The 104735-nt window shown below is 46.3% G+C and overlaps 5 protein-coding genes, 2 non-coding genes and 1 pseudogene across 20 annotated transcripts; 1 reads left to right on the top strand and 7 right to left on the bottom strand.

Moving 5' to 3' along the window:
* Window positions 1–10209: 10209 nt before the first annotated feature.
* On the bottom strand, window positions 10210–23779 carry RPSA (ribosomal protein SA). Of its 4 annotated transcripts, none has more exons than XM_055557359.1 (8): window positions 23730–23762; window positions 23173–23261; window positions 22114–22279; window positions 20939–21078; window positions 11653–11898; window positions 10772–10900; window positions 10490–10655; window positions 10210–10381 (listed from the first exon to the last, which is right to left on the bottom strand). In XM_055557359.1, the coding sequence occupies exons 3-8, from the start codon at window positions 22244–22246 to the stop codon at window positions 10287–10289; spliced, it is 909 nt and encodes a 302-aa protein (XP_055413334.1). In that variant the 5' UTR covers window positions 22247–22279; window positions 23173–23261; window positions 23730–23762; the 3' UTR covers window positions 10210–10286. The 4 variants fall into 4 exon arrangements, with proteins under 4 accessions (XP_055413334.1, XP_055413337.1, XP_055413335.1 ...); XM_055557362.1 differs by having other exon boundaries at window positions 20939–21057; window positions 23730–23760; XM_055557360.1 differs by lacking the exon at window positions 23173–23261 and having other exon boundaries at window positions 23730–23779.
* On the bottom strand, window positions 11448–11596 carry LOC129635673 (small nucleolar RNA SNORA62/SNORA6 family). Its single transcript, XR_008706426.1, has one exon. It is a non-coding gene; the product is annotated as a small nucleolar RNA SNORA62/SNORA6 family (small nucleolar RNA).
* Window positions 21130–21280, bottom strand: LOC129635672 (small nucleolar RNA SNORA62/SNORA6 family). The gene has a single exon (XR_008706425.1). It is a non-coding gene; the product is annotated as a small nucleolar RNA SNORA62/SNORA6 family (small nucleolar RNA).
* A 2117-nt stretch (window positions 23780–25896) lies between the features above and the next one.
* Window positions 25897–45474, bottom strand: LOC129634728 (caspase-14-like). 3 transcript variants are annotated; one of them, XM_055556931.1, is made up of 8 exons: window positions 44957–45474; window positions 43453–43505; window positions 42053–42202; window positions 33804–34029; window positions 32983–33099; window positions 30936–31045; window positions 27856–27918; window positions 25897–26567 (listed from the first exon to the last, which is right to left on the bottom strand). In XM_055556931.1, exons 1-8 carry the CDS (start codon window positions 45303–45305, stop codon window positions 26538–26540), a joined length of 1098 nt encoding a protein of 365 aa, XP_055412906.1. In that variant the 5' UTR covers window positions 45306–45474; the 3' UTR covers window positions 25897–26537. The 3 variants fall into 3 exon arrangements, with proteins under 3 accessions (XP_055412906.1, XP_055412907.1, XP_055412905.1); XM_055556932.1 differs by lacking the exon at window positions 27856–27918 and having other exon boundaries at window positions 44957–45473; XM_055556930.1 differs by having other exon boundaries at window positions 25897–27918; window positions 44957–45472.
* A 2708-nt stretch (window positions 45475–48182) lies between these two features.
* On the bottom strand, window positions 48183–62669 carry SLC25A38 (solute carrier family 25 member 38). 5 transcript variants are annotated; one of them, XM_055556935.1, is made up of 7 exons: window positions 61617–62664; window positions 54930–55051; window positions 54248–54332; window positions 53372–53551; window positions 52940–53114; window positions 51088–51161; window positions 48183–49008 (listed from the first exon to the last, which is right to left on the bottom strand). In XM_055556935.1, exons 1-7 carry the CDS (start codon window positions 61683–61685, stop codon window positions 48886–48888), a joined length of 828 nt encoding a protein of 275 aa, XP_055412910.1. In that variant the 5' UTR covers window positions 61686–62664; the 3' UTR covers window positions 48183–48885. The 5 variants fall into 5 exon arrangements, with proteins under 5 accessions (XP_055412910.1, XP_055412912.1, XP_055412908.1 ...); XM_055556937.1 differs by having other exon boundaries at window positions 52946–53114; window positions 61617–62247; XM_055556933.1 differs by having other exon boundaries at window positions 50995–51161; window positions 61617–62225.
* Window positions 62670–64012: 1343 nt separating this feature from the next.
* On the bottom strand, window positions 64013–70343 carry LOC129635202 (acyl-coenzyme A thioesterase THEM4-like). Of its 2 annotated transcripts, XM_055557939.1 has the most exons (6): window positions 69683–70332; window positions 68540–68738; window positions 66559–66703; window positions 65439–65549; window positions 64698–64822; window positions 64013–64230 (listed from the first exon to the last, which is right to left on the bottom strand). In XM_055557939.1, exons 1-6 carry the CDS (start codon window positions 69950–69952, stop codon window positions 64208–64210), a joined length of 873 nt encoding a protein of 290 aa, XP_055413914.1. In that variant the 5' UTR covers window positions 69953–70332; the 3' UTR covers window positions 64013–64207. The 2 variants fall into 2 exon arrangements, with proteins under 2 accessions (XP_055413914.1, XP_055413913.1); XM_055557938.1 differs by lacking the exon at window positions 64698–64822 and having other exon boundaries at window positions 69683–70343.
* A 919-nt stretch (window positions 70344–71262) lies between these two features.
* CCR8 (C-C motif chemokine receptor 8) lies at window positions 71263–91377 on the bottom strand. Of its 4 annotated transcripts, none has more exons than XM_055557943.1 (3): window positions 91029–91339; window positions 75277–75389; window positions 71263–73166 (listed from the first exon to the last, which is right to left on the bottom strand). In XM_055557943.1, exon 3 carries the CDS (start codon window positions 73133–73135, stop codon window positions 72077–72079), a length of 1059 nt encoding a protein of 352 aa, XP_055413918.1. In that variant the 5' UTR covers window positions 73136–73166; window positions 75277–75389; window positions 91029–91339; the 3' UTR covers window positions 71263–72076. The 4 variants fall into 4 exon arrangements, 3 of the variants coding, with proteins under 3 accessions (XP_055413918.1, XP_055413917.1, XP_055413919.1); XM_055557942.1 differs by lacking the exon at window positions 91029–91339 and adding an exon at window positions 76117–76179; XM_055557944.1 differs by lacking the exons at window positions 75277–75389; window positions 91029–91339 and adding an exon at window positions 73319–73344.
* Window positions 91378–103333: 11956 nt separating this feature from the next.
* LOC129635284 (alpha-N-acetylgalactosaminide alpha-2,6-sialyltransferase 6-like) lies at window positions 103334–104287 on the top strand (annotated as a pseudogene).
* The last annotated feature ends 448 nt before the right edge of the window (window positions 104288–104735 follow it).

The raw sequence follows: 104735 nt of genomic DNA, 5'->3' as shown, positions 1-104735 counted from the left end.
TACCCAGCACCAGCTCGAGCTAGAGGGCTGTATAGCAGCAGTCAGGAATAGTGGGAAGAAATAGTTTATCAAGGACTTTCAGAATTTCTTTCTCATGGTGCTAATTAGCAGGTTTTAAGTGAGATGACTTTAAAGTCTGCACCACGCACTCCTATCCTGCAGGAATAGACTGCTGCCCACCTCTCCACCTCTGCTGTCACGTGCCTCCTATTTCCTGGTAGGTACCAGAAAAACATAATCACATTTAATTTTCATGAATGTTGCCAAATGTTCGTTCCAAACTTGAATTTTTTTTTCATCAGCCTTTAAGACAACTGTACCTTGGATTTTCTTCATTTTCCCTCCGCTGACCTTCTGAGACTCCTGCGGAGATTCTCCCCCTCTACCTGGCCCTGGGAGCTCACTCCTCTCAGATCTCATCCAGTTTCCTGGCTCCATATTCATGTCAATGAACCCAGCCCCTCTCTGATGCCCTGTCCACACAGCGCACCTCTCCCTGTGAATCTTGGCTGGGCCCAGGTTATCTGTTCACAAACGATTGATCTCTCCAGTTGGCCTGGGCACACCCCTTCTCCCCCGCACACCCTGACTTCCTTCACCCCTGCCTCTCCATCTCAGTTAACAGCCAAGTACTAGAAGGTCTTTCCAGTCCCTCCCGCATTACAATGACTGCTGCTGCTGCTGCTAAGTCGCTTCAGTCGTGTCCGACTCTGTGCGACCCCATAGACGGCAGCCCACCAGGCTCCCCCGTCCCTGGGATTCTCCAGGCAAGAACACTGGAGTGGGTTGCCATTTCCTTCTCCAATGCATGAAAGTGAAAAGTGAAAGTGAAGTCGCTCAGTCGTGCCTTACTCTTAACATGACTAGTCTGTCACATATATTCATACTTGTTAATAGGTTTAAAAAAAAGTCAGCCATTCTCCACCCTAAGAACCACCCCTAGCCCAGGTCGTGTTCCCCAGGCCCCCACCTAGGTCACCCACACAATCTCTGGCCAGCTTCCAGTCCCTGACTTGCCTGGGAATTTTGTCTTTGCCCCCAGTGTCCCCAGAACGTCCTTCCACACCACACGTCTGATGGCACCCCTCGGCTCTCTTCTTCCGGCCATGCAGGCCTCACGATGTTGCCTCTATACTTTTCGATCCAGGGGTGTCTCTCTCCGCCCGCTCCTCTCCTTCTAAGGTCCAGCAGCACACTAGGCAACCAGAAAGGCTTTCCAAGTCAGGACCTTCTCCAGGCAGCTCTCCGGGACATCATGCCGTCCTTATCCTCAGCGTAGGACACCTTGAAGACCATCTTCCTTTGTCAGTTTCCAGCCCTCTTAAACACTGCCTCCTCTAGGCAGCCCACCCAATATCAGCACCCACCCCACCACGGGGAGAAGATTAAAGCTCGAATCCAGAGTCACTGGGGGCCTCCGGGGGCTGGATGTAGGCCTTGGGGTTTGGCTGGAGCCTATGGAGACTGGCTGGGGCCCTTGTTGATTGGCTGGGGATATTGTTGACTTGCTGGGGCCATTGGGGATTGGCTAAGGTCGTTGGGGGTTGGCCGGAGCCGTTGGGGATTGGCTGGAGCCATGGGAGGGGGGGGGTGTTGGCTGGGGCCCTTGGGGATTGGCTGGGGCCGTTGGGCGTTGGCCGGGGCCGTTGGGGATTGGCTGGAGGTGTTAGGGGTTGGCTGGGGCCCTTGGTGATTGGCTGGGGCCATTTTTTTACTTGCTGGGGCCATTGGGGGTTGGTTGGGGCCGTTGGGCATTGGCTGGGGCCGTTGGAGTTTCAGACAGTTACCAGAGAGGTTCTGCCTAAGTCCAGGGTAGGGAGCTGAGGCCAATGGAACCAGGAGTTGGGGCCCAAGGCCAAGGAGCCTGGCAACACACTCCCACCAGTGCCAGGACCTGAAGTCGGGGAATCCAACCAAGTCTGCCAGCCTGCCAGCCACAGAGGGGCCAAGGCCAGGCAATAAGCAATAGCCAGGGCGCCCCTGAGCATCCACCCTGCCATCTGCAAGCAGCGGGACAAGGGCATCCCCCATCCCCTCTCCTCCAGCGAAGAGCAGGACTAATGTGTGCAGGAGACCGAGGCCCCTGCACCGTCCCTGGGAGAGTTGGGCCCGCAGTGGGCTCAGCTGGCCCCCAAGTCTGGGGCCGCGCCTGCTGAGAGCCGGGAGACCCCTGCCAGCTCAGCCCTTTGCCCGCAGAAGCCACGAGGGATCCTGGACTGAACCTAGTGCCCCGTCTTAACGTGGCTCTTCCCAGATCTTTTTGAGCATAGGCTCCAGTTTTAGAGGAGGAGTGGGGCAGGGGGCTTCCAGCCTAAAGGCTCCCATAGCTCTTTCTCCACTCACTCCAGAGGAGCTGTCCAGGTGCCTTGGCCCCACTCTTTGCTCCTGAAGGCAGGGCCGAGATCCCCTGCCTCGCCCGGTCTTGGGAACCTCATATTTATTTTTACTTTATATGAGTTGCCTTTTGTTTCTTCTCATTTCTCCATGAGGTAGACTTCAGGGCCTGTGTTCACGCATGCCTTCCTGTATCCACACTCTTGGGGAACTCTCTCACCTCCTGAGGCTAGGCTTGGACAGGTGATTTATTTTGGCCAATAAGATACCAAAAGTGTTGCAAGAGGAAACTTGAGAATCATTTGTTACTCCCGGAACCTGCCTGGGTGTGCACAAACCCTGACTGTTCTGACAGATGACTGTGGCCCAGAAGCCTCAAAGTGCGGCTGAGCGGCCACCTTGAATCATCCGGCCCACGGGCCCCGACCCCAGACGCGTGAGTAAATTCATCCCAGGTCGGCTGAGCCTATGAAAAGAACCACCCAACACTAAATGTGTTGTTGATTTGAGATAGGTTGTTACAGAGCAACAGATGACTTACATGCTATACTCAAATCCCTTTCTTCTCTCCAGTTCCCACCCCCCCCACCCCCATTTCTTTTCCTGACCTTGTCACTCTAGACAGCAAGCCTGGAGGAACCTCATTAGGGTTTCTAAAGAAGTGTTTCCCAAAAACTTTTACAGAGATCCCTTGCCTCAGACTCACTTGGAGAATCTCTTGGAAATAGTCCTGGTAATCTTTGAGAGTGCAGGGTGGGAATCTCCAACTTGGCAAGTCCCTCTGTCCTGAGGAGAAAATGGCAAGGCACTCCAGTGTTCTTGCCTGGAAAATCCCATGGACAGAGGAGCCTGGCGGGCTAAGTCCACGGGTTCACAGTCGGACGTGACTGAGCGCACTGGCCCACTCAACACATTTCAGCAGTTCTATTCTCACATCCATGGTTGCAGCGTCCTTTCTTCCCCAGTCCCTATGTAACAGGGAGAAACCTTTGTATTCTGTACAAGTTAATTGGGAAACAGATGTTGCCTATAAGCTTGGGCATTCTGGCCCTTCTCTGGGAACCCTGCCTCCCAGATAACAAGCATTAAGCGAAAATTCCTTTCTTTAGCACACAGGAACCGTCTTGACCAGATCCACCTATGAATGACTGCAGGTGGGAAGAAAGTAACACACCCTCTGTGAAGGCTGACAGGAATCAAGAAACGTTTGATTCGTTCCCTGTCAGTTAAAGGAAGCCTGAGTTCTAACTCAGGACACAAGTCCACCATCTTCGTGGGGTGCTGGCTTTCCTACTGAAGTCGCCATTCCTTGCCCTGACAGCCTCTCAACTTATGGCCTGTCCTGCGGAGAGCAGTACAAGCTTGTACTTGGAACCAGCTGGTGACTAGCTGGCCCTGGTTGGGGATTTTCAGGTAAGGCCCTAGCAGCTGCAGGAACCACTTGTCCTGAGGATCTTCCCTTCAAAATTCCCGAAAGCAGCACCAGCTACCCAGCACTTGGCAACTGGAGCAAGGAATTGACATCCGGGAGCCAACGGGCTCGATTCAGTAGGGTAAGTGGCTCCAGTACTTCTAGCTGGGAACTTTATTTACTCTCTGTTTCAGGCATTTTTTCTGCAATAGTCAAGTTGGGGGCCCTGTTGGAGACAGGGAAGGGCTGTTGGAATTTACCTAATCTGTGAGCCAGCTCTTTCGTTTGTTTGGATGCTAGCATTTGTGTTTTGTCTGTCTCGAATTTCTGACTTTAAATATGGTGAGTGCTTCAGCTATTCCTAAACTGCGAGAGGAAGATGATATTTTATTGTACCCATGAGTGGCCAGAGTGTCCGTTAGGATCTCCACGAGGGGTTTAGGCAGGATTACCTTGGGGCCCTGTGCGCCGTGTTTGTCATTGGGATATGCAAAACCCCGAGGCCAAACTTGAGGGTTTCTTTAGGATTCCGTCTGTCCTTTGGATTTTTCGTTTCATTTTGTTCGGTACTGATTCTCCATTTACCTCCAAATTAAGTTTTATCCTGGTAAATTATATCATTTCTTTTGATAATCTCGAATTGTATGTCACAATAGTAATCAAGTTTCTTTTCAATTGCATTGGCCCCTGGCTGGTTGACACCAAGGCAAAAAGGCATCCTTTTAATGGTTAGAGGTGACCTCTGTGCAAGCGCCTGAGCTGTGACATCAGGGAAAATACGGACGGGAAGGAGAGTGAGGATACGTTGCTCCAAACTTTCACTCCTCCAGCTGAGCCTGCGGTCTGAGCTGCTCTGGCCGCTGTGCCAGTATAACCACCACTTCTGTTCCCATCCAGCCCCGGTTCCCAACACTGGGACTCGGGAGTGCCTCTCTGTACAGGCGTCATTTAGAAACCCCGTGTCATCTGCTGGAGTCCTGGGACTCGGTCTGGCCTCACCGTCTTAAGATCTGGAAGGGCCCTCAACTCAGTCCAGGAGCCGCTCCCAGGACAAGCGGTTTCCTTTGCTGCCGCCTCACATGGGGGTTATGCACATGACCAGTCAGCTGGCTTTCTCAGACTGACTCCTGTAATTAGAGAGACCGCACCCCTTCGTACAGGGAAGATTTCTGTACCTGAAGCCCACTTGACAGTACCCAAAGCTGAACCGAATCGTGACCCCAGTGAGAGAGGAATGCCCTTATTAGATGACCGCGTGTTAGCGCATCTTGGCAGAATTTCAGTTCCCTGACCAGGGATGTGACCCTGGGTGCTTGGAGGGACAGCAGAGTCCTAACCACTGGACCGCCAGGGAATCCCACCTGTAGGTGTTATCTTACTCACATAGTTCATTCAGATTACTGAAGGGGAGGCTGGCAAAGAAATCTGGTTACTTATTCTTGATTTCTTAGGCCAGGTGTAGTGAGATTAAGATTTGAAAGGTGTGCTTGGGCTGGAGATGAGTAGAGCATGGGGATTCCCGACTTAAAAGCTCCAGTAGAGCTTTGCTAAAGGGATAGGAAAGGGGACTGTATGTTGAGGGTGGTTTCCTGTAAACAGCTGCTTACAAGCCTACTGCTCACTGCTTTCACCCAACATAAGCTCTCAGCACCACTGGCTAAGAGTGAGTGCTCAAAAGGCCTTGCCTACTGCTCAGCCAGTCCTTGCCCACAGGCTGTGTGCTTATGGCCAGAACACCGTGTGACCTCAATGACTTGGAATGAAGGGATGACATGAGCCTCTGAGGGCCCTGAGATGTCCTAAGCCCCCAAACCCAACTCCTAGGCAAGGTTTCTCAAGGTCAGTCTGATACTAGCTAGACATGTCCACTTTTACCAAAAGCTTTTCCAACAAAGACCTGGACAGACAAGGGCTGTGCCTTCTACTACTAAGAATTGGTCACCATGGAGGTACAACGCAGTTTCTCAAACCCACACTGTTAAAATAGACAAATGCATAAAAATAAGCAAGGAAGATAAAATCATGAAGGCCTGGTTGTGATGGCCACTTGAAACCCCCCATATATGGCCCCAAACCAACTGCCTTAATCCTACCAGTCCCAGGCCTGTTTCCGGATGACAGAAGAATTTGCTACCTGATTCCTTCGTTACAAGTTATTTTTTCCTTTGAATATTAAGTATCCCACAAGCGACTTGGTCTTGCAATGTCTTTTTTCTAACAATGACTTGGACTTGAGATTTCTTTGGTGTTTGAAGGTATTTGGTAGTATTTAAGGGACAGTTATCCAGAAAGATGCCCTTCTTCTTCAGTTTTATTGGACTCTCTGAGCTCACAAAAGGGACCAAAAGAGGAATTTGGGGGTGTGAAATGTGAACTCTAACCGCATTGTTCCTGTTCCTTGAGAAGGAAGAGGACAAAAGGAGTCATTGTACGCCCACCATAAGCTGTCCACTGTGGTCGGTCCTTTGTCTTTGAACAATCTCAAGTCCTTACACCAATTAACTGGAATAACTAGCTGGACAGTCCTTACACCTTTGAGGACAAGCACAGGAAATGCTTCTCTTTCTCTGAGACGACTGCCAATGTGTACTAGCGGGGTTACAAGTGATTTTAGTTAAACTGCTTCAGACTAGTTCTTGATCTTCAACTTGGAACAGCCCCTGGATTCTACCCAGATTTTAGCTGTCCTGCTAGGGAGGGGCAGAGGTTGACCAAAAGGAAAAAGCTTAAAAAAAAAGAAAAAAAGGGAAACTTACTAGTGACTTTTTTCCTGTAGGGGGTCTACTCCCCTCAAGAACCTTTGCTTTAGCTTTCTCTTCAGTACCCTGAATATATACAGCTTTTTTTTCTTTTCATTGAAATAGTTTCCTTTCAATATCAATTTAGATTCAGGTGTATAGCACAATCAGTTATACATAAATTTGTTCCTTTACTGATTTTTTTCCTTTATAGTAGTTCCCTATGCTATACAGGAGGTCCTTTTTATCAATTTTATATGTATTTGTGTATCTGTTACACCCAGACTCCTGATTTATCCTTTCCCCTAAGATAACCAGAAGTTTGTGCTTTAATTCTGCAAGTGAGTTTCTCCTTGGTAAACTAGTTCATTGCTACCAATGATCAGATCTCACTTACAAATGGTATCCTATGACACTGGTCCTCCTGACTCAGTTCACTTACTGTGATCCTCTAGATCCACCCAGGGCATTATTTCACTCTCCTTTCTGCCTGAGCAATATTCCATCGTGTCTAGGTCCCATTCTTCTGTTCGTGGACACAGTGGTTGCTTCCCTCTTTTGGCTTGTGTAAATTAGTGCTGCGCTGAGTGGCGAGTTGCGTGTGTCTTTTTGAATCCTGGTTTTCTTCCTGTAGACACCCAGGAGTGGAATGGGTAGATCACAGGGTAGCTCTATTTGTAGAGCTCTCGTGTTCTCCGTGGACTGTCAACAGTTTATATTCCCAGAACAGCGGAGACTTCCTTTCCCCACATCCGCTCTAGCATTCATTGCTTGTAGGCTTCTTTTGGCTGTGCTGGGTCTTCATTGCGGAGCACGGGCTTTGCTCTAGGTGCAGGGGGGAGCTGCCCTCTAGCTGTGGCCCACGGCTTCTCACTGCTGTGACTTCTCTTGTGAAGCACAGGCCCTCGGGCACGTGGGCCTCAGCAGGTGTGGCTCGAAAGCTCTAGAGCACAGGCTCAGCCGTGGTGTATAGGCTTAGTTGGCTCTGTAGTGTATAGTCTTCATGGACCAGGAATCGAACCCGTGTCCCCCCATACTGGCAGGTGGATTCTTATCCACTGCACCACCAGGGGAAGTCCTGTTTGTAGAGTTTGATGATGGCCCTTCTGACTGGCAAGAGGCGATTCCTGATTGCAGTTTTGATGTGCACGTCCCTGATATTAGTAATTACTGATGTGGAGCCCCTTTTCATGCTTCTTCTAAAAGCAGGGATAGAAAATGAACTTATGGTTGTGAGGGGGAAGAAGGGGGGTAAGGGATAGTTACAGTTTGGAATGGCCATGTATTACTGCTGTATTTGAAATGGATAACCAACAAGGAGGTACTGTATAGCACAGGGGACTCTGTTCAGTGCTATGTTGCAGCCTGAATGGGAGTTTGTGGGAGACTGGATACATGTATATGTATGGCTGAGTCCCTTCACCTGAAACTGTAACATTGTTAATCAGCTATATCCCAATACAAAATAAAGTTAAATAAAAAATAAAAAGTGAGAGGGAAACTTCCTTGTTGAAACTGGCTTCCTGACACTGTGCCCCATTTTATTTTTTCCACTTTTCTGATCAAAAGGGCAGGTGTCATTTACAGCCCTGGAGGCCCTGTGAATATCAAGTGTCCAAGGTACTGGTTTTAAAAGTCGCTGCTACCCAAAACAGCAGATTTCTCCCTAGCCTCAGCTGGTTCCTCTCGAGACCAGTAAGTCATGTTCCTAGGCAGAAAGGAAATACCCCAAACCTCGTCTCATTACTACTAGTCCCTTATTTTAAATGGAGTCGTCATTTGACGGTGTTGGTTGTGTATGTACACCATCTTGTCCGTTTACACGTTATCACTTCCTCTTCAGGTTCCCTCCCCACGTTGAGTGTTGAGTCAAGCTTCCTGTGGTACACAGGTTCTTATTCTCAACTTCATATGTATTCAGTGTTTTTGTTCCGTTGCTAAATTATGTTCAACTCTTTGCAGCCCATGGACTGTAGCATGCCAGGCTTGTGTATGTTAATCCTAAACTCCTGATTTACCCTATGGTAACCAAGTTTGTGTTTCTCTAAGTTTCTCCTTGAACTAGTCCGTTACTACCACTGTTCAGATCCTACTTAGGATACCTTTTGATACTCATGTCTCAGCTCATTTACTGTGATCCTCTCTAGGTCCACCCCAGGTGCTGCCAATGGCATTATCTCATTCTGAGTAATATCCCACTGTATCTGGGCACCATCTCTTACCATTCTTCTGTCCATGGACATTGTGGCTGCTCCCCCCTTTGGCTTACAGAAACACAGTGTTGCACTGAATGGCGGGACCGCCATTCAGTCTTCTCTGTAGACACCCAGGATTGGGATGAACTGAAACCTCTGCAGTGTTATATACAGATGTTATCAGTTTACATTTCCAGCAGTAGCACAGCAGCATTCTGTCCACATCCTAATGCATGTGTGCGTGGGTCTTTTGATATACCCCTAAGAGGGTATCGGGCTTCCCTTGTGGCTCAGCTGGTAAAGAATCTCCCTGCAATGCAGAAGCCCTGGGTTGGGAAGATCCCCTGGAGAAGGGAACAGCTACCCACTCCAGTATTCTGGCCTGGAGAATTCCATGGACTCTATAGTCCATGGGGTTGTAAAGAGTTAGACATGACTGACTTGCACTCTTCACTTTAAGAGGGTGTTAGGGATGGTTACTAAATAATGCCATGATGTACCAATTTAGCTTCCCAGGTGGCGCTAGTGCTAAAGAATCCACCTGCCAATACAGGAAATACCAGGGACAGGTTCAATTTGTGTCAGGAAGATCCCCTGGAGGAAGGCATGGCAACCCACCAGTACTCTTGCCTGCGAAATCCCACAGCCAGAGCCTGGAGGGCTACTGTCCATAGGGTTACAGAGTTGGACACAACTGAGCACGCACGGTCTGCTGACCAGCCAGCGGACAGTTCTTGATACAAAGTATGGTTACCAAAATCTTTATGGTATTTCTTCTTTATGGTATGTTTGTAAAACACCTTTAATCCTACCCAACCCTTTTCTGTTAGCTTCTCAAGGATAAAGTGTTTTCTCTTTCTGTCTGCCTCTTCAGATGCACAGGCATAGCTGCGGGCCTTGGTCACACGCAGCGTCGGGCTGAGTGCACCGCAGCTCAGAACGTCCTACTGTGACAGCTGAACTGTTCTTCCACTCCCGCTACAGGCTGCCTAGATCTACCTCAAGTTGCTTCTTCTCACAGGACTTTGCTGAGAAACTGATGCCTCAGACATTAATTACATCTAACAGTTTCTCAGCTTACACCCAGCTCACACTCCAGGCACCTGTTAGTATGGAAGAAGGGAGAATGGACGCTGGTGACCACAGCTTCCTTCTGGCCTGACACTTCTATTTACCTTGGTTTTTTAAAGAAAGCTAGTGTCCTAATTCTTGGGTAACAGAGCTGTATTGACCAATTCTGTGTATTGTATTCTCCAAGAATACACAGGTATGTCTATCAGATCAACTACATGCATGACATATTTTACTATTTTAAACTATTTTAAAATTACACACTAAGGAACGACAAAGTGATAGAGTATGCACTGGCCACATGCCCAGACTCAGGACCAGCTGCTCTGAATCACAGCCCCATGAATATTATCCTCTGCTGAGGACACCTGGGCCCAGAGCCACACACTAGGCTGAGCAAGGCTTTCACACCAGGTGTGTCTGTCCCATAGACTGAAATGAACGAACAAAATTTTTAGAAACAGTTTATTTTCCATCAACCAAATTTCCATTTTGGTGGAAGTTTGTGGAAGTTCTACAAGTGTCTGGAAGAAGAGCTTACGACCACTCGGTGGTGGTTCCTACCCATTCCGTGGCCTGGGCGGTGGGGGCTGCAGACCAGTCTTCAGTGGAAGGCTGAGCACTCCAGTCTTCTGTTGAGAAAATACAAGGAGGTCATCAGCCACATCCCCAGATTACTTTTGTAACCCCACCCCACCAATCTGCTTGTATTCCTACAGATACTGGACCCTGATACGTACCAGTGGGGAACTGCTGAATGGGCACGGAAGGCACCTGCACGCCTTCAGACCAGTCTGCCACCTCAGGCTGAGCAGCCGTGAACTCTGGAGCTGGAGCGGTCCATTCACCCTGAAACTCCTCCTTGGTCACAGCCTTCTCAGCTGCTGCCTGCTCTTCCTTTTCAATCTAGTTTAGGAAAATATTTTTTGGTTTATATGCAATGGCGGATTAGTTTCTGTTGGCAGTAAAAAGTATCCATGTACTTATGTGAGTGACAACAAGCCCCTGTGGACGAAGCTCACCTCCTCAGGATCTCTGTAGAAGTAGAGGTCCGGCATGACCTCCCACGGGTGCTCTCGGGAGATGGTGCCACGCATGCGCAGGACTTCCCGGGCGAGCATCCACCACATCAGACCCACCGAGTGTGCTCCCTGCAAGAGCGCCAGGTTAAAGCGACACTTGGCAAACCGCGAACAATAAGCACCCCCCACTCCACCTAACCTGTCCCCTCATCATCTAGGTCCCTTGGTACCACGTGAGCAGACATGTCTGTTAGTCTGAAAGTGTTTATAGCACAGCAGAAACTAACACAACACTTAAAACTGTACTCCAATTAAAAATCAAAGTTTATACCAAGATTGTTCTCTATCTCTGGTTCTTAATCTTGTCTGCCACTGGAATTTAATTAACTAACTGGGTTTAATTAAGACTCCACTCAACAAAATGGGGCCAGTGCCTGAATATTGGTAGAAATAAAAGAAAACCTCAGCCCCATTCTTATGTGTAGCCAGGTTTGAGATCAGTGACAAACGACCAATTTGAAACATAGGTAACCCACCTTTTCAGGATCTCAGAGCAGGATACATGAACTGAGAAAACAGAAAAGTCAAGTACTGCCTGAAGAGTTAGGAATATTGAAGAAGAGAAAAAAAAAAAAGGCTATCTTTAAAATGTTTTCACCTCTCCTTAAAATCATACTTTTGTAGCAAGTATTACTATCCAACTCCACTCATTGGGCCAGAGACCCTTGTGGTGTTAGCGAAAACTTGCCCCTCGTGTAGCACACTACCTACACTTGAGAGTTCACTGGCCAGTGGCCTCAACTCCAAGCTCTAACAATGTGCAGAGGAGAGCCCGGGGCGGAGCACTTAGCGGCTGCGCCAGCTCAGTCACAGACTGTTACCTTGTTGTTGCACGGGATGGCAATGTCCACGTAGCGCAGAGGAGAGTCCGTGTTGCACAGAGCAATGGTTGGCAGGTTCACGTAAGAGGCTTCCGTGAGGGGCTGGTGGTCAGCCCTGGGATCGGTGACCACCAGAAGCCTTGGCTCCCTGAACGCGGCCTGGATCTGGTTAGTGAAGGTTCCCGGAGTGAAGCGGCCTGCGATAGGAGTGGCTCCGGTGGCAGCAGCAAACTTCAGCACAGCTCGCTGGAAGAAGCAACAGAAAGAGGTAACAAGCGTCCCAGAGACGGTGCCACAGGAGCCCTGCGATGATAAACGGACCACCACCACCTTCTGTAATGTCACCAAGCAAGCTACCTAGCAGGAAACTCCCCCAAAGCCTTGCTCAAAACATCTAGTAGTTAATCGTTCTATGAAAACTCAAAGTGTTAGTCACACAGTTGCGCCTGACTCTTTACCACCCTATGGCCTACAGCCTGCTATGCTGCTCTGTCTGTGCTCCTCTTGTCTGTCTCCAGGCAAGAATACTGAGTGAGTTGCCATCCCCTTCTCCCGGGGATCTTCCTGACCCAGGGATTGACCCCGGGTCTCCTGCATTGTAGGCAGATTGTTCTCCATCTTCCACTTATTGCCTGGAAACATAGAATCAGGACAAAAAGAAAAACGCAAAGCATGGCCCCACACCCAGGCCCTCTGCTAGGGACGCTCTTCCCTCGGGTTAGCTGATGCTCACTACACCCTCACTTCTGCTGGTTCCACAGCAAACCAGCCTGGTTCAAGTACCACTTACGAGTAACAGGCTAGTGACTCCTGTACGTCCAAATTCCTCATAAGACTAAAAAATGACACAAAATGCAAACACACCACGTGGAATCTGACCACCAGAGCACTTCTGTATTCTAGGTAGTAAATTTTCCCTGATGGAAGCACAGACTGGTCACTGAGCTCACTCTACAGCAGTAATTAAAACCATCAACCATGTGTCTCACCAAAGAATTCCAGTGATTAAGCCAGCCACAAGGGGAATAAAGCCCAGTTAAAACACCTCTTGCAAGGAGGCCTAATCAGGACAATTGAGTAAAATGAGAATTGAGAAGAATTCACCCCCTTCCACCAACACTGTTATATATTTGTATATATGTATAAATGTACACTTGTACGTATAACAGGACACCTAGGAACAACTCAAAGGGCAAGAAAGAGCTCCACAGAACAGGGCTGAAGGAGACAAAAAAGAGGAAGTGGGGCGGACTCCCAGTCCTCTTGGGAGGTAGCTGAAAAAGAGGAAATGTCACCCGCTACCCTGAACATTCCCTCACTGGCAGGGATATTCACTGGAACAAAAACGGAGGTTCCGAAGCTCAGCACAAAGATGACTGGTTTGTGCCGGGCAGGACAGAGACCCGCGCAGACGGTCTGTGCCACCGCCCTGCTCACTGCAGCCTGAGGCGTGTGTCCGCGAGGCCAGGTGACGGCTGAGTGCTGCCTTAGAGGACACCAGGCAAGAAGCCTGGTGGGGGGAGGGAAACACACTCAAGGGGACGCAGAGCAGTCCTGCTGCAGATATGAGTGCTGTTGTGCAGCGGCACGAGAAGAGGCGAGGTCGCCAGGGCGGCCTCTGCCTTTACTCACCAGCTCCAGTTGCAACCCTGGCCTCCCTGAACCCAGAGGCAGACACCACCAGGTTGCCACGAAACAGAGGGGACTGAAACTACAGCTGAGGCCTAGGACCAAAGAAACAGAGGGGACTGAAACTACAGCTGAGGCCTAGGACCAAAGCCACTGTTTGGGATTAACATACACACTAGTATATGTAAAACTGACAAGCAACGAGACCTACCATACAGCACAGGGAGAGCTCCCCATGCTGTACAGGAGGTCTCGTTGCCTACCAGTTTTATATCTATTAGTATGTATGTTAATCCCATGGAAACAGGTCTGAGGACGGTGACACACGTAACTGGACACGACCTTGCACACCTACAACAAGCACAGCGTTGGAAATCAACCTTACTCCAATAAAAATAAAACTCAGAAACTTCCCTGGTCAAGGGACTGGATCCCACATGCTACATCTAAGATACCCCATGGTGCAACAAGGGTCAAAGACCCTGGGGATTTCAAGTGAGAACCAGGGCGATGCAACCAAACAAATGAACACATAAGCATTAAAAACAAACAAACAAAAAAAACCCAAAACTTAGAAAATAAAAAGCTGTAATGTGAAAGGACATTTGGAGCGTTTCTTCTGGCACTTCCACAAAATCCTGCCACCATGTGGCCATTTCAGGCCAACAGCGACCTTGAAACCAGGCCCTGCAGGGCTGTAAATGACAGCTGCCTCAGAAAGTGTCTGGGGTGAGTAACTGGGGAAAAAAGCAGCAGAGTCTCAGGAGGCCAGTTTCAACAGTTTAATCTCCCTCACACCATGTTTAAAAGAAACACACGAAAAGAGGCTCAATATTGCTACTTTGTAGAGACATGCAAATCAAAGCTACACTGAGAAATCGTTAGCACCAGTCAGAATGGCCACCACCCACATCTACAGACAATAAATGCTGGACAGGGTGTGGATTCAAGTTTGTGGTTGTAAACCGAGGGTTCCTTAGTAAAGCAGAAACAGCTGCCCTAAGACCCTGCCACCCGACTCCTGGGTGTCTTACCAGGAAGAAACCAGAATTCAAAGACACACGCACGCCTGAGTTCACTGCAACGCTATTTACACAAGCCGAAAGAGAGAAGCAGCCAAAACGCCACCCACAGCAGAAAGGTAAAGGAGAAACAAATGGTAGCCAGGGACAATGGAGTCTTTATTACTCAGCCAGAAATGAGAATTTAATAAATGCCACTGGCAGGAAGCCTGGATGAACCTAGTGAGGATCATACTAAATGAACGAGTCAGACACAAAAGGCCAACGTCATCTTGTTACTGGATCACAAGCCTGTTTGCCCGACGCCAAGTGAGACCAATCATACCATTTAGTTGGAACAGAGAAAGGCTTATTACAGGTTCATACAAGGAGATGGACGGCGCATGCCCCAAGAGTACCTAAAGTTACTGAAAGCTTTCAGCGAAAGCAAAAGGTGAGGGAGGGGCGTGGTTAGTTGCTGCAAACTTCTTGATGTCAGATCCTTTGTTTTTGCGGTCTGGCCATGGTCAGGTAACTATGTTCCTGTGAATCTCCACCAAATGAATGTTATTCTTTGTCTTGACAAGAAAGGGCAAGGTCCCATCCTGGCTAAGAGGTGGCACAGCTCAGCTGGCAGCTCCTTCAGGGCCAGGTCTCCACATCCTGCCCAGCTGTCACCCCGAGGGAGCCAGGCACCCAATCCAACTGGCCCTCAGTCTCCTCAGGCCACACCAAAGCCGAGGGGGGTCTAGGTCTCACAGACGGCAACCCAGGCAGGTGGCCGCCGCCATCAGGTCACAGAAACGGGGATGAGGGAGAGGCCGCCGCTGCCTCAAGGCCAGGCCCAAAGCTGGCGGAGGGCCTTAGTGAAGGCTCTGGGGCCCTGCAGGGCGCAGTCCCCAGTCTGTCCCGGGCCTCCCGCTCACGCGCCGGCCCAAGGCTCATCAGAAGGCCTCAATCTGCCTCATGGTCCACACGCTACTGACCCTTGGCTGAATTGCTTCCTTAATGGTCCCCCAATGACAGGTGCTTGTAGGCAGGGCCCACTGAGGTACCCACCAAAGGCTGAGTAAGACCCGTCGCTTAGTAACCAGGATGTGGGCTAACGAGGCACAGCAATGGCTGCCTGCTAAGGGCTGTGCTCATCCTGCTGTTACAATGACTTATAGGTGGAACCTCAAAGTTGGTAGCACAAGTTTACCAGGGACAAACTCCCTCGCAGAATTAAAAGCCAAACTTATGCTTACCATCGGGGAAAGGATAAATTAGGAGTTTGGGATTAACAGATTCACACTAATACAACACCTACAGCAAACACTGCATTGCAAATCAACTTGACTTCATGGTTCAAGACGGCGGAATAGAAGGACATGCGCTCATCTCCTCCTGCAAGAGCACCAAAATCACAACTAGCTGTTGCAGAACCAGCAACAGGAAGATGCTGGAACCTACCAAAAAGATACCCCACATTCAAAGACGAAGCCGCAGAGAGATGGTAGATGGTAGGAGGGGCACAATCATGATAAAACCAAATCCCACACCAGCTGGGTGGGTGACTCAGACTAGAGAACAATTAATACTAAAGAAGTTCTCCCACTGTTGTAAAGGTTCTGAACCTCAGATCAGGCTTCCCAGCCTGGGTATCCAACAAAGGGACTGGCAATCCCCAGGGAATCTGACCTTGCAGACCAGTGGGATTTGATTATAGGACTTCCACAGGATTGGGGAAACAGAGACTCCAGTCTTGGAGGGCAGAAACCAAACCTTGCGTGCACAAAGACTCAGGGGAAAGGTGCAGCGACGCCACAGGAGACGGAACCAGAACTGCCTGCTCACGTTGGAGGGCCTCCTGTGGAGGTGTGGGCCCACAGAGGCTCGCAGGGATGGGGGCACCAGTCTGGGAAGGTCCTTCCTTGACGTAAAGCCTCTCGGAGGTCACCACTAACCTGACCACTGAGCCTGCAACCCAAGGCTGGGTGTTCTCAGGCCAAACAACTACCAGGGAGGGAGCACAATCCCTGGGAGCACCCATCAGCAGATAACTGGATTAAAACTTTACTGACCAAGGCCCTGCCACCAGAACAAGACCTAGTCTTTCCCACCACCAGTCCCTTCCATCAGGAAGTCGACAGAAGTCACAGCCTCCTCCATTAGAGGGCAGACAGAGAAGCAAGCACAGGCCCATAGCGAGTGAAACAAAACCACATTACAGAAAGTTAGTCAGCATGAAAAAGCAGGTGGTTATGTCCCAGATGAACAGATAACATAAAACCCCAGAAAAACAAGTAAAGTGGAGACAGGCAACTTTCCAGAAAAAGAATTCAAAATGATACTGAAGATGATGATACAGGATCTTGGAAAAAGAATGGAAGCAAAGATTGAAAAGATGCAAGAACTGTTTACCAAAGACCTAAAACAGACAGATAAATAATACACTGGAAGGAATCAACAGCAGAAGAGGCAAAAGAACGGGTAAATGACCTGGAGGACAGAACGGTGGAAATCACTGCCACAGAACAGAATGCAGGGGGAAAAAAGACTGAAAAGAAAGGAAGACAGTCCGAGTGCCCCATGGGCCAACATTAAACACATCAACATTCCCGTTACAGGGGTCCCAGAAGGAGAGAGAAAGAAAGGACCTGAGGAAGTATCTGAAGAGGTAATAGCTGAAAACTCCCCTAAAATGGAGAAGGAAATAGTCAATCAAGTTCAGGAAGTAGAGAGTCCCAGGCAGGATAAACCCAAGGAGGAACACACAAAGACACATAGTAATCCAACTGGCAAACCTTAAACACAGAGAAGATATTAAAATCAACAAGGGAAAACAACAAATAACGTGGCAAGGGAACTCCCATCAGACTACCACCTGATTTCTCAATGGAAATGACAAGCCAGCAGGGAATGGCATGATAGAGAAATCAAAAGCTTTCCAGACAAGCAAAAAGTTAGAGAGAATTCAGCACCACCAAACCAGCTTTACAACAGATGCTAAAGGAACTTCTCCAGACAGGAAACACAAGAGAAGGAAAGACCTACAGAAAATAAACCTGAAACAATTAAAATGGTAATAGGATCATACATTACCTGAAATGTAAATGGATTAAATGCACCAAAAGATATAGACCAGCTGGGTGGATGAAAACACCTGCATGAATGCACTTCCCCTTACCCCATCACTCTGCTTGACCCCCCCACCAAACTGTCTGTCATTATTTTATATTAAGTTAATCATATTCCCATTATGGCTTATAATTATAATTATCTTTTATTTTTTGATTGTGAAAACTGATAAACATCTTTCACTACTGCCATTATGTAGCTATTACTCACTTAATACCACTGTATCATGACTGGCCAACAGAAAAGTAACAGAAAATTCTGTACCACCAAAACTACCATTCAATAGAAAAACCTGTAATCACTTAAAATCCAGATGCAAATCAGAATTATTGTGAGTACAAATGCCCAGGTATTGCTTTTTGTTTGCCAGTGCTCCAGATGTGTGTCTAATGTTTAGAAACAACTGGACTGTATGTTAAGATCTCTTACTATTATCTAGTTTGTTTCAGTTTCTATTTCATATTCAGTGCTCCCATTTCATTTAGTTTATGGTTTCCAATTTTTCCATCTATTTTTAGCTTAATGTTCTTTCTCAAGCATTTATGAAGCGTAGTAGTAAAGCTTTTATATATATAAATAATATGCATAATATATATATTTTAGAAGACATGAATTTCTGCCTAACTAAACAACAACGTATGACATTTTGATTCCACTTGACTTAGAAAATAGATACACAAGCAACAACAAAGGCTTACTGTATAGCACAGGGAACTAAAGTCAGTATCTTGAAATAACCTATTATGGAAGACAACTTGAAAAATAATGTGTATATGAATAACTCTAACACAAAGAATTCTACTTTTTGAAACTTAGTAATGTTTATCTTTTAGCCAGTTTTTCCAAATGTTCTGTGGACATCTAATAGCAACATGTAAAACACAAAATTTTAAATAAATTTTAGGATATAAAATTACTGTAACTTAATATAAATCTATTCTAATTAAATTATTAATGACATCACTCAAGATGCTCCAATTTTTGTTTTTCTCTGCACTTGATAAAATATTCTCAGAGAAATATTAATGTCTCACTATATGATTATTCCCCCCCTTGTTTTTTTTTTTTTTACAGTTTTGGTTTCTTTGTTGTTAGGCGTCTAATGGTTTCTGATGTCTATCTTCTTTGTGAATAGCACCTCTTATCACTGATCACTTTTCATTTTAAAAATAAGGTAAAAAAATTTTAAGTTATTAAGAAAAACTTTATCCAATAAAAAATAAAAATTACATTAGAAAAAAATAAAGCATAAGGCTTTGGGTGCTCATTCCATCAACTACCACTTTCATTTTCAACCCAGGAACAGGAGATGAAATCCTGTCACCTTGGGCAGCAGCAACCCACACAGGGCCTCAGGCACTACCAGTCCCAGTGCCCGCAGGGCTGTAAATAAATGACAGGGACTGCCCCAGGGAATGCCTGGGGGGATTATTAGGCAGGAGGTGGAATCGTCAAGCCTCAGTCTCCCTCAGAATGCCAATTTTGATGGGTCAATCTCCCTCACACTGTATTTAGAAGCAGCACACGGCAAGAGGCTCAATACGCTCATTTCTAGAGACATGCAAATTAAAACTACACTGAGGCATCAGTCCAAAAAACCTTTTAGTCACTCAGTTGTGTCTGATTCTTTGGGACCCCATGGACTGTAGCCCACCAGGTTCCACTGTCCATAGAATTCTCCAGGCAAGAATACTGGAGTGGAGAGTCATACCCTTCTTCAGGAGATCTTCCCAACCCAGGGATTTAACCTGAGTCTCCTACACTGCAGGCAGATTCTTTACCATCTGAGCCACCACAGAAGCCCAAGGAATCAAGATAGCACCAGTCAGAACAGCCATCACCAAAACATCTACAAACAATGCTGGACAGGGTGTGGAGAAAATACATACTCATTCCTATTCTATTAGTGGGAATGTAAATTGGAAACAGCCACAATGGGGGTTCTTTAATAATGTAAAAACAGAGCTCCCCACTCTTGGGTGTCTACCAGGAAGAAACCAGAATTCACAAAGACACATGGAGCCCAAAGCTCACAGCAGCTCTGCTATTTATACAAGCCCAAAGAGGCAAGAAGCCAATATGCCCATCCACACGGAACTGGTGAAGAAAAAATGGTAGCTAGGGACAATGGAATATTACACAGCCAGAAAAGGAGAATTTAATAAATGCCATTGGCAGCAAGCAGGGATCAAACTAGGGAGGATCATACTAAAAGTTAAACTGAGTCAGAGACTCAAAAGGCCATTATATGACTTACAGGTGGAATCACATACTAAATTCATCAACAACCTCCTCAATAGCACAGGAGCTCTACTCAACGCTTACCCCTATATGGGAAGAGAACTGCAGAGGCAAGCATACACGGTAACTGGACAAGATGCTGTACACCTACACCCAACACCCAAGTGTAAATCCACCCAACTCCAATAAAAATAAAAGTAACAACAGACACGCTTTTGAGCGTTTCTTCTGGCATCTTTCACTTTTAACTTTCAACCCAGGAACAGGACTTACATACAGTAAGGCGCTGGTTGCCTGAGTAAACCAACTTGAGCAGAGAAATCCTGCCACCTTGTGGCTGTTTCCCGCAATAGCAACTTTCAAACCACGGCCGTCGGCACTAAGCTTTCAAGAGCCTGCAGGGCTGTAAATAGACACCTGCCATCAGCAAATGTCTTGAGGTGGGTAACAGAAAATAAACTCATTTAAGGCAGAAATTTCAGCTTGCCAATACCAACTGGTAAATTTCTCTCATACTGAGGAACTGGTTCTCACTATTCAAAACGGCCATCATCAAAATGTGTACAAACAACGCTGGACGGGGTGTGGAGAAAAGATGGCAGCTATCAGTAGGAATGGACTGGTGTCCTAGAGCAAGTTTCAAAAAATGAAGGGGAAAAAAGACAATGTTTATTAAGCTGTTTTTATTCACTTAATCTGGCAAATATTCTTACTGTTGCTGATGTGACAGTGTGTGGTGATATCCTATCGACAGAAGCCCTTCCTTAAAAACTGGCATTTAATTCTAACTTTTCAACTCAATATTCCAGTTTTTTTTAAAGAAATGAAACCTGAATGTAATTAAATTTTGGGTGCAGTGTCTTCCTTGGTGCGCGTGGGGGCTTCAGTACTTCGTGCTGAGTGGGCTTACTGCCCTGGGGCACGTGGAATCTTCCAGGACCAAGGACTGAAGCCATGTCCCCTGCATTACCAGGCAGATTCTTACCACTGGACCACCTGGAAGTCCAATATTTCACTGAAAACCTTCAAAGCTCACCGCTGAAAATGGCAGTGAGCCACTTTTTCACTTCTTGAAATTCAGCGGCTCAGGAAAATACACAATGACACAACACGAATTTTCAGAGTCAGATGTGAAGTGATGAATACGGTGACAATCTTTAATTTTGGGAATTCCTCTAACTCAGCCCAGTTTCAAATGTTTTTTGAATAAACTCTGGGGTCTGTTTCTGCTTTTCTATACATCCCCAAACATCTGTAAGCTTTGTAGCAAAAACCAAGCATACTGTCCCACAAACCTGGCCAGTATTCCTGGAGGATATGACACTGACATCAGCCGGATTTTCAATGGCGACGATGGCCCGAGCGGCCAACAGAAGCTTCTCCCAGGTCCTCTTCAGATTTATGATGTAGATGCCTAGGCAGGGACACAGGTTTTCTTAAGAGCAAACCAAGTTTTGTAAGGTAATATTCTTCTAAAAACATGAAGTCATGTGGCAGCGAGTACTATCAAACTCCAGTCATAGAGGCAAGCTCTACTGGTGTTAGCGAAAATCCTGCCATTAATATAGCACACTTCCGACACTCAGTAGTTCATTGGCCAAGACTGGCCTCCACTCTGAGCTTTAATAATGTGCAAAATGCATTTTTTCATTTCTTATCCTCCTGTGTTAACCCACTCTCAAGCCTTCCATGCAGAACCCAAGAAGCTCTTACTTATTTGTGGCCTACCATTATTTTCCTCTTGTCATCTACCATGTCAAACTTATCACGCGCTCCGTTAATCCTTGCCACTCACAGGTGTAAATCCTTCAGTGCTTCTATCTCAGCTGAACAACTTAATGCATTTGTCTCATCAAAAGCTACTTTTCCTGATACATAAATGAAAACCAAAATGCTTGTTCCCAATTCAGAAATCAGCTTTACAAACCCATATTGGTAGCTACAAAGGCACTCTGGGAAATAATTATTAGGAACTAAGCTATCGTAAAGCGTCCACCTACAATGCGGGAGACCAGGGTTCGATTCCTGGATTGGGAAGATCTTCTGGAGAAGAAAATGGCACCCCACTCCAGTACTCTTGCCTGGAAAATCCCATGGACGGAGAAGCACGGTAGGCTACAGTCCATGGGGTCGCAAAGAGTCAGACACGACTGAGCGACTTCACTTCACGCTATTAAATGTTCTCCTTATCTTCACATTGTGCTTATTCAAGGCCCAACCCACGACACACAACCTACCAGTTTCCACTCTTCCACTGGAGTTCAGAATTTTTCCTTTAAAAACAACCAGATCACTTAATACTTTTAAAGCTTCTTACCAATCTAAATATCTATTTTCATCAGTTACTTAGTGAGAGCCCTCTAAGGCTCAAATTTCACAAAGCACTTCAACTCAGTACCAGAACAGTAGTGTCAAAACTTGTTCTTATAGCTGGAACGACCAAGCAAAGAGCACTAAAGCAATGACTGACCATCACTTTTCCTTTTGTAGATGTACTGTTCCATTTGGAAGTCAAGGTTGGTGCCACCTAAGTGGGTTCCTGCTGCAAGGAATTTGAGGACATCCTCCTCCTTCATTTGCAGGACATCAAGGGCTCCGGACATTGTGAAAGCTTCCCTTTAAGTTACGATGGGAATCTGAAAAACAATAGTTATCCAAAGTCCTTTAAACTCCAGGGACTCAAGCGGGATGGTACATTCTACTCTTGGGAGTCAGGTGACTTAATGTTTAAATCTTAACCATAGACCACACCTCCTACAGTGTCAGGCAGTGGGGTCAGTCTAGTGGATAGGACAGAACATTAACAGATCTATGTACCACCTTGGAAAATCAAATCCTGCTAAAAGAGTGGTGTGGAGACAGACAAAACACCCAGGTAACTAAATGGAAACAGTGAATTGAGACTTTTTAACACTCAAGGTACAGAGGAGTTAGATGTGAAAGAGCAGCCATGTCTGAGAATATTCAGAAGGTGAGCAACGGTGATGTAAATAGGCGTTATTTTCAAGCAGATTGAAGGTGGTACCTTCAGCGGTACTTCTGAGATTATTAGTTTTCCTTGAAAGGAGAAAAACAAGGCCAGATCAAGGACAATCTCCTCAAACGCAGATAATCAGAACTCCAACCCCTTTTTTCTGCACTTAATGTGACCATAAAGCGTCAAATATGGCGTTTACAACACGAACATAAATTAGATTTTGATTAAAGCTCGTCACACCTGAATAGGAAACCCTGCCCACAAATCCACAGGGCCTGGACGAGCATACTAGCTGCAGGTGACCGCTCTTGAACCTCTCGGGAAGGGCGCTCATAGAGGAAAACGGCTCTTAAAGAGCATGTGGGTGCCTTCCAGAACCAGGTGCAATCAAGATCCCATCCAATTTGATCCCATCCAATTTCAACAAACTGTACTTCGCCCCTAATCAAGAAACCTCCCATAGAAACCACCCATTAGAGAAATCAAAGTGAAATGGGGTGTGTGTGTGTGTGTGTGTGTGTGTGTCTGAAAAGCTCTCGGTGCGCTCCTCACCTGCTTTCTTCCCCGAGTGCACTTTCGCGTCTGTTCGTCACTAAATCTCTTTCTCTCTACACCTCTCTGTTAGGACTTTTTTTGCATTCCTTGTCCAAGTTATTTTGAACCGAGAGAACAGAAACGTGACGTTTGAGCTTTCCAGTAACAAAAACCTCAAGAACCTTAACTCCTTAACACCATGAACAAGGAAGAGACCAACTCAAGTTGATGGAGAAAACTGGAGCATAAACCTCGGGATTTACAACCGAGCATCGGGATTTGAGTCTAAACTAGCGCGCAGCGTAAGGTGGTCTCTCTGCACCCTCGGCCACCCGCACGGCGGCCCGGGGCCTCCGCGGCGGGAGCGCAACCTCTGCCCGCTCCCGAGGCCTAGTGGGAACGTCCCGGCCCGGGCCCGGCCACGTGTGGGTCGCCAGTTTGAGCGATAGAGCGCCTAGTCAGAGACTAACGCACTCCGTCTGCGGGCTCTCACCCCAGGTCCTCCCCACACCTCGTTTGGACAGGAAGCTTGTCCTTTTACCCTGGGAGCCACCGGCACCCCAAAAGCAACTCACTCAGGACAACGCCGTATGGACCCCTCTCTGGGTAGCGCCGAAAGGACGGGCGGGCGGAAATGACGTCCTTATATAGTCCGCATCCAGCCAATAACAACGAAATCTCAACGGAAGCGCAATGAAGCCTTGCATCTTGGGGGCGGGCCTTCCTCCGGAAGACGGGCTACGGCGCTAGCGCGGACGCCAGCGAATGGCGGAAGTTGGAGGGTTGATTGCTGCACTCGGATTTCGAAGAGGGTTGCAGTCCGGAAAGGCCAGCAAGGGATTGGCGCTCTGCCCGTTGGGATTGGCGCTCTGCCCGTTGGGATTGGCGCTCTCATCCAGCATTTTGTACTTACGCGCTTGAGTGGGTTCCTTATTTAAACTGCATTTTTCCTTCGTGGGAAAGCACTGAACAAACCTCTGTTGGATGAACAAAAACTGGAGAAGCTACTTTGCGGTTTTTGGAGGACAAGTTAGCGGTGTCTAATTCAGATTTTTAAAGAGTTCTGTTAATGGGAAGTTTCCCGTTTAAAAAAAAAAAAAGACTACACGGATGGAACGCATGAGAATTTTTTTCGTAGAAAAATTGCGATAGCCATTATTAGTTAATATACATTCCGCCCAATACCATGCAGCCATTAAAAAGAATTAAAATACATTCTATGGTTCTAAAAGTAGTTATAGGATGAGGGCGATCATTTTGAAAATTTGAAGCCCTAGGTATTAAACGACTGTAAAGAAATAACCAGTAGCCAGATTGTTAATTATACAGTAGGTTTGAAGTCTGGTTGCACTTAGAATCGCTTGGAGAGGTTTTAAACATATGCCCAAAGCTAAACCGAAAGAATTTAGATAATTTTAACGTGCACCCAGGGTGGGAACTACGGATATACAAGTAGAGAAGTGGATAGGTTCTTGGCCTCTTGAGTATTTTTTTGAGTTCTTCTTTGAGGAACGCAGGTTTTTAAATTGAAATAAAACAAACTACGCATTTAAATGAAGAGCTGACATACAAGCAAAGGAATAAACTTAATTGTGGCTTTAAGCATCCTTAGAAACTGGTGCAAGTATCCGTTAGATAAAAAGGGGGAAAACTTAGGCTGGCTTTTAGGGACAGTTTTCAGTCACTGCAGGACTTTCCTGGAGGGTGTTCTAGGACACTCCCAGACTATCTCAGCTCCCTCCCCAGTGCACCATAGAATCTTCCATTCTAACAACTGGGAAATTGTGCTGTAATTATGTTTAGGTTTTGTTTCTCCACAAAATACTTTTTTCCCCACAAAACAACTCTGTCCTTGAGAAGTGCTAAGCATGATGAAAATCTTCGGCAAGGAAGTGAGTTATCTTCAAAGGTGAAGATGTACTATAGTGATAGTAAGCCAGAGTGAGGAGCCCTCAGCCTAGGGGGCACTTGTCGAAGTGCGGTAGCTCCCCAGCCAAGTGTCCTCCTTCCCACCTCAGCCTCCTGGTCCTCTGCACAAGTTTCTCCACTATTTTTTATTCGTACACATTTAAAATAAAAATCTCAGCCTTTCTTTTGCAAACTTTGGTTCCTTGGGTCTGTATTTAAAAAATAATAATGGGCTTCAATTTTTTTTTTTCTTCAAATATGAAATTGTGCCAGGGACTATTTGGTGGCGGGGGGTGAGGGGGGGGATGGTTATATTTCACATGGCATTGGATGGCTAGGAGATTCTGTACTGATTTGAAGCTGAGAGAATTATGGGGTAGTTAGCTGGCCCCAGGCATCAAGTTCATCTTGGGCCACCCACCTTTGTAACCAGAATGCCTCCTTTCTCTTTATCTGTCTGCCACCTAGTTGTCCTACAGTTCTCTCCATGACCCGAACTTGCCCGTAGTGATCTGAGCAGGGTTCCAAAATAACTTTTCCCTCTGTTGTCCCAAAGCCCTCATTCCATCAGTTTAGTGGTAATGGAATGGTCCCTTCCATCCATCAAAAGCGTTCTGTCTTAAAACGTTTCTCTGTCATTTGGCATTTCATCTCTTATATTATTCATGCATTGAAATCCCAGCTTCACTACATGCTGTGATTCCGAACAACCTAACCTCTCCCAGGAAATAACAGTTGTTGATATTTCAGCTGATGCTGCCTCCCTGAAACAAGCCTCTGTGCCTAGAGGTCCTGCAAAACCCAAGTGAATAGAGAAGGCTCACCGGATGGTCATGTTTTATGAACCGGAGACATTTTAATGCTCTATACAAAACCAAAGCTACATATCAAATATCAGAACACAAATGCTTAAAAATTAAATCACATATATTTATACTTTAGAAATCACATTACCTAAAATGGACACAATGATCTCTGAAAAGGAGATAGGCCTGGAGATTCCAGACTGCTTCAGTTCATTTGGCTCTCAATCTTCAGAGCATTCTCACTATCCACCTGCATCCTCACATAGGCCCAACAGTCTTATGCAACTGCCAGCTTGAACCCTTAGGTTCAGCAACAGTCCCACCTGCAGGGTGTTCAGAAGCAAGTTCACGAAGCAGTCCAAGTTCACTGAAGTCCAGGGTGGTGAGTTCTCAGGGTCTGCTGAGCCAAACCTCCTTTCATACAGATGAGGAAACCGAGGTCCAGAAGCAGTCCAGAGTTAGAACAAAAGTTCGAATACAAAAATTCATGCTCAGTCCACAGCTTGTTACTCTAAAATCATTAGTCTGCATACAGTTTTCTTTATTGTGGGATGGGACCCAAGTTGCTCTCTGAAGAATACACAGTAGAAGGGAAGCACACAGAACGGAAGGGCATTGCAGACCGAAAGGGGAGACTGAACTCCGATACGATGACACATCCAGGAGAGTTCATCCATCCACTAAGCCACAAGCCCGGTTCTGTGAGACAGGATTATTAAGAGAGGGCGAATTACCAGGACAAACAGGCAGGACATGAGTAGTGTAGATTGAGCCTGATGGAGAAAGACTTGCAATATTCTCCTAGGGAACTTGGGGGGTATATCCTGCAGGCAGTGGGGAGTCAAAGGATTATGAACAATGGGATGGCTTTTATGAGAGGATTTCGGGGAAACTCAGGTTAACTCCCAACTTGTTGAGTAAAAGCAGCCATGAGACATGCATGTATGTGGGGATGAATGGCAGCTGGCTAGATATGCAAGAGGCCAGGTCTGTGGAATGGGTAAAATAATTAAAACACAGGGATCAGTCACTCACTAAAACCTTCACTGCATGGCCTCTCTGTGTCCTAAGGCGCGGACGGAAGCTAGGATATAGCCATGAGTGAGACACACAGCCTCTGCCTCTTGGAGCTCATGACTAAACTGGAGAGGGAGAGAAAACAGGCACTAGAGAGTCATTTCAATGCTACAGAAGAGGAGCAGAGAGTCTCTGAGCACTTAGAAGAGGCTGACCTAGCAGGGGAGCTATGGAAAGCCTCCTTATGTAAGTGATGCTTGAACCAAATTCTAAAGGATGGCAAGGACTGACCTGTGTGGGGTGGAATAGAGGGTTCCAAGTGGAGAAGACAGCAGCTCAGAGGTGAAAGGAGCAAGGAGGAAGGTGGGAAGCAGGTGCAAAGCAAACACACAAAGGCATCAAGGCCCAGAGTGATCCAGGTTAAGACCCGAGAATGGCTTACGGATTCCGAGAGATCAGACTGGCTACAGACAAGTCTGGGGAGATAAGGCACAACAGAGGACGAGACCACACCCAGCAATCCTCGCCTAAACCAAGAAAATAAGCCTTAACACCAGCACCAAACGGGGGGTGCAGAGGGCAGGGTAATCAGCAAGAGAAACGCGGGATAAAACCAGTACACAAACGGAGCTGGACGGTCGTGTTTTGGTTAACAGTTCAGGAAAGTGTTTTTTCAGAAAACAGTGATCGTAAAAAAAAGAAAAAAAGAAAAAAAAAAAAAAAAGACTTACAAGTATCAGGTAGGCAGACTTAAATCTTAGAAAAATTATATATATATATATATATACACACACACACACAAAACAAACTGAAGAAACATCAGTGACAAGAATAATGCAAAATGGTAACCATTAGTGCAATGCTACAAATGCTCATAGCTCTTCACAAACTGTGTTGCAAAGCAGTCCTTGTTTTTTGAATCATCCTTGTGTCAAAAGTATACAAATTTTGTTAAAGTTGACTCCGTTACCAGCGATACTTTTACTGGTTGGTTACACAGATTAAAGTTGCGGTGCACCACTCTGTTATTCACCTGTAAGATAAAAGAACAAACTGTCCAGATGAACTGTAAAGCCCTCAAAAGCCTCTTAGTAAAGCCCACAGAAGGTGAAGGCAGAATTCTGACCGCATCAGGAAAAGCAAAGGTCACCCACATCCCAGCGAAGGCAGCGCTGTGGCTGGAAAGAGCACTGAAGTGTGCACAGCGTGCTCAGTCGCTTCAGTCGTGTCCCACACTTTGCAGCTCCATGGGCTGTAGCCCGCCAGGCTCCTCTGTCCATGGGATTCTCCAGGCAAGAATACCGGAATGGGTGGCCAGGCCCTTCTCCAGGGGATCTTCCTGACCCAAGGTTCGAACACTTGCCTCACGTCCTCTGCATTGGCAGGTGGGTTCTTTATCACTAGTGCCACCCAGGAAGCCCAAGTGTGCACAGACCTGGGTTCAAGTCTCAGCCTGCCCCTGGTAACATCAGGCAACCTTCTCTGAGCCTTGGTAACTTATGGTACACCGAAAGGATTGGGTTATGTGATGTCCAAAGCATTCAATAGCTCTATGAATTCCAGGGCTGGTTGTAGGCTCACCTACATCTGCTGCCTCATGCAGCTGTAAGGGCCTTTCACGCAAAGGTCACATCACATTCGTTTTTGGACTTTCTTGCCAGTGTCTACTCAGCAAGGACTTTAAAAATGAAAAGTGTTCATACCATATGACCCAGCAATTCCACTTCTGGGTATATATTGGATAAAAGCAAAAACACTAATTTGAAAAGATATATGCACCCCAATATTCATATAACATTATTTACAATTGCCAAGGTATGGAAGCAACCTAAATGTCTATCATCAGATGAATGGATAAAGAAGATGAGGTATGTACACACACACGCACGTGCAAACACACACACACACACACACACAGAAATACTACTCAGCCATAAAAAAGTGAAACTTTGCCTTTTGCAGCAACATGAATAAACTTGGAGGGTATTATGCTAAGTGAAATAAATCAGAGAAAGATAAATACTGTATATCACCACTTTTAAGTGAAATCTAAAAAATACAACAAACTGGTGAATTAAAAAAAAAAAAAAAGAGGGAATTCTCTGGCAGTCCCTTGGGTAAGACTCTGTGCTTCCACTACAGAGGACATGGGTTCAGTCCCTAGAATGGGAACTAAGAGCCTGCATGCCGAGTGGCCAGAAGCAGACTCACAGCTGTAGAGAATAAACTAGAGGTTACCAGTGGGGACAGGAAAAGTGGGGAGGGGCAAAATAGGGCTAGGGGTCAAAAAGAGTTCTGGAACTGAAGACGTGTGTGAAATGAAGAGTTATGGAAATGAAGATGTGTGTGAAACATGTGAAAATTGTAAAGCACTATGGCACCCACTCCAGTACTCTTGCCTGGAAAATCCCATGGATGGGGGAGCCTGGAAGACTGCAGTCCATGGGGTCGCTGAGGGTCGAACATGACTGAGCGACTTCATTTTCACTTTTCACTTTCATGCATTGGAGAAGGAAATGGCAACCCAATCCAGTGTTCTTGCCTGGAGAATCCCAGGGATGGGGAAGCCTGGTGGGCTGCCGTCTATGGGGTCACATAGAGTCGGACACGACTGAAGTGACTTAGCAATGGCAAAAGAATTTAAAGACTCTTTCATTAAATTAAAAAAATAAGCTTTCAATTAAAAAATGAATGATGTTCAAAAAAGACTTAATGAACACCATTTGGCAAAACAATTTTTCAGTTAGCCTAACTAAAATGGATTTCTACTTAGGTTAAATCTGTCTTTATTATTATATTCTTGAAACGCTGACAAGAAACTATTTTATTAAAGAGAGAAATTGAATAATACAAGAGATTTGGGAATATGGTTGGAATGACTGTCAAAATCGTATTTCTTCCCTTTAACATTCCCCCCTCGCCAAAAGCTTACCTCAAAATGAGGTGAAAAAGAATTTTGAAAGCTCTTAAGCATCATATGTAAAGCATTAACATTATATTTTTTTAAAGAAATAAAAATTGTTACCGTACCTTGGGAGGTAAGAAGTAAGTTTGTTTAGTAACTAAGTTGTGTCTGACTCTTTGTGACCCTGCGGACTATACCCCTCCAGGCTTCTCTGTCCCTGGAATTTCCCAGACAAGAATACTGGAGTGGGTTGCCATTTCCTTCTCCAGGGGATCTTCCTGACCCAGGGATCGAACCTTCTTCTCCTGCATCTCCTGCATTGGCAGGTGGATTCTTTACCACTGAGCCACCTGGGACGCTCCTAAGGAGTAATACTGCGTGATTGTGATTAAGGCATGAACTCTAAAAGCACTTTGTCTGGACTAGAAAGCCCAGGCTGCCACTTTCCTAGCTCTGCATTTGTAACAGGGGATGGGAATCAAAGCACCTGCCAGAGGGCTGTTGAAAAACTTAATGTATTAATATCTGTCAGTTGCAAGGAACAGTAACTGGCACAGAGTGAGCTGTTCAGAAGGTGCGAGTACTGCTATTACTGTGCTCATTTACAAGCTTTTCTAGTTAGCTCTCTTCAGAGATAAAACGCCCAGATTAAGAAGAAAATAACTCTTTAATCCTGATATGGTAAACCACTATCATCAGGCCCTCCTCCAAACTACAGTGTGTATATAAATCTGCTATAATTCCTGACCCCTCATTCATTCACTGAACGTTCAGTACTGGCTACAAGCTGGGTAGACAAATGTAAGATAGTGTTGGTCCTCAAAGAAGCCCTCTGGTTCTCCCCTCTTCCTGGGGGAGATAAATCAGGCTGGCAGGACCATAGTGTAGGCAGAACTTACAAGCTTGCTAATAGCCAACTCACTCGTGTTCCACTGAATGAAGGGTCACCGTCCGTTCTCCATTGGCGCCTGGCTCAGCCATGACTTCTGCCACAGCCCTCTAAACTCACCAGCCCACTGGTTACAGGCCACTCCTGAACCCCCTCATGCTTTCACGGCTGAAGGCAATCTTCTCATGAAGATGTTTTCATCAAGCGCATTAGCTTTAGACTGGATGGAACGCGTGTTCACTTGGGATCTACTCACTATGGTGAAGAAGTCAGCGAGGTGCCACTTATTCCCATACTGCTTAAAGACTTCAGTCATCTCCTTGATCATCACAGAGCCAGTGCGGGGATCCCGTAAAGCGACATGATCTATCAAGGGAAAAAAAAAAACCACTTCATCCATTTTCCCCCTCTACTTGTAGCAAACTTGCTCTTTGCTCCATAGTTAAAACCTAGAAAATGGCTTTCAACTGATAATACAGAAACACCGGCATTATGGAAAAGAATCTAAAAAAGAATATATGGGTATGCTTAGTCGCTCAGTTGTGTCCGATTCTTTGTGACCCCATGGACTGTAGATTGCCAGGCTCTTCTGTCCATGGGGATTTTCCAGGCAAGAATACTGGAGTGGGTTGCCATGCCCTCCTCCAGGGGTTCTTCCCAACCCAGGGATCAAACCCAGGTCTCCCTCATTGCAGGTGGATTCTTCCCCATATGAGCCACCAAGGAAGCATTAAGATGGGGAATCCCCAAGGACAGAGGAGTCTGATGGGCTAAAGTCTATGGGGTCGCAAAGAGTTGGACACAACTGACTGACTAAGCAGAGACAGAAGACTTGTGTGACCAATTGCACACAACCTCTCAAGAGGAAACTTTTAAATATGCATTTTTTATCTAGCTTCAAAGTTTTCAAATATACACAAAAGTGGGAAGCAAAGTTGAATGACCACCCCCAAATAATCATCCCTCAGATCAGAGTTATCAGTTTTTGTCATATTTGCTTTATTTATCCCCTTTCTGGGCTTCCTAGGTGGCGCTGGTGGTAAAGAATGCCTGCCAATGCAAGAGACATAAGAGATGCAGGTTCAGTCCCTGGGTCAGGAAGATCCCCTGGAGGAGGGCGTGGCAACCCACTCCAGTGTTCTTGCCTGGAGAATCCCATGGACAGAGGAACCTGGCGGGCTACAGTCCTTGGGTCGAAAAGAGCTGGACACACTGAGTGACTTAGCACGCATGTGCACATCCCCTTTCTACTTTTTTATTGCTGACTTTTGCTCTAGCATTTTAAGCTAACCCTAAATATATCCATATGGAATTTATTTGGGGGTATTCAAGGGTTTGACTAATGAAATTATGCTTATTATTCGATTGAAAAACACAAAATATGTCTGTATAGTGTGGAAGGAATGTGAAAATGGCACCCTCTCATAGTAAACCTGGGTTGGAACACAATAAAACACAGGACATGTTTGCAACATCAGGGTATGCAAAGGTTTCTTACAAAAGGCATAAGCCATGAAAGAAAAAAGTCAATAAACTGGAGTAAAAACATAAAATGCTTGCTTTGCAGCAGGCAAGAATTCTACTACTGAACCACCACTGAATGCTTATAAAACTTTTGCTTTTTGAAAGACATCTTTAAGAAAAGGAAAAGCCAGTCACAAAGTGGGAGAGAATATTTGTAACTTGTACCAGAGAAAGGACTAGTATTCAGAATATATGTAACTTAAGAAAGCAACCCAGTGCAATACCAGGCAACAGGAGATGCGTGAATGGCCAACAGGCACGTGAACAGATGGTCCAAAAAAGGCCATACAAATAGAAAAATATTCTTATTTATTTTTTTTATTTTTGATCATGCCACTGGGCTTGTGGGATCTTAGTCCCCAAACCAGGGATTGAACCTGTGCCCTCAGCAGTGAGAGCAGAGTCCTAACCACTGCACCACCAGGGAGGTTCCTCATTCTGAAATAACCAGTTACTACCAGGCTGTGTGTCCTTGTTGGGCACTGCATGACTTCTCAACTTAGGCCACCACAATGGTGCTTGCTCTTTCTCCCATGCATATCAATCTATAAAGCACAGATAATTTTTTTAAGAAAGATTTCTGGGAAGGCACTGGTGATCCTGTGGTTAAGACTCTGCACTTCCATTGCCAAGGGCCCAGGTTCAATCCAGGGTCAAGGAACTAAGATCCCACAAGCCTCACAGAGAGGCAAAAAAAAAAAAAAAAAAAAAATCAAAAATCAGTAGGAATAACCTAAACCCTCTGGATGAATGTGTGTCTTCAAGCCTCACTATCCTACCTGCTTGGGTAGGATATACAATGAAATAATCACTGAATGTAGGCAGCCTCTTCTTCTCTGATCCATCATCCAAGTCCATGGGTTCATCATCTGTTTCAACACCACTGTCTCTTCTCTCTGTTTTTTGAGAAATGAAAATACAAACTACAATAATATACCATTGACATGAATAACCTTTAATAAAAGTCACAAGAAGCTTGTATCTCCACAAGAGAAATAATTAAAACCAAAGTTACATAAATCAGAAATTAGTCCCACAAGCCAACTAGAATCACATGAATATGGGACATCCCCCAGAAAATTGTCCACCTCTCCCCTAGAATTTGAGACTCTCAGATACACCTAATGATTTTAATGGCTTAGACCTTCCTCAAATCCCATGGATGGAGGAGCCTGGTAGGCTGCACTCCATGGTGTCGCTAAGAGTCGGGCACGACTGAGTGACTTCACTTTCACTTTTCACTTTCATGCATTGGAGAAGGAAATGGCAACCCACTCCAGTGTTCTTGCCTGGAGAATCCCAGGGAGAGAGGAGCCTGGTGGGCTGCCGTCTATGGGGTCTATGCAGCAGCAGCAGACCTTCCTCAGACTAAATTAACCATCCTAACCAGGTAGGCTGTCACTCCATCCCTTTCTCCCAGCTCAAAGTCCCTAGTATGCTATATAACGTAAGATACATCAGCTAAGGGTCTGATGTATCTTCAGTTATATTATTTAATATAATTATTAAAAAATAATTTTTTAAAACTCACTTTTCTTTCCTCAATCATCAACATGAGAATTTCCTGGAAAGAGAATGATACAAAGACATCTCCACTTACCTCCTCTGCAGGCCTGGATTATAAAGATTTTTGGTTTCTCTTGAAGTGCTGGACAATTTTTATTGTTAAACATTTCAAAAATGTCTTCCAGGCTGACTTTTTCACCATCTTTCATTTTGATAAAACCTTCTTCTCCATGGGACATAAGAGTAACAAGGCAACAGCCAATGTCATCTTTAATTTCATTTAGTTCATCACGAAATGATGTTATTTTTCCAAGTAAGTCCTGTAAAATAGGATAACATATTAAAAAAGAACTGGAAGTAGAAAAAAACAGAAATCCCAGAGATGGCTTCTTCACAAGGTGAATCAATGAGATGACAAATATGAAAATACCTACATCTCTTGTAATGTCAGTATGACTTATCACTTCCCTTTTGGTTTCTTTCAGACTTCGTATGATTTATTCTTTTATCAATGGTGGTTCTTGTTTGACAAAATTATGGTGCTTCTGATTCTCTACCACAAAACATAAGAAAACTACAGTTCCCCAAAGAATTAATGTATTTAAATGCTACATTATTAACTTATTTTATTGATTTATTTTTAATTAATTAATTTATTTTAATTGGAGGCTAATCACTTTACAATATTGTAGTGGTTTCTGTCATACATTGACATGAACCAGCCATGGGTGTACATGTGTTTAACTTATTTTAATATAAAAATTATTTTATAAAATTAATACCCTCAGTAAGCTAGAAATGGCAAGGAATGGAGGAGTCTACCCAATCATATCCACTTGCCAGAATCTATCAAGAGGCATCAGCAGAATCAATGCCCCTATAAAGACAAGCAAGAGAGGAATGGCTGCTCTCACCATGTTGTAACAAAGATCCTGGCCATTTCAACACAGTACAGCAAAAGTTAAATGAAGTATAAATACTGGAAACAAAGACTCACTGCTGCTAAGTCACTTCAGTCGTGTCCGACCCTGTGCGACCCCATAGACGGCAGCCCACCAGGCTCCCCCATCCCTGGGATTCTCCAGGCAAGAACACTGGAGTGGGTTGCCATTTCCTTCTCCAATGCATGAAAGTGAAAAGTGAAAGTGAAGTCGCTCAGCCATGTCGGACCCTCAGCGACCCCATGACTGCAGCCTTCCAGGCTCCTCCATCCATGGGATTTTCCAGGCAAGAGTACTGGAGTGGGGTGCCAAAGACTCATTACCTACAGATAATATGACTTTCTAGAAATATATTCAATTAAAACCTACTAAAAGTAGAGATCTGCAAGTTGACCAGATACAAACTTAATTTACAAAGATCTCAGTTCAGTTCAGTTGCTCAGTCGTGTCCGACTCTTTGTGACCCCATGAATCGCAGCACGCCAGGCCTCCCTGTCCATCACCAACTCCCGGAGTTCACTCAGACTCACGTCCATCGAGTCAGTGATGCCATCCAGCCATCTCATCCTCTGTCGTCCCCTTCTCCTCCTGCCCCCAATCCCTCCCAGCATCAGAGTCTTTTCCAATGAGTCAACTCTTTGCATGAGGTGGCCAAAGTACTGGAGTTTCAGCTTCAGCATCATTCCTTCCAAAGAACACCCAAGGCTGATCTCCCTCAGAATGGACTGGTTGGATCTCCCTGCAGTCCAAGGGACTCTCAAGAGTCTTCTCCAACACCACAGTTCAAAAGCATCAATTCTTCGGTGCTCAGCCTTCTTCACAGTCCAACTCTCACATCCATACATGACCACAGGAAAAACCATAGCCTTGACTAGACGAACCTTTGTTGGCAAAGTAATGTCTCTGCTTTTGAATATGCTATCGAGGTTGGACATAACTTTCCTTCCAAGGAGTAAGCGTCTTTTAATTGCACGGCTGCAGTCACCATGTGCAGTGATCTTGGAGCCCAGAAAAATAAAGTCTGACACTGTTTCCACTGTTTCCCCATCTATTTCCCATGAAGTGATGGGACCGGATGCCATGATCTTCGTTTTCTGAATGTTAAGCTTTAAGCCAAATTTTTCACTCTCCACTTTCACTTTCATCAAGAGGCTTTTGAGTTCCTCTTCACTTTCTGCCATAAGGGTGGTGTCATCTGCATATCTGAGGTGATTGATATTTCTCCCGGCAATCTTGATTCCAGCTTGTGTTTCTTCCAGTCCAGCATTTCTCATGATGTACTCTGCATATAAGTTAAATAAGCAGGGTGACAATATACAGCCTTGACATACTCCTTTTCCTATTTGGAATCAGTCTGTTGTTCCATGTCCAGTTCTAACTGTTGCTTCCTGACCTGCATACAGATTTCTCAAGAGGCAGGTCAGGTGGTCTGGTATTCCCATCTCTTTCAGAATTTTCCACAGTTTATTGTGATCCATGCAGTCAAAGGCTTTGGCATAGTCAATAAAGCAGAAATAGATGTTTTTCTGGAACTCTCTTGCTTTTTCCATGATCCAGCGGATGTTGGCAATTTGATCTCTGGTTCCTCTGCCTTTTCTAAAACCAGCTTGAACATCAGGAAGTTCACAGTTCACATATTACTAAAGCCTGGCTTGGAGAATTTTGAGCATTACTTTACTAGCATGTGAGATGAGTGCAATTGTGCGGTAGTTTGAGCATTCTTTGGCATTGCCTTTCTTTGGGATTGGAATGAAAACTGACCTTTTCCAGTCCTGTGGCCACTGCTGAGTTTTCCAAATTTGCTGGCATATTGAGTGCAGCACTTTCACAGCATCATCTTTCAGGATTTGGAATAGCTCAACTGGAATTCCATCACCTCCACTAGCTTTGTTTGTAGTGATGCTTTCTAAGGCCCACTTGACTTCACATTCCAGGATGTCTGGCTCTAGGTCAGTGATCACACCATCGTGATTATCTGGGTCATGAAGATCTTTTTTGTACAGTTCTTCTGTGTATTCTTGCCACCTCTTCTTGATATCTTCTGCTTCTGTTAGGTCCATACCATTTCTGTCCTTTATCGAGCCCATCTTTGCATGAAATGTTCCCTTGGTATCTCTAATTTTCTTGAAGAGATCTCTAGTCTTTCCCATTCTGTTGTTTTCCTCTATTTCTTTGCATTGATCGCTGAAGAAGGCTTTATCTCTTCTTGCTATTCTTTGGAACTCTGCATTCAGATGCTTATATTTTTCCTTTTCTCCTTTGCTTTTCGTTTCTCTTCTTTTCACCGCTATTTGTAAGGCCTCCCCAGACAGCCATTTTGCTTTTTTGCATTTCTTTTCCATGGGGATGGTCTTGATCCCGGTCTCCTGTACAATGTCACGAACCTCAGTCCATAGTTCATCAGGCACTCTATCTATCAGATCTAGGCCCTTAAATCTATTTTTCACTTCCATTGTATAATCATAAGGGATTTGATTTAGGTCATACCTGAATGGTCTAGTGGTTTTCCCTACTTTCTTCAATTTAAGTCTGGATTTGGTAATAAGGAGTTCATGATCTGAGCCACAGTCAGCTCCTGGTCTTGTTACAAAGATCTAGAGTTCCCTAATTACCCAGGAATAAAACATTTAAACTGGATAAAGGAAAAGGGATCCTTTGAAGGTCATAACAAAAGTAAAACATTACCTAGGAATAAACCTAACAAGAAATGAACATTATCTAAGTGAAGAAAATTATTTAAAAAATCTTCAGTGAAGAGGCAACATAAAATATGACAGCCTGAAGTTTCTGATCGAGATGACTCAATACTATTAATTTGTCAATTAACTCCAAATTAATCTCTAGTCAATGTCATATGAGTTAAAACCTCAAGGGATTTCTGTGAAACTGGATGGTTCTCAAGGTCACAGAAAACAGATGCTCAGGAATAGCAAGGTACTCAAGAATAGCAAAGAACATTCAGAAGTAAAAAACAAAGGCAAACAAATAAAAACAAAAAAAACAATGAATGGGAGATCGATCATCTCAGCTGTCCAAAAGCACTATAAAATCAGGGTGAACAAAACACGGATATAGCAGCATGCTGCTGCTGCTGCTAAGTCGCTTGTCTTGTCCAACTCTGTGCGACCCCATAGACGGCAGCCCACCAGGCTCCGCCATCCCTGGGATTCTCCAGGCAAGAATACTGGAGTGGGCTGCCATTTCCTTTTTCAGTGCATGAAAGTGAAAAGTGAAAGTGAAGTCGCTCAGTCGTGTCCGACTCTTTGCAACTCCATGGACTGCAGCCTACCAGGCTCCTCCGTCACCAGCATAAGTATAAACAAATATATGAATAGATATTTTAGAATCCAGAAATCAATCCAAATACACATACAGGGATTTAATATATGACAAGAATGGAATTTCACATATGTGGGGAAAGGATGTACCACCAACAAATGAGAACTGGCTTGGAAATAAAGTTAGACCTGCCACCTCACTGTTTCAGTGAGCAGAAGGCTAACCTTAACTATAACGATATTATAGAAAAATAATTTAAAAATTTTTTAACTGGGGGGCTTCCCTCTTGGCTCAGTGGTAAAGAATACGCCTGCCAATGCAAGAGATCAGGGTCTGACACCTGATCTGGGAACTCCCATGCCAAGGAGCAACTACACCCATCTGCCACAACTACTGAGCCTATGCTCCAGAGCCCGGGAACCCCAGCACTGAAACCCGCAAGCCCTAGAGCCTGAGCTCTGCAACAAGAGAAGTCACAGCAGTGAGAAGTCCAAGCCCTGTAACCAAAAGTAGCCCCGCTCACTGCAACTAGAGAAAGCCCGCACAGCAACGAAGACCCAGGGCAGCCAAAAATAAATAAGAAATTTTAAGCTGGGAAATCATGGAGTTTAATCAAGACAGAAAAACCAAGAAGCTGACAAAAAGAAAGACTGACGAGTTTACAGCAAAAACTTCCATATGACTTGAGACAACAAAAAGTCAAAAGGCAAGTAACAAGGCAGGAGAAAAATATCTGCAGTCTATTTTGTCTAAAATTCGGGAAAAAGAACTACAGAATAAGAAAAGAAAATCCAGTAAGAAAAAAGGGCAAAGGATATAAACAGGTAACTCACAGAAGGGAAAATAACGACCAAAAGATGTTCAACCATGCTACTACAGTCAAGAAAATGAAAGTGAAATAATTTTACCAGTAAGATTGCTAATTATTTACAAATAAATGTTGACAGGATGTAGAGAAAGAAGTTACTTCTGGACCTTTGGGAGAATAAACCAGAAAAACATTGGCAATTATCTGTCACCTGAATGGAAAAGATGGATTTAAAAAAAAAAAAATCACATAACACAGAAGAAATTCTGGTACAATCCATGGAAAACATGAAGGAGCCTGCTTTTAACTTTGAAACAAAATCTAAATTTATCGAGTACTTTCTATCGGCCAGCTATTATCCTGAGAACTTTAACATAAAGCAGTTCATTTCATCCTCACCCCAGCCCTACATAATAAATTAGAGAGAAGAAAGCCGTCCATTAATTTCAGGCAGAATTTCTAGACAATTACCCTGCTATGGACATTTTGTGTCAGGAGGCTGTCCTGTGCATCCTCATATGTTCAGCCACACCCTTGGTTCTACCTTGGCATCTACACTAATGCCAACAGTACCCTCCAATGATGAAAAACAAAAACGTCTCTGTGCACTGGCATGAGTGCACGCTGAGTCATGTCCGACTCTGTGATCCCATGGACTGTGGTCCGCCAGGCTCCTCTGTCAGTGGGACTCTCCAGCCGAGAATACTGGAGTGGGTTGCCATTTCCTTTTCCTGGGGATCTTTCCAACCCAGGGATCGAACCCGTGTCTCTTGTGTCTCCTGCATTGGCAGGTGGGTTCTTTACTGCTGTGCTACCTGGGAAGCCCAAAAATGTCTCCAGACAGTGTCAGAAGTAGCCCCCAGGGGGCACAAAGTCACCCCCAGTGGAGGATTAGACTAACAACTGGTAAGAGATAGGACTCCACCTCTGTTGGCCTGTGCTGTTTTCCTGGTCCTCCAGCTATGCTGTTCCTTCATATTCACTAGCAATGACTCCTGGGGTCTATGAAGGACTCTCCTCTGTTATTAATCCAAAACATGGGCAGGGCTAGACCTGGACTCAGCTGCAGTCAGAGAGGTCACAATGAAGCTCCCACCCATCCACCACCGCTCTTCCCCTTCATCTTCTTCTCTGTCATCTAGTTAAATCACAATGCAGTTTTGCCCAGGGCTCTCAGTAATCCCTCTCCATACCTGCTCAATGCAGACTTCCAAAGAAAAAGCAAGGAGAGATAAGAAAGCCTTCCTCAGTGATCAATACAACGAAACAGGAAAACAACAGAATGGGAAAGACTAGAGAGCTCTTCAAGAAAATTAGAGACACTAAGGGAATATTTCATGCAAAGATGGGCACAATAAAGGACAGAAACGGTATGGACCTAACAGAAGCAGAAGATATTAAGAAGAGGTGGCAAGAATACACAGAAGAACTGTACAAAAAAGATCTTCATGACCCAGATAATCACGATGCTGTGATCACTCAACTAGAGCCAGACCTCCTGGAATGTGAAGTCAAGTGGGCCTTAAGAAGCATCACTACAACACAGCTAGTAGAGGTGATGGAATTCCAGTTGAGTGATTCCAAATCCTAAAAGATGATGCTGTGAAAGTGCTGCACTCAACATGTGAGCAAATTTCGAAAATTCAGCAGTGGCCACAACTGGAAAAGGTCAGTTTTCATTCTAATCCCAAAGAAAGGCAATGCCAAAAAATGTTCAAAATACTGCACAATTGCACTCATCTCACAGGATAGCAAAGTAATGCTCAAAATTCTCCAAGCCAGGCTTCAACAGTATGTGACTGAAAACTTCCAGATGTTCAAGCTGGATTTAGAAAAGGCAGAGGAACCAGAAATCAAATTGCCAACATCTGTTGGATCATCAAAAAAGCAACAGAGTTCCAGAAAAACATCTGCTTTATTGACTATGCCAAAGCCTTTGACTGTGCGGATCACAACAAACTGTGGAAAAATTCTTAAAGAGATGGGACTACCAGACCACCTTACATGCCTCCTGAAAAATCTGTATGCATGTCAAGAAGCAACAGTTTGAACCACACATGGAACAGCAGACTGGTTCCAAATTGGGAAAGGAGTACATCAAGGCTGTATATTGTCATCCTGCTTATTTAACTTATATGCAGAGTACATCATGTGAAATGCCAGGCTAGATGAAGCACAAGCTGTAATCAAGATTGCCAGGAGAAATATCAATAACCTCAGATATGCACATGACACCACCCTGATGGCAGAAAGTGAAGAAAAACTAAAGAGCCTCTCAATGAAAGTGAAAAAGAAGAATGAAAAAGCTGGCTTAAAACTCAACATTCAAAAAATGGAGATCATGGCATCCGGTTCCATCACTTCATGGCAAATAGATGGGGAAACAGTGGAAACAGTGACAGACTTATTTTCTTGGATTCCAAAATCACTGTGGATGGTGACTACAGCCATGAAATTAAAAGACACTAGATCCTTGGAAGGAAAGTTATGACCAACCACAGCATATTAAAAAGTAGAGACATTTACTTTGCCAACAAAAGTCCATCTAGTCAAAGCTATGTTTTTTCCAGTTGCCATGTATGGATGTGAGAGTTGGACTATAAAGAAAGCTGAGCGGGGAAGAATTGATGCTTTTGAACTGTGGTATTGGAGAAGACTCTTGTAAGTCCCTTGGACGGCAAGGAGATCAAACCAGTCAATCCTAAAGGAAATCAATCTTGAATATTCATTGGAAGGACTGATGCTGAAGCTGAAACTCCAATACTTTGGCCACCTGATGCAAAGAGCCAACTCATTGGAAAAGACCCTGATGCTGGGAAAGATTGAACGCAAGAGGAGAAGAGGATGACAGAGGATGAGATGGTTGGATGGCATCACCAACTCAATGGACATGAGTTTGAGCAAGCTCCAGGAGTTGGTGATGGACAAGGAAGTCTGGCATGCAGCAGTCCATGGGGTCGCAAAGAGTCGGACATGACTGAGCAACTGAACTGAACGGAACATGACAAAAGCTCCTATATCCATAAGGGAAGCTCGGTTAGATTTCATCAGGACATTCAGGTCCATCGCTCAGCAGGCCCTGGTTCTAACCAGGTAATAAAACTCATTTTTTTTTAAAGAAGAAAAGAAGATTATAATATCCAAGCTACAAATTTTCCTTTTCTTTTTTTGCCATGTCATAGGGCATGTGGGATCTTAGTTACCTGACCAGGGATCGAACCCGAGCTCCCTGCAGTGGAAGCACAGAGTCTTAACCAATGGACCACCAGGAAAGTCCCAAGCTACAAATTTTCACTTCTGTTTTTAACTTGGTACCATTTTGTCAGGATCGATGCACAACGTCAGTTCGAACTTGCACTCCTTAAGCCAATCCTTCATCAGTAGGACATCCTGGTGAGCTCCTGGCCTGTTCTTCTTCACACACATGAGGAAGGCCTTCCGCCTGCCACTTAGGTCATAACGGTACTGTTTGCAAGGAAAGCCAAGAAACAATGTTAAAACCAAACTGAATCCAAATGTGCCTTATATGTGAAACGAGTTTAACACTGACTTCCTCTCTCGTCATGACTTCCTTTATAATTCTTTCAAATACCTTTGTCAAACTTGGACCAACAGGCCAATCTCATCTCTAAATTCCTATACATAGACATAACTACGTTTAAGGAAAGTGGCAAATGGTAAGTGACATAACTACACGGTGTAAGGAAAACACAGTTATGGAAATCCAGAAGGTGGGGTATTCTACAGGACAAATAACCTGGCTTCGTCAACAAACAAGAGAAGAGGTTAAAGGAAAGGTATCGTAAATAAAGAGTGTTAAAAGACAGACCTTCAAATGTATTTGTTTGAATCAGAGCCTAACTCAAGCAATCCAACTGTACAAGGCACTGGAAGCAGCCAAGGACATCTGTAGGCTAACTGCATCTCTACCTAGACGAGGGAATTTGTTTCTAGGCTTGCTAAATACATACTCAAGCATTGTATGTATGAAAGTGATAAGATATCCCAGTGTGGGAGAGGGTTGCTTTAAAATAACAGGGTCGAGGGAGCAGATGAAACAAGATTGGCTACATTGCTAATTGTTGAAGTAGGGCTCTAGGAAGGCGGGGCTGGAGTTTGGGGATTCATTTTTCTCTTCTACTTTAGCTTATGTTTTAAATGTTCATAATAAAACAAACAGAAAAGAGTCAGAAGCCAGCAATTTATGTAGTTGCGCCAGGCCATACAACCCACGGTGCCCTGATGTGTAAAATGGAGATACTAACCATACTTACCTAATTTGGTTCATGCATGCAAAGTGGTTTTAACTGGCGAATATTTCGCTTTTTCTATTTATAACAGAAAGCAGAAAGATGTGACCACTTGAGACAACCACACAGATGTTCATTTTCAGCCCAACAGAAGCAGCACAAAAACCATTCAAATGGTGTCTAAATACTATCTGAACTGATTGTGTGCGTGCACTAAGTTGCTCAGTCGTGTCCAACTCTTTGCAACCCCATGAACAGTAGCCTGTCAGACTCCGCTGTCCATGAGGATTCTTCAGGCAAGAATACTGGAGTGGGTTGCCATTTCGTACTCCTGGGGATCTTCCCCACTCGAGGATCTAACCCACGTCTCTTGCATCTTCTGCATTGCAGACGGATTCTTTACCACTTGAGCCGGCAGGGAAGCCAGCTAACGTGCAGCATTAGAATAAAAGTCCAGATACTTACCAATTCACCGTCCACACAGTCATAGCTTCTCTTTAGAATCTTTCGTGGAATCACTGAATGAATTTTCGTGAAAAGACAAAACAGAAAAGAGCATTTTTTTTTTCACTTTTCTCTTTTTAATTATGATCTGTAGTGGTTCCTGTTAACAGAAAGCAACTCCCAAGAAAACCAGTTGCCTCTTTCGTTTTGGGGCCCAGCAGGCTTCAATCTCGTTTCAGAACAGGTTTCCAGGATCGTGAAAACCCTCTCCCCAACTCATGAGAATGGAAACTTAACAGAACTCCTTTAGTCCTCAGTCAGGTTCAGAGGCAGGGAGAGGCAGGCCAGAGATGAAAAGGATAAGGACCAATGAGCACTACTGAACATGAACCTCCAGAAAAGGAGACCAAGGCTCTGATAAAGAGACAAATGAAGTTAAAGACCCCATTTGATGTTTTAATTAAACAAACTTAGCATTCAAGTATTCTGGAGGCATCTACAGTGTGTAGTCATGATACTGTGTAGTTTGGTTGGTTCTGAAAAACCAAAAAAAAAAAAAAAACCACCCACTTTACCAAGTGCAAGAGATTCACAGTCTAAAGCATGATAACTGAGCATGGAGAGACAGTATAAGAGCTGTGCAGATGCAGTCAAGGGAGAATCAAAGGCTTCCTGGGGCCAGTATGCTACCCACAGGCCATGTTTTGTGGTGGTTTACGGTGGTCACCCATTACAAATTCAAATGTCAGCAAAGCAACATACTTGGAAACTCAATCAGATCATAAGCACAGGAGAACAGACCCCAGCCATAGTATATTTTGGTGTGTACCTCAACACGCCCAATCTAAGTGCTGCTTTCTCTTTCTCCTTCTCTTTCTCACTCTCTCTTTCATCTCTCTACATAAGTATACACAAACTGCCTCATATTATACACACATACAGTTATTAAATTTACCAGGGGAAACCCTAACCTCCCCCAGCCTGTTACCTTTCTTACTCCTAAACCACATTTTTCCAGATTTATGGCAAATGTTCTTCTAACGGTGTAATCCAACACTGAGTTTCTCACTGCATCATCTAAAAACCTTCTCCATCATAACCACCCGGAGGTAACTGTTCAAAATGCACCTCAGTCTTGCTGAGTCAATCTGGATTTCTCAGCCCGTCCCAGAATGGTAAACCCTGATGGCTGCTTTGGACTGGTCACTTGGATTCCGTGCCTAGGAACGATCTCTCTTCTTCCCGCTGAATCCCGGGCTTCCACCCTCCGCCGCGGGTTCTCTCCGTCCCTCGAGGCCCTCGTCCTTCTTGCTCCGCCTCACTGATACTCGGTCCCCCGCCGCTCACCTGGGCTCCGGGGCCAAACCCGGCCCTCACCTAGGGCCCTCCCCTCGCCAGTCTCCCCCTCCCTAGGTCAGTACCCACCCTACCCCCGCCCCTGCCCCAATCCGGGAATCCCCGGGCGGCAGGGGCCAAACCCCGCGGTCCCGAGCACCCCCTCCTCCGGGAATCCCCGCGCACTCACCAGGGCAGTCGGTGGGGGCGCTCTGCCAGCGCGGCAGCAGGTCTGCGCGGGGTAGCAGCTCCAGCACCTGGACAAGGACGCGCTTGGCGACGGCCGCCGGGTAGTAGTGCTTGGCAAGAAGCTTGGCCAGCCCCGACGGGGTGTGGCCCTCCAGCTCCAGCTTCACCTGGCTCACGGGCGGCTCCACTTTCTTAAGGTGGTCGCGAAAGCTGCGCAGCTCCTGCGAGGAAAGCAAGTCCAGGGTCTCCTGCAAGCGGCTCTGCAGCTCCTCTGTGGCCGGCGAGATCTTCGGAGGCGCCGGCTGACCGTCTGACCCCGAGCGCCGGCCGCTTCCCAGGCTCCCCTCCATTGTCCCCCAGCGATGCTGAAGCTCCCGGGCAGAAGAGACCTATCTAAACCCTGCGCGCCACACACGCCTCCCGCTTCTCCTCTTTGTTTTGAAAACTGGAGGCGTTTCCGCTCGCCCAGCGAGCCTGACCAGGGCGGCCTGGAAGCTCCCGCCTTCCCCGCTTCGGCCCAGGCCCCGCCCCCGACCCGGAGCCACGCCCCGCCCCGCCCACAAGAGCTCGTCCACGGTTTAACCCTTGGAGCCTGGGATGGGAAAGCTGAGTGGTTCCCACCCTGCAAGGCTCCTACATGGTTCTCTGCCTTGGCAGCACGTTAGAATCGCTAGGGGGACTTTTGACATTACTCACGCCCAGGCCACAACCTAACCTGATTACACTAGACCCTCTGGGTGGCCGACCCAGGTACTAGTGGTTTTTAAAGCTTCCCAGGTGATTCCAACCTGCAGCCAAGTTTGAGAACCACCGATCTTAGAGCGTCTATCAGCTACCTAAGCCAGTCCCCAAAGAGCAGGGGGAAAACTTGGAAACTGAAAAAACACCTACAGATTATAGAATCGGGCCAGCTTTTTTAGGGGACTTGGTGACAAAACTAGTTTTTTTAGAGGACCTGGTGACAAAAAAACTAGTAATTTGAAGGCAGTAAGATGTCGGAAATGCACTGTTCAGCCTGAGGGATGTGAAAGGAGCATTGCCTTGGGGAGCACTTCGCAGCTTTGCAACCACCCTCTTCCTCCTAATCCTCGGTTCCCTGACTTGATAGGGCTCTCAGGCAACGATGACTCATTTAAACCATGGTCTGCCTCAAAATTACTTACCCTTTCAAACAGTTGGTGAAAGAATCTCAGGACTTATGTGAATCGTGACTCAATTAAACCAACTGTAAACAATCATTTTGGAGACCATCAGAGAAACTGTGAATATGGGCTGGGTACCGAACGATAAGCAAAAAAACTGTTAACTGTTTTTCTGGTGGGGTAATAACATGGTATTTACTGAAGAAAAATGTCCTTGAATTTTAGAGATGCATATTGAAATGTGGAAGGGTGAAATGGTATGATGCCTGGGATCTGCTTTTAAAAGCTTCATTGCAGAATAAAGGAAGTAGTGGGGAGAGGGGAGAGACAAGCAGCAGTGAGTAAACTCTGATGATTGTTCCATTTGAATGATGTTGAGTGAGGGGCAGTGTACTATTTACTTTTTTGATTGATTGAGCTGTTTCATAATATACTCTTGGAAACAGTATAATGCAGCTTGAAAGCTTGGCTTCAGTCCTTTTTGCCTCCTGCCTTACTAGGCCTTATCTCTAGCTGCCAGATGACTGTTTACTCCCACAAAGCCCCGCCCCAAAATAATTTGCTTTAACTCTGGGGCAGTTAAGAACGAATCAATTTTTTTTAATTAAAAAAAAAAAAAAGGAGGTGGGGTGGGCACTGGGCAGTGTTTGCAAAGTCAGCTGAAGCTCACTACCCACTTCCTGCCTGAACCTCAATACTTGTGGGAGACAGTGGGAGCGGAAAAAAATTCTTGGAGCCTGGGATATGCAGACACCAGGGGCCTTCACTCTTAAGAGTCAGATTTCGTAAAGGCGAATCTCAGTTTTACCCCACTTTTAGAGAAAATGAGATGATTTCGCCAAAGTTTAAGATGATATGCCCCCAAAAGAAAAAATGAGGAGCGGGGAAGGGGACTCTGGTAGCTGAAATTCATCAGTGTGTATAAGATGAGCAAATTTGTACCGGATGAAGCCTGCACCTCTGGGCCTCATCTCTGCTCCTCCCCTCCCAAGTCCCTGGCAGGGCCCTCACTGGCTCTAGGCTCCCAGAGCCCAAGATGAGGGCTGGTCAAGGGAGACTGAAGAGACCAAGAAACCTGAACATCCTGCCTCAGAGGCTAAGTAAGTCCTTAGGCAGCAGACGCCCCATCCATCATCTGGGTTAAGCTGCCTGCCCTGCATTCCTGCCCCAAGTCCACCACTGCCACCTCTTAAGTACTTCCCGCTTGCCCCAGCACACAGCCTCACACACACAGCGCGCCAAGCACTGGTGGCTTAGGTACCACTAGACTAGGATCCCACTTCCCTCTTCTGTACTCCTCCACATAGTATAACTGTGCATAGGGCATCCTAACCTTAAAATATAAACTTAAACTCGGAAATCCAGACAGAGAGAAACATGCAGGAGAAAGCATTGTGAAGACAGAGACTGGTGTGATGAAAGCCAAGAATTGCCAGCAACCACCAGAAACCATAAGAGTAATACCACCAGTAACACCACTCCGAGGCATGTACACGAGGGAAATGAAAATATATATCCACACAAATGATCCGTACAGGAATGTTCATAGTAGCGTTATTCCTAAGTGCCAAAACGTGTTCACAATTCACATATTCATCAACTGATGAATGGATAAATAAAATAGGCACACAATAGATTATTTGGCCATAAAAAAGAATAAAGTATTGAAGATGCCACATCATAGATGAACTTCCAAAATGTTATGCTAAGAAGCCAGACACAAGAGACCACGTAAGAAAGACTACATGAGACTATGTTGTATTAGTCCCCTTATAGGAGGTGCACAGAAGAGGCAGATTTATGGACAGAAAGCAGATCCGTGGCCGCTGGGCTTGGAATGAGGGTTCACTGTAAGTAAGAGCTCTTCCTGGAGGTGTGAATGTGTTCTAAAACTGACTTGTGCTGATGGCTGCAGCAGACAGTCAAGTTACTTTAAAAAATCAGAGAATTGTGTATTTGGAACGGGCAGATCATATAACATATAAAATAAAGCTATTTTAAACAATTTTAAGCTTCAGGACCTATACAGATCAAGTGTTAGCCACCTTATTCTGTTACTGTAGGATGGACTCATGGCACTTGAGGTTTTCCAATGATAAAGTGCTTCACTTTATTTATCCCAACTTTAGCTGCAGAAAAATGCCAGATCAACTTGGGAGTTGAAACCGTGCAGCGGCCGAGACCAAAAGATATTACTTGGACACTTAGAGGCTAGGAAGCTACTTCCCTTCCCTGCTTCCCTGGAGCCTCTTAGAAATTAACAAGGAATCAGTTAAGTCATGACATCTTTTCTTCTTCATCCTAACATCACCTCAGAGGGAGACTTCAGCCTGTTGCGTGTGACTCCTCGCTCGGCAGATCCAGTCTCGCTGCTGGAACTCCTCAGACACGAGGGACAGCTCACAGCATCTCTAGCGTTGCGACTTCTTGCCCAAGAGCGGATCCAAGGAGGCGGCATGGTGTGGTGGATGGCTGAGCGGGACCACCGACAGCACTCTCTCTGGAAATGCCCTTTCACATGGCCTTGTAGGGTATGCAGACCCTTTTCCTGACTCCCCACCGTGCTCTATCAGGGACTCCTCTTCTGGGAGGTTCAGAAGGCTTAAGTCGGGCCCACCTATTTGAGTTGGGCCCACCTATTCTCTTCTTGAACTGAGTAACTGAAGGCGATGTGTCTGCCAGGCTCTCCTGCTAGGACTTCATCCGACTCCAGCATGGTGAGATGAAGCGGCCCTTGGCAGAAACCAAGCCGGACAACAGGTCCCGTCTTTGGCCGGTCCCCGCTGGGTCAGGACTTCAGGCCCATCTTGGACATCATCTCTTCGTAGACTGTCCACGCCATGGCTGCCATCAGAGTTCTGCGGAGGGCCCGGGGGACACTGCCTTGGAAGAAGCCACGCAGCCCATAGTCCTAGGAGGGAAAATGGAAGCCCAAACGCTGGAATTAAAGCAGCAATACAGTTACACACCTGCCATGAGAGAGAGGATGTCCCTCAGCGTTACTCCCTTTTTAAGCCTTACTTTATAGACTTTTACAAATATCATTAAAACTATGAATACTGGGTCCAAAGGGACAAACTAAAAAAAAAAAATTCGTTTGGCTTTGTTGCTAAGCTTTATATGTTTTAGGCGAGCTCTATCCAGGGGACTTTATTTCTCAGATGAAAATCTTCTGGAGGCTTACTCTATATAGTGTGCAACCTATACAGTACACAGAAGCCAGACGCCCCGAGCAGCAGCTGAAATGCAGACCAAAGTCTCTCTGCCAAGCCCTGGGCCCCAACTCCAGGCTGAAGGAAAAGGTACCTTCTTGGCAATCTGTCTGCCTGAAGGGAGAACCCTTTTTATTTTTTTTAAACTCACTAGATGTTCTTGGTGGCCCTAAATAAGAATTAAAGACAAACACCTCATCATCTGGATTGTTCTTTCCTACTGTTATCATTCCTTCCATTTTCACATGGAAGATATATGGAGACTCTATTTTCAAACTTTATAGCTTCAGGTATCACAAATAAGAAAGCAAGCAACCTATGCAGTGTGAGAAATATGATCAGATTCACAAACATCTGCTTCTATCTAGGATAAGACAGATAAGTGCTGGCAGATGCTAACATGCTTCCTCTGCTATGAGGAAAAACTGAGAAGTACAGAAAAATCTAAAGATCTAGGTGACAGATTTACCTTGAAAGAGAATATCTGATAATAGAACATGTTCCCAAAGGGCCAACTCAGTGGCTCTTAAATAGCATTTTAGTGTACTTGACATCTACTTTACTTTTTATCCTCAATACATCTGTACATTTGTATTAGCACAAACTCCTAGAAACAAAACAATGTGCCTGTGGTTTTTTTCTGACTACATTTCCTCCTAGGTCCTTGATTCAGAGAAGGAAATGGCAACCCACTCCAGTATTCTTGCCTGGAGAATCCCATGGACAGAGGAGCCTGGTGGGCTTCTGTCCATAGGGTCGCACAGAGTCGGACACGACTGAAGTGACTTAGCATGCATGCATGCATCGGAGAAGGAAATGGCAACCCACTCCAGTGTTCTTGCCTGGAGAATCCCAGGGATGGAGGAGCCTGGTGGGCTGCCGTCTGTGGGGTCGCACAGAGTCGGACATGACTGAAGCAACTTAGCAGCAGCAGCAGGTCCTTGATTAGGTTAATGAGTCCTCCCCAAACTCCTGACTCAGGAGGTCTGGGATAGAGCCCAACAATATGCACGTTTAACAAATATCACAGGTTGTCCTAATGTTGGGCCCCCTCCCTAAACAAACAAAACCCAAAAAACAAAAAGACCCCCACAACCAGTTTTTTAGCAGTGATTCTCAACCTTGGCAACACATTGGTATCACTGCTAAGTCACTTCAGTCGTGTCCGACTCTGTGCGACCCCACAGACGGCAGCCCACCAGGCTCCGCCGTCCCTGGGATTCTCCAGGCAAGAACACTGGAGTGGGTTGCCATTTCCTTCTCCAATGCATGAAAGTGAAAAGTGAAAGTGAAGTCGCTCAGTTGTGTCCGACTCTTAGCGACCCCATGGACTGCAGCCTACTAGGCTCCTCCATCCATGGGATTTTCCAGGCAAGAGTACTGGAGTGATGCCAGGGTTTCATGTCTTCCAGAGACTCTTATATGATGAGCTCAGGTTATGCTCTGGGAATGGGGAGTTTTAAAAGCTCCCCAGGTGATCTAGCAGTAAAGGACAGAGAGAGAGAGAGAGTTTTAACCACAACAATATGAACCAATATGTATTCTAAAGCCTCACTTTTTTTTTTGGTTGTGCCACAAGGCATGGGAAATCTTAGTTCACTGACCAGGGATCAAACCCATGTCCCCTGCAGTAAAAGTGCGGAGTCCTAACCACTGGACCACTGGGGAATTCCCTAAAGCCTTACTTTGAAAATGAGCGTAACTGACTGGCCAATCCACCGAAATTTCATTGGGGAGAGCTGCATGTGAGTTTTGATCACATCTGCAGGTTGAGTTACCAGCGAGGCCAGAATCCCAGCAAATATCCCACAGCTGAAATTCACAACGGGAACAAGGACTGCATCCAGCTGGTCTGAAAGAGGACAAAGGCAACCTTTGGTTATAAATAAATCTCATATCTACCAGATAAATATCAGTAGGCCAAGTTGCCACTAATTCTTCCTGAAAGCCAGAAGGGTCTGGATATTCAAACAAAGCTAGGAATTCAAAATCTACACTAATCAATGTAAACAGAAAAAATGGAACTAAAAGTTTACCTTTTTACAATCATCAGCATAGTAATTAATTCAGCAAAAGTCATTGACTGATGCTAAAATACATGGATGAAATAACAGGACGTTTTACACAGATTCAAAGTATCGCCCCACAGAGATACTTAGAAATGACAAAAGAACAAACAACTGAGTTTTCACTAGGGACATTCTTTTTATCCAAGCGATAAAGAGTTAATATCACCCACAGCGGGTCAAAAGGTGACATGAGCTTCCTGATATCTTACAATGAAGACACAACCTGTTATATGCTTCTTTTGCAGAAAAGGTAGAGTATAAATGAGTCTAGTTGCAAAGAATCATCAGATAAACCCAGGCTGAGGTTATATAATTGGCTTATACACTAGAAAATAAAAAATAAAAATGGCCACAAAATACATTATTGGAAAAATTGGAGAAATTAAGACTATAGATTGGACTACAGACACAAGAAGTGTATCTGTGTAAAATTTCCTAAATATAAGATGGTTATTAAGAATGCTTTTATCCTCAGGAAATGCACACTGATGTATTTAAGAGTAAAGAGTTGCATCATGCCTGCAACTTACTCCTAAATGGTTTGGAGAAAATAATTATACATACAGAAAGAAAACAATACAGGGCTATGGAGTTATATGTACTATTCTTGTGGCTTTTTTGTTAAGTGTAGAATGATTTCTAAATACCAAATTTAAAAAAAATTTTTTAGGATGAATGAAGACGTTAAAAACATATATCCAAGCTCCTTTATTGCCTTAACCTTGCTCTGCAAAGTAAGGCTGTGACTTGCAATGTCACAACTCCTGGTACTTGGGGCGAAGCAGCAAATCTCCTAAAGCACCCCAACTGACAACATGGTCATGAGGGCGGCATTCTGGCTTTCCCAATTAAATGACCTCGGTTGCAATTCCTGGTCAGATTATCCACAGACACCTGACCGAACGCTGGTTCACTCTACAGGATGTGTTCCTATCAGTGTGTGACTCTGCCAGGGCGGACATTTACTGATTGTTGACTTTGCCCAAGTCTTGCAACACGAGCTTACTAGGAGGGTGGGCCTGCTAGAATGCGGGAGGTTTGGCAGCCTTCTCTCCATCCAGAGGGCTCTCACTGTTAACTGAGAGCATAGCAGGAAGTGAAAATGAAGTTTTTCTTCTAGCTCTGAACCCACTAGGTTTCCCAAATTCATCTGTTAAGAATAATAAGCGCTTCTTGAAAAATACAGTTTCCCAGTTCTTACCCCAAAGCTTCTGATTTAAGACTCCTTGGGTAGGACCCAGAAATCTGAAGATCAGGCAAATGTGGGAAGTATTGTTGCATGGCCTATGCAGAACGTGGTTTATTCCACCCCCACCCCCGACTCAGGAATCACATACTATCAGTACTCTTCCTTAAGAAGCTATAAACTCAAAAGGGCAGGGACTGTAACTGCATCCCAGCACGGGGCCCCACGCCTGACACAGTGCAGATATGCCTCAGTTTTTAAAACTAGGCTAAGAATCCAGAGCCGCTAAGAACAACAAATAGTCTCCTATCTCAGAGAAAGCAGTGAGGATGTGATCCCTTGAGGGATCTCTCTTCCCACCACGCCTTCCCTTACCCGTACCGTGAAGCACAACGTTTTTGGTCTGGCTATAAAACATCAGGTAGATTCCGGAAAAGGGGGCGTCACGAAGGAGTGTTGCTGTCAGGCCACTGAAGAGGCCCCGGAACCCCTCACTGTGATAGATGCTCCTCAAGGCAGCGTAGATGCTCTCGTAGCCATACCGCCCACTCTGCGAAGGAAGCACAGAACCCGTGGCTGCCTCGGTGGCCCTGGGGCTGCGCACTGAACCGAGCCATCCTCAGGCTGCACGGCCAGGGCCCTGGGGGCTCTGGTTCCCACGTGCTTGGCCTGACTACACAGATGGGTGCTCCCTCCACACTGACCTCTGTGTTGGGTTATAACTCAGGAGGTGGCATCAGTGGCCACTTGACGCAAGAGTCCAGTGCCCGTTTGCCCTCTCCCAGGCCCTGAGGCTGTCCAACTCACCTCGTACCGTGTCTTGATCACAGTGATGGGTGACATGCAGACCCCTGCAACGGAGCGGGAGCCCGCCCCCAGTATGATGGACTCCAGGGCGGTGGGGGGATGGCCCCGCAGGAAGTACTGCTTCAGAGAGTAGAGGGTGCCAAAGTAGATGCCAACGCCTGGGACACACCTCACGATGGACTGCAGGAAGAGTCGGAGGGAGGACAGGGATCAAAGACCACCATGGGTGGAGTTCCCCAAAGGAGACCCAGAATTGGCACGAGAGGAGTTGACTTAAGGTGTGGAGGGAACACCAATGGGAGAATGGGCACATGAGATGGGACAGAAGGTGGCCAATAAAGGGCATGTCGTCTCATCAGTGTTCACCGTGGGCAATGGAATCCCTCCGGGGAACTCTGGGAATCAGCGTGGACGCGCCTCGGTCACCCCGCCACCTGAGGAGGGAAGGGGGCTTCTAAACCTCAGGTCTTGTCTTTCACTGGTTAAGAGCTGCTTTGAGGTTGGGGTGAGCATGAATTCCCCGGCTTTTCCAGCAAAATGACTTCTGAAGGCCAGAAAGTCTTCCAGGTAGGGAAATGCAGGTAGGAGGCATGGGAGGAAGGGGCGGGGAGTCGGGGGGAGGACCTGCTGACCGCGGGGCGCCAGCTGCCTCTGCTCTAGGACTTGATGCTGCTAAGAAGCCGTGCCCAGGGCACACACAGGCAACAGCCCCCAGGGCCCTCAAGTGGAAGCCAGGGAGAGTGACGGGCAGGGAGACAACAGAGGCCTGCTCACAGACTCCAACCCTCATGTACTCTTAAAAGCGAGGATGTGTGAGGTGGATGAGAAATGGCTGGTGAGTAAAGGAAGGGGTGCAAGACCCAACAGGCAGCTTACGGGAGACATCCCTTTCCAGAGGCCCAACGGACTCTCCGTGCGAACCACATTCAGGAGCAGAGCCAACATGCCAACGCGTCTGGACCTGAAGGCAGACAAGATAGAGAGAAGGAAGGAAAGATCACTGAGACTACGTCCTCGTGAAAGGACTCCCCGCTCAAAGACTTCTCTGTACGGCCTCTTTCTACAACACTTCACGGTCTCTGCTAGCATGTGGGAGTTACTCTGAGTTCCTATGCATTCAGTGTGGCAGGTCCGTGATTCTTTGTTCATTCAGGCTGCAAGCAATGGGATAACTACTCATTTTCCATACATTTCACACACTGCCCACAGTGCTGAGCCCAATAAGGGGGCTCACAAGAGGCACTCAATACCTCCCTTATTTCCAGAAAACCAGCCCCTGCTTGCGCCAGGCAGCACAGTCATGACATTATAGACCAGCACAGTAGAATGCAAATGTCACCAAGGCAGATGCCAGGGGGCAGCTGAGCAAAGGACCCCGTTTAATTAAGAGAAACGTCAAACACAAAACAGTATACACAAAACACAGGACAGCTGGGCCTGGTCTGTGTTTCTCTTTGATCATCCCACAGAATGGAAGTTGACTGAACACAGTCAAGATGCTCCCGCTGAAACCAGCTCCTCAGTGAAATGGGGGTGGGGGGTGGGCAGCAGGCCTTACCCACGGGCCGAGGGCTGGAGGGTCTGCAGGCGGGTTTTGAGGAGATCCAGGGGTTGGAAGAGGAGGGTAGAGCAGGTCCCACTGATGGAGCCACACAAGAAAGCTTTGATGACTGGCTGCAACTGCAGGGCAAGAGAACACGGTGTCGTCAGTTGTGTCCCACCATTCACCACACCTGGACCAGCCAGTTCTTCTAAGGATTTCTTAGCAACTCACCTGGAGGTGCCCTGTGTTAGTAATAGCTTCTGACTTCAGAGAAGGGCAAACTGTAGTCAGGGATGAACAGCGTTAGAATGTTGTTGAGAGTGTTGTACACTCCAAGAAGTAGCTCTCTTGTCTTACTGATAACAACTTTAGTAACCACTGATAATTAAAACTTATGGATAGGGCTTCCCTGGTGGCTCAGTGGTAAAGAATCTGCCTGCCAATGCAGGAGACAGGCATTCAATCCCTGACCCTGGAAGATCCCAGATCCCTAGGAGCAAGTAAGCCCATGCGCCACAGCTACTGAGCCTGTGCTCCAGAGCCCGGGAACCAACTACTGAGCCCATGTGCTGCAACTGTTGAAGCCCAAGCGCCCTAGAGACAACCCATGGCAGTGAGAAGCCTTCGCACCACAACTGGAGATGGCCTCCGCGTGCTGCAAGTACAGAAAAGTCCCCAGGGCAGCAACAAAGACCAGCACAACCAAAATTTAATAATAAAGTATAAAAAAAATTATGGATAACTTCTCTCCTACTGAGCAACATGTTTATTTCCATCTGTGAATTATGCCACTGACCACACCTCCCTAATTTGTCCTGAACATAAGTTATTGGCCAACTTCTTCTCGTGACAAAAGCAAAATCAATTGAGCAGTGTGTTTTAAACCTGGACTGCTGGTTTCAGGTTCCCTCGGTTGTGGAACCGGTAGATTGTTTGCAGGAGTAAGACAAAGGAAGTGAAACCGTAAGTGAGCTGATGCACTGTGAAACGTATGTGCCACTTCCTGTAAAAGTCATGCATTTCCTTAATCTAAAACTTTCCCCCTGTCGTACACCCATTCATCTCACTGGGACCGAAGCAGACCGCAGGTGCGCCACAGGCCGGCAGCCACTCCTGGGTTTGCTGGCGGTCCTATGTACTGGGACAGTCACAGTTCAGTTCAGTAAGGGGAAGCACACTGACTGAAACCGCCCACCCTGGCCAGCCCCTTTAGTAACCATTTGCATGAGTTGTTTTATGACAGGAGATCCTGATAAGGAATACGGAACTAATAATCCACCACCAACCGGAAGAGTTCGGGAAAGGTTGAAAGGAGACACCACGTGTTCGTCCACTTCCCAGAATCCCTCTCACTAGCATCCACCTTGGCTAGGCGATGCATGCGCCACCAGGAAAGACTCTGAATTAGAATGATTGGCCAAAGACCACCTGGAAACTAATCCCATCACCATAAAACCCAAGACTGCGAGCCATGCGGCAGAGCAGTTCTCCTGGGTTCCCTTAGCCTACTGCTCTCCACCTGGGTGCCCTTTCCCAATAAAATCTCTTGCTTTGTCAGCACATGTGTCTCCTCGGACAATTCATTTCCAAGTGTTAGACAAGAGCCCCGTTTCAGGCCCTGGAAGGGGTCCCCTTTCCTGCAACGAATGGCGACTCTGGTGGGGACTCTTCTTCACTGAGACTGACATCCTGACCACTGGGGGTACTCAGGGGCCAGCTTGCCTGCCAATGGACCAGACCCAGCGGCCGCAACTGGGACCCTTCTGTCCCCGGTCTCCTCCTGATGCGGACAACTGGCCAAAGTGCCCCAACCGGTAAGGAACAAGAGACTTTACTGACCTCTCTCCCCTTCCCTCTCTCTTTCCTCTCCTTAACCCTTCCTATCCTTCCCTGTTTTTCTAGTCCCCCAGTCCTGGACACAGGAATCTGGTCGAAGGGCCTCAGCCTAAGCTGAGGATTGGAGACAGATCACCTCCTCTTGGTAGAAAACTTGAATTATTTCTGGTAGGGCCGAGTTCCAGTCCTCCCTTCTCTGGAGGCCCAGGGTAAAGTCCCATAACGCCTGGGTATCTGCAGGTGGCAGGAGACGTCTGTAAAGCCACCCCTTTTGCCCCCTTCTCCCGCCTCCTCCCCCGTCTTTCAACCTGGCTCCTTTTCCTCCCTTTGAAATCTTTGAAGACCTGAGATATTTTCCTTTACTCTCTTAGTACTTGGATCTGAAGTTCTGTGTCTCTATAGGAGGTTTTCTGAGAGACTGTATTCTTGTATTTAAGGGTGTGTCTGATGAGGACTGCCAGGTTTATATGTGTGTGTTTTAACTCTGTGTTCTGTGTTGTGATTTTTAATGGCCATTTTGCTTTGTCTGGCCTCCATTTGGTTTAGACCTGCCGCCATTTTGTTAGAACTTGATTTTCTTTCCCTGTGCCTTGAGACCAGGGCTCTCAGGAACACTTATCTAGACCACCTCTAACTCCTGAGACTGAGGGAAAAGGGGGAAATGCCTTTAAAATTTTTATTTCAACTGTTTTTTTATAAACTAGTAAATTTTATATTGTAATATCTAATTCATGACTAAACTTTGAAAATGAAGCTAGATCTTACACTGTATCTGTCTAAATATGTCTTGGTATGTCTTTGCCTCTGGGTAATATTTTTGAGGTTACTTTGTAAATGAGCTCTATTTAATTATATTTAACACATATAAGTTGAATAAGCAGGGTGACAATATACAGCCTTGACATGCTCCTTTCCCAATTTGGAACCAGTCTGTTCCATGTCCGATTGTAACTATTGTCTTTTGACCTGCATACAGACTTCTCAGGAGGCAGGTAAGGTGGTCTAATGGTATTCCCATCTCTTTCAGAATTTTCCACACTTTGTTGTGATCCACACAGTCAAAGGCTTTGGCATAGTCAATAAAGCAGATGTTTTTCTGGAACTCCCTTGCTTTTTTGATGAATCAACGGATGTTGGCAATTTGATCTCTGGTTCCTCTGCCTTTTCTAAATCCAGCTTGAACATGTGGAATTTCACAGTTCTGGGAGAGTCACGCACGCTGGCTAATCTACAGGCAGCCTTCAGAAGGGCAGGACTGCTTGGTAGACTGACTGCACTTTCCCCAAGCACACTCCAGGGCCTCACAGCATGCCCTGGGATCCAGACACACTCAAATGGTTGTGCAAACACACTTTTACAAATCCAAGCAGGAGAGAAAAGTCTTCTTTTCCATAGGAGACACTGGGCAAACTCCACCCAAAGACCTTCTCTCTCCTCATTAAATGGCATTTGCACTATTATTTTGTAATACATGGCATACTGTCATCCTAAAATGCTATTAAGATGAGGTTGCTTGTTACCTACATTACATAACTACCTACCTAGAACCAAAACGCTTGTAATCTGTGGTATTTGTTTCACAGAGAAAAGAGGTAATTCCACGTTCCACCAAACCAGCAATTATCAACTAATAACTGGAATTCCTTAAAGGTCTAAGTAAGTTCAGATAATAAATACTGGCGCTTACAGCCACATTCAAATAGCTTTCTAAGCAAAGGTCAGACCGTAAGCACAGCCAAGTCACATGGCGCTCCATCAGCTGTGTGTGCACAGAGTCCTGCTCCTCCTGCTAACTTGCACTCCCATGAGCTTTGTTTCTCAGGCTCATCTGAGACTTTGGGCTCACAGCGAGGGCCTCCTGCCTGCACACTGAGCCTCACTTCCGCTGACTCCTTTGCCTGGAACAAGCTTGAAAGCCCCCATCTTTCCAGCCTGAGGCCACGTCATCTCCACCCCCTCTTCACCAGTCACCCCTCATATCCCCCCAGTTTGCCATCTGGCTAAAGGCCCTCCGCTGAAGCTGCCTCACCGAGGACCTGAGCATCCCAGGGCCCCTTTCTCGTGCCCTTCTCTTACCTGGCCTCTCCGGTGCATTTGGAACACCTGCTGATGGCCGCCCCTCTCTGGCTTCTCTCTCCTCTTCTGAGTCCCCTTCTGAGCCTCCTTTCCCCAGCGCACAGATGTCGCTGCTCCTCTTATCTCCCTGTAGCTGCCACCTCTCGGGGCACCCTTATCCCCACACCACACCTCGCTTCACACGCACATGCCGGCAACGCCCACATCTCCAGCCCAGTTCAGCCCGCACTCCCGTATCTCCCCTCAGATGGCCTGCAGACATCTCAAACTCTACACCCCCAAGTGGAAACTCACTCCACAGTTCTTCACATGCCTGCCTCTCCTTCAGTCCACACTGAGATGTTCCAGCAGGACATTCAGGAGACGAGGAAGACGCCTTGGTCTACCTACCATTTCACCACCAACTCCTGCCGCTGACCCCTCTTTCCTCCCACAGCCTGCCCCCCTGCTGATTAAAGTAACCTCCCTGTGAGTCTCCAGCCTCAGCAGTGCCAAGCCCACTGAGCAGCCTGGGGTGAAGCATCCATACGCACCACCTCAAAATCTCACAGCGCTCTTATGAGCCAGGTGTTCAAACCCACAGTGGTCCCCCTCAGGACTGACTGCAGAGCCTGGTCCGCATCAGGGGCTCGACAGTCAACAATGAAGGAATCACGTCATCTAACAGGAAATCTGCACGTGGCTCTCCCTTGACCACAATCCCACACGATAAAGCTTAGTGGGCCCTGCAGGCCCCATCCCTGGGCAGCGGGATCGCCTCAGGCACCCTCCAGCCCGTTGCTCCAGTAAGGCTGTGGGACTGACCTGCAGTTACCACTTCTAAGCAGCTCTCTTTGGAGCTGCTTCCCCAGTGTTCTCACAGGTATTGTCTGGAACTACCCCTCCCCTCTGGGCTTCCCAGGTGGCTCAGTGGTAAATAATCTGCCTGCCAATGCAGGAAATACAGGAGACTCCGGTTCGATCCCTGGGTCAGGAAGAACCCGTGGAGGACGAAATAGCAACCCACTCCAGTATTCCTGCCTGGAGAATTCCATGGACACAGGAGCCTGGCAGGTTACAGTCCATGGGGTAGCAAAGAGTTGGACACGATTGAGCACACTCAACATATAGCACATTGCTTAGACATTTTACTGACTCAATAAATATTTGTTGAATACATCCATACATAGAACCCATAACCTTTTTAACTGTAACTTTCCAGATCTATTACCACAGCTGCTGCTGCTGCTAAGTCACTTCAGTCGTGTCTGACTGTGTGTGACCCCATAGATGGCAGCCCACCAGGCTCCACAGAGCAGATGCTAAATATATACCAGCAGTATTGATTAACCTCGAGTTAAAAAAAAAAAAAAAACAGGCAACAAAACAATTTACACTTTTCTTTTCGAAAGATATTATCAATAGTGGATGGCACATTCTTTAAGGCACACTTGACTTTCTTCTAAGTAGCCCAAATTTATTCAAAGTAAATACTTATAACAACCAAATAATAATACAAAGATACATAAAGGCAATAAACAGCACTTGAATAGTTGGCAAACAAGTTCCACAAACAACTCCTATTTCCCTTGACAAAATTAAATCCTAAAAAATTAATCAGATCTCCAGGCCAGAGCTGGAGGACCCAGAAAGAAATCGGTAAGCACGTGATTAAAGATGTAAACGTAAAGCGGCCCCCGACTCCGCCTTTGTTAAAGATTAAAAACAAAAACAAAACACTAAGAAAAGAAAAAGTGCCCACAACCCCGCCCAGCGCCTGCGGCAGGTGGACCGTAACCTTTATCTCGGGAGAAAGCGGCTTGCCACAGGCCCTCGCGAACTATAGGAAGCCGCCTTCCCGCTTCCATCCACGTCTAGCAGCGACTTTGCCAGACAGTCCTCCTCCGCCCGCCTTCCCAGCCCCGCCTCCACCAATGGCAGGTCCGCGGGGGGCCACGGCAGCCAATCCAGACGCGGGGGGCGTGGCCTCGTGGCGATGCAAACCACACCAGTTTCCCAGCGAGTCCCTCTGGCCCAGCCCGCCGGTCCCGTGTGGCCCTAATCTACCTAGCTTGAGCAAGGATCGCATTTCAGGCTTAGCTTCATTGTCAGGCTTTGCAACGGTCCAAATATCTACCCAGGTGCCCTCTCATCTTTCAATCTAGGAAAACAACTCAAAGCAACTTCCCATAGCGCTCGCACGTCGTTCGCAGGAGGACATTCCCCACAGGGCCCACAAGGCCGCAGCAATCCCGCCTGCTGCTGCTGCTGCTGCTAAGTCACTTCAGTTGTGTCCGACTCTGTGCGACCCCACAGACGGCAGCCCACCAGGCTCCCCCGTCCCTGGGATTCTCCAGGCAAGAACACTGGAGTGGGTTGCTATTTCCTTCTCCAATGTATGAAAGTGAAAAGTCAAAGTGAAGTCGCTCAGTCGTGTCCGACTCTTAGTGACCCCATGGACTGCAGCCTTCCAGGCTCCTCCATCCATGGGATTTTCCAGGCAAGGGTACTGGAGTGGGAGGCCATTGCCTTCTCCGAATCCCGCCTACCTCTACCCAGATACTAGCACAGAAATGAGGCCTTTGCTTGCCTGTCCAAGAGTTGCGCTGCCACTCCTCTCCTTCCTCCCTACCCTCCTTTTTATCCCTTAGTCAAACTCCCATCTCTGCCGCCAAGTCCCCAACCCGTTATGAGCGCACCCCGGGTACAAAAAGCGGCCCCCCAAGGGCCGCCGACCCTCGGCAACCTTCCGAATTCCCCTCCCTGAGCCTGCGACGCCGGAATCCCTGCCTTCCCTTCCCTGCCGTTTACCATAAGCGTTTCCACCCGGTCTCCGACATCTTGATGCTGCAGCAGCGCCGGGCGTGACTTCTGAATCATTGGAGGGGAGGCCTGTGAATACACTGGGCCCCGGGTGCCGTTGGTAGGAACGCAGGCCCGGCCCTGGCGATCCTGGAGGAAGACGACGCGACGGCGGTAGCCGGGAGACGCTTTCTACGGCAGGGCCTACTCTGCAGTCTACGCCGGTCGGGACCTGCCGTGTCCACCGCCAGTGGGTGGCTCCGAGCGCCGCTTTTCACTTGCGCCATAGACTCTTCGGCTCTGCTCCTCGGCCCATCCTGCCCAGTCACGGGCTTCAGGACTTGAGGATGGTAGGGTGCACCAGGGGTGAAGAAAGCCGGAAGAACTAGCTAGAATGCCGGAATTTAGCTTCCGGGGTTGGATGCGCTTCGCGGGCTGGCGAGGATGTGCTCCTTAGTGTCACCTGGTGGAGACGTCCGGGACTGCAGGATCGGCGGCTTCCCTGCGCCCGGAGCTTCAAGGGACGTCTGCAGTGCTGGATGCTTTCGGGTGCCACGTCTGTGCATAGTTCCAGTCCAGACTTAACTCTGCCCAGTGCAGTAGCCAGTAGCCAACGGGGGCTACTGAGCACTCGAGAAGTGGCTAGTGTGACTGAAGCCCAGAATTTTAAACTTGACTTAATTGTAATTCATTTGTATTAAAAACTGAAGCAGTGTGGAATATTTTTCTGTCAACATGACTTTATTGTTTTGGCGTTTCCACATTTCCCTTTAAAAAATGCTGAAATCTTGATGTCAGAAATGTGCTGTAAGTCATCCACACACCGTATTTCTCACATGGCAATAAGATAAAATAATTTCATAAACAATTTTTTCATTTTTACCTGTTGAAATATTTTTTTGGATGTATTAGGTAAAATAATTATTAAAATTAATTTTACCTCTTTTGCTTATTTAATATGGCTACTAGAATACTTAAGATTACACTTGTTATCCTGTGATAAGCCATAATGGAAAAGAATATATGTGTGTGTGTGTGTGTGTGTATAACTGAGTCACTTTGCTGTACAGCAGAAATTAACACAACATTGTAGATCAACTATACTTCAATAAAAAATTTTTTTTCAATTACACTTGGGGCTTGAACTACTTGTCTATTGGACAGCACTGGTCTAGATGGTTAAGATTATGGTTCTTACCTCTTACCTGGACCCTATCAATAACCTTCATTTTGGTCTCTCAACTTCCCATTATTCCTATCTGGCTGATTGGTGGAAAACTATCACTGCTAGAATCCTGACACTCTTTTTGGAAAAGGCAGTCATACATCTTCAAGAGTCCTGATTATCTGCAGAATGAAGTCCAGACTTTTCATAGTGGCAGCCTGCACTACTTCCCACCATCCATTCTTCACTCAGGAAATCTAGGTCAGAAAAGAAACTGATGATTCAGGGAGCAAGATGCTGTTTTTTTAAGGCTTAAATTCCTGTTTTTCTGAGGCACAAAGAACAGGCAAGAAAGTGTGGGCTTTTTATCACCAGAGGGGATTAAGCAAAGAGTAAATATAAAAAATACATAGGCAAACCTGCCAGGTTACTGCTGTATACTTTGCCATCTCTTGCAAGGCTCATTTTCCTTGTGCGATGCTGAACTAGGCTGAAACTTGTCTTTAAAGGAAGACCTATTTTCTGTCCTCACGGGGCAAGAATTCCTACTTATGAGAAATAATCGATTGGAGTGTTTTAGAGGCTATTCTTGGCCACTCTGAGAACGGGATAGAGGTGGGACCCAGAATGAAAGCCTGCTGCCCACTGCCCCACCCTCAGCAGGTACTGGCTTGGCTCTGGGCTCAGATAAAATGGGCTGGTTTTCAAGGATGGTTGGTGCCGGCCTGGGTTTTCCTCCTGTGTATCTGTTCCTGCTACACTCACAACTCTGGAGCCCAAAGTCCCCCCACCTCCTCAATCCTCCCCCCACATCTGAGAGGGTGCAGAGATACATATGATCATGTAAAAGGAGTATTACCCAACAGCGGATGAGTGAAGGTTTTAGGGCAGTACTTCATGGTAGAATTTAGAGGAGTGAATTAAAAAATGAAAGGAAAAAGCAAACAGAAAAAAAGAAAAGGAAAAATACCTGGTGAAAACCTTGTGTGTGACTTCAATTCAAAACAAGATCATTAATTAACATTGGGCAAGGCTCCCTTGACTTGTCTGTAGCCGGTGGAACATGACATTGCTTCTGTGACCTTACTCCCTTCTGCAGTTACACGTTGGGTCCCTCAAACCCAGTCTGGCCCTTTTTCTGTTTTCTGAGTTGGGTGTTAATGTCACACGATGCTTTCCAATCCCACAGACCATAGACATCTCTATGCAGAAAGAAATGCACGTATGTCCATTTGGATACATAATCTCCCTTTTCAAAGTTTATTCATAACAAGTTCTGACAGCTGGAGGAGTTTTCACCATCCAAGGAGGAAAGGGCTGGAGTAAACACTGGCAGCTGGAGATGGGTGGAGAGACAGACTCTGCTCCAAAGGAAGCTTTGGTTTCCTGCCCTCTGGGCCAGGAGGAAATGAGCTTACGGTGCCTTGCACCTGTATCACTTCATTTGGAAGAAGATGGCTGGAATGGTGAAGAACACAGAGATAAGTGGCTCTCAGGTTTGGCTTTCGGGAAAAACTAGTTCAGGGAGACCTTTCCTGTCTGTCTGGAGCCAGAGCTGCTTCTGGAAATATCTAAATTCCCTCTGTTGTCAAAGCAATGAGCCTGCTTTTGCCTTCTGGAAGCCAGGAGGGGGCCAGGAGGGGAGATAGCATGCACACTCTGCTGCCACAGCCCCCTCCCCTCCATCCTCATAAGCCCCTTTCTGACTGGTAGTCTCCCAGGGAGGTGAGTGGGAGTGTTATGATGGCCTCTATCCTATAACTTATAGAGGCTCCTCTCCATGTGAGCATCCCGTCCAACCCCAAACACACACCTGTAAGAGTCTCCCAGGGAAGGTGTGCCCCCAGCAGTGGGGGCAGCCACCCTCTGTGCCTGTCACAAGGATGGGCACCAACAGCAGGAAGAAAGAATTCTCACAGCCTTACCAGAAGCTTCGGCAAAGAGGGTGGTCCTGTCACTGCTTTGGGCTTCGCAGGAGAGAAACACCTTTCTCCCTTCCATGCCAGTGATGTTTGCCTCCAGCCTCACCACTGAGCCGAGGGTGATTGGGCTAGGAGAGGGCAGTGGGGGCGAGTGGCTGGTAGCCTGGTCTCTAAGAAAGGTGGGGGATGACCCTACAGGGGTTGGAGGCTACCAGAGTCGGGGTCCCGGGCATCTACTCCAAGGGCCAAGATGTCAGGGCCTTTGTGTCTGTCGCCTGCTAGCTGTGTCTTTGCTTCAGCTTCTTCATTCGTCAAGCTGCAGACAATGGTACCAACCTCCCAGGATTATAGTAAAGATTGTACAAAATAATGTGTGTGAGTTTAACAACAAATTAATCACGTGTCAGGAATTATCATTTCAGTAGCAGCCCAATAATTATTTGTGGACTGAGTTAAATATTTACAGGCACACGGGTTGGCTTTCTTTAAATCAGAGGTGGCCAAAAGTAGTTTATCATTGTCCTGTGTAGTGTATTTTTATGTCGGAACACATAACCCATGGTCAAGCTCATCACCTTGAACTTGGATGAAAAGGGAGCATCTAACAAGTTTAGGTTGGTCCATGAGAAAAACAAAAGTAGAAACTCCTCTTTGTACTCAGGATTGCTCTTATCTTCCATCATAACACCTGGAATAACCCCATGTCAGCTTACTCCTAGCTGGAACCCAGGGAAGGAGACAGACCTCTTGAAGGTGATGGTCATGGTCCCGGTAAAGACTGCATTAGCGCTGCAGTAGGCCGTCATGAACAGCGTGGTGTCTATCATGGTCCCCAGCGCACCACCATGGATTATCCTGCAGGGCCAGACAAGGGGAGAAAGGGAAGGAAAGAGTCACTGGGGATTCCACCCCGCATGGCCAATTTCCGGTGAAGCGATGTGCTGAAGGGTTCCCTGCAATCCAGGAGCAAACCCTTCGATTGATCCATTTACAGCAGAGATGTGAGTGCAGAGCAGGTGCAGGGGAAGCAAACGCTGCTGTCTGAAGTGAGTCACACCAGCTTAGAAGAGAATGAACTGGAAGCAGGAGAAGCCCCAACCACAAATTCTGATGAACCTTGTATTCCCTTCTGGGTTGGTGTTGGGGGAACTAGAATAGTACCATGAAAAAAGCATGGGCTTCACAAGCAGAGCCCTCACTCTAAATCTCACGGTTCTAGCCATGTGACCTCAGTCACAGAATCACTTGGGCCATCTGCACCTTTATCTGTAAGAGAGGACTATCTCCTAGGAATTTTTGTGAGTATGAAATTAATACAGCCAAAGCTTCGTGTAAAGGGTCTGACATATACTAGCACCAAACAAGAATAGTCTTCCCCCTTCTCATTTCTAACTTCCCTTGCTTACTCCACTGCCATTTAGGAGGTTAAGGAAGTTCTTAACAGGGAGAGGCCACACCTTGGGTGGATCATTGAGGGACTGGCAGAGCCTCACTGCCCAGGGAGCCAGTAGAATAAGGCTGAGGTAACCAAGAATCTAGGGGTGGCTCAGTTGGTGGAGAATCCACCTGCCAATGCAGGAGACCCAGGTTCGATCCTTGGGTCAGGAAGATGTCCTGGAGTAGGAAATGACAACCCACTCCAGTATTCTTGCCTGGAAAATCCCATGGATGGAGGAGCCTGGCAGACTACTGTCTACGGGGTTGCAAGAGTTGGACACGACTTAGTGACTAAACTACCACCCACCAACCAAGAACCTGCTGAAGGCAACCAGGGACCCCCAGCTGGGCTCTCACCCACCACCTGCTCTTGGACCGAGATAAAGCCCATTTGAGCTGCTGGCTGGGACAAGCCTGCGTGCCTCACCCAGGCAGCCCCTCCAGGAGGGGCCCAGGCTGGAACAAGCAGACGCACTTCTTCTCAGAGTCATTGTGGAAGACGACATACTCAAAGCCGAGTCTCTCCATCTCTGTGATCCGGAGAAAGAGGCGGGCGTCTTCTACCCTTTGGACTGGAGGGAAGAATGGATTTGATAAGAAAGACCTCAGGCATAAGTCTGATCCTCAGGGCGGTGTGGTCTCTGGGGCAGAAAGCACCAGACCAGAGGAGGTCCCAGGAAACCCACCGCCCTCAGCTTCCCATGGGCACGCCACCCTGGGCATGGTCCCATTAACTTCTGACGGAGAAGAGCAGCTTCCAAGGGGAGGACGAGGTCAGCGGTGTGAGGGGCAGTGAGGAGCCAACTGCCTGTGAATTCAGGACACCACTGTTCCCATCAGCTGAATAACAAACGCTAATCCGAATGCATCGATTGTGGCGGATCTAGGAGTCAGCAGGCGACAGTCCTTTTTGTAGAACACGTGTATGTATCTCCTCTCACTGCCACAGGCCTGAACATTCAGTGAGATTTGTTTATACTGTATGACTTCTGAGGGAAACGAGGATAATTTAGAGACCCTAATTAGAGGTTAAGCCTCCAATATCCAATACTTAAGGACTTCCCTGAAGTTCAAAGGGTAAAGAATCTGCCTGTGATGCAGGAGACCAGGGTTCGATCCGTGGGTCAGGAAGATCCTCTGCAGAAGGGAATGGCAATCCACTCCAGTATTCTTGCCTGGAGAATTCCTTGGACAGAGAAGCCTGACAGGCTATACAGATCATGGGTTTGCAAAGAGTTGGACACGACTGAACGACTAACACAGCTCATCCAATACTTACCAAACACCGTTTTTGCCAAGAATCTCAAAGCAGAATTTCTTTTCTTTCTCTCTCTCTCTCTCTCTCTTTTTTTTTTTTTTTTTTGGTAGAATGGCTTATGAGATCTTAGTTCCCTGACCAGGGATTGAACCCATGCCTTCGGCAGTGAAAAGGCAGAGTCCCAGTCACTGGGCCACCAGGGAATTCCCCTCAAAGAAGAATTCTGAATGACAGCTTAGGTATATAAAATTATATACTATAAACATAGTATATAAGTATGCTGCTAAGTCGCTTCAGTCGTGTCCGACTCTGGGCGACCCCAGAAGCAGCCCACCAGGCTCCTCCGTCCATGGGATTTGCCAGGCAAGAGTACTGGAGTGGGGTGCCATTGCCTTCTCCAGTATATGAGTATAGACTATAAATAAAAGACTTCCGGCTGGTTCCTCCTGTCTCTCGAACGCCATCTCTTCATCTCTTCATCTTTGGTTTTCCATCCGATGTCCTTCACTGACAGGTTCAAGAGCTCAGCTCAGCTGACCACTAGAGGGAGCACGAGTTCTGTCCCAAGCAGATTTTGGCTCCTGGCCCCAGATGTCAGCAAGATCCTGCCCCCTGTAGCATCACTGAGCTGCCAAAATTGGGTGCACCAGGGTGAAGGCGCTGGCCCTTAATCCCAGGCACTGCCTCTTCCCAATTCCTCACTGACATTGCACCTGTCTGGTCTACAGGAGATGGTGGGGCTGGCAGGTGTAAGGAGACGCCCTGGGTGACTGCAGACAGGGGTGGACAGAGCAATGACCCAGGAGCCAGGAATCCCTGACTCTAGTCCAGTCTCCACCAAAAATTCGCTTTGTTGCCTCTCCAGACCTCAGTTTTCTCACTTGTAAAATGAATGGGTTGAACTAGATGGCCTCCACGTTCCTTTTCTAGCCTGATAGTGTATGAATCTAGGATCACCATGTCCAGACTGCCTCATACCTGACTCTCAGGCTAATGCAGGCCACACGGGAGGTATGGGAACTGGGCTGGAGCATGGAGCTCCCCCAGGAAAATGCACACACAGAAGCAAAGTTTTGCCAACAATCCTGCACTCTCCAGAGCCCTCCTCCAGCCCAGGTGAAGCGCTCCTAATACAGGTGTGTGAACGTACCAGGGACAACTTTAGCGATCCTAGCAAGGTCCCCCTCTTTAAGGAACTGCCAAGAGTGACAGTAACCAGGAAGTCGCGTCCACGTCCCATCCACAGTCTTCTCCATGAGTTCATTGTACAGCCTCACCATCATGGGGCTCCAGCCAGAGTTTGGGAGGGAATAATCCTTTGAATCGGAATGGAGGTGACTTCTTGAGACCTGGGAAGTTCAAAAGGTAGCTGACTGTGTTTGCTCCGACAGGGCCAGCACAGCTGAAAGAAAACTTGGGGAGGGGGAAGACTCAGGCCCAGGACCCACGCAGCCAGAAGTGACCTTATGGAGTCGGGGGCGGGGGAATCAAGCCCAAGACCCAGGAGGCCAGAGGGGACCCTGAGGGGTGGAGGTTCAGACCTGTGGCCACAGCAGACTTGCTGGCACCAAAGAGGGCAGGGAAGATGCTGGTCACATTTTCTTACAATCCTCCAATCCCCCAAAGGTCCCTTTCTGTTCTGCTGATCTCCTCACCATGAGTAGGCCCCATACAAGCACGGGAAACTCTCCCCTACCCCAGCCCCCATGAGGGGCATCCCGCCTCTGCTTTTCTTGCTTTCCTCCTTCCCTTCCACATTCTACCCCATCGTCTGGGGATTCCTCTCATCTCCTTAGGTGTCCAGGGACCCCCACCAGCGCCCAGTAGGTGTTCCTACTTATGAACAGGCATGAACTCCTTGTCTTCCTACTCCATCATCTTGACTCTTACCCACAATTTTCTTTTAGTTTCGCCTCTTTTTTGCCCAGAAAATGTTATGTTAAACAGTAACCACTGCTTTCCCTTGAGTCACCACTAATTAGATTTTCTTTCCCTGATTCTGCTCACTTGCTCACTGTGGGGCTCGGCAACCCCACTTAACCTTATGGGAAAGGTTCAGCAGGGTCAGTAAGGCTGGAGGGGCCTCCAGATATTGTCGCTAAGTTCCCAGTCTGAGGGTGCACCCCTCCATACAGGATGAAACGGCCAAGTGGCATAAGCATCTTCTAGGAATCAGGAGTCCTGGCTCCGAGTTCTCATCTGTCAAAGGATCCTAAGGTCTCTTGTAGCTCCCTCAATCTGAGACTCTGACCACACTCACAGCGGCCCATCTGGATACAATGTGGATACTCACGGTGATGAGTGGGGCTGGTGCCCAGGCTGACCAGAGCATCCGGGGCTGGCCAGCCAGGGCTGGGAGAAGGCGTGCTGCCTGTCGGAGCCTCGCCAGCCACCTGAGACCTCTCTGCAGCATGATGTCCAACCGAGATGTGCCAGCTGAACCTTCTGCCAAAGGCAAGCCTTCCTCCTGGTAGTTGAGCACAGACCTGAGGCTCGGACTTAGCCAATCGGAGCCTGTGTGGGTCCTCTGAGGGCCAGGCCGTCCCACGTCCCTCTCCTGCATCAGGCCAAGCAGTGGGGAGCGGAACTAGAAAGGACGTTAGGCAATTGTGGGTTAGTAAGTTACACATGTATTTGATCTGGGGAGTTGCCAGGTGTATTTCTGGCTGCGTGCCTGGAACAACTGAGTCAATCAGAATGTTTTGCAGGCCAGGTTCCCAAGTGGACAAACAATGACCAGGAGCCAGAGTCGATAACCTCAGTCTCTGTGTGTAAGGACAGACGGCTTTGATACCTCACCCTGGTTCTTAACTATGTCTTGTTTCAGAGGCCAGTTCATTTATTCATCTGACAAATGTTAATTAGGCGCATACTATGTGCCAGGAACTGTTCCAGACTCTGGGGGCACAGGAGTGAATAAAACAGATGAAGTTGATGACCTCATGGGGTTTATGTACTAAGTAGGTAGTTAACAAGTAACGCTAATTGCTGCACTTTCTACCCCCAGCTGCTGTGCTACCTGTTTAACTGTTTTATCAATTTTAATACTTAATGAATGGCACCCCACTCCAGTGCTTTTGCCTAGAAAATCCCATGGGCGGAGCAGCCTGGTAGGCTGCAGTCCATGGGTCGCTAGAGTCAGACACGACTGAGCGACTTCACTTTGACTTTTCACTTTCATACATTGGAGAAGGAAATGGCAACCCACTCCAGTGTTCTTGCCTGGAGAATCCCAGGGATGGGGGAACCTGGTGGGCTGCCGTCTGTGGGGTCGCACAGAGTCAGACACAACTGAAGCGACTTAGCAGCAGCAGCAGCAATGTTATCTCATGTTGCTAAGTCACTTCAGTCGTGTCCGACTCCGTGCGACCCCATAGACGGCAGCCCACCAGGCTCCCCCGTCCCTGGGATTCTCCAGGAAAGAGTACTGGAGTGGGTGCCATTGCCTTCTTCAATGTTATCTCATAAACAGCCCAAATTAAAAGTTCATCAATCGTCCCCAAACTGTCTTTCAGAGCATTCCCCCTCCACCAAGCCAGAATCCAATTTAAGATCATATATTTCAGTTGTCATATCTTTAGCCTCCTTTAATCTGGAACAGTTTTTCAGCCTTTCCTTGACACATTCTTAACATACCGCACACACATATACCATATACCCGCAGGAATGAGCTCCCATTCTTTCCACCCTGCTTTAGGGGACTCCTGTTGCTCCCAGTGAGTGAACGGTAGGTGGCGTTAGAACACAGCTTCATAACCTTGCATAACCATCACAGAAATCAGAGGTATGCATTATTGTCATTGATATCTGCATGTACAAACAAAGACACTGACGCACAGAACAGTTAAAGTACCTCGCCCAAAACTGCACAGCTAGTAAAATGTTATATGCTGTGTATTTTTATTATAGTAATAACAAACTTTTATGTGTACGAAGATATTTGTAGGCTGTAGGTGGGACATCGGGTAGGTCTATGGAGCAGGCAAGACAGAAAGCACCATCATCACCATCTTCAACCTTATCTTACACGTGTCTGCCTTGACATGCAGAGATGCTACCTCAGGCCAGCTTGTAAGTGAGGAGCAGGATCCAGGACAGGAAATCCAAGGTGTCCCTTGCAATGTCCTGAGCAAGGCCAGCATGGTTCAAGATCTGAGGCACTTCCCACGTCACAAGTGTTGCGAGTCAGTATCTCTCATGAACACAGATACAAAAATCCCAAGAGAATCCAATTGTTTATTGTTAAAATGATCATAAACATGAGGTCATTTTTTCTAGGGAAAACATGAGTTGATTTAAAATAAGAAAACCTATCAACATAGTTCACGAAATTAACAGAATAATGGAGAAAAACTACATGATCACCTCAATAGATAAGGAGAAAGCATTTGATAAAATTTAAGCTGGTATTTGATAAAGATACTCCAAAACCTAGGGGAGGAAAATCCCTATAGCTAACACAATGAAACATATGGACTATTTTTAGAAAATAGTGGCAGATTCTTTGAAAGTTGAGAGGGTTGACTTGCAATAGTAGTAATTCACTGAATATCATGAAAGAAGTCTTGTGTCTGTAGCCAGCTTTGTAAGAGTCTCCCTTCAATGTAGCCTCCAACTCCAGTGTGAATCATTTCTGTTTCAAGAAGGTGGGTGATGGAGGCCGAGGGATGCTCTGCCCTGCACAGACTCACAGAATGTAGTCTATGGTGGAGGAGCGAGTGGAGTGCTGATTTGAGGATGATTTTTCCAAGACCTCCCTAGAGACCTGTCTCCCTATGTAGATGAAGGTGTGGCTGCAACTCTTCCGAAATAGTTCTGATAGGTGTTTCTTGAATTTCTCACCCATGAACGCATAGATAATAGGGTTCACGCAGCAGTGGGTGAAGGAAATGGTTTCTGTGACATGCGTGGCGTGGGTCAGCTGCTGGCTCATGACACATCCATCCAGGACGTGCATGTCATGCAGGGAAGTGAGGAAGAGGACCGTGTTGAAAGGGACCCAGAAGAGTAGGGAGGCAACCACCACGATGAGCACGAGCTTAATGGCCTTGGTCTTGTTGTGGTTCTGGCAGTTCTTCAGCTGGTGCAGGATGCGGATATAGCAGAACATCAGGATGCTGAATGGGATCAGCAGGCCTAAGATGTTCACTTCAAAGTGGATGAAGATCTTCCACTTCAGCGTCTGCTGATTGTAATAGGAGTAACACTGCAGGACGCCATTTTCGGAGGCCACTTGGTAAAACACTAGTAACGGGCTGGTGGCCACCAGGGCAGTCAGCCACACCACCAGACTCAGGGCTGTGCCCATGCTGATTGTCCTTACTTTCAAGGCATATACGGCATGGACAACCGCCAGGTACCTGTCCATACTCATGAGGGTTATAAAGAACATGCTGCTGAAGAAGCCGATGTAATAAAAGCCAGAGACCACCTTGCACATTATGGTCCCGAATACCCACTGGTCCAGTTGATAGTGGGTCTGAAAGGGGAAGGAGAAGACAAAAAGCAGGTCAGACAGGGCCAGGTTCAAGAGGTATACGTCCGTGACACTCCTCAGTTTCTTGCAGGCGACAAGGACTAGGATGACCAGGCTGTTGCCCAGAAGACCAAATACAAACAGGATGCAGTAGAAGATGGCAAGAAGCAGCTTGCTCTCTCTCCCCTCCCCATCGCAGGGGCTCGAGTAGATGTCAGGATAGTAGAAGTCAGTTGTTGTTGTCAAATTGGGCTCAGGTGTGTAATCCATCAAGGCAGGAGGAAGCCGGCCACAGAGGCACCTAAGGGACATTCATTTCTTAGTGATATTTTTTATTTAAAAATACGGACTGAATTGTGCCACACCACTCCCCACCAAGTTCATATGTTGAAGCCCTAAAGCCCTGTTATGGACTAAATGTGCCCTTCCAAACTTTGTGTGTTGAAACCTTACCCCCATTGTGATGGTATCAGGAGGTGGAGCCTTTGGAAAGTGATCGAATTAAGTGAGGTCAGGAGGGTGCAGGGCTTCCCAGGTGGGGCCAGTATAAAGAACCCGCCAGCTAATACAGGTAGATGTAAGAGACACAGGTTTGATCCCTGGGTTGGGAAGATCCTCTGGAGGAGGGCATGGCAACCCACTCCAGTATTCTTGCCTGGAGAATCCTTTGGACAGAGGAGCCTGGTGAGCTACAGTCCATGGGGTTGCAAAGAGTCAGACACAACTGAAGCAACTTATCACGCACACACGCCTGAGGGCTCCACCCTCATGGGATGAAAGCCCTTATGAGAAGAACAGGAGAGCTTGCTTCCTTTCTCTGCTCTAGAGTGTGTGAGGATACAGTGAGAATTTGGCAGTTAGCAACCTGGAAGAGGGCTGTCACTAGAACCTGACTGCTTGGGTACCTTGATCTTGCATTTCGCAGACTCTAGAAGTGTGATAAATAAATTTTGTTGTTGTCAGCCACCCAGTCTATGGCATTCTGTTTACAGGAGCCCAAACTGACCAAGACACCCCCAGCGTCACTCAACTTGGAGACAGTCCAATAAGGAGGCAACGTAGGTTAAAGGAGATCACCAGATGGGGCCCTGATCCAATTGGACTGGTGTCCTTGTAAGACGACAACCAAGTGTGAAGGCAGCCCTAAAGGCTCTCACCAGAAATCCAATTTGTCAGCATCTTGCTCTTGGACTTCTAGCCCCAGAACTGTGAGAAAATAAGCTCCTGTCATTTAAGCCACCTGGCATTTTGTGACGGCAGCTTAAAGAGAATAATAATACAGGGGCTATATGGAACCTCTCTGGGGCTTCCCTGGTGGCTCAGTTGGTAAAGAATCTGCCTGCAATGCAGGTGACCTGGGTTCGATCCCTGGGTCAGGAAGATCCCCTGCAGAAGAGAATGGCAGCTCACTCCAGTATTCTTGCCTGGAAAATCCCATGGAAAGAGGAGCCTGGCGGGCTATATAGTCCATGGGGGTCGCAAAAAGTCAGACATAACTTAGTGACTAAACCTCCACCACCACCTCCACCAGGGGACCTCTCTGCCTTTTCTATGCAAATTTTCTGTAAACTTAAAACTTCTCTAGAAAGTAAAGCCTATTTGCATTTTAAAAAGTTGAAAACTTCCCAGGCTAACTAATACAGAGGGATTCGGTGGGATAAGAAAAGTCAAAATTTGCCAAGAAAACTTAAAAACCTATAGTTCTACCTCTCAGAATTAGCAATTGCCAGCATATTGCCAGATTTGCTTTTGATTCTTTCCCCTTTCCTCCCTTCCTTCTGCAACAGAGATGAACAACGTGAAGGGAAGATTCAACATTTAAAACATGATCATTCTCCTCAAACTGATATTTACATTCAAGGCAATATTTATTTAGACTTAATGATTTTTCCAAGGCATTTGATTATTGGACACTCAGACATCCCTCTCCACCATGCCACATTTCTATAATTTGAAATGTGAATCAAGTTAGCTATTTTTAAACATATTAATTTCACCTAAGTATATACACAAAATAGATTTTAAGACAGTTTCTGAAGTATGGAGGTGGGTCTCTTTTTTATGTGGCTAGCATCTTTCAAAACAGGAGTCTCCCCTCCTACATCTTCCTCCCTACTTGTCTTTTACAGTTACTTTAAAAAACAATTTTCAGTTCATGGTCCTTCTGTTCTGCTCTCCTAATATCCTGGGATAAGAGGAAGTCTTCAACTCATTTTCTTCCCTAGATCCTTCCTATCCCCTCCACATTTCCCACCATGTTCCTTCATCATTAAAATCTGTGGAAAGTATTAGTGAGCCCTACCATTTATCACAGTGCACCAAGAATTTTATATGCGTCACATTTATTCCTCTTGCATCCCTGTGAAGCAGGTACTAACATCTCCTTTCTCTTTCTGGAGTTACAATCATACCTGAATCTCAGCTTTCGTCCAGTACCTGAAGTTACACAAAGGGTGAGGCAACAGAGCCAGGACTCAAAAACCGCATCTGTCTTCTCCAAATCCTTGTTCTTTTCTGTACTTCACTGTGGGTTAAAAAAAAAAATTAAGAGTAAAAAAGCTACAATCTTTTAGAATCTAGACCATCTGACTTCCAAGTTCTAGATTACTTTTTAGCAGAGTAAACTCGGACTTGCTTTTCAAACTGAAAAGGAGGCTTTTCAGTTTGTGAGGAGGCCAAGAAGGCTTTTCAGGGTTTGGTGGGATGTGAAATGGCAACCCACTCCAGTGTTCTTGCCTGGAGAATCCCAGGGACGGCAGAGCCTGGTGGGCTGCCGTCTAGGGGGTCGCACAGAGTTGGACACGACTGAAGTGACTTAACTAGCAGCAGCAGCAGCCTGTGGTCATTTAAGTTAGCATCTAGTCAGGGATGAAATTTGCTTGCCAGCTTTGTTCCTTGAGAACCATACCTACATGCCTTCCTGTCATTGATGCAATGCACACAGCGTAAGGACAGATTCCTCCCCAGATGCCTGGGGATAGGCAGAATCTTCTGCTATCCACCTTCCCACTCTTGGAGGAGCTTTGACACCCTCCTAGCATCCTGCAGAGAAATGGCATGGCTTGCTTTTCTCCACTAGACCGCTAAGGACAGGCACTGAGACATAAGCAGGGTTTGTAAACACTGGGGATATGCAAAGAAAAGTGTCACCTCTTGTGCCAGATTTCTGAAATCCCGGCCTCTCCCCCTAGGACATAAACTATCCTTGCTTCTTATGTCTTTCTTTCCCAAGGATGCTTATTAATACCTACCTTAATTAGAGCCTTCCTTCTGGAGGTTTTCAGTGTTGCTAATTTCTTTGTCTCAGAGGCTGCACTGCTGTGTGTCTGCAGCTCAGTGGAGAACAGCTTCTCTGCAGCTATCTTATCTATCTGTGGTTGGTGGCAAAATAGGGGTGGGTCTACTGCTGCTCCCTACGATGATTTTTAAAGTAAAAAAAAAAAAATTAATCTCATTTAGAGAACATACTAGTGGTTACCAGTGGGGAGAGGGAGAGGCAAGGTAGACGTAGGGAATTAAGAGGCAGGAACTATTAGGTATAAAATAAGCTGCTGCTGCTAAGTCGCTTCAGTCGTGTCCGACTCTGTGCGACCCCATAGATGGCAGCCCACCAGGCTCCCCCGTCCCTGGGATCCTCCAGGCAAGAACACTGGAGTGGGTTACCATTTCCTTCTCCAATGCATGAAAGTGAAAAGGGAAAGTGAAGTCGCTCAGTCATGTCCGACTCTTAGCGACCCCATGAACTGCAGCCTACCAGGCTGCTCCGCCCATGGGATTTTCCAGGCAAGAGTACTGGAGTGGGGTGCCATTTCCTTCTCTGATAAAATAAGCTACAAGGCTATATCAATAATAAGGGAACAGGGGCAATATTTTGTAATAACTATAACTGGAGTCTAACTTCTAAAAATTGTGAATCACTTTAGTGTACACCCGTGATATGTCATATTGTACATATGTAATATTGAACATCAACTATACTTCTATTTTTTTTAATGCTTAAAAATCACACCTAGTGACAATGCTAAAACAAAACACTATAACAAAAAAAACCCCAAAACTTCAAAAATAGATGTCACCAAAGAACACATACAGATGGAAGATTAGTATATGAAAAAACAAGAGGGAACCGCATATTAAAGCAGCAGTGAATTATCATTACACACTTGTTAGAATGGCTAAAATCAAAACACCAAGTACTGGAGAGGAAGAAGATTAAGGGACTTCCCTGGTGGTCCAGTGCCTAAGACCCCATGGTCCCAGTGCAAGGGCCTGGGTTCAACCCCTGGCCGGGGAACTAGATCCCACATGCGGCAGCTAAGAGTTCACACAACCAAAGATCCCGCACACTGCAGCAAAGATTGAAGATCCTGCATGCTGCAACTAAGAGTTGGTACAGCCCAATAAATAAAAACAAATATTTTAAAGATTAACAAGAGAAAAGCATATCAATTAATTTTTTACAAAAAGAAGATTAAGAGGTGCTCTCATTTATTGCTGGTGGAAATGCAAACTGGTACAACGACTATGGGAGACAGTTTGGTAATTTCTTACAAAGCTAGAATAGGCTTACCATATAACCCAGTAATCACGCTCCTGATTTCTACCCAGATGAGTTGAAAACATATCCACACAAAAATCTGAGCACAAATATGTATAGCAACATTATTTATAATTGCCAAAAAATGAGAATCCACCAAGATGTCCTTTGATAGATGAATGGATAAACAGGACTGTGGTAATGTACACAGTGACATGTTTTTCAGTGATCTTAAAAAACCAGCTATCGAGCCACAAACAGAAGCCTTAAAGTGTGTATTGCTAGCTGAAAGGAGCCTGTCTGAAAAGACTACATGCTGTATGACTCCAACTACAGGAGAATGTTTTGGAAAAGGCAAAATGACAGAGACAGCAAACAATCAGTGGTGGCCTTGGGGTTCAGTGGAACGGGGGGCTAATTCTTCCAATCCAAGGGGAGGAGATATTTTTCCATTTCATTGAATCATCTTTAATTTCCTTCATCAATATTTTCTAGTTTTCAGAGTATACATCTTTCACCCTCTTGGTTAAGCTTATTCTTAGGGCTTCCTTTACTGTGATTTTTTAAAGATTTATTTTACTTATTAATTTTTTTGGCTGTGCCACATGGCATATGGGATCCTAGTTCCCCGACCAGGGATCAAACCTGCACCCCCAGCAGTGGAAGCGTGAAGTCTTAACCACTGGATGGCCAGGGAAATCCCTATGCCATCTTAAGTGGGACTTTTCTTTAAACTTGCTCTTTCTGATATTTCATTTTTAGTGTGTAGAAATGCAGCAGATTCTTCCTTACGGTGTCGAGAACAGGCACTTCAGGAACAGAATTGTGAAGTGATGAGCTCATGGTTTATTTCGGCTTGTGAGACCAGGTCACTGGGATAAGTTCTGTCATCCGCATAGAGGACAGTCTCCTGCCTCATTATCAAGAAGCAGGGATATAACCTGACAAAACCAGACCAACTCAGTCACCTCACCACGAAGGTCTACAGCCACGGGCACCTTTACTGTGGAGTTCAGGCTGTCCTAAAAAGGTAACAGAGAAAGGGGCCCATTCCTCTAGCTTTTGTGGTCCAACGGATACAAGTGACAAAATTTCCCCACCTGCTAGTCATAGGAACTCATCACCACCCCCACCCCCACCCCCACCCCCACCCCCACCCCCACCCCCACCCCCACCTCCGTCAGGAAGAGAGGTGGAACCAGAGCTGTCTTTTCCGCTACTGCTCCCCCTTCTGGAGGGACGTGGAAGTTCCTCGTGGAAACGCAGGGAGCGAGCTAAGAATTCCCCCGCGCGGATGACATCCATTTCACTGCTACGCTTCAACTTCTTTCTTTAGATGCAATTTAGAATGGCTATGTGTTCCTCTATGTCTCGTTTCATGATCTCTAAACCATTCTCCTTTGTCTGCAATTTCATCTCATGTAAATAACCGCTGGTGTCCGAGTTCATATCTAGGTAATTCCCCTCACCCACATTATTCATAGGCTGACGTAGTTTGGGGAAAACCTCAGATCTTTTACAAGAGTTTTGTCAGTGATAAGCAAAGATCAATGGTTCACAGACAGGGAGACTCGGGGGCTCACAGTTACTGCTGATTTACATCACAAGGGCGGAAACTATGATACCTGCTTTACCTGAAGTTGTGGAAGGGACCATGGACCTCTCCCCGTCTGGGCCACGCAGGCCTCAGGGACTGGGTGGAATCCCCCCAAGACCAGCTTCCAGGTAGGGCTAGAATGATGGCACAGGACTTGGCGCAGACATCCTTGCTTTATGCAGGGTAACTGAGCAGGGGCCAAGGGGCGTTGGGGAGTGGGCTGGCCTCTATCCTGCCTGTTTCCTCCACTCCACAAAGCCAGGCCACTTGGTCGAGGCCAAGTTCGACTGAGCAACCTGACTTGGGCAGAGGCAAGCCCAGTCAGCAGAGGTGTTTCTGCGGCTGACATACTCCCAGGCATCCTTACTGTGAGTTCCTTGAAATCCTGCTATTTACTGTTCCTTCACCTGGTGGACTGAAGTTTTCCAATGAGCTGAATGGTGTATGAGGTACTATGAAGATGAGGGAGTCAGGTGAGGCACTGGGGAGAGGACCACACAGCCTGGACCAAAGGACCGCCTCTTGCTGCAGTTCCAGGGCCATCACAGAGAGCTGGTCTGGGCCCCTGTAGACCTGTGTCTGCCCTTGTCATGTATCCAAGTTTACTGAGGTTGCTGTAAAAAAAAAAAAATTACTGCAGACTTGGTGGCTTGAAACATTAAAATTTATTCTCTCACACTTTTGGAGTTCGGACGACTGAGCCGTCTCCAGGATCTTCAGAGAGAATCCTTCCTTGGCTTTTCCGGCTCCTGGTGGCAGCCCCAGCAGTCCTGGGCTTGGGGTTACATCACACCAATCTCTGCCTTTGTCTTTACATCGCTGTCTCCTCTGTGAGCTACGTGAACTCTCCCTCTGCTTCTATCTTATAAAGACTCTTGAGACCGCATTTAGGTTCCATCTCAATAATTCACGATAATCTCTCTATCGTAAGATCCTTGACCTAACCACATCTGCAAAGACCCTTTTTCTAAATAAGGTTACATTTACAAATTTCAGGGATTAGGACTTGATATCTTTGGTTGGGGGGCTTCCCTGGTAGCTCAGCTGGTAAAGAATCCACCTGCAATGCAGGAGACCCCGGTTCGATCTGTGGGTTGGGAAGATCCCCTGGAAGAGGATCTCCCAGTATTCTTGCCTGGAGAATTCCCATGGACAGAGGAGCCTGGGGGGCTACAGTCCATGAGGTTGCAAAGAGCTGGATATGACTGAGTGACTCAGCACAGCACAGCACAGCATCCTTAACTGGCTTTTATCCAAGCTACTATACCCGGGCTCTAAAGATCTAGACTGTGATGGAATTAAAGAGAAGCCTCCATTCCTCATTTTTGGACACTAAGGCAGGGATCCCAGCATCCTAGAAGAAAGCAGCCAGAACCAGACTACACAGCCAAGGTCATGCAGGGCTCAAGAATCAATGCTTTCTCCAGGTCCATCTTCTGTTGCACAGAAACATTCACTAGATCCTGAAAGGAATACCCTCAGGGACAGACTTTATTTTTTTAAGAAAACCTCTTGACAAAGATATAAAATGCAATTTAGAATGGCTTTGTATTCCTCTACATCTTGCTTCATGACTTCTAAATCCATTCTCTTTTGTCTGCAGTCTCATCTCCTAGAAATATTTGCTGGTGTCTGAGTTCATATCTAGAGAAGAAAATGGCAACCCACCCCCGTACTCTTGCCTAGAGAATTCTGTGGACAGAGGAGCCTGGTGGGCTGCTGTCCATGGGGTCGCACAGAGTTGGACACGACTGAAGAGACTCAGCATGCATGCATGCACTGCAGAAGGAAATGGCAACCCACTCCAGTATTCTTGCTTAGAGAATCCCAGGGACAGAGGAGCGGGTGGGCTGCCGTCTATGGGGTCGCACAGAGTTGGACACTACTGAAGCAACTTAGCAGCAGCAGCAGCACAGTTCATATCTAGGTAATTCTCTAGGACACAGAAGTGCTGAACTGCCTCTGTCAGAGACAGTTCAGTTCAGTCGCTCAGTTGTGTCTGACTTTGCGACCCCATGGACTGCAGAACGCCAGGCCTTCCTGTCCATCACCAACTCCCCGAGTTTACTCAAACTCATGTCCATTGAGTCGGTGATGCCATCCATCCATCTCATCCTCTGTCGTCCCCTTCTCCTCCCACCTTCAATCTTTCCCAGCATCAGGGTCTTTTCAAATGAGTCAGTACTTTGCATCAGGTGGCCGAAGTATTGGAGTTTCAGCTTCAACATCAGTCCTTCAAATGAACACCCAGGACTGATCTCCTTTAGGATGGACTGGTTGGATCTCCTTGCAGCCCAAGGGACTCTCCCAAGAGTCTTCTCCAACACCACAATTTAAAAGCATCAATTCTTTGGTGATCAGCTTTCTTCACAGTCCAACTCTCACATCCATACATGACTACTGGAAAACACACAGCTTTAACCAAACGGACCTTTGTCCACAAAGTAATGTCTCTGCTTTTTAATATGCTGTCTAGGTTGGTCATAACTTTCCTTCCAAAGAGTAAGCGTCTTTTAATTTCATGGCTGCAATCACCATCTGCAGTGATTTTGGAGCCCCAAAAAATAGTCTGCCACTGTTTCCACCGTTTCCCCATCTATTTGCCATGAAGTGATGGGACCGGATGTCACGATCTTAGTTTTCTGAATGTTGAGCTTTAAGCCAACTTTTCACTCTCCTCTTTCACTTTTATCAAGAGGCTCTTTAGTTCTTCTTCACTTTCTGCCATAAAGGTGGTGTCATCTGCATATCTGAGGTTATTGATATTTCTCCTGGCAATCTTGATTCCAGCTTGTGCTTCATCCAGACCAGCGTCTCTCATCATGTACTCTGCATATAAGTTAAATAAGCAGGGTGACAATATACAGCCTTGGCGCACTCCTTTTCCTATTTGGAACGAGTCTGTTGTTCCATGTCCAGTTCTAACTGTTGCTTCCTGACCTGCATATAGGTTTCTCAAGAGGCAGGTCAGGTGGTCTGGTATTCCCATCCCTTTCAGAATTTTCCACAGTTTATTGTGATCCACACAGTCAAAGGCTTTGACATAGTCAATAAAGCAGAAATAGATGTTTTTCTGGAACTCTCTTGCTTTTTTGATGATCCAGCGGATGTTGACAATTTGATCTCTGGTTCCTCTGCCTTTTCTAAAACGAGCTTGAGCATCTGGAAGTTCATGGTTCACATATTGCTGAAGCCTGGCTTGGAGAATTTTGAGCATTACTTTGCTAGCGTGTGAGATGAGTGCAATTGTGCGGTAGTTTGAGCATTCTTTGGCGTTGCCTTTCTTTGGGATCGGAATGAAAACTGACCTTTTCCAGTCCTGTGGCCACTGCTGAGTTTTCCAAATTTGCTGGCATATTGAGTGCAGCATTTTCACAGCATCATCTTTTAGGATTTGAAATAGCTCAACTGGAATTCCATCACCTCCACTAGCTTTTTTCATAGTGATGCTTCCTAAGGCCTACTTGACTTTGCATTCCAGGATGTCTGGCTCTAGGTGAGTGATCACACCATTGTGGTTATCTGGGTCATTAAGATTTTTCTGTATAGTTCTTCTGTGTATTCTTGCCAACTCTTCTTAATATCTTCTGCTTCTGTTAGGTCCATACCATTTCTATGCTTTATTGAGCCCATCTTCAATGAAATGCTCCCTTGGTATCTCTAATTTTCTTGAAGAGATCTCTAGTCTTTCCCATTCTGTTGTTTTCCTCTGTTTCTTTGTATTGATCGCTGAGGAAGGCTTTCTTATCTCTCCTTGCTATTCTTTGGAATTCTGCATTTAAATGGGTATATCTTTCCTTTTCTCCTTTGCCTTTTGCTTCTCTTCTTTTCACAGCTATTGGTAAGGCCTCCTCAACCATTTTGCTTTTTTGCATTTCTTTTTCTTGGGGATGGTCTTGATCACTGCCTCCTGTATGATGTCACGAACCTCCATCCATAGTTCTTTAGGCAGTCTATCAGATCTAATCCTTGGAACCTATTTCTCATTTCCACTGTATAATTGTAAGGGATTTGATTTAGGTCATACTTAAATATAGATTCACATAGATTACCTCCCCACAAAGCTACCATAAACAGACTTTTTTATTACTGCTAAATATTTATTTCCTGTATAAGAGTGGTCAGGAACATCGCCTGCATACAATCAAAGGTATGACCACAATATTGCTCTGAAGGGTTGAACATGGAGAAAAATGTGTGGTTTATAGTATAATATTCGTATTTTTAGCTGTATTTTCTGGAAACTTATGCTATATTGTATGCGAGAAGAACTGATAAGACCTCTTAGTCTTTTACATGGTTCTTTATTCCTAGAATTTGTCTTCTACTAACATTTTTTTCCCAAGGCTGCAAACACTGAGAACTAAGCATATTCCCAGCACTGCTCTAGTCATTAGAAGAGATAAGAAGATGAAATTATATATTATACTCCCCTTTAGGGAGTTTAGCAAGCCATGGCACTTTCATCTCAGAAGTCCTTGGAGGTAAATGGCTCTCTGAAGAATGATGAATAATGAAAGGAAGAACTCATATGAGAACTATGTAGAAACCCAGAAAAATCTTTATGATGAGAAAAGCAGATTAAGGTGGTATATATGGTACAACTGTCAAGACACGGATGCATGGGATCATATTCTGGAATGGAACAGGCAGAAATTCAAAGTCAGATATTAGACTGTTCCTCTTTATTTTGAAAGTTTTTGAAAGTTTTCTTTAATAATGATATGGTATCTTTTCAAAAATAAGTTTTTAGCCATTTAGAAAATGGCTATCACTGATAAATGCAAAGCAGAGAGGTTTCCATTTTGTAAATAACTTACTAACTAAATTATAGATGAAATTACTAATCCACTTGGAATTCTCTCCCAGTGATGAAAAGCATTTACATGACAAAAAGTGGTGTGCGAGGGAAGTCTGAGTTCATCATTATTAAGCATATGTTGGGGAGAAAACTATTTTCCTCCAGTTTCTTAACTCAGTAACTGAGGGTCTGTGAATTAAACTAACAAAAGGCAGATTAAGAGAAAAGACATAATTTTTATTCAGAATATGTTTAGGTGCACAGGTGTCCACAGAAAAGGGGTGAAACTCAAAAAAGCAGTTAGGCTTGGAGGCTTATGTACCATTTCAACGAAGGAAAGGAAGTTTGGGCTTCCAGGGATGATAAACTATGATGAAGTGTCAAGGAAATATATGAGTGAACTAAAGGAAGATAAGAGCTATTTTAATAAGTTCTGTTTGTGCACACTAAACTCGGTGTCAGCGACTCATCTTTGGTAATAAGAGTCACTTGTTCTGGTACAGGGCGGGCACCTTTCTCAGAGGGAAATGTATGCCTCGCTCTTGGTACCCAGGGGAATGGCAAAGAACTCTTCCTCTGTTGGCTGATTCTCAGCTGCCTGTAGCTGAAAATAATCCTTACACCAAAGTGGCATATTTGACTTCACATAGTAATGATATCTCCATTCTGTGAGCACCCCTCAGGGGCCAGCCATAGCTTATATGTTTGGCCCTGGTTGGGGTTATGGGAGTACCCCGAGCTCCTTTTTTAAGTGTCAGTGGCCTGAGGTTGAGTCTGCCCCAGAACTGAGTACTAGCCCTCAGGCAATGGGCATTTCCACTGCTGGTGAAACTTGAGCTCACGCTGTGTTGTCTTATGGTGGGCGCCTTTGCATCCCTGCCCCTATGGTTACTGTCTATTCTATTGATTCCAGCTTCTGCAGGAGGAGCCTAGAGACTGAGATGTTTGCCAAAGACAGGATGCTTTGGCAGTCACAGGCATATGTGGAACTCTTAAGGAGAAGCCAGAAAGATTCTCCCCCTGCCCCAGGAAAAGCACTCCTGAGTTAAGGGTGAAGGTAGACTGTTAAGATGCTTCTCTCTTTCTCTCCTGATACCATTCATCCCTGTTCCCTGCATAGAAGAAGAGTTTACAAAATAATGCATTATTCCTCTTATTTTTTTCCCCTGCATTAAAGTTTGGTTCAGCATATCCATTTTGGAACCAGGTTGGGGACACCTCTATTTTAGTTTCTTGATGAGCAAAGACACGTAACATCAATATGATCTCCACCAACCTCTGTCTTCTTTTTAGCTACTCCCAGGTCCCCAGAGGCCACAGCTCCTAAAAGAGGCCCCGAACCTGCCACACCAGCATTTCATTTATACTAAATCCGATTCTCAGATCAACCCTACAGGTATTTTGGACAACTTTCCCAAGATCCACATGGCTCCTAAGAGGCAACACTGGTCCCAGTCCAGGTTCCACCATCCAGGTGGACACCAGTGCCTCTTCTCTTACCTCCATCATTCTTCTTCAGAAACAGAGTAAGCTACCCAAAATCATCAGGGCAGTCAGAATCAACTTCCTTCCCCTCTGGGCTGCCAGAAACCCTCATTTCTCACTGTAGATCTTGTCCATGTCCACCCTTGTGTTCTTTGGACTTTACACACATCTTGCCTTTTTTTTGGGGGGGGGGGTCTACTCACTACATCCAAGGCAGTGAATGGAAAGAAGAGGTAGTTCTCAGAAAAGGCCAGATGAATTAAGACCCAACAGCTTATAACCAAGAAGACATAAATGCCACCTTCTCATCAGTTTTTGTCAGGGCCACATCCCAGGGAATTTGTGGCACCTGAAGGCTTTCACACAGACCCGAGTGAATCCCAGCCCTGCTGCTTCTTTGCTGGGTGACCTTGAATGTTTTATTTCACCTCTGTAGCCTTCATCTTTCTCACCTGCACATGTGGAGTGATGATCCCTTTCTTAAAGGGTTAAGAAGATAAGCGATTTCCTCTGAAGACATCTAGCACCAAGAACGTGTTAATAATGACACTCTATATTCAAACCACCAAGATGATCCTTATCATTTACCTTTGTGGTTTTCCATTTGCTAGATACGAAAGCATTTTTTTAAACTTATTGTTTTGAAATAATATCCAGAAAAGAAAGGTTGCAAGAATATAGAAAAAACTGCTATATTCTTCTCCAAGATTCACCAACTGTTAACATTTTGACACACTTGTGCTCTCTCTCTCTCTCTCTATATATATATATATATATACACACACACATATATATGTGATATATAGATATTTTTTCTAAATCAGCTGAAAATTTTGGCATCATATTCCTTTATGCGTAAACCCTTCAGTGTGAATTTCTAAAAAACAAGGACATTCTCTTATGTCACCTTGGCACCGTTATCAAGATCAAGAAATTTAACAGTAACACAGTATTACTCTCTAAGAAGTCTATTTTGCGATCTCACCAGTTTTCAGATGATGTCAGGTGACGATGATGTCAGGTGATGACCTTTATAATACTTTTCATCCCCTGGTTCAGGATCCACTCCAGAGCGGTGCACGGATTCCACTGTCAAATCCTTTTGTTCATCTTTGATCAGAAACTGTACCTCTTCTTCTGGTTTCTAAGACACTGACATTTTTTAGAAGAATACAGACCAGTTATTTTTCAGAATGTCCCTCAGTTTGGATTTGCCTGATAATTTTCTGTGATTAGGTCCAGGTTAAATATTTTCGGCAGAAACGCTACAGAAATGATGAGTCCTTCTCAGGGAATGCATGATGTCCATTAGTCCCAGCATTGGAGATATTAATCTTGTTCATTTCATTCAACTGTCTGCCAGTAGGAAGGTTGCTATTTTTCCCTTTGTTATTAATAAGCCATTTATGAGAGATATTTTGAGACCATGTGGATATCCCGTTTCCCATCAAACTCTCAGGGCTGCTGTTCTGGAAGCTTTTGTGGACAAACTTCTCTCAAAGATGAAACACTGAAGGTCTGTACTGCCTTGGCTGAAGAGGCATGAATACTCATTTTCACGTTTCCTGTGAGGGAGCCTTGTGGTTAATAACTCAGGGAGGAGTGGGCGAGCCGGAGCCTTGTGGTCCAGGCGCTCTCCACCCTGCAGCAGCACCAGCAAGTGGGTGGGGACGGGAGAGGAGCCCCCCACTGCAAAGTGGAGGCGAGCGAGAGACAACCCAAGCCTACACGGTAGAGTGGGCCTCAGGTTCACAAAGGCAGAGGTTTTCTTCTTCTGCCCCTACAACCGTGCTCTCCACCCGTTCCTTCTGAGTATGTGAGACTCATCTAGTCTGGGGATCTCAGCAGAGAGGCACATATCACCGAAGATTCCCAGGAGGGTTACTGTGAGAGCCTTGTTTCATTCCTCTGACTGGGGAACACCTGAGCTAAGCTCTTGTCGTGTGAACAAGGAGGAAATCAAATTTGCAGTTTTCCAAACAGTATGGGAGAAACTGGGAGTCAAAAATTGTTAGAAATGGAGGGTGTCAAGAGTTTATCTTAGCATTCATAGCCTTTCAGGGAACTGACATCATTACTCCAAGAGTTCTAGACCAGAGCTGCGGTATAGATTTGCTGTAACTGGGAGTTGGATCTCCAGTTCTGGTTTGACTCTAACCCTATTGTGCAGTTGTCTAAATACACGTAGTTCTTTGGGGCCATTTTCTTTCATTTTGTGAAAAAAAAAAAAAAGTTATTAGAGCAACTTCCCCCCTCAAATATAGGCCAACCCCACTAATGAAGACTGAGGTGAAAACTCTACAAAAACCATAGCACATGAAATCAAGCAACATACAATTTGTACGTCTTGACCAAGTTGGATTTATCCCAGGAAAGAGAGGTTCGTTTTTCATGAGGAAAAATGAGAAGTGTAATTCACCACATTAACAGATTAATGGAAAAATAAATCTTATGAGTACATGGTCATCTCAAAAGATGCAGGAAAACTGATAAAATTCAGCATGTATATGGAGCAAATGAAACTCTCCAACTCTGCTGGTGGGAGTGGAAACTGTTGCAACCACTTTGGAAAATAATGTGGCATTTTTCTACTAAAGTGAAACATGCACATTTTCAATGGTTTACCAATACTACTCTGAGGTATGTATCAAACACAAAAGTATATATTTCACTAAAGACATGTATTAGTATATTCATAGCAGTACTATTCATAAGGAAAGTTATGACCAACCTAGATAGCATATTAAAAAGCAAAGACTTACTTTGCCAACAAAGGTCTGGCTAGTCAAGGCTATGGTTTTTCCAGTAGTCATTTATGGATGTGAGAGTTGGACTGTAAAGAAAGCTGAGCGCCGAAGAATTGATGCTTTTGAACTGTGGTGTTGGAGAAGATTCTTGAAAGTCCCTTGGACTGCAAGGAGATCCAACCAGTCCATTCTAAAGGAGATCAGTCCTGGGTGTTCTTTGGAAGGAATGATGCTAAAACTGAAACTCCAGTACTTTGGCCACCTCATGCGAAGAGTTGACTCATTGGAAAAGACTCTGATGCTGGGAGGGAATGGGGGCAGGAGGAGAAGGGGACGACAGAGGATGAGATGGCTGGATGGCATCACTGACTCGATGGACGTGAGTTTGAGTGAACTCTGGGAGTTGGTGATGGACAGGGAGGCCTGGTGTGCTGCAACTCATGGGATTGCAAAGAGTCAGACACGACTGAGAGACTGAACTGAACTGAACTATTCGTAATAGACTTACAGGAAACTACCCAAATGCCCATCAAACATAGGATAAATAGATTCCAGTATATTCACACAACAGCATACATTTCATTGTCAAGAATAAGTGATCTACAATTGTACAAAATAGTATAGATGAATATATTAACATAACATTGCACAGAAGAAGCCTGTGGCTTCCCTGGTGGTCCAGTTTAGTTCAGTTCAGTTCAGTTGCTCAGTCATGTCTGACTCTTTGTGACCCCATGAATCACAGCACGCCAGGCCTCCCTGTCCATCACCAACTCCCGGAGTTCACTCAAACTCATGTGGTTAAGAATTCACTTTGCAATGTGGTGGACACTGGTTTGATCCCTGGTCCAAGAAGATCCCATATGCCATGAGCAATTAAGCCCACAAGCCTCAGCTACTGAGCCCACGTGCAGCAACTACTGAAGCCCATTTATTCACGAGCCTGTGCTCACAATAAGAGAAGCCGCTGCAATGAGAAGCCTGCATGCTGCAACTCGAGAGTCGCCCCTGCCGGCTGCAACTAGAGGTAGCCCGAGTGCAGCAATGAAAACCCAGTGCAGCCAATAATAAATAAATAATTATTTAGAAAAACAAAAGAAGCCAGTCACAAAGGCAGTACTATGACTCCACTTACATAAGAGACTAAAACACAGGTAAAACTAGCCTATGGTATCGGAAGATGGGGTACCATTGCGGGTTGAGTAAAAAGATGGAAAGGCACATCTCAGAATCTGGTGATATGCTGTCTCTGGACCTAGGTGGTGGTCACACAGATGGGTTCAGTGTGTAGAATTGCATACATTTATGTTATAGGCATTTCCCACATGTGGACTACAATTCATTTTTAAAGGGGAAAAACAACAACAACATCTCTTCATTAAAAAATTCTTCAATATGAGGCTTCTTTAACCTGAAACTACAAAACCAAATCAAACATCAATGATGAAATGTCAAAACAGATCCCTCTAAAATTAGGAATAAGAAAACTATGCCTTCTCTGCCACCACTTCTACTTGGTACTAGAGATATTCACCTGTGCAATAAGTCAAGGGAAAGAAATAAATAGCATAGGACTGGAACAGAAGACAAGATATCGTAATTTATAGGAGATGGGAAGGTAAAGACCAAACCCATTCTTTTGGAAATCCAAAAGAGTCTACAGGTAAGATACTAAAGTTAGCAGTAAAATTACATAACAGTGCTGAACGAAAAGCTGATAACACAATTCCATTGCATTTCTGTCTCTGCAACAATATATATAAAATGTAGTTTTAAAAATGATTTTTTATTGTAACATCAATAAATATGAAGTGTTGATATATAAATGAGGAAGAATCTTTATAGAAAAATTATAAAACTTTGTTAAAAGACATAAAAGAATTTATAAAAGTTGTAGAGAAATATCCTATTTATGCTTTAGAAGACTAAATATCAAAAGATATGAGTTCTCCCCCAAACTGACTTAAAGGTTCCATATAATTATAAAAAAATTCTCACAATACTTTTTTGTGATTAACAAACTAGTTCTAAAATTTATTTAGAAACACAAATGCCTATAAAGAGCCAAGATACTGCTAAAGAAGAAGAATATGGGGTCTCATCGTGTCAGATATGAGTAATTATTATAAAGCTTTGGTAATTAGATCACATAGTTTTACACTGAAAATAACAGGTAGATCAAAGAATCAAAGACGGAACCCAGAAGCAAACCTATTCATAGAATTTTTTTTAAGAACAAGTTGGCACTGCAGCTTAGTGAGAAAAGGAAAACTTTTTCAACAAATTTTGAGTCAAAATTGATTATCTATATGAAAAAGTTACTTAGCCTCCTACCTCAAAGCTTACAAAAGAAAACATTTCCAGATTGTTTAAAGATATAAAGACTTTCCTGGTGGTTCAGTGGTTTAGGTGCCACGTTTCCACTGCAAGGGGCCTGGGTTCTCTCCCTAGTCAGGGAACTAAGAGCCTGCATGCTGGAGGCACGGTCAAAAACATTAAGTAAAAAAAAGCATAAAATCTTTGATGTTCTGTTTCTTGATTTGGAATGGTGACTATATTGGTATTCATTTTATTATTTTTTTCCAAATTGCATATCTGTATTTTCATGTTATAATATTTAATGTATCTTATGATAAAATTTTTTAAAGCCAATCTACAACAAACAGGCAAGGGAAAAAATGAGGGAGTTGGACAGGATAATATTTATGGACTTTTTTTATGCTCTCGTTCATTCATACGAGAAACATTTTGGCTATATTATGCAAGGTCCTAGGGATTCCAAGAACAGGAAATAAGCTGGTCCAGACAGTCACTATGCGGTTCCAGGGCCCTCTGAGGGCTCACAACAGTCTGGCACCAGCCAGTTCCCAGCCTCACTGTGTCATTCCAAGACTCCACTTTGGGTAAAACACTGCCCATTCACACTGTCTACCAAAAACAAAACAACCACCCCAAAGCAATCCATTCCCACCAAGAATTTACAAACATTACTGTACCTCTTCCTCCAAGGCTCTGGCACACTCCTCCTCTTTTCTCCTCCTAATTTCTCTGCCCACCTTTGTCTTTGTTCCTAGGATCAACACAAATTCCTTCTTTTGCACAGCACTTTGTTTCCTTTGCTCTCCCATCACTCAAGTAGGGCAACCAAAGTGATGTATGAAGCTCTTCCAGACAAATCCAGGGGTTGCCCTGAGAAGATGCTTGATGGTTTGATTTTCTCCCCCTTGTTACAAGGCTCAGTGCCTCTACCTCTTGGAGCCTGGGTTTTCATCCCAGGTGAGCCATCATGCTGTCCTGGAATGCTGGGAGAGTCACTATCCTTTAGTCCAGCACTTCCACTCTTTAATATGCACACAGATCACCTGTGAAAGTGAAAAGTCACTCAGTCGTGTCCAACTCTTTTCAATCTAATGGGTAGCCTTTCCCATCTCCGGGGGATCTTCCCAACCCAGGGATCGAACCTAGGTCTCCCGCATTGCAGGCAGATTCCTTATCAACTGGACCACAAGGGAAGCCCTCACAGATCACCTGGGAATCATCTTAAATGGCAGGTCATGACTCAGCAGGTCTGAGCCCAAGATTTTGCTTGTCAAACTGGCTCCCAAGCAATGCCAATGGTGTCAGCTTGCAGATCACATTTTGACAAGAGGTTAGGATCTTCATCTATAAAATTGGCACAAAGTCTCCATGCAGATGTTGTGATTTAATGAAATAATAAGTATGAATGTGCTTGGGAATTTTTCTAGCCCTTATGAATATGATGGGTTGTTATTATTGAAGAGCTGGGATGTTCCAAGCTTGTCCAATAAACTGGTGGTAGGACCTCCCCCCATATTTCTACTGCTTGACAACCTGAAAAACTACCCATACTCAGCCAATTTGGCAGCTGAGCCCTTCAGAAGTGTCAGCTGTGCCAAGAAGACACACCAGCCCTCAATAAAGAGGTCCCTAGAGAAGAAGGGACCAATATCCGCTGGATCATCGAAAAAGCAGGAGGGTTCCAGAAAAATATCTATTTCTGCTTTATTGACTATGCCAAAGCCTTTGACTGTGTGGATCACAATAAACTGTGGAAAATTCTGAAAGGGGTGGGAATACCAGACCACCTGACCTGCTTCTTGAGAAATCTGTATGCAGGTCAGGAAGCAACAGTTAGAACTGGATATGGAACAACAGACTGGTTCCAAACAGGAAAAGGAGTACGTCAAGGCTGTATATTGTCACCCTGCTTATTTAACTTATATGCAGAGTACATCATGAGAAATGCTGGTCTGGATGAAGCACAAGCTGTAATCAAGATTGCCAGGAGAAATATCAATAACCTCAGATATGCAGATGACACCACCTTTATGGCAGAAAGTGAAGAAGAACTAAAGAGCCTTGTGATGAAAGTGAAAGAGAAGAATGAAAAAGTTGGCTTAAAGCTCAACATTCAGAAAACTAAGATCATGACATCCGGTCCCATCACTTCATGACAAATAGATGGGGAAACAGTGGAAACAGTGAGAGACTTTTTTTGAGGGGGGGCTCCAAAATCACTGTGGATCATGATCGCAGCCATGAAATTAAAAGAAACTTACTCCTTGGAAGGAAAGTTATGACCAACCTAGACAGAATATTAAAAAGCAGAGACATTACTTTGCCAACAAAAGTCCGTCTAGTCAAGGCTATGGTTTTTCCAGTAGTCATGTATGGATGTGAGAGTTGGACCATAAAGAAAGCTGAGCACAGAATTGATACTTTTGAACTCTGGTGCTGGAGAAGACTCTTGAGAGTCCCTTGGACTGCAAGGAGATCCAACCAGTCCATTCTAAAGGAGATCAGTCCTGGGTGTTCATTGGAAGGTCTGAGGTTGAGGCTGAAACTCCAATACTTTGGCCACCTGATGCTGACTCATGATGTTGACTCAAATGAGCTGACTCATTTGAAAAGACCCTGATGTTGGGAAAGATTGGGGGCAGAAGGAGAAGGGGATGACAGTGGATGAGATGGTTGGATGGCATCACCAACTCAATGGACATGAGTTTGGGTAGGCTCTGGGAGTTGGTGCTGGACAGGGAGGCCTGGCATGCTGCGGTTCACAGGGTCACAAAAAGTCAGACAGGACTGAGTGACTGAACTGAACTGAACTGGAGAAGAAGGAAAGAACAAATCAAGGATGTGATGTGGCAGCTGACAGATTTGCACAAGTGCCCAGCCACTTCCAGAGTTAATGGGGGTGGTCAAAGAGTCTGCAGAAACAGGAAGTCCTGCAAGAGAGCAAGGAAACACACATTCACATACACACACACACACACACACACACACACATTATCCAAACCAGAGAGGGACTCTTGGGTTAGTATCACATTTTCTTTAAAGGTCAGAAGCTAGTTAACCCTTGGCAGATCCACAGAGAGCTGAGAACACAGCCCAGTAAAGATTAGGGCAGGTGCATGGAGGGGCAGATGGTGAGATGGGGCAGGTGAACTCAGGATCACTTTGGTGCTGGAACTCAGGACCAGAGATGCTCCACAGCCCCATGAACCTTCTCACCTGCCAGGCCCTGGGTTCCACTTCCCACACTGGCATGCTGCTCTCAGAAGCTGCTCATTCTTGAGCGGGCAGCAGAGTGAGTTACTGGATGGAAGGTGTTTAAGTGGCTTGCCAAAGTCACAGTGGAGTTACTGGCAGAGCTGACTCCCAAGTCTCCGGCTCCAGGCTGTCCATCACAAATGCAAGCGCAGGTTATCTGGGTGGCTCCGCTTAGGGATTAGCAGAAACTATCAGCACCTGAAGTGAGGAAGGATGTAAAAAGGACTAGTATTTGTTCAGCACCTACAGTGGATCAGGTACAGGCTATATGCTAATTTATCCTCACAGCTTCATGAAGATGATATTTCTGTTAATCAAATAACATCTATAAAGGTTCTAATATGGTGTATCGTGCAGAAGAAAGCTTCCGCAAAATGTTTGGTTATTTGTCCTGTTGCCCCAAGTTACAAAGAATGCAACCCAAGAAGGTATAAGCAACTTAACCAAAAGCCACCTCTCTAAGTGGAGATTTGACCTCAGGTCCACCAGGCTCTGTGTTCTGCATGCTCTCCATTATGCTGTGCTAGAAAGGGAACAGGCTGGGCTCTGGTGCAAAACAAACCCCTGTTTGCAAGGGGATTTGGGCAAGGTATTTCTCACATGGACCTGTGATGGCTTTAGGAATCTTCCCATCTTTAGGTAAGAAGAGTGTACTGGGTTGGAGAGCATCCTGCCCCCAAATTCATGCTCTTCTCAGAGTTCTAGAATGTGATCTTTTTTAGAAATCAGATCATTGCAGATGATATTCATTACAACTTATGGCAGAAAGTGAAGAGGAACTAAAAAGCCTCTTGATGAAAGTGAAAGTGGAGAGTGAAAAAGTTGGCTTAAAGCTCAACATTCAGAAAACGAAGATCACGGCATCCGGTCCCATCACTTCCTGGGAAATAGATGGGGAAACAGTGGAAACAGTGTCAGACTTTATTTTGGGGGGCTCCAAAATCACTGCAGATGGTGATTGCAGCCATGAAATTAAAAGATGCTTACTCCTTGGAAGGAAAGTTATGACCAACCTAGATAGCATATTCAAAAGCAGAGACATTACTTTGCCAACAAAGGTCCGTCTAGTCAAGGCTATGGTTTTTCCTGTGGTCATGTATGGATGTGACAGTTGGACTGTGAAGAAGGCTGAGCGCCAAAGAATTGATGCTTTTGAACTGTGGTGTTGGAGAAGACTCTTGAGAGTCCCTTGGACTGCAAGGAGATCCAACCAGTCCATTCTGAAGGAGATCAGCCCTGGGATTTCTTTGGAAGGAATGATGCTAAAGCTGAAACTCCAGTACTTTGGCCACCTCATGCGAAGAGTTGACTCATTGGAAAAGACTCTGATGCTGGGAGGGACTGGGGGCAGGAGGAGAAGGGGACGACAGAGGATGAGATGGCTGGATGGCATCACTGACTCGATGGACGTGAGTCTGAGTGAACTCTGGGAGTTGGTGATGGACAGGGAGGCCTGGCGTACTGCGATTCATGGGGTCACAAAGAGTCGGACACGACTGAGTGACTGAACTGAACTGAACTGAGGTCATACTTGAGTAGGGTGGGCCTTTAATCCAATATGACTGATGTCCTTAGAAGAAGTGAACAGACACAGGGAGGATTCCAGAGGTTGACAGAGGCAAAGATGTCTACAAGCCAAGGAACACCAAGACTTGCCACCAACCTAAGACATGGAATGGATTCTCCCCGAAAGGTTTCAGAGAGAACGTGGCCCCGCCTACATCTTGATTTTGGACTTTGGCCCCCAGAACCGTGAGGAAATACATTTCTATCATTTGAGTCACTGAGTTTTTGGTAACTTGTCATGCAATCCTGGGAAATTAATACAAAAATCACTTAAGAAATTTACAGAGTGACTAGTCTCGAAGCACTGCCAACATCACCTTGAGTCAAATGAATAAAAAGGACAAAACTACTTTTAAACTGTGAGACTTGAGGAAGGAAGGGACATTTTGGTCGACGCTGAATTTCCGTCACGTGCATAAATGTCTCTCGAGCATACGTACTCACACATACCCTCCCTCCCCTTCTTTCTGCACAGATAATTCAGAGTGCCCACAATCCACTCAGTGGGGCTGTCCTGGCCTTTCTAGATGCAGTTAGGGTGGCGATTTTATCAGCAGCCATTTCATGCACTGGTGTGACATACTAGGGTTCAGGTGGGGTCACTCTTCCTAGGTGTTGTCAACCTCACCTGGATTTAGAAGAATCATCCTTTGTCTATGTTGGCATTAAGTCCTTAACCACATTTATCTTCCATAAACAAATAACAGTTATGGAATAAATAAGTGTCACGATTCTTATTATAAATCTATTTCTCAATCTTAGCTGTTTATAAAATTGTCTTGGTGTTCACTTGCAAAGATGGGTCCAACTCTTTGTGACTTTATGGACTGTAGCCCGCCAGCCTCCTCTGTCCATGGGATTTCCCGGGCAAGAATATTAGAGTGAAAAAAAAAAAAAAGAATATTGGAGTGGGCTGCCATTTCCTCCTCCAGGGGATCTTTCTGACCCAGGGACCGAATCTGCGTCTTCTGTGGTTCCTGCATTGGCAAGTGGATTCTTTACCACTGAGCCATCAGGGAAGCCCTTATAGAATTATAGGGGAGTTTTAAAAACATCAGCATCAGGATCCCACTCCAGACCAATGAAATCTGAATCTGAGTGTTTTGCAAATTCCCCCGTGTGATTCTCATGTGTAGCTAAAGTGGAGAACTGGATCTTTGCTATTGTAAATGTAGTCCATGCACCAAAGCATTGACACCACTTGGGAGCTAGTTAGAAATGCATACTCCTGCCCTACTCCAGATCTGACTCTACATTCTGACAAGGACCCAGGGGATCTGTGTGCACACTATATTCGAAAGCCCTGAGCAAGACTGACCCTTCCTTATATCACCTTGATGAGAAGGAGAATTCCTTTGGCATCCAACACCAAGCCATCAGCAAGCACAGGAGGTCCAGCTTTCCTCAGAGATGATGTTCAAGCTATTTAATAACAATGCTGGCCATTGAGAGCTGGGATTGCAGCAATGCTGAACTCTGGCTGAATGTCAATTCCAGTATTACTATTAATATTCTGGTTCTTAGAATTTCCTGTCTTGGCTACTGTGATTGCGTCTCAACCTCCACGGCCTCTCTGGCAGGGGAGAGGTGGGGAAGGCTGCGGCAGCCACGACTGGGGTGGCTTCTTAGCTCCCAACTGTTCTGTTGCTTTTGGAAACTGTCACCATGCAGGGGGAGAGTTCTCACTGGCTGGTGGCAGGGGTGGGGGATGTCAATTAACCACATCTCTCTTCCAGGTTCTGAACAAATTCTAGAAATACAGACAGAATTTTTAAATAATGCCATTTTAGCACATTTGGGCAAAGCTAGAATGGAGGACAAGGGTTTATTGAATGGATGAACCCAGGAGGACAGTAGCTGAAAATGACGTTTTTCTCTCCAACCGCTGTCTCTGCCAACTGTACTGCTGAATGCTGACTCACCCATCCTTACACAGATGACTGCTCAGACCCCACATCTTTCTGAGTCAGACTTGGGTGTTAATACTTTTTTTAAAAGGTATTTTTAAAAGTCCAGTCCAATAAAATATCAAAGCATTGATCTCTTATCCACCTGACGTTCCCTGGGCCTCCAGCCTGGACCTCCTGCCAAGGAAACTGGCCTGGGGGAGGTGGGAGAGGGTGGCTTCTCCTCCTTGTCCTTCCCTTCTTCTCCCTCCCTTCTCACTCTGCTGCGCTTCCTCCGCCAGGGCTGGGCTGGGCTGGGCAGGCAGGGTGGGGAGCAGAAAAGGCATATCATGGCTGCTCTGGGAACAGCTTGGCACTGAGGTCCTCTGTGTGGCAGTGCCCGAGGCTGCCTCTTTCCCTTGGAGCATCTTTGTGGGTTTTTGAAGGAACTTCCGTCACCGATCTGAGTGATACATTCTAAGCCTGGCTGCTACCCCCCAATTTCCCATGGACTTCCCTGCTGGTTGTCTTCTCGTGTAGGATGCGCCCAGGACAGTGAAACTCTGGCTCCCGTGGTTGGGGTTCATCTCTGGCCCTGAGAAGCCCAGGCCCCGCTTCTGGGAAGGGCAGGTCTTTCCCAGGTGGCCCACCTCTTGCTCTACTGCAGATGCACCTCACCTCAAGGATTACACAAGGTGGCTACCACGAGGTACAAGAAGACTACCAGTCCTGGCATCTCCAGATTCCGAAGACACAGCCTAGTTCTCCAAGTGATTCTCTTGAACGTTTCCTTCACTGGCTTCAGAGGTCACAGAAGCAGAAGGGGGTGGGCTCCGGAGAGAGGAGGGATATATTCAGGCTCCCTGCACTGCAGGGGCCATGGACACCCAGGCCTGCGTGCCTTCAGCAGACCTCTGAGGTTCCTGCAGGACCAGCTCTTCCTCCCTCTGACTCTGCCTCAGGGCCGCAAGTGCTGAGATTTAACAACCCAGGGGAAATGCTCGATCAATGAAGGATGGGCTCAGCGACAAGATCCCTGGCTCCCAGCTGTGGACGGAACAATCGTGAGGTTAGTTCTGCACAGTCTCTCAGAGCAGGGCAGGGACTAGGGCAAGGTAAGAGAGGCTCCAGGGTGCAAGGTTTAAGGCGGCATCTACCAGGGTTGTGCGAGAGTGGGTCCCTCCTTAATCTGGCACCCCAAGTGCCTCACCCTAGTCCTGGCCCCATCTGAGGGTCCCCAGCGGGCCTGGGCCCTGGGTGCTCACAGCAGACGCTACTCAGTAACATCTGGGTCAGGCTCCTTTCTTCAGACCTGAGGTAGGAGATGCACAGGCCCCCGGCTGAGCAACTGCAGCTGGTCTCCTGCTGATGCTTCGAGATGGGAGGCCAGCGGGTGCACTGGGCCCAGACGGGGTGCATTCTTGTGGGGTTTCCTGGCTCAACACACACCCAGAGAAGGCCCTCAGTCGAGGGGAAGGACAAAAGGAGGGAGAAGAGGTCAGCTGGAATCCATCTTGGCTGAGAGATGCATGCCCATACCAGGACCAGATATGAAGATGACTGGTCAGAAAACAAAAGCAGAAAACTACCTGATTTAAGCAACCTAAGCCAGCCTCGTTGCACATAACTCTCTCTGAGTTCAGCTGCGTGTTCTTTTACACATATTCTGCTTCTTTTATAAACACCTTTATCTTTTCACAATCTTGGTCTCTGCTGAATTCTTCCTTCAAAGAAGACAAGAACAAAGGTCCTTCCTTCTAGTTTTTCACCACCGGAATCAGAACCACCTCCCAATAAACTACTTGTACCCTGGTCTCAGGCTTGCTTCTTGGGAATCCAAGACCCTTTCCTGTCTCTCCGTATCAACTGTCAGCCTCATCTCCGTCTGCCACTGAGGCGGTGTGGATGAAGTTCCCAGGACTGGGTGTTTTAGCCACTCCTGCCTGTAGGCTTCAGTCTCCTTGATCATAAACCTCCTCCTCCCTGGCAGTAGCCCCTCCTTCCCTCTGGTTCTGAGCCTGTCAGGCTTCCAGCAGCACCAACAAACCCAAGAGACGGGACAGTCCTGGCAACATTGGAACCCTGTTTCCAGTTGGGAACAGCATGACGTCATAAGTGGTCTTCCTTCAGGCTTTTTAGGGCTTTCCTTGTAGCTCAGCTGGTGAAGACTCTTCCTGCAACACAGGAGACCTGGGTTCAACCCAGGGTTGGGAAGATCCCCTGGAGAAGGGAAAGGCTACCCACTCCAGTATTCTGGGCCTGGAGAATTCCATGGACTGTATAATCCATGGGGTCGCAAAGAGTCGGGCATAACCAAGCGTCTTTCAGTTCAGGTTTTTAAATGATTAATGAATGGATTTTGGTTGTGCTGGGTCTTTGTTGTTGCACGGGCTTTTCTCCACTTGGGGCAATCGGGGGCTACTCTCCCGCTGCAGTGTGCGGCTTTCGCATTGCAGTGGCCTCTCCTGTTTCACGGCCCGGGCACTAGGGGGCGCGAATTTCAGTGGCTGCGGCACAGGGACTCAGTCGCCGTGGCTCCCAGACTCTAGAGCGCAGGATCAGTAACTGCAGCACAAGGGCTTAGCTGCTCTGTGGCAAGTGGGATATTCCTGGACCAGGGATCCATCCTGTGTCTCCTGGCAGGCGGATTCTTTACCACTGAGCCACCAGGGAAGCCCTTCCTTCAGCTTGAAGAAAGAAAAGCCCACAAACCGCCCCCTCCCCCGAAACAATTGGAAACACTCCAAATGACCAATAGTAGAAGGTTAAATTACAGTATATCTGTACAGCGGAATATACACAGGCATTCAAAATGATGTGAAAGGCGCTCAGTCGTGTATGACTCTTTGTGACTCCAAGGACGGCAGCCCACCAGGCTCTCTGTCTATGGGATTCTCCAGGCAAGAATACTGGAGTGGGTTGCCATTTCCTTCTCCAGGGGATCTCGACCTAGGGATCTAACCCGGATCTCCTGCATTACAGGCAGATTCTTTATGTCCGAGCCACCAAGGAAGCCCTTCAAAATGATATTGTACCTCTATTCTTACTGATGCTGATGAATTTTCATAACATATTAAATGATACAAAGATTTTTTTTTTTTCTTAAAGGAAGAAGCCCACAATGGAGAGGAGGGTAGAGACCGGGAGGAGAGTTTTCACTCAGATTTCAGGGCTCTCTGCCTTTCCTCCTTCCTGGCATTTCTGCCCCCACTTTCCAGTTGCTCTGGCAGCCTCAAGTTCTGACCTGCCCAGAATACGACATGGCAGCATGACAGAAGTAGGCACATCCCCCCATGTCCTCATGTTGACTCACGAAACAGGGCCATGGTCTAGAGGCCAGGGGAGCAGAGGAGAAACTGTGGGAACAACTTACACTTCAGGAAGGAGGTGGGCTTGGGGCCTAGAAGGTGACACCTTGTTAGGGAAATCAAATAGTCTTGTTTAGGCTTCACAGACGACACAGAGCAGGCCTCTGACCTTGCTTCTAACCTGCCTGGACACTACCCTGACTGTGAGTGACTGCTTGCTGTGAGTGGAAGCCTTGAAAACACCATAGATAGAGGATGAATCTTGAGACTGTTGAGCCCCTGGAGGTGCCCTGGCCAACCAAGTCCCAGGCTTAACAACATTAACAACCAAGTTTTATAAGACGAAGCAAACAGCATTAACAGGAAACCAGAGCTGCTATTTGCTCACAGATTAATGATATCAGTTTGCGTCCTGAGATTACAAGTGGGAACCCTGAGGTGCAGTCTTTGAAGTCTCACCCACAGAGCGGATGCGATGCCTGGGTCCTTTTTCCCAACTGGGACTCCAGACATACTGTGTCACGGGGACTTCCCAGTGCTGTTTGAGTCTGGATGCTGATTAAAACCCAATTTGGTGATGTATCCTCTTAGTTCAGTTCAGTTCAGTCACTCAATCGTGTCTGACTCTGCGACCCCACGGACTGCAGCACGCCAGGCCTCCCTGTCCATCACCAACTCCCAGAGCTTGCTCAAACTCATGCCCATCAAGTCAGTGATGCCATCCAACCATCTCATCCTCTGTCGTCCCCTTCTCCTCCTGCCTTCGATCTTTCCCAGCATCAGGGTCTTTTCCAATGAATTGGCTCTTCACATCTGGTGGCCAAAGTACTGGAGTTTTAGCTTCAGCATCAGTCCTTCCAGTGAATATTCAGGACTGGTTTCCTTTAGGATTGACTAGTTTGATCTCCTTGCATATGTATCCTCTGTTGTTTCTATTTATCTTTTCTTTTAATGTTAATATATTGAAAGTAAGCTAGATAATCTTCTAACAAACATTTGTATTATTTATTTGTATAGAACGAGTGGCTTATTTTGTTAACAAATCCTTTGAACCTGAGATGAAGTGAAAACCTTCAGCAAAACACACGTGCAATTATGATTTTGTAGAACAGGAGGAATCAAGGGAAGGGACCAATTTAGAGTTCGGGTGTGATGTTAGTGCTATGCCAAGAAAACCAATTTCACCTTAGTGTCTGCTTTCTTGGGTCACTACCGGCCTCAACTGTTGCAAGCTGGGTTCCCCAGAAGAAGCTCTGAGAGGGAGATGAGGGTGATTACATTGATTAAGGGGTGCCCTTGAGGTCAACATCTGTGGGAGGGAGAGGAGGGAGGCAAGAATTGAGATGGAGAGGTGAAGCTGTGAAAGCCTCAGCTCACCTCCCCCCCACCTCCCCCAGGACCTCTGTCACTGGAATGACCCTTCTGAGACACCTCAACTTGGGTTGAGAAAGTCAGGCTTTTATAACCTGGTATAGACCAGTCACTGGATGCGGGCTGGACCTTATAAACCACTCCTGAGACTGCCGACAGCAGGGGGCCACCTGCCCACAGCACTCCCAGAAGCTGGGGGAATAAGCCCTTCAGTCTGAAGGGAGACTGGACACATCCCAGCTGAGTCCTCTGGACCTGGGTCCATCTCCTCCACCAGACAAGCTCCTTAATGAACACAGCAGAGGGGACAGCTCAGGGACCGCCTTTGCCGCTCACAACAGGCCTAACAATAATCACACCTTGGGCCACACTTACTGATGGGTGGACAAGCTGCCTCCTCCAACTTCAAGGAGCCTGCATTCTAAGAAAATCAGCTCTGGTGCTGGCACGCAGGTAGGAGTCTTCGTCAAACAGAGAAAGTCACTATTACTGTGCCCTTTTGAAGTACTGGTTCCACTTCTGGCTGAGCTGGCTTGTGGGCCTGGTTTTCTCAGGATGAGAAATTGAAGGAGGGGTCAGGGGAGACAGAGGAGGACGATGGCTGAGGCCCAGAGGGGTGAAGGGCAGGAAGGTAGATGAGGGCAAAGAGACCAGGAAGGCACCAGTAAAAACAAGACCAGCATCAGAAACAGGACCAAGGTCTGGGGAGTAGGCAGGAGGCTGATTCAGGGACCTTCCTGCCATCTCTCTCACACTTGCCTAACTGAACCTCAGCACTCCTAAGCCCACCTGTCTGTTCCACACAGTAACTCCTGGTTGAAGTATGTATTATCTCCTGCGTCGGGCTTCTCATGTGGCTCAGTGGTAAGAATCTGCCTGCCAGTGCAAGAGACACAGGTTTGAACCCTGGGTTGGGAAGATCCCCTGGAGGAGGAAATGGCACCTCACTCCAGTATTTCTTGTCAGGAGGATCTCATGGACAGTGGAGCCTGGTGGGCTGCAGTCCACGAAGAGTCGGACGCGACTGAGCACCCATATGACCACCTGCTTAGTTGCACTTAGCTTCTGACGACAAGACTCAAGTAGGCTTTCCTCATTACCAGGCTATTCTACTCAATGTCCCCCATACATTCAGCCTCCCAGCCTCCAAAACAACCATTTCACCCCACACTCTGTCCTCATTCTCAGCCAATTGCCTTGCTTCTTGGCTTCCCCTGTGGCTTAGCGGTAAAGAATTTGCCTACAATGCAAGAGACACACGAGATGCCAGTTGGGATCTGATCCCTGGGTTGGGAAGATCCCCTGGAGGAGGGCATGGCAACCCACTCCAGTATTCTTGCCTAGAGAATCCCATGGACAGAGGAACCTGGCGGGCTACAGTCTATGAAGTCTCAAAGAGTTGGACATGACTGTGCAACTGAGCATGCCCTGTACACCCTTATTTCACTGAAAAATCAGAATCAATCAAAACAGCTGTTTCAGCAGCGGGGCCTGGGCAGCCAGAGCAGCGCAGACCTCAACTCTGGGCTCCAGGCACCATGTGAGGGGGATTGGGGGCTGAGGGGAGCTGGCGCCCCCCAGGGGAGGTATGACCCCACACCCCTACCCCCTGGGCCATCTGCAGGATGCCGGCCTCTGCCCCACAGCAGTCGCCAGAGAGAGATGAGTAACAACAAACAGCAGTGGTCAGCAGTGCTCCTGATCCTCTTTGCTCTCATATCCACCCTCATCCTCTGTAGCCCCAACAGTGCCAGTGAAGCCTCTCATTACAGCTCCCTGTGGGGCCGGATCCGCCAGCTGGTCAACCTCAAGAAGTGGGGCATCACTGACAGCTACATCCCCATTCTCGCCTACAAGACACTGCCCTCCCGGTGCCACCAATGTGATTGTCACCAGCTCCAGCCACCTGCTAGGAACCAAACTGGGCCCTGAGGTCAAACAGGCCGAGTGCACAATCCGCATGAACGACACCCCCACCACAGGCTACTCAGACCACCTTGTGGGTAACAAGACCACCTTCCACGTAGCAGCGCATTCCAGTGTATTCTGTGTGCTGCGGAGACTCTAGGAGTTCATCAACCAGACCTCTGAAACCATGTTCATCTTCTGGGGTGTCCCAAACAAGATGCAGAAGCCCCAGGACAGCCTGGTGCACGTCGTCCAGCGGGCAGGCCTGGTGTTCCCCAACATGGAAGCTTACGCCATCTCTCTTGGCTGCATGAGCCAGTCTGATGACCTCTTCCAGAGTGAGACAGGCAAGGACAGGGAAGAGTCCTACTCGTGGTTGAGCACAGGCTGGTTCACCACGGCGACTGCAGTGGAGTAGTGTGACCACGTGCACATCTATGGCATGGCGCCCCCCGACTACTGCAGGGGCCCTGCCTACAGCGCATGCCCTACCACTGCTACGAGCCTAAGGCGCTGGACCAGTGTGTCACCGACATTCAGAATGAGAAGGGCAACCACCACCACTTCATCAGGAAGAAGAGGGTCTTCTCTTCCTGGGCCCAGCTGTACAGAATCACCTTCTCCTACCCCTCCTGGACCTAGGCCACCCTGCCTGTGGGGCTCTCACGAGGGACAAAGGAGAAGTGGGAATCCATGCAGGCCATCTCCTGACCAATCATGGCTTCCAAGAGTGTCTTCCGACCCGTCAGACCTTGAGGAGGGTGTATCCTCCAGCCATTCAGGGCCTGGGGGAATCTCTTGGCCAAACAGGGATTTGGGCTTCTACGTGGTTAATGGGTGTCAAGGGTATTTCCTGTCCTTTCAGGGTCTGAGCACAGTCAGTCAGAGTAATCTGAGGCTAAAGTTATGTCCTTTCCCATGAGGTCTTGGTTCAGAGCCCCAGGGTGGACCCCAAATCACTTCCTATTGGCTGGACGGTGGGGTCCTGTCCCAGGAAGCTAAGAACTTTGTGTTGCCCCCTCACTTTTCAGAGCTAATGAGAGGTTGTGTAGGGGTAGGAGGCCAGGCTGGGGCATTTGTGGGGTTGGGG

Source organism: Bubalus kerabau, chromosome 20 (assembly GCF_029407905.1).
Source record: "Bubalus kerabau isolate K-KA32 ecotype Philippines breed swamp buffalo chromosome 20, PCC_UOA_SB_1v2, whole genome shotgun sequence".
NCBI classification, from domain to species: domain Eukaryota; kingdom Metazoa; phylum Chordata; class Mammalia; order Artiodactyla; family Bovidae; genus Bubalus; species Bubalus kerabau.
The sequence above is the reverse complement of the archived record's forward strand: the minus strand, read 5'-3'. Positions and strand labels throughout refer to the sequence as shown.

Bases quoted from the DNA above. Each gene is read 5' to 3' on its own strand.
- RPSA (XM_055557360.1), bottom strand. From the start codon at position 22,246: ATGTCCGGAGCCCTTGATGTCCTGCAAATGAAGGAGGAGGATGTCCTC. The intron at 11,899-20,938 runs GTTTGTGGGACA...TGCTTCTTCCAG, and splicing joins CCTCCAGGAATACTGGCCAG to CGAGCTGTGCTGAAGTTTGC. The intron at 10,901-11,652 runs GTAACAGTCTGT...GCGCTCTTGCAG, and splicing joins CCATCCCGTGCAACAACAAG to GGAGCACACTCGGTGGGTCT.
- LOC129634728 (XM_055556930.1), bottom strand. From the start codon at position 45,305: ATGGAGGGGAGCCTGGGAAGCGGCCGGCGCTCGGGGTCAGACGGTCAG. The intron at 43,506-44,956 runs GTGAGTGCGCGG...AAATTCATTCAG, and splicing joins CGCCCCCACCGACTGCCCTG to TGATTCCACGAAAGATTCTA. The intron at 27,919-30,935 runs GTGAGTAGATCC...TTTATCTTACAG, and splicing joins TCGCTGACTTCTTCACCATA to GTGAATAACAGAGTGGTGCA.
- SLC25A38 (XM_055556933.1), bottom strand. From the start codon at position 61,685: ATGATTCAGAAGTCACGCCCGGCGCTGCTGCAGCATCAAGATGTCGGA. The intron at 51,162-52,939 runs GTAAGGGAAGGC...GTCCTCTTTCAG, and splicing joins CGTTGTGCTTCACGGTACGG to ACCAGCTGGATGCAGTCCTT. The intron at 49,009-50,994 runs GTAAGGCTTTAG...TTTCCCTCCTAG, and splicing joins CAGTTACGCTCATTTTCAAA to GACTATGGGCTGCGTGGCTT.
- LOC129635202 (XM_055557938.1), bottom strand. From the start codon at position 69,952: ATGCAGGAGAGGGACGTGGGACGGCCTGGCCCTCAGAGGACCCACACA. The intron at 68,739-69,682 runs GTGAGTATCCAC...TGAACTTCCCAG, and splicing joins CACCAGCCCCACTCATCACC to GTCTCAAGAAGTCACCTCCA. The intron at 66,704-68,539 runs GTACGTTCACAC...TCTTCCCTCCAG, and splicing joins GATCGCTAAAGTTGTCCCTG to TCCAAAGGGTAGAAGACGCC.
- CCR8 (XM_055557943.1), bottom strand. From the start codon at position 73,135: ATGGATTACACACCTGAGCCCAATTTGACAACAACAACTGACTTCTAC.